This window comes from Sinohyriopsis cumingii, chromosome 18, assembly GCF_028554795.1.
Source record: "Sinohyriopsis cumingii isolate HCF-2022 chromosome 18, ASM2855479v2, whole genome shotgun sequence".
NCBI classification, from domain to species: Eukaryota; Metazoa; Mollusca; class Bivalvia; order Unionida; family Unionidae; genus Sinohyriopsis; species Sinohyriopsis cumingii.
Genome location: NC_142978.1, coordinates 66,273,253 through 66,404,045, shown reverse-complemented (window position 1 = coordinate 66,404,045; position 130,793 = coordinate 66,273,253). Strand labels below are relative to the sequence as shown.

At 37.3% G+C, this 130,793-nt stretch overlaps 2 protein-coding genes across 3 annotated transcripts in view; one reads left to right on the top strand and one right to left on the bottom strand.

Moving 5' to 3' along the window:
- Window positions 1-51,421: 51,421 nt before the first annotated feature.
- Window positions 51,422-100,903, bottom strand: LOC149776830 (Na(+)/citrate cotransporter-like). Its single transcript, XM_089941560.1, has 14 exons — window positions 100,691-100,903; window positions 73,355-73,504; window positions 72,873-72,988; window positions 68,349-68,476; window positions 65,331-65,424; window positions 62,853-63,029; window positions 62,122-62,250; window positions 60,621-60,707; window positions 59,341-59,445; window positions 58,579-58,700; window positions 56,481-56,635; window positions 55,166-55,327; window positions 54,007-54,144; window positions 51,422-53,491 (listed from the first exon to the last, which is right to left on the bottom strand). The coding sequence occupies exons 1-14, from the start codon at window positions 100,796-100,798 to the stop codon at window positions 53,288-53,290; spliced, it is 1,875 nt and encodes a 624-aa protein (XP_089797686.1). The 5' UTR covers window positions 100,799-100,903; the 3' UTR covers window positions 51,422-53,287.
- Window positions 100,904-127,281: 26,378 nt separating this feature from the next.
- Window positions 127,282-130,793, top strand: part of LOC149776829 (uncharacterized) — a 20,116-nt gene continuing 16,604 nt past the window's right edge. The window contains exon 1 of one of the 2 annotated variants that reach the window (XM_089941558.1): window positions 127,282-127,363. The gene's annotated coding sequence lies outside the window, so the exon portion shown is untranslated. The remainder of the gene's footprint in view (window positions 127,364-130,793) is intronic. The other variant, XM_089941559.1, reaches the window with a different exon arrangement.

Genomic DNA, 130,793 nt, shown 5'->3' with positions numbered 1-130,793 from the left:
GTATTTGTTTGCACTAGATTCCATGAGACTACAAATAAACGAGTTATTGCATAACTTATATTTTCATCAAGGAAATGAGAGAACTTTGGCCCTGATGAAAAAGAAATGTTAATATCCTCGTATGAAGCAAGGTGTCGAGACGTGGACAAGGCAATGCTAGTAAGGATTCATATACCTATCACACTAGGTTTTCAAATAAACCCCTCGAAATGACTGCTTTGGACTTTACTTTCCTGGAAAGGTTGAGATGGAAGAGAACCTGTTCTGGCTTTGACGGATGTACGCACCAAATATAATGTTGCGCCAATTAGAGGTCAGAAGGCATCAAAGATTGCAAAATGACCGGCAAGGAGCGTTTTCAGAGGTAATGAATCCCCAATCAGGATTTGGTACGAAACTATCAAATATATTTCCCCACCCCCCATGGACAGTATCGGCTTTACGGAATCAAGAAGTTAAAAACAACTAGCAATTATCCGTTTGGAAATTGACATTGCCAGCAGTTTAATGGAGTACTACATGCAAGTTTAAAGACTCTGTTTCCAGAAAAGAAAATGAAATGACAGGAATATTTACTTGAATTGGCTTATTTGTACACCTGCATAGCTCATTTGTCCACGGATTAGTTTGTCATATTTTCTCATATTTAGAATGGAACCACCTTTCCCCATCGTCCATTGTTTCTCATGAGTCATTTATTGTGAAAGACAGAAGACAAACTTCACATTCTAGGTGAATTGCTTACTGAGAATAAACGGAGCCTTGCTAGTGCAGCAAAAGAAAGAAGAAAGTCGAGACTCAGATAGAAACATACCGGATAAAGATACTTCTATCGGAACCTGTGCTTTGATTCAACATTGCCTAATCCGACTGTGCTGTATTTGGGATTCTTAGAGGCCTAGACTGCCTGACACCAGGGATGCTGAGATAATTAGGGTATGATAAAAATAATCATATACCTAAGTGAAGCTTTTCAGGTGCAGAGGAAAGTCCAGATCTGCCAAGTGGCGAGGAGAGCGCAGAATAAAACGTTTTGTATCAGACTATTGACACCAAAAGAAAGCACACTTCTGAAAAAGCAGTAAGGGTTGTAAAGAGGATGGAAAGAGGAGCACATTCTCGAGTGAAAATGAGTTTCTAGGTGAAGTGGAGGCTCCTAACAAAGCAGATAACCTTCCATTGGGATCACATATCAGGATCAAACTATGAGAAGACAAGACCATTAGTTAAATATAAAATATTTTGATATTTTTTAGAGGGCACCGTCGCCCTCGATTACTTGCCTACTGTGTCTACATCACTGTCTTGTTCTATGTAAATGACGTAGCGGCTCCGCTGTAAGACTGGCACCTTCGGCACAGTACTTGGTTACTTATCGATATAAAAATAAAAGGTCATTGCTCGGGACAAAATAAATAGTTGACTTGACTGTAAGTAGGAATTGCATACATTATGGTAGGAACTGTTCTAGAATGTACTCTCTGATTTACGTTCAGCGATAAATATTCCGTATAAAGTATTGCATGATTGTGGTGAGAACGTTTAAATTACGCGCATTCTTACACTGAAACTCAAAGAGACAGACATAAAACATTGATAACAGAAAATTTAAATTACTCTGTTTAATACTGAAATAAACACGTATGAATAGAAAACATTTCTTCAGATAGACTAGAAATGATAGTAACTGAGTGAATTAGCCTTTATGATGCAAATGTTGATAAATTGAGACACAGCATCATCCATTTTGGACGTTGGTACGAAAAACATTCATACAGCTGATTGAACTGGACGACAATGTGATATGGTTACAATTGTTCAATATTCATTTTTTCCGCGATGATAAGGTTAAGACCAGAATGAAACTTACTGGAGTCGAATTGAATTTTTCTTTGGCTTGATTATTTTACATGGCCGCATAACAACTAAAATACAAGATTTCTGGCTTTTAATACAAGATATATTTTTGGTCGAGGGGCTTAAACGTTAAGACATCATTCCAACACTCGACAAATAAACTCTTTATTCTCCCTTTAAAACGAATCCGTTAAAGGATGGCAAGTGTACTAGACCAAATGTACCAAACCTGTGGCAAAAAGCTAAAAAAACGAAGAATAATATGTCATTCAGGGACGGAATCTCAACATTATGTGCAGTTGTGTTCGCAAGTGAAAAAGATGCACAGAGTTGCCTTGTTTAATCAAATCGTACACTGAAATCAGTGCAAGATAGAAAAGAAAAGCTAGTAATGAGTTCGAAAAAAAAACATTTTCAAGCTCATGAACAATTCGCTGCTTTGAAAGGAGATGGAAAGTACCGAAAGAGGACAACAGTTAAAATATTTTCGGATTAAGGTCTTGTTTGGCGGACATCATAAATGCATTTCCTTTCGGCCTCATCATCAGTAGATTTCCTTCCATGAACTGAAATGGAAACACTCTAGCCCCATCAAAAGTTTGTTTCTTTAGTTTTATTTCAAGATATCAGCAATCTAAGATTTCATTTTAATGGAATTAAAGTGATTTTCATCGACATCCTAATCCATGGCTTTCCTGTTTTCGTTGTGAAATACCACTAAACACCAAGTATTTTCAATGAAATCTTTAATCAGAGATTTGTACTTCTGTACGATCTCCCATTCTGATATATACAAATGTTTTCCACAAAAAGCAAGTTAGGGAAAATGAGTTTTTGTTTATATAACATCAATATTCCAAAGTTTTCCCGAAGATTGCTTACACTCTGTCAACCAATAACGCTAGCCATTTATCCGGTTTAACGTTATGACCTATCCCAACGGTATTTCCATCTATGATTCTCCAATTTATCTCGTTTATTTTCTTGAATAGAAATATTTGATTATAAGGATGTAATAAAAAGATTGTATTAAGTCTTCAGCAAATGTAATCTAAACAACGATTTAACACATTTGGTCATTCCGCAAATAAACATGTTACGGGGTTCATTTAGCTACGTGTCTAATGATTTTTTTGGTAGTAGCGTTTTACGGCACATCAGCACAACAGTGGCTTTATGGTGCCATCTAAAGGTAAATGCAAGAAAACTGCGAACATGAATTGGACAAAACCCAAGGAAGATATATCTTGCAAATAACTTTTAGCGTGAATTACAACACGACAAAAAATAATATATAACATATATTAAAATTCATTAAAATGTATATTCATGTAAAGCAAAATATAAATGTAACACATAAAATCTGTACGACATTACTAAAATATTTATCGAATAAACCGCATTCTGATATAAAGTCCAAGATTTTCTTGGGTGGTATGTTCATACATTAAATCGTTTCTTCAAACACTTAACGTCACAGTACTTCTTTCTCGCAGGCTGCGAGGAACGTTACTCTCCAACAGTAGTTTTGATGTTTTAATGTTTATTTATGAAGTGTCATTCCACATATATTGCCAAGTATGAGAAACATCTCGATTTATGCAATATTTGAAGTCAGTATACGGAATCTTCCACTCAGAAAATGGTGGCTTCATGGCAGCTTTGGATGCTTTATCTGCTCTTTCTTACCTTTCATTCCTATTTAAATTGGCTACAAACAGCACAAAATACGTGTCCCAGGTTATGCGAGATTATCATGTTTCTGTAATATATGGGATATTAGTTGAGTGTCAGCTTTAAGATTTTGCAGAACTTTTAATGTGGAAAGGGAATCCGAAAAGATGCTGAAATTAGATTTTTTTCTCAGATGTTTCAGCGTAGTTCAAAGCTTCGAGTATGACTAATTTCTGCAGTACAAATCTAGGGTAACCGGCTGGAGAGGTGCTATGGAATGCTGTAACGGCAACTCTAGCTTTGTCTCCACCTTTCTAACCGTTGTATATTATGGACATACGGTCACGATACGATGCTCTAATTTCGTTGAGTTCCCTTGGGAAAGAAAAGGATTTGTTGAGATCTTCTAGAATTCGCATAAGTCAAATATTATTTTTGGTAGGTTTTGAGAACCACGTTAGTGATTTTGGAATAAATAAATTTGCAATATTTCCAACATTGTTTATTGCTGTTTCTAAGTGAGGACAAATTAGTATACTAAAAGATGGAAAGACGTTTAGTTTCCTATGTGCAAGGAATGCTACTGAGGTTTTCACACTGGATCATTAGTGAGTTAGATGGATTAGAGAATTTGGTAGCATGAATAGTCATTTCTTTTGTCCAAATAAAGTGTTGGTTCATTGGCCTTAACAGGGAGGATTTCTGACGGTGGAGTTCTAAATTCCCCAAGACAGAGTCTAAGTACCTGATTGTGCATAGAATCAAGCATCTGTAGGTAAGATTTACATGCTGATCCTAACACAATCTATCCTTAGTCATGTTAGGACCATACTAATGACCTGTATAAACGGACCTGCCGATCTGCTGCTGAATCTAAGTTTGCCATGATTTGTATTAAATCCAAGTCTTTTGATATTTTTCCCCATATATATTTAATATATGGAAGAAAAATAAGTTAACAGTCGGAAAGCCCCATGTATTTAGTCTCTTCGCAACAGGAACACGACAACCATCAACACAGAGCCTTTAGTCATCATGAATACTATGCTATCTGCACAAATGCATACAGGGTGTTTTATAATTTCGAAACTTTAACTCGTTTTATTATGCTCATTTCTGAGATTTGTTTATGTTGATCTGTAATTGACGCTGAATAGTATGCGTGTTTTTTGATCTATTGTAAATTATAATTCGTCCAAATATAATCAGCGGCCATTTCCTGTATTAATTCATTTCACTATGTTATTACTTTTGACTGGGAAAATACAGCCGTGAGGAACCCCCATCTTCTGAAGACACATTTCAGAAAGGGTGCTTCCCACCTGAACTCTGAAGTTTCTATCTTTGATAACACTGGAGATAAAGTCAGTTAGCCGATCCCTTAGATCTATTTTAAATAAGCCATTCATAATGCCGCAATTCCATATGGTGTCAAAAGTTATCTCCAAGTCAAAAAGGCCGTGACTACATGTTCGTTCTTCATTGAAACTTCTTTAACAAATGTTTTAAGTCTGACAAGATGGTCTATTGTGCTTCTCTGGCATCCGAATCCACAATGAAGGTCAGACAACATGATCATAGTTCCTTCTAGCCAAGACTTCGTGAAATTGCCAGTTTCCCTGATTGTATTGAGAATGTTTATGAGGGCGTTTAGAGGTGTGTCAGGTGTTTCAAAGTGCATGTCATCAAGGGTTGCTGAAGTGGCATGGGCTTGATCAAGAGAATCTTGCAACTCTCCGAGAGTGAAAGGTTTATTGCGATCACCAGCATTAATTGAATTTCAATTCAGAGGGACCCTTTCTTTCAAGTTGCGGATACGGCGAAAGTTTTAAAAGTAATTCTCTTGTGAAGATTTCTTCAAACTGTTTCAGCCAATATATTTAAGTTTACTGGTACTGTTGCAAACATTTCATTATATTTCTTTACATGATTTTTGTTTTTATACTAAAAAGGGGATCGAGAATTCAACCTAAACACATTAGATCTCCATATTTTCCTTTGCTCTCTTTAATGGTGGGACAAAGTATAGCTTGGTAGACATAATAGGCATGCGTCGTCAAACCCTGGTTAGATGACCGTTTTGGAATTGTCAAGTTATTGTTATTGTATTTCGAGCTACACCGTGGAGTATCTTTATAAGTTGGAGTATTTGGACCACTTCGTTGACGAAATTATCAACTGTCATTCTCGCAGAAGGAATGAAACGTTTTCCATTCTGCCTTATTCAATTTTCATCTTTGCCCGAACCTTTCCCAATAGAAGCAAAGTAAAAGCGATGGACTGCAGATAGTAAAATCTAAGGACGAACAGGATGCAAGTCTGTAAATGACTTATCACTAAAAGGCAAAGAGTGTGCTTATAACAAAATCTTGTGTCTTCTTTCCTTGCTCTTTGCTTTCTTTACAGCCCCTAAGTGTATGCTGCCATTAAATTCGTCACGAAAAACAAAAGGCGCAGGTAAATGTTCAGTAAGATGGTTAAGATCAAATTGGAATGCTTGGAGGGAAATATACTGAAGAAAATTAAAGAGTTTTATATAACGACACACGAACGTCTACAACCTGTTACTTAGGACTGAGACTTATTTGGCTGTGATGAGTTGTATTATTTAAGACGATAGACACTCCTCTCGAACATTTGCTGTAGGTGGTGATGTTTTTAAAATTAACTCTACTGATGTCTTTTGAAAAGGTTTCCTAATATCAAACACCTATTTGACCATGTTCTTTTATATAAGACTAATTTCATCAATATTTGATTTTAATCTAGGCAGTTCCATTGTATTATGGTGTCAGAGATATTTGTGAAATTGCTGGAGGTTCTAGACTTCTGGAAGCTTTCCATGGTACGGTATTAATGGATCTCCAGTGACCCTATCGACTCCAAAACTTGATAAATGCTACTTTGGGATGTCTTTAATGCTCTCCTTGTTTGTTTTAGAACAGGCATTACTACTCACTTCTTTGTTGTTTTAAGTGGACCTGATATAACATCCGTCTTGGTAAGATAGTTGGGAATCTTCTACGTTCAATGGGACCAGTGGTCTGCTGATCTCTTCTTGAGCTCGATTGTTTTATTGTAGCATTAGATGCCATAAATGCTACATTGTCATCCCTATTATTTGACTAGTCTACTTCGTATAGTAAAACTGAATTTACCAGAGCTAATGGTTCTTAATGTTAATCGAAAGATGTACATATTTACATCTATCTTTCTATTCAACTACCTCTCTCTGTCTGTCTGTCTGTCTCTCTTTATATATATATATATATATATATATATATATATATATATATATATATATATATATATATATATAGCGCATCACTATTTTTGTTGTTGATTTGAAATTGGAGATGTTGTTTGATTAATTTTAGAATGCGTCTGTCAAATCGATCCAAGTGAAACTAATGTCAATGTGATCATTATTTACGGTCATATTGCTCATTTCTGTGTGGAACTTTTCGTTGCTCATATCTGTGTGGGACTTTTTGTTGCTCATATCTGTGTGGGACTTTTTGTTGCTCATTTCTGTGTGGGATGTTTTGTTGCTCATACCTGTGTGGGACTTTTTGTTCATTTCTGTGTGGGACATTTTGTTGCTCATTTATGTGTGGGACGTTTTGTTGCTCATATCTGTGTGGGACTTTTGTTGCTCATTTCTGTGTGGGATGTTTTGTTGTTCATTCCCGTGTGGGACTTTTTGCTGTTCATTTCTGTGTGGGACTTTTTGTTGCTCATTTATGTGTGGGACTCTTTGTTGCTCATTTATGTGTGGGACTTTTTGTTGCCCATTTTTGTGTGGGACGTTTTGTTGCTCATATCTGTGTGGGACATTTTGTTGCTCATTTCTGTGTGGGACTTTTTGTTTCTCATTTCTGTGTTGTTTTTGTTGCTCATATCTGTGTGGAACTTTTATTGCTCATTTATGTGTGGGACTTTTTGCTGCTCATTTCTGTGTGGGACGTTTTGTTGCTCATTTCTATACGTTGTTTGTAGTTGCTCATTTCTGTGTGGGACGTTTTGTTGCTCATTTCTGTACGTTTTTTCGCTCTCGTTCTGTGTGGTTTTTATTGCTCATTTCTGTGTGTATTTTGTTGCTCATCGATGAAATACTTAGCCGCTTCTGCAAATTGTTGTCTCCTTTTAAAACCTTGAGAATAAACCATGATTGGCAGACCTTATAGTGTCACAAAGATCTTCTATATTTCGGCAAGTTGTAAGACTTTTCGAGACCACACTCATTAATGATTTTGTACATTATCGAAGCACCATTCAAGCTGATTCTGTGAGAATCAAGCGTGACGCTAGTTACAGTTGTTCAAAGTTGTTCACTGTACTGGCTGCTATATCTATAATTCTCTCTCGTAATGTAGTCGTAGTAGAATGCAATTCCATATGTGTACTTACCAGTGAACGAAACTACACCCGTATAAACCAAAATTGTTTTGTGTTCGTTTGGCCCTGCCAACTGGACCATTCGCATCGAACCGTGGGTAAAACAAATTGCAAGATATATTTGTCTATATCGACTACAAAGTCTATATAGACAAATATATCTTGCAATTTGATGCGGCAGTTCGATTTGTCATTCCATCTCATCGCTAGTATTGTCTTGTTCCTCTTTTTGTGTAATGAAAGCATATTGTAATGAATATGTCGTTCAAACAGTAAGTCTAGCCATGTTGTTTGGATATCGTCTCCTACCCTTATAACTTAAATCGCTGCTCCCGTGTACAGTGTAAAAAATTACTTGAATAATGATACTTAATTCAGCATAAAGTCTTTTAAAATTTTGAAGATTAAATGAAAGCATGTATTAACAAATTAATTAAAATACAGAGAGAGAGAGAGAGTTCTGACATATTTCACAATGTTCTCCTCCAATGTTAACATTTAAGAAGATATGGTAAGGCATTTAAAGTGGTACAAAACTTCGCCTCATGTTTTTAAGAGTAGCATTTTTAAATCTTGTATGAAATTGTGTTGTAAAGAAAACAAAGTACACATTATATACTGTTCCAGTTGGAATTTAAATCAATAAATTTATAGTCTTTGTGTATTTTAGCTGACCCTCCTCGCTCAGCCCCCACCCCCTTGTTAAAAAGTGGAATCTTTCTTTGATGGTCGTAACATTGGGCGACAAATCAGCCAAACCTTTGTTGCAGTTCATACAGAAGTGCTGGAGGACGTCACAGTTAATAACACTCGATGACGAGTACGAGTAAACACTTAACTGGATAAATCGAAATGTGGAAGTCTAACCTGAATGTCTTCAAAAAGTAATTCTAGCCATGTGTTTTCATAGATTAGGTCTACTACCCTTACAACCCCCTTTCATTTCCATTGATGGTATTTGATCAAGATTACATATATTTAATCCATCTGAATTTGATGCGAAGGTTCCATTTGTCATTCCATTGAGTCAATCACGTTTTCTTGTTCCTCTCTTTTGTGTAATAAAGGCATTCTGTACTGATGGGAATCACAACTACTCTCCATTTTATATTTTATTTTACAGAGGTTTGCTATTCGGTTGTTATCAACACAAACTGTTGATTTTATACCGAGCATTTTTATCACTGCGTGCCTTGTTTTCTCTGTCTCTCTGTCTCTGTCTCTCTGTCTGTCTGTCTGTCTGTCTGTCTCTCTCTCTCTCTCTCTCTGGAATTGGCCAATATAATGTTTCATTAACTATACAAATGGAACCTTACGAAAAAGATTAATAGATTTTTAGGAGCGATAGTTTTACGCGGTGTATGACATTAATCAGTACTTTTGACATTGCAAATTTAAGCAGACGAAATTAAAGAGAGATGAAATAAATCTTATCCGTTCAATCATTTACTTATTTATTCAGCAGTGGTTTAATTTTATTTAATTAACTTGATTGCAAGATGGAGTCTGTGTGTGTGTGTGTGTGTGTGTGTGTGTGTGTGTGTGTGTGTGTAATTTGGATTTTTAACCTTGCTTTAACAATTTTTCAGTCATATCGCTACGATGTCTGTAGTGTGACAGTTTATAGTGATGTCTAGCACAGGGGCATCATGCCACAGACATGTAGCATGATGCCCCACCCAGTCACATTATCCTGACACCATGCCGACCAGTCCTAGCACTAACCTCTTAAGCTGTTAGTACCATTTTTTAGAGTCTTTTGTATAACTCGGCTGGGAATCGAACCCACAACCTCCCGCGGACGCTCCAACCACTAGACCACCGGACAGGTCCAGTCTGTACTTGTGATTATTTTACCGAGTAGAATTTTACCAGGAAACTACTAGCGTTTTCTGATAGGCTGTATGCAGATATAGTACTCTTTTTTTCTGGATTCATGCACAGGAAAATGGCGGTTAGAATGAATATATTTAATGGAATTTTTGATTGTTTTGACAGAGTTCCAGTTATATAATTTAATTTTCTATTTAAGTATGAAGCCAAACAAAAAAAAAAAAAACAAAAAAAAAAAAAAAAAAAAAACTCTGTCGACATGATCCAAGTTGCGAATAATGATATTTTTGGTTTTTCGTTTTGTGTTTGAGGATTATTCTTTCTTATGTCCACACGTTAATGTTTCACTTTTTGTGCATTCGATAGGTCCATATAAGCAGCATGAACTACCATGTTCTCGTTATTGATTGGTAGCGAACGTAGGAATTTCCCATGCCTCGCATTCTGGAAGCACAGTATTTTGCTATTATTATTCACAATATGGTGTCCGTCTTTCCTATCGCTAGCCGAATCGACATTAGATAAAAACGGGCAACAATCACAAGAACACACATTAGTGGTTAATGTATGTAGATAGGTGTGTGTGTGTGTGTGTGTGCGTGCGCGCGCGTGTGTGTGTTTGATTTGGATTTTTAACTAGCTTTAACAATTGTTCAGTCATATCGCTACGATGTCTGCAGTTTGGCAGTCTAGCACTGGGGCATCATGCCGCAAACATGTAGCATGATGTCCCACCCAGTCACATTATCATGACGCAAGGCCGACCAGTCCTAAGACTAACCTCTTAATGCTGAGTACCAAGCAAGGCAGCTGTTAGTACCATTTTTGTAAGTCTTTGGTATGCCTCGACCGGGGATCGAACCTCCCGCATCAGAGTCGGACGCTCTAACCACTAGGTCACCGGAGCGGTTGTAGGTAGGTAATTAGTGGTTATTGGAAGAACGAATGTAAAGGAAGAATGAAAAGATTTCAGGTACTGAATAACAGCTGACTATATATATATATATATATATATATATATATATATATATATATATATATATATATATATATATATATATATATATATATATATATATATATATATATATATGTGTGTGTGTGTGTGTGTGTGTGTGTGTGTGTGTGTGTGTGTGTACCGGTAGTGTGAAGGTAAAAGTTTTCATTACATTTTTAACGTGAAAATAATTCTTAGTCAATATTATTTGAAGAGCACTTATATGAAATATGCAAAAATATTTAACAAAAGAAGAAGGCCCAAGTTTTGAAGATATATCAGTAAAGTTTAGTTACCAAACAAATGTAAACTATTAACGTTGCTTTCTAATTATACAAGATACAATTTCACAGTGAAGACGATAGTTGATGAAAGATGATAATTTTAGGTAACAAATATTGTTTAAGAAATCGGTCCCGTCCTGTGTATTATAGATGTATATACGGCGAGTATATAACGTTTGTTCCCGTCGACGAGTAGGCCTAATTTCAAATCTAAAAATCCACCGTGGAGATATCACTTTTGGAATTGCTTTCTTTTCCATTTAACATGTATATCTGCCCTTATTTATATTCTCAGACCTGTAATTCCATATTTAGGCCTAATTATTTTTTTTACTTCTTCTTTTCGTTCGTTCTTTCTTTCTTTCTTTCTTTTTCTTTCTTTCTTTCTTTCTTTTTCTTTCTTTCTTTCTTTCTTTCTTTTTCTTTCTTTCTTTCTTTCTTTCTTTCTTTGAGCCTTCCTCCATCTCTCTCTAACCGTCAGAATGAATAGATATTACACTGTTTTAAAACTAGTACCCCTCTAATATACACGTATGTATTAAATGAAAAAAGATCTTTCAAGAATGCATAAATGAACCTTAAACAACAAAAAGCCAGCTTCATGTATTAACTTTTTTATGATTACTTTTCTACATGAATCATGTTGATTCTCAATGACTGAACTTACATGACCTGTTGACGTTCGATATTCTATGTCACCCATACCGTATCATACCTGTTATGCTCAAATACAAATGATACACAACTCTTGATTACATATTGTAATAATATTATTTAACCGTCATCACATTATAATCATGTCTGTACAAGATAGAATAATCATGTATTGATTCGTATCGATTGCAAACCGAAATTAAGTGACAACAGAAAGGAGGGTAAAACATGTTACCGAAATGGACTGCAGTCAACACACACAATGTAACATACGAATGCAGAAAGAAGAAAGAAAAAATGGCACACAGAATCCTTACAAGTAAAATCACAGTCATTAAAATATGCTCTTTACTGATGTTACATTCTGAATCCTGGTGAAGCGGTCTGTCAGATTGTTATAATACCAACACATCACTAATATTGTTCGCAAGGTTTATTGTATCCGTCCGCACATGAAATGTGAGAAAGTAAATTAAAGTCTTTTCATTTTCGCATGAAAACATGCACTAATTTGTTAAAATAATAATTTAAAGCATTACATGTACAATCTATATTTGTAAAAGTTCGCTGTCCTAAAATAACTGCAAAATTTCGGAACTTCCTTTAAACGATGTAGTTATGCATGCAGCCGTTAATGGTAATAACACCGACTGGAGAAACTAATCCATGCAAATGGAAAGTTTTGATTTAAAAAGAAGTCTAGCTTTTTTTAAAGCAAATATAAGGAAATATTTCGCTCGTGAAGTAGAAACATTTTGTATTGTCACTCGTGTATTCGTCACTCATGACATAGTTTGTTTCAATTTCACTTGTGAAATATTTCTTTATATCTGCTCAGAAACGTAGATGTAATCCATATGTCAGTGGGAGAATACGATACTGCCACAGTGTAACTATTTGTTCCCCATTTAAGAAATATATATGTATGCTATTCAAATCTGTAATTCCGTAGTTAGGCCTATTTTATTTCATTTCAATTCTTCTTCTTTCACCATCCATATCAAGATCACAGATCTTGAAATGTGTCAACTGTTTACACTCTATTGTACATGTTTGCAATGTGCCATCAAGAAATGCCTAAAAAAGAACGTCTAGAACCAAAAATAGACCTCATGTATTACCTTTATATATTTAGCTGTCTACATGAATCATGGAAACCGACAGTGTCCGAACTTGCATGCCTTGTTGCTATGTGTCACCCATACATTATTGCATACCTGTAATACTCTACGACAATCAGTACACATTACGGGAGGAAAAAATCAACTCGTGATTAAAAATAGAAATAAACTCTTCTCTAGAAGCCGTTTTAGAGCACCACAGTCGTATTTTATAAAGAGGGCGTTGAGTAGTGTTGAGTGTAAATCTGGATATTTGTAGTGCTATATAGTTCCATTACTAATACTATCAATGTCCTAGCCAAAATATGCAAGACGTCTTTATATGAACCTAAATGGATTTAATCTGTAAAAAGTGTACTTGTTGAAATCGGTCACTGTCGCATTCTGACGAAAGATGTGAATGGTAATTTTTGTAGTCCACACATTACGGTGTTAGTTCATATAACATTTGGATGAGACAATTTTTCAAATAATTCAGAACTTTTTGTTGTTAATAATATAAATATTTGTCATAGTTGTCTTTTAAATACATTGTATAGTTGTATTGACGAAAGAGAACTTCAAATTATATGTTACTAATAAAAAAAAGGACGCTGGATATATACTGATAAACCAATGAATGTGTCTATTTAAATGAAATTGGATATTAATTGGACTTAATTTTTTTTAATGTACTTTCTTCAAAGGGCAAACAATTTATGTGGTTGTAAACTCAAATACACTAACTATTTAATCTTGCAGATATATCCATCCTAAGTATATTACGTATTTTATATTAACCAATACGTCATTAAAAGTTTCTATTAACGAACACGTCATTAAAAGTTTCTATTAACCAGTACGTCATTAAAAGTTTCTATTAACCAATACGTCATTAAAAGTTTCTATTAACGAATACGTCATTAAAATTTTCTATTAACCAATACGTCATTAAAAGATTTTAGTTCCTGCATGCCTAAATTACAACTATTGTATTACATGTCCTCTGACGTCACTTTGCGAACAAGAGATAAATAATGGTTCCTTTCCGTTTTGATTAATGTGTTGACATAAAATAAAGGATTTACAGGTTTAAATTCTATACATCATGGAAAGATGGGGTGTTTTTGATATGTTGATTGACACTTAATGGTGTGACATCCTGAAAATGTGTTTGTCAAATCGATTAGTGGATTCTCATATTGTGACCTCAGAATTGGTGTTGTCAATAAGGAAGGTAAATTATGAAAGTTTTACATTGCAGTACTTAAACTAAAGTAAGTATATATTTAAATTTTCCGATCGCAGGGCAGCATTATTGTGCAGTGTCGTCAGTATCGTCACTAAGGTGGAAAATCCATGCCAGTCGAGGTTTTAATTACAGTGTGAGACTTGTCCCGCACTTCACATATTTTCTTCGTAAATGTGAAATTAATGTATGAATCAGTGAAAAACGGCAGCTTTTACATTTTTTTAAATACAATTATTCGTACTAAATCTGTCTTAAAATTATAATTTTCTGTGTTTTCTTTTCATAATGATTATTTAGCAAATAAAACAAATTTGTACTTTTCTATTAATATTTCACACAATTTCTTCAGTGATTGTGTGTGTTTGTGTGTGTCCATTATTCTCATGTCGGCCCTAAAACCGCCGCTGTCATAGTGTTAAATATTCAGTGGGTAGTAACAAGGGTCTTATTTATTCTAACAGCTGTCATACACTAACTAGGAACTGCAGTATACGAATCTTAGAGATTTTGTAAATGATCGAGTTTACAAATTTACTACGTTGACAACATGGTCAGATATTTTCCTTAGTTAACTGAAAAACAGGTTCGGACAGCCGAAAGACATTTTTGCTGGAGCATACCCTTTCTTCTCAAATATATACATATGACTCAATATATTTATTAAATGTCAAAATTGGTCAGAGAAATAGATCATCTGAATTACAAGGGCCTGCTTTTCGTGTGGCGCCATCTGTGCGAAATGTAACGATAGTCGTTTACCTTCCGCTCATGCAGCCATTAGTAATGTCATTATTCCTACAAGAGTAATCCCCCTTGATAATACAGACCTTCTGGACCATGTCAGACTATAAACGTGTAGCCTTCACCGATTTTATGTACTAATTCGTACAGAGGTAGTACATATTCTCAAATGTACGGGTAAAAGCAAATATAATTATTTAACCTCTTAACTTCGAATGGCAGATGGGCAATTTTAATGTAGATTGAACCTGATGAAAGTAAACAAAATGAAGCACCCCCATTGATGGGTATACATTCGGCTATCGTGCGTGTGTGACTTGATTAAGAGTAACTTTCACAGATTCGTAGCTAAGGTGGCACCCGACAGTTTCGTACCTTGCATAGAAATAGATTTTTAATAAAAAAATGTTCACTGGTTCTAGTGGCTATTTAATAAAGACCTTGCATATATTAGGTAATGGTTAAACAACCTTTAATTCCCTTTATTTTGGTGTATGATTGACAGGTGTCATTTGGGATCTTGTCTATGCAGATTAACCTTTTTTCAGATGTGCGCCTATACAAAAATGCAATTTCCGCTTGGTCATTTCATGGAGTTCAGAAATAAATTGTAAAAAAGAGTTGATAATTATTTTTTACTCTTTATCTATTTTGTAATTCATTCATTGCACTTTTAGAAGATGATATTGCCCGTAGAGGAAAAATTCGTTTTTCCTAAAGCTAGTTTACTTTTAACTAATTCTGGCTGATTTTTCAAGCACATGGAAGAACATCTTTGCTAGCCAAAGTTTGCAGATCGATCAGATATTTCGGTTCTTCGGGTCTGTGAATTTCATAAATTAATGAAATAAGAATTGGTTTTCAAGCTGTTCACGAAAACTGTTTTGAATGTCAAGCGACAGAATCCATTCAAAATTAAGTTGTTCAAATTTGAACAATGGTCCTACAAGACTACATCACTGAAATGACCTCATAAATAAGCGATTTTCCATTGCCCGTCTGTGATTGTACACATACACCCTTTCCCTCAAATACAATGGTAATGGCTTCTCTCTGGTATATAGTGATACTTTCGATGTTAAACTTACAAAAGTATCCCTTTGCAGTCAATTGCCCCCACCATTTTCAGCTACCACACCACTGTTACACGATATTGGTACGTTTGCATAAGATACTAAGGGACACAACTCATGAAATGCAATTGATGTCAAGAGGACACAGCCCTTAAATATCTGTACGATCCACTAAAGTGTAGATTGGGTTAGCACATCGGAACCTTGGCTAGCGACGATGATGGAAGTAACCGTTTTGGTCAACTGCGTGCTCGATCATGTACATTTTCCACAGGTACAATATGCAAAGAAATGTCTTCCAGACAAGATGAATGTAGCATAGAGGTATATCAACATTCCCTTCATTGTGCACATGTCAAATTCAAGCAACTTTACATTACCCATGTCATTCTCTTAAAAGTTCGTAACATCTGTAGAGCTCCCCCTAAAGAAGATAATCGAGATAATATCGACGCCTCTAATGCTCCCGTTTCTTGAACATCTTCATATAAAAGGAATTCGAGTCATGAACTGGAGATAATTCAGAAGCATATGGGAACTTTACAAGGTGGTGTCCAACCTTAAGGCAAATAAAAGGAACGAACTGCGTACTGAGACTTTCCTAACATGCATCTGTCCTGATGCCTCCGAAATCTAAGACGGTCTTACATTTAATAACCCTGGCGTTAGGAAGAAGATTTAAAAATGCTAGAGACATTTATTTTCCTCTGTGTGGATGAAACTTATGAAGTAATACGCGTTACGTGTTTAATGCAAACACGTTGAAATAAATTCAGACATCTGTGCTGCTGCCATTCATTCCATATAATAATTTTCAATTATGGCAACTTAGAGAACAGCTTAATTCGGGATTGGATCGTCATCGGAATCTGAAACAATGCCACATGAATGAAATTACTGGCACTGTCCCAGCTCCACCTGAAAATGTACATTGATAAACGCAGAGCAAATGAAAAAAAACAAAACACCCAATGAAGATAATGAGTTAGCCCAGGTAGTTATGAATAAAAAAAATAAAAATAAAATAAAATAAGGGACATCCAAAAGGCAAGGAAGAAATGCTTATCGGAATGCAAGTACTGTGGCATATGCATATCCAAACAAATTACTTGCTAAACTGTATATTAATAGAAAGGCAGTAAATCTCCAGTCCGACACTGGTTCAACAGTTAATGTATTACCATGACAAGAAGCTTGAAGGATTTGTACTTAATCATGTACAAAGATCTCAAGACTAAGCAATGGAATGAGTTGGACATTGTAATAGTAAATGGTGTAATTGGATGTATATTGAATGTAAAAGTCAAAGGTGAACTTGGATGTATATTGGAAGCAATGTTATTCAAAATATGAAGTTGTTCAACGTCAATACCGAAACAATTTTTAGCTTGCTTAACAAAAACACATTAGGAGAGAGGAGTCAACATAATACAGCAGTGGAGGAAATGCTACGGAAATTCACAATGTACTTAGTGGAGATGGCTGGCTGGACGGAACTTTGTACTTGAAGTTGACGCACTAGTGCCACAAGTAAACTTATCGGTGAGAAAGGTTCAAGTTACCAACAATCCAAATAGCAAAGAGGAGGTCGAATAACATGCGCATTTGGAAATCATAACACCTCTGTCGACACCAAAAGACTGAATTTCATCAATACTCGTATTTGTCAAGAACAAGAGAAGGATAAAACCTTTTACGGATGCAAAAGCACTGAACAAGGCACTTTAGCCTACGAGGTCTTGAAGGCGCAGAAATATTTAGAACAGAATATACTGAAAATGGGTTGTGCCAGTACAAATTAATAATAACAGTTACCCTATGTTTTGCGACACAATGATGCCAGTGTAGATGGCTACGCATGCTATTTGTGACATCTTCAACACCGGAAGAGTTACAACGATGCATTGTCGAAGGTTTCAAATCCAGAGGGCGTGAGAGCGATACATAATGACAGTCTCATATGGAGCACAAACAATAAATAAGATGATTTAATTAGGGACTCTGACAAGAATCGGATGAATTTGCTGGAAAGATGCAGACACAAAAATGTGAATCTTAATAGCTATAAACAGAAGTTAAATGAAAATACGTTTGCAAACATCTGTATCACAGCTAATGGTTTTAAGACTTACAAGTCTAAAGATGAAGCTATTAAGCATATGCCTACACCGATCATGAAATAAGGTGTACAATATTTGCACAGAATTGTCGAATATGTTCAGACATTAACGTTAGATTTGCAGAAGTAACACCATCATTATGGAAACTCATCATGCAAGTTGTCATTGGAAAAATGCAAATTCTTACAGAAAATGTAGTCTTTTTATCCCGAAAAGACGTAGTCCTATGATGTGATGAAACAAAATTAGGAAAATGCCCGATGTAGATGGACATATGACAGGAATGTTACATTGGATTCTGAACCAAATCTCTTGAAGACGCTTGCAAGAAGGATCTCTTGAGTACACTGGAAAGGCTGTAGAGATGGTTGGTTACTCCACAGAAATACACCTATGCAATACAATGCAAGAATGAAGATCACACGAGGAGACCAGGAGACCACATGTACCACTCTGGGCAGAGCGTATCTGACACAAAATAAATCAACACGATGTTACTGAACATATCTGTGAGATAATGAAGGTGACATAACCGTGACAGAGAATCTTAAAAAAAGACAATGTAGTATGATCGAAAACGATGCAAGACTACAACAACTGATCAACGTTATAAAGAAAGGACGGCCAGATTCAAAGCATATTCTTTCACCAGATATGCAGTGTTCTTATTCACTTCGGGATGATTTACCATTGCATATCGGGACACTTTTCAACGAGGGAGCATCATTATTCCACATGAGATGCGAACAACAGTGATTGAGGGAATCAAAGGACTCTAAGAAGAGCGCAAGACAGGGTTGCCAGATACTTTTTTTCAATTTCCGCACCTGTACGTTTAAAAAGCAGCCCCAAAACCGCCCAATTTTAATATTAAAATCTGAAGAGTAAATAAGAACCAAATACCATAAATTAAGTATCACTACAAACATTTATTCATCTGTAACTTCAAAGTATTCCTCAGGTAGAACGTCCTCGTCGTGATCAGCTAATTCAGTTGTCGCATAAAGTTTCGAATTGAAATTACTCAGCATTGCTGTAGATGGAACAAATCCGTTGCAAACGATCCCGTTGCGCTTCATATAGCTTGGAATGCGTAACGAAGCTTCCATCATGCCTTGCCCCATCCTGTTTTTTACTTTCGTTTTAATCAGATTCATTTGAGAGAAAGTTCTTTCGACGGCTGCATTACTGTCAGGCAACGCCAACACACATAAGGCGAAATGTCCCAGTTGTAGAAAGTCAAAAACTCCGCAAGCGTCCGTATGATTTGCTACAGTTATCCAAAAACTGCTCAACTTCGTTATCACCAAAGTGTGGCCAAGAGATTAAACTTATTCACATCCACTACTGCTCCAGGTCTCCCAAATTTCCCTTGTACAGAGGTAAAAAGGACAACTTTGACAACTGCGGCTTCTGTGCTCCAAGGACGACAGAAGCTGCTCAACATTTGCCGGCAATCTCTGACGCAGTTCCCTTAGTAGTTCCAACAGATAATGACGACAGCGCTCTTTTATTTGGTCTGCCAAAAGAGCACTCAATTTTGGAGTCGTGCAGTAGCAAGTTGAATTCAGTGTCAAAGTTGATCGAAGCTAAATGTAAATGGTTAGACCTGTTCTCTAGATCAAACGATATTATTGCTCCCCACGACGGAAATGTGGTTGGAATTAGAAGCGCGCTCCGTTCTTCTGCGTTCCGGAATTAAATTTTTTTTTAAGTATGTGAGATAACATCTATGGAGATACATCCAGAATAATGGACTCATTAAGAATTTTAGATATTATCGTCACTAGCGCCAATTTGAAATTGAATGCGGAGAATTTAATAGCAATTTGATGCAGCCCAAATTACGGCGACACAAATCAGAAACCAGCCCAAAAAACCGCAACCCGCAATCTCAAAATGTTTCACGCAACCAAATTTCGAAAGGAGCTGGCCAAGACGTGTGAGAAGTGTACCAACACTGCCCATGCCAAGAGGTATTAGATAGTCTAATGGAATCTTCACTGTTCATGCCGAGACGTGTGAGATGGCACAGTGGTACTAACACTCTCCATGCCGAGAAGTGAGAGATGGCATAGTGGTACTAACACTCTCCGTGCCGAGAAGTGAGAGATTGCATAGTGGTACTGACACTGTCCAATAACGGTGAGATGCCTTTCTGTAAACATAAGTGAATTTTATTTGTAAACATTATGCTTGATTAAGTCAGCTATTGTCATAGCCGATACAAACGACGTACATTCGTAATGATATGAATGTTCAGTCTTTTGTATTCTCTACATGACAGTGTCAATACAAAATTGAAAGAAGAAAATTGCAATCGGTTTTAATTGACGAATTGATAGTACATTATGAATGATTTTGGATTATAGAATTATTGTCAAATTTATCCTTAAAATTTAAAGTTATACTGACGAAAATAGGAACTTCAAATGATAGGCTACAAAAAAGATAATATTTCTTTTAAAAGAAGATGGGATGATATTGATAAAAACCATAGATAGATTTCGTACACTGTTCTTAACATGAAATTGAAGATTCATTATAATTTAACTGTACTTCTTCAGTGAACATGGTAAATTGCATCTTCATATTTCCTATTGCTAAAGATGTGTACCGTAGTTTTATTTACCTCGTTGTGAAAATATTTAATTCCTTCACACGCGCAGATATTACATATCCTTTTATGTCACTCTCTGAGCATGAGAGAAATAAAGGCTCTGTTCTGTTTAATATTACATAACATGGATCGATAGGTTTAGAGTGCAAAGCTTTTTTTGTCTTATCTGTGCCACACTGTGGCAACTTCTTGTACTGTGACTTAAAAAATGGTTTTCTTTGTAAGAAAGATAAATTAATATGGTTTAAGTCTGTAGTGCACTCAAACTAAACCTGCTACAAACTAAAATTCTCCAATCGGGAGGAAATTCATTTGTAATATGCTATACATAAAACGGCAGCCTCTACGTTTTTCCGCGTTGTTTTTGTGGATGAGATGGGGTACAAGGCACGTGTCGTATTTAATATATTTTTCTATGAGTACAAAATTAGCGATTCGCTCAGAAGCTGCAGCCTATTTCTTCATGGAATATTAGGTCTGAATGTTTGTCCGCCTCTAGAGAAAAATACCCAATACTTTATTTTCACTAGTCAAACATATTTGATTAGCAGCATGGCTCTTATTCGTTGTAACAATTGTCGTACCCATTTCATGTAATTGTTGTGTACTGCTTTTAGCTATTTAGCTAATGAAGAGGTCAAAAGTTTTAGTTGTCTTCAAAAATATATGCATTGGACTGAACAAATTTGTGCAATGTAAGCGACCCACGGTCCATTTTGTAGAAACCTTGAACAAAGTCCCTTCTTCTTGCAAGAGGTTTGTGGGTTGGCGGATTGTACCTTCTTTCAAGGTGTCCGCTTAATTTGGTTCTCGTTATCTAGAGGTTGACTACCCTCGATGTTATTGCCCGGTTCGAGTAAATATAAAAATAAGTGGTGAAACTTATAGGTGGAATAGATAGAGATCTGAGCAGGTATATAGAACAGACCAACACGGGGCCCCGTACATGTAAACAACAATTTAATCAATTACATAAAACAACTTGAGAATTAATTACATCAGGAATATACTCTGCTTCTAGAAATAAAACTTCACCGAATTACAAAACACAAATATATTTGAATAAAGTAGCCGATCTGTTTTACTGATAGATTTAGTTCATCATAGGATCGAGTGAACAATTGAAATCAATGCCTTGTACCATTGCATAACCTGCTTCTCTGGTTCACTCCACTTCCACTGTAGCTGTTCCTTCGACTCCCCTCTGTCTTGTCTCTTTCGGTCCTCAACTCTGTGCGTAGCACGTAGATTCACATATATCTGGATCTCAGGATAATACGTCTCACTATACGTCTCAGAGATAATACGTCACAGGAGCTATTTTCTCCCATTGAGCTTCCAGCGTTCCTCGCTTCTACCGCCAAATTTGTTCGTCGGTTTTCCTCGACAACATTCCTCTTGGACAACAGTTTTACGAGCGAATTTCTCCTAAACTTATTGTCGAAGTCTTCTTACATTTGTTTTCTCTTTCAGAAATCTTAGACTGATTACAATTTTCGATGTGGCGATATTAAAACTAGGAAATTGTGGTGTGGGAAACACGCCCCTTATTTAGAGTAACCAATCAGAATTAAATTTATTTGCCGCCTTTTTCCAGAGGCGCCAAAGTCGTGGTCAACTTGACCTTGTCGTTTGAGTAACAGAGTTCTGCAATCTTTCAATCCTGACATTTACATTATGGAATCGAAGTTAGCTTTTGTTTCCATCAGTCTTCTGTAAACTAAATAAACGAATGCTTAATTAAGAATAAAATTCTCCCCTCGAAAAGACATTACCGATCATGGCAGTATGGCAATTTGATACGCGCCTGTCCCCGTAAATCTAATTAATTTTTCTCTGGTCTCAACTAATGTGTTCTGCACAGATCGCCAGAAATTTGCCCCTTCCCATGCAATATCTAAAATAGCCGGGAGAAAAAAGATTAGGAATGTGAAAGATACAATGCTTTTTGAAGGAAGTTACGACTAGCACGCAATTATTTAAATAGCAGTTTTCCGAGTTTTGTACTTGTGCATTTAATTTGACCTAAGACTGCTTTTCATAACTGAAATTCGGGAGTATTGATTTTCCATAAATCTGTGGACAATAGCAGTGATATTTTGCTAAAGGTCTGTGCGGCTAGTATGTCTTATTATTTTAATGAACATTACAAACATTTTGAGGTGCAGATATTATATTACGTGCAGCTACTGTGAATAAAGTGTCCACGTATACTCATTTTTGTTTTACAGACAGAGGAATCCAGAGAATACCTTTGCAGAAACGAGAGGAATGCTAGTCCAAGTCATCCGATATGTACTATTGATGGAGGGCGTAATTGATGCCCAGTGAACTACAGAACACATTGTACTAGTAAGTTGTCTCAACCGCGAAGACACCTATTCTATGTATTATAAAAGCGGAAAGGGTCGGTTCCAGAGAAATAATACTTTTTATATAGACACAAACTTATCTTTTCATGGAAGATAAAACAACTTTTAGAACATCTGTTGCACATTTTAAAGCAATTAAATTAGATATGCCATTTTTATTTCATATGTGTCTGTGTTTGTTTTGTGTGTTATTATTGTTCGATTCCTCCGGCACAGATGAGAGCAGCTACCATAAAGAATAATAAATTACTAAAACATAACATATAATGAGACACAATAAGTACTGTTATTAGTAATATGGATCACCCTTGGGTCAAACAGCCATTAACATTACGCCGAAGTTAGACACTGTTGGCCGCTAAGGGGTCAAACCGGAATTTAACATTACACCACCATTTTGAAAAAGATATATCGGTGTGTATTGGATGGGACGGATAATGTAAAGTGAAGTAGTGACCAATATCTATTATATACGATCTAACACCCGAACATACTATCCAGCACGTGTAGTAAACACATGCAAACTACGGTGTGCAGTGACCAATAGGTAGGTATCTACTAATCAACACGCCGTATTTAGTGGCAAATTCAACATAATGTCTGTAGTAATGAATACCATGCACTTTCTATCAAACACTCACCCTTTTACAGATGGAAGATGGAAATTCCATTGGAAAAATTACTGCATAGTGACGACATGTATATATCGGAGATTTATATATAAAACTTTATCTACACCTTTATATAAAAAACATTATCTATACCTTAGATTATGTTGGCAGAGTCAGTGATTTGCATATGTTCTGATATTAAAATAGCTATACTCAAGGGAACCAGCTCATAATTACTCTAAAATGGGTGAGAATAAAAGTAATGATTAGATTGTCAAAATGACCCGATATTTAGCAGAGACTTGAGCAAAAAAAGGAAGAAAGCAAAAACACCCCGAACTCCCCCTAAACAGATCATTAGGTTAAAAGGACCGAGACCAAAAGCAATACTAAAATTCCCAATCTGTCACCGACACTGAAAAATAAATCCAAAACAGTTAAAATTTTGGTCCCAACTAAAAGTTGTACGAAAAGTCCGAAGGTCTCACTGACTTTAGAGAAGACATAAAGAAATAATAAAATATGTAAAAGTTATGGCTAAGATTAAAGTAGAACTAAACATACGATAATACATGTACTTGAGCGAGACATAAAAAATCCGAACAAAATAAATTAATCTGGCAGAGAATAAAAATAATACAGTTTCTTAACTAATACGAATTTAGTTGGAACTAATAATTGTACCGAATTTAGAGAAGACTTACAAATGTCCTAATCAAATTAAAAATTACCAAAATAAATGAATTTTCAAGTTTATTATTGTAAAAGTACAATTTAATTTTGATAATAATTTTTTTTTTCATTTGTGAAAGATATCTTTAAAAGACTTAGTAATTTCAGGCCGTTTTGAGTGACCTACAGACACACGTACTAATCACCAAATAGTGTGGAAATACATACACGTTATGGGGCTCCAAGTGGCCGAGTGGTCTAAAGCGTTCACCGTAATGGATCACTGTCATCTCACCTCTGTCTGCATGGGTTCGAATCTCGGGATCGGCCAAAGTGAGTATGTAAGAAAGCTTGCATTAGCTTCTCGTGGGTCGGTGGTTCTTTCCAGAGTTTCCCCGGGTTATTCCTTCACCATTTATACTGGGCGCCATGTACAGCCTATCTTGTGCAAAAATGGTGTTAAACTCTAAAACAACAACAACACCCAAGTTATACCATTGACACGCCGTTTTGAGTGGCCAACACCAACACTTCCTAACCAAATGTACATATGCACACTATATCATCAATACGTTGTTCTGAACGATGAAGGGGTTGGAATATATATATATATATATATATATATATATATATATATATATATATATATATATATATATATATATATATATATATATATATGCAGAGAAAATTTACGACACACTTCTATATTGTAACATAGGTATGATCTAAAGTAAAGTGTATGAAATTTTAATGCTACACTATTATAAATGAAAAGTAAACCCCGGTACTTTGAGTATAACTTTCCTACATTCCTTATAAACAAAGCTGCCACCCCCTACCACACGTATAATCCCATAACCCCAACGACACTAGCAATCAAGTAAAATTAGCGAAAAGGGTAGGAAGATACACACACTACACACATACATACGTGTATACTATCATTCATGGTGTGAAAGCTTGGAAAAGAATAGGAGTGCTTACACATATATACTTATAGACTATCACATAAGACAGAAAGGTGGGATTTAGATTTAAAGGACGTACAAAACATCTAAACAGTTTACTTGCTAAATACTGTTTCTGTTTTTGCGCTCTCGATTTTATTCGCTCACTACGGTCTACCCATTGTCGCTTGATAAAATGTCACCAATCTTTGGTTGAAGCATGTTTGGTTCGTCTCTTTATTACATATTTTCAGTTTTCATTTTGCCTGCTAAAAATTACCAATGCGCTGTCCCAGGGGTAGTTTGCCTCATTTTTTAAACTAGGTCAGAATTTTGGCGTTAAGCTATGGTTTTGTTGTGCTATAACAAGTACAAACTCCAAAAGGACGATGCACAACTTCAATTTTTGTCTGTTTAGCCGTTTTCAAGCTCAGACAGAAAATTTCGCAACTTACAATACAAGGAAACTAGCGCATTAACATATGCAACATTTCACTCAGAGCTTTATATCTAGAGCACGAAAACATTTGTAATAAAGTGGACCAAATCGATATTGAATATTTTACAACAATCGTTATGCCAGTTTTTTCAATGGACATTAGGTCAGTGAGAATATAAAATCTAGCGTGGCAAATCCAAAAACTGTAAATTTGTAACAAAGTGAAGAACCAAACTGACCATAAACAGTATTTCTTTATATATGACAGTTGGTAAAAGTTTAAATCCAGGATGACAAAGCGGAAACAGTATTAAAACATGTAGCATGTTTACATGCTTTGTAGATACTTCAAAAGTAAAGATCGTTCACTCTGTCTTGTGATATATCCCATTATTATGTTTGTTTATGTGTGTAAGCACTCATACCCTAGTTTTATTCTTTCAATCCATGTATGAAAGTTTAAAGAATACATGTTGGATAGTATTGTGTGGGTATTGGTAATTTCACACGGCGTGTTGATAATAAAGAGCGGAGTAATGGATAGTAGATAATTAAGTTTTGGTTATTAAATCACTTTGTGTTGCATTTACTATTTCACAAAAGCTTCTAACCACATCCACATATTTCCAATGTTAAATTCCCGTTTGACCGGCCCCTAAGGTGAACGTACAAGGTAATTTTAATTTTAATTCCCGATTGACCAAGAGTAGCCCATATTACGTCTACTACGTATTCAGTGGAGAAAAGCTTTACAAAATTTGTTCATGTTCAAACCAAATCAACCAGACGTACATGCACACTGGGAAATGTTTATGTTTGAGAAACATAAAAATAAGGTTATATCTAATTGAATGTGTATACAAAGGGCAAAATAAAAGTTACCAGCGAATGAATACCACAAACATCTTCATCGTTGCCATTATAAAAAGGAAAGAAAACAACAACAACAACAACAATAATAATAATAATAATAATAATAATAATAATAATAACAATAATAATAATAATAATAATAATAATAATAATAATTCTAGTTGTTGTTGTCATAGAGGAAGGGGTAACATTTATTTTTAATATGGGAATCTTTGTAGCTTTGACACAGTATTTTGTGAAAAATAAGATACAGCAGAGATAAAATAAATGTATTCCTTTCATATTTACAATATTTCTTCTTCAGATATATGTGATATCTTTGGACCAGGTGTACCGATATGTAAGAACGGAGGGACGTGTATGAACATCAGTACAGAAAATTACACCTGCATTTGTCCACAGGGATTTACCGGTCAAGATTGTTGTTGTTGTTGATGGGTTTAACGCCATTTTTCAGCGCACGATAGGGCATACATGGCGGCCAGTATTAATGGTGGAGGAAGAACCTGGAAAACCCTGGAAAGAACCACCGACCCACGAGAAGCAACTGGCAAGCTTTCTCACATACCCACATTAGTCGAATCTGAGACTCGAACCCACGCGGATAGAGGTGAGATGGCAATGATCCGCAACGGAGAGCGCTTTAGACTACTCGGGGCTCCCGGTCAAGATTGTGAGAATGGTTGGTTACATTTTAGCTTATATGCGAGTGTGATTACGTGTGTGCATGTATGTGTGCAGAACTGGAGATACATATATATATATATATATATATATATATATATATATATATATATATATATATATATATATATATATATATATATATATATATATATATATATATATATAGTCATGATTCTATAGTCTTAACGCAAGGAGCAGAAAAGAGAGAAAACCATCCTTTTTAGTACAATCCAACTTATAATTTATTTCTCTGGGGTATAATTGAAAATGTAAAACGAATTTACAATATTGTGAATTAAACCCCCAATTGTCTTTAAAATTCTACCTCAAGTCGAAATTTATAGAGTATTCCAAATGAATTCCAACTTTTAATTGCAGATATACCAATATATTGGAATAGTGCTGATGTGCTAACAGTCATGATGTATCACAATGATATAACCCGAACTGTCTCTAAATGAATTCACAATTATACTCCAATAGAGCTTTAGTCCGAAATTATTTGTTTTTGTCTTTTTTTTTAGTCTTCTTGGTTTAAACCGCTTGGTTTCAAACGTTCTAGGGCGGCGTATCCAGTAAGATTCCTTTTCTTTCCTGGTTTTCGGAACTCCAGTTGGGGTTGTGATCAATTGCAATAAGTGTTATATCACTGAAAGTATGGCCACGGGAGGAGAAGTGTTCTGCGACTTGGCTTCTGTACAGCTTCTTTGTCATCCAATCAGATCTATGAAGGTTGATCCTATTGTGTAGCTTTAAAGTTTCTTCGACATACTGAAGGCTACAGATCTTACATGTGATGAGATAAATGACATGCTCTGTTTTTCATGTTTTGTTTGGACCGTGTATGTTTAGGTTTTCTCTAGTCACTATGCTAGAAAATGTCCTGGTCTCTATCGTATGTTGACAAGTTTTGCACCTTTTATCGCCACTAGGTCCGGATAAACTAGCGTCGTCTTGGTTAGTGACTGGCGCTAGCTTCGCACAATAACATGCAGTCTTTTCATTCCTTAATGATTGTTAAAACGTCTGACCTTTCTGGTTGTACTGTTTGAGAACAGTGAAAGTTGTAGTGTATTTATGTATTTAGTTATCGTATTTATTTAAATAGATATGTACAATATATGAATTAAACTACTGCACTCATTTATTTTAAGTAAGATGATTTTTTTCTGCATAATTGTGTGCTTCTGTTCGATAATATGTTATGAGATGATGTTAACTGAATAATGCGGATTTGCACGGGGTGCCAGGTTGATTGTGGTCCAAGCCACTCGCCTTTACAGATCACTGACATCTCATCTCTGTGCGCGTATGTTCGAGTTTTAGGCTCGGCCGACGTCGGTAATATGAGATACCTTGTCAGTATTTTTACTTGGTTCTTCCCGTAGATTTCCCGGTGTTTTCCTCCACCAAAAATACTGTCCGACATCTATAGCTTATCATGTGCTGAAAAACGGCCGTAAATCCATAATAAACATCTAACAGATTTGCGTGTAGAAAGTAGAGGGCTATGTTTAGGAAGACAGTAACTACAAACATAATATTTTATATCGCCTTTTTTAACACAGAAAAGACAATATTGGATTAAAGTTTCCTGTATGGCCATAAGACCAACCCTAGAGGAGACAGTTGCAATACTTGGACCAAGGAATCATAAAGTTGTCTTTTCGTGTCCATAAACCTATAGCATCCCACTGACCCTTACGCAACGTCATGGGAGTGTCAAAATCTTGCGTAGGTATTGAGTTTAAGTTCGTCGACAGGCAATACGTTTTCGGTTTTTAAAAAGATATAAAAAAAATCTATTTTTGAGTGGTCATAAGTCTCAAACCCAAGAAGAATAGCTTCATGATTGAACCGTAGAATCAGTCGACACTGCTTTATGATATTCATTCATCCATACCTAAGACTTGACCCTAAAGCAAGGTCAAGAGGATTTGAAAGTGAAAACATAACTGTATCACGTAGGCTATAATGGAAACATATACTTCCTTGGAAATATCTTGTTGTGTCATATGTCCATCAGATACGGTCTCTGGGATCTCCTTTGATCCTTTGATGAGGCTGCCATGTTTTTCTTGTGAACAACTTTCCAGACATTCACTCTCACGTGAATTTCTCTGTGATTGGTTTTGAACGTAACATGAAAACATTTTATTGCATTGTTTTTAATTATGTCCATGCGAATTTTTGTTTTCATTCTGTCCTATGCGAGGCTTTGGTTTTCATTATGTTCCATACAATATCTTGGTTATAACACAAACATTCCAAATATATATATTTCTCTGCGGACATTTAATTTACTTGCGTCTGATGGCAGATTTTCTTAAATAATGTTTACTTTCTTAAAAAAATTACAAAAATACAGTAAATTAATACAACTTAGGAATTCAATGTATCTAATACAAATACACAAGTTATGAAGTGTAGAATTACGTTTTACTGTACTAGTGCCTTACAACGATATAATCCCCAACTGTCAGATGAATATAATATTGACATATTTTTAATAGTATTGGACTTTTTTTAATTGTAAGCCTGTAAGCTTATTTCAGGAAGAGTATTACGTAGCATTAATATAGTATAACACTACAATAACATGCAGGGTACATTCCTATTTTTAGATATAGCATTCATATAGTATAACAATATAATATCATGCAGGGTAAATTCCTATTTTTAGATTTAGACGAATGCTTGGCTAATCCATGTCAGCACAGCGCTTCTTGCAATAATACCATTGCAAATTACAGTTGAAATTGTCCAAGCAGATTCATCGGAAAAAACTGTGAACTAGGTAGGTTTACGAAATATTTAAGTACTGTAATAACTTTCTAAAAATTGTAACATTTTTACATTGTACTCTTTATATAATTTTCTTTTGTCCAGAAAGTCTTCAAATGTCACAGTAAGAGCACTGACATACGAATAGTAACAATCACATTTGGTGTTGATGACGGTCCAAAAATTGGTCTGGAGGAGAAGGGAATATATACAGCCAATGGGCAATCCTTATACATAATCTGATGCATCAATAGCGGAAGACATAATTAAATACCAGCAAATAAATATCTTTGTACCATGCTGAATGCATCACAGAGGAGAGACAAATACCAATAAATCACTGTGTTTACATCCTGTTAGATAAATCATGATTCAATGGATTTCCCTTAGAAATACAGCTAAACGTTGATTACTGTTGATATGCTGTGCTCCATCACTTGTATCATCGCTGTCTTTTTAAAAAAGCTCGATGAAAAACGTATGGGCAAACGTTACAACTTTATTATTTAAACGTGCTTCCATTCATAAAAGGTTTATAACAGACTAAAGTGAACCTCAATAATAGTCTGTATTCGGAGAAGTGTGTGTGTGTTTGTGTGTGTGTTCTTTCATAATGTAGTTGTGGTGTTAGGCTCTTTTAACCCGTGTGTCATCTAAACCTTCGTACCTCGCCTCTTTACACAATCATGTTTTCTGGGTCCCACTTAACTTACAATGTTTTCTAATCAATCATAAACAGTGGGACATGAGAAAGGAGCATAAACTAGTTCAAAGCGGACTAATTTTGCAGTTATTAAAATAGGGAAAATGAGCTTTGCTAGATTAGAGAATACAGGCTTTTGAAAGTGCAACAAATAAATCATAAAATATAAAAGGTAAAAAGAATCCTCATTGTTTTTTTTAAATTTACCTTTAAATTCCAGAAAGAGAAAATGACCAAGCAGAACTAGTAGTCTTTTGAGAGGTGTACATCTGAAGAAAGCCAAGTAGTATACTCTATAGCCCAAATTACACTAAAATAGAGGGAATTTAAAGTTATTTTAACAATATTTAAGATATACAAGGTATGTTTTAAATATCCAGGATAACGAGTGAGGTTAACCTGGGGAAAATGTTTTCATTTAAAAATTAAACCCTATTCAAATTCAAAATTGTATATCACAGCTAGTAGCCGTGTTCTGTCTGTGAGAATGAGATGTCTAGTCTACAAATTAAAAAGAACTGCGATTTTTGACCAATGAGAAAGCTTTTTCCATTAGTATGCCACTTAGAATATTGGGGTAATACACGGTTTTATGTTTGCAACGTTTACACACAGCACAACGTGTATTATCGTAGTTTTTACATCGTACCCTGTGATTTACCGTGAATCTGGTAAATGGCGACACCATAAAACACCATCGGACAAATAAATCAAGAAAAATATGTCTTCCTTGAGTTATATGTCCATTGCCGAAAGAATATTGTTGGTACTATGATATATTAAATAGATAAGATATATCATATTCAAACTTCATCTATTTAAGCATTAATTTTTTAAAGAAATACTATACGGATGTAGAAAGAGCCAAAGATTAGTCTGTTTTTTCCCCCTTAATTACCAAAAGCAAAAGTTTATGGTTGCCTTTATATGCAAAACTCTCTCATACATACAAATCTAATATACACGATTTTTATCTGTCATAAGTTTTATTTATTTGAAACTTTTCTTTCAATATAACATCATTATTGACAAACGGTATTCCTTCAATGTATAATGAAAAGAAAGGTAATTTTTTTTCTTCTAAGTTTTTACAAGGGTGAAAATGTAAATGTATACGCTCATAAAGCACCTGCATTAACGTATAACATAACAAATGCGTGTGTGCAGATTCTTTATTTCTCATTTCTTTTCTATTTTATACCATAAGTTATGAAATACGACATATCAAAGAAAAAGGTAACGCTTGAAAAATACAATCTAGAAGCAATGAGAACATAAATAAATTCTGCATAAAATCTAGGTGATCCTACTTCGAGGGTAGGTGCAATTATGAATGTGCTAAGAATCCTAAGTAATTATTATAACCGTGTCATGTAAACTACAAACAGCAAAGTTTAAACGAAAATGTAAGAAAAAGTAAATATTTACAAACATGTCAGTGATAAGACAAAAATAACCATAATCTGGAAGTTTATTATAAAATTTTATTTTAGGATTAGATGATCATGGTTGGGTATTTATCGATGTGTAAATTTTACCTAATCACTCACAAAGTAAATAAAGTCCGAAAGTAAATAAAATACCCAACCATGATGATTTAATCCTTATAATTCCAATTTACTTCCTTTCTAACATCAGATCAGATTTAACCAACGAAACATTCACTTTTATGTACATCGAAGATTTCTTTCATTAGCCTCTTAATTGCGAGAGAATACATAGCCCTATCTTCGCTAGCCAAGATTCATCGATCGATTCTTTATACAGTGACACGGGGTAGAATGTCATAGCGGGTCATGCCATTGATATACTGTTATGATCATTATTTTAATACATAAAAAATTGTTGTTACGGTTAAACTAGGAATATTCCTTCTTTTTTAGTTGAAAATTACGCTTGCCTGTGGCACGTGTTGTTATAGCAACGTCGTTGTTACTTTCTATGCATTTCGATCTTTCAAGAGCAAAATCGTGTCCATTTTTAGTGACACCCCTTGGTTGACATATGACCCTGACCTTTAGTAACCGCTGCTGTAACATGTTGTCGCGGTGAAATGCAATAATTTCCGAAGATCAGCTTCTAAAACCTGATATATATGCCTTCTTCGGCAAAAGGGGCAAGTTTTGGAATGCAGGAAGGTCTGTACAATTACACCGTTTAACTTCTAGTGGTCGATTTTAAGCTGTGGCTTAATTTTGATCAGAAATCACAGGAGTGGGTGGGTGGGAGCTTGTTGTTATTATTATTAGGGTGCAAGGCGTTGATATAGATAAAACTTCACATCAAATGATCTGGTAACAGGGAACCAAAAGTAGTCCGCAGAATTTATCGATATGTAAAAAATTCCAGATCAGTATCACGTGACTGTTTACATCCAATCAAAGCGCAGAAAACGCATTCAGTTTATAAAAATTGGAATTATATTAAATTACTGGTAGACAGCGACAGGATTAAAATTAATTCGATTATAAGGACCTACTATTCGTGTAGTGCCTTTTAAGAGGGATGTAACGATAAAAGTCACTTCTATATCTTTCATACATCTAGTTAGTAATATTATTCCTACAAGAGTAGGGGCCCCGAGTGGCCGAGTGGTCTAAAGCGCTCACCGTTCCGGATCACTGCCATCTCACCTCTGTCTGCGTGTGTTCGAGTCCAAGGCTCGGCTAGCGTGGGTACGTGAAAAAGCCTGCCACTAGCTTCTCGTGGGTCGGTGGTTCTTCCCTGGGTTTTCCAGGGTTCTTCCTCCACCAGTTAAACTGGCCGCCATGTATAGCCTATCTTGTGCTGAAAAATGACGTTACAATAACAACAACAACCTACAAGAGTAGCCCCCCCCCCCCCGCGCCTTTGATTACGTTTGCGAAGGTCAAAGAATCTTTGGCAGTATACCGCTTGTTTCAAGTCACTTTTCAAAATGAGAAATTTAGCTCGTGGAAAAATTAGATATTTCTGCCAGTTCACTTTCAAGAACGAACAGCTGCAGATCTATAAAAATTTATCTAAATGATAACATATAGGTAATTAAGAATCGAAGGTACAAAATCTCGTAATCACTGGCACTTCGCTACGGGTTTTAAATCTCCTCTTGTATATTTCATTTTTAGTAAGAAGGTTTAATCAGTTGCTGTACTGTTGTTTCCTAAAATAAATAAATAAATAAGTATATATAATATATATATATATATATATATATATATATATATATATATATATATATATATATATATATATATATATATATATATATATATACGATGATGTGGAATCAAGGGATAAACAATTTCCGCTTTGTGTGAGTGCTTTTTTGTTGTTGTTGAGTTTAATTAAAGTGGCGTGCGCACAATTGTGCATGTGCCACTTTTTTCTGACTGCACCGCAGTCTGCTAGTTGTTCCTGGGGAAGGGGATGGTGCCACCTCCCCCAGGCTTTTATGGATTCAAGGAACCCTGATAGTTTGGCCTCAATCTGTGGGTCCATAAAGGTCTCTACAGTTGAATGGTTGGCTGTCATTAGTGGGAAGGAGAGCTCGGGAACGGTCCTGCTTGCTTTACATCGCTGGTTTCTTGTTGCATTTACCTGGTGTTTCTTGCGAATATTTTTTTTTTTTCGATTTTTTTTTTCGTCTTCAAAATGTTCTAAAAGGAGGGGGGATACTCTATGCTGTTTATAGAGGTTCTTAGTAGAAATCATGTATGAAGAGAGATTTTCAAGGTTATTATGGTATTACTAGTCGAGGTGTTTAGGGTGTGTTTCCTACGTTATATTATTTATAAGTTTTTAAATATTACCTCTTTAAGTTATTTATTAATTAATGTTTTTAGAGATTGAATGTTATTTATACTTTATTTAGCAAGAGACCGGAGTCCTAGCCGATTACACGGTTCGTTAAGGACATCTAGGACCGGAATCCTAGCTGATTACTCGGTTCGTTAAGGACATCTAGGACATCCGATTTTGCGGTTTCCTTAGTTTTTTATAGGTGCTTCGTAAGTGAATTATTTATTAATACTTTTGTAAAATTGAATGATATGTTATGGGTTTTTATGTGGTGGCTTCTAAATTTATTTAGCTAGTTACTGGGTCTTTTGGTTTTGTGGGGATAGTAATTATATTTTGTTCCTAAGTCCTGCTGAGTCTATGAATTGATTTATATTTTTATATGCTGATTGTTTATTTTTATTAAAGTCCATAAGTAACTCTGGGTATGTGTGTGGTGATCCAATCTCTTTTTGGTTTTTGATAAATATTTTCGAATCGGGTTGATATTTTGGGCATATATTGAATACGTGGTGTAGATCTTCGGTGGTGTGGCAGTTACAGCAGTTAATGGTTGCTGGTTTGAGTCCTATAAACCTTCCAAAACTGCTTGCTAGTTTAGTTTTTCCAGTTATTATCCTGTTTATGGTTTTCTGTTCTAAATAGGTACCCTTAGGTAGCTGTATGTTCCTATCTACGTTTTTTTTGGGTTTCATGGTGCTTTTTACCTTTTGTGGAGGAGTTCCAAAAATCTTGCCATGTTTGGTCTATATATGTTTGTACGAAGCTTATTGCTTCTGTAGAGCTATAGTTAAGCTTGATAGAGTTTTGATCTCCTAGTTTGGTTTGTGCAACTTTGTCTGCTGTTTCGTTGCCAGAGATTCCAATGTGCGACGGTATCCACATGAGCTCGACTAATTGATGTGCTGTGGTGATATCGTCGATTAATTGGCATGCTCTGTCCAGGAATTGTTCCCTAGAGTGTGTATTGCGATTTTAGATCGATTTAATAACGCTTAGGGAATCGCTTATAATGACTGCTTTAGGTATTTGGTTGTCTTTGATCCATTGTAGTGATTCAAGTATAGCCCATAATTCAGTGGTGTAAATGGAGCACTAGTCAGGTAATCTGGATCCCGTTTGTATATTGAATTTAGGGATGACTATTGCTGCTGCTGTTCTTGGTGGGTTGTTTGTTTTTGATCCATCGGTATATATTTTAACATAGTCCGGGTATTTTTGGTTGATTTCGTTTACCAGTACAGGTTTTAGTAAGTTTTCTTATCCTTCTTTATTGCCTAATTTGGTAGCTTCAATGTTAATCCTTGGTGGTTTTTGTAACCATGGTGATTTGTTCTGGTCTGTATTGTTTGTTACCTGTTTTTTTAGTAGAAGTATCTTTTCTCTTAGTTCAAGGATTACTTTGCCACTTGATGTGATGGGTATGATTTTGGGTTTGAAAACAACTTTACACTTATTTATAGCTATTTTGGTGGGATGGTTGTCTGGGTGGGTATCTAATCGAATGGAGTATCGGAGGAGCAGTTCTTGCCTACGTAATTTTAAGGGTAGTTCTCCTGTTAGTGTTTGTAGTTCTTCTAATGATGTTGAGGGGAGTGTTCCTGTGCATAATAGTAAGGCTTTTCTCTGGATAGTGTCAAGTTTTTGTAGTACAGGTTGCTTAGCCGAGTTATATGCTTGGCAACCGTAATCCAGTTTTGATCTAATTAGGCTTTTATATATCGTGAGGAGGGTTTCCTGGTTGGATCCCCAGTCAGTCCCTGTGATGTTCCTGAGTAAATGGAGATCTTTGTTACAATTCTGGGTGAGTTGTTCAATGTGCTGTTTCCATGTGAGGTGGTTGTCAATGAACATTCCTATGAATTTTGCTACTGTTACGTATTTGATTAATTGATTTTGTATATAGAAGTTTGGATAGACTAGGTTGTTATTTCGTTTGGGGGTGAATATGATTGCCACAGTTTTTTCTTGAGATATTTTGAAACCCCATTTGTCCGCCCATCTCCCTATGTTGTCTAGGCTCTGCTGGATTTCTTTAACTACTGTGTTATTGGCAGGATTTCCATTCCTCCATATGCCACTATCATCTGCAAATTGTGACAAGTTTATTTTGTGGAGGCTGCATTGAGGTCAAGGTCGTTTACCATTAGGTTAAATAGTAAGGGACTTATTACACTGCCTTGCGGTGTTCCATTTTCAAGTGAAAATTCTTCCGAATGGGTGTTGCCTATTCTTGTGGTAATTTTCCGGCCTGTGAGGAAATCGCCAATCCAGTTGAACAAGCTTCCAGTTATTCCAAACTGGTTTAGTTTGGCCATTAGTCTATTGGTCCATACTAGGTCGAACGCTTTTTCTAGGTCTAAAAAAACCGCTATGAGGTTGCGATCGGTTTTCCTATGTGCGTTAAAAGCGAGTTTGATGTCTGTTTCCAATCTGAGAAGTTGGTCAGTGGTGGACCGTTTGTTCCGAAAGCCACATTGATTTATGGAGAGTAGGTTATTGGTTTCTAGGTGGTGTTTTAACCTATTTGCGATTATTGTCTCCATTATTTTGCAAATATTGTTTGTAATGGAGATGGGTCGGTATGAATTTATGTTGTTGGGATCTTTACCTAGCTTGGGGATTGGTATTACTATGGCCTGTTTCCATTTGATGGGTAGTTGGCCTTTATCCCATATCCTATTAAAGAGTTTGATTATGGCTATTGTTATATTGATAGGTAGTTTTTTGTAGATAATGTAACCTAACTGATCCTTACCAGGGGATGTTTCGTCCTTGGATTGTAGGGCTATCTTCCATTCATGTACTGTGATGTTGCTATTTAGGTGAGATTCTTTTGTTCCTTGGTCTTGAAACATTTGAGGTTGGGTTCCCTCCATTAGTTTGTTGTGTTCTTGAAAGTTTCTGGTGTGATTATTGTTGCTACTCATGTTCGAAAAATGCTTCGCTAGGAGGTCTGCTTTATCTTTATTTGTTATGGCATTTTTAATTTTTGGGGCTGAGGTAGTTGCTTTCCCTTTGATGGCTTTTATCTTGCCCCATATTTGTTTTGAGTTTGATTTTAGACTCAGTTTAGAGCAAAAGGTTTGCCATAGATTAATTTTAGCAGTTTTAATAGTTTGTCTTAGTGCTTTTTCTTTATCTTTATATTGCTGGAAGTAGATAGAATTTTTGGTGCGTTTATATTTATTTAAGGCCCTTTTTTTGTCTTTATGTGCTATAGTGCACTGTTTAGTCCACCATGGTACAGGGTTTTTATTTTGGATATTAGTTGTCTTTGGTATGCATCGGTTAGCTGCTTCTATAATTGTGTCTGTTATCATAATACATGTCAATACTTGGGCTTTCTAAGTTATCTGGATTTACTCTAGCTAGTAATAATTGGAACTGGTCCCAGTCTGCCTGTTGGTACCTCCATTTAGGTGGGGTTTCGTTTGGAATGTGTTGAGTTTTTGTTTGAATATTGATTGTGATGGGAAAATGGTCACTTCCTAACGTATCTTCCTGATCCACCCACTAATTTGTGATTTGAGCCAATTTTGGGTAGTGATGGTTAGGTCTATGGCTGAGAGAGTGCCATCCTCAGGGTTTAATCTAGTGTTCGACCCGTCATTTAAGATGACCAGATTGTTCTCAGTTATCCATTTTTCAACCATTTTCCCTCTTTGATCTTTCTTTTTACCCCCCCCCCCATAGTTCACTGTGTGCGTTGAAGTCGCCACAGATCATTAGATTGTTGTTGTTGTTATTAGTGATTGTCTTTAGTGAGATTAGGTTGGTAGGGCAGAAGATACTCCCTGGGTCATATGCATTTATTATTTGAATGTTTGTGGTTCCTATATTTATGATTACTGACATTATTTCGATGCTATTATTGATGTTTAGGTTAGGGGGTACTTCTATTACTTCATAGTAGATTAGTGTATCTATTAAAATAATTGCTAGTCCACCCCCTTTCTGCCCCATGGGTCTGTTTTTAGATTCCCTGGGTATAGCCTTGTAGTTTGGGCAGGCGTTTGTGGTCTTGTGTTATGAGGGTTTCCTGTAGGCAGATTACGTCTGGTTTTACGGCCATATTATTCAGTTTGTTCTGCAGTTCTAGTTCTGATAGGTTTTTAAAGATTCCTCTGCAGTTCCATTGCCAGATGGTGATTTTATTATTTTTTGTACTATTCATTTTTGACGTTGTCTTTATCTGTTAGTCTTGTGGTCCAATCAGCTAGTATCGTGAAAATGGTTTTGAGGGTTCTCATTATGCTACTGAGATCTTGCATTAGGGTTCCTGTTGTTAGGTTCCTTACTTCCTGTATTAATTCTGTGTTGGGGTGTGTGTTAGATTTGGGGATGTTTGGGGTGACAGTTTTGTTTGTATCTGGAGTGTTATCAGGGTGGTCATGGTTTGTTACAACGTGGGTTGTACTTTTTGGTTCTTTTGTTTCCTGATTCGAGGGTATGTTTTGCGGTGCAACGTTTTCCCTTCCGATTCTGCGTGGAGAGTTTTGGTGCTCATTGATTGTTTCAGAGGTAGATTTTGGTGTGTTGGGGTTGTTTTTACAAATAATGTTTTTGGCAGAATGGTAGGTGAGGTGTTTTTCGTTCATTAAGTCCACTATTTGTTTCTCTTTTATTGCAAATCTGCATTCTGCCGATCTAGGATAATGGTTTTCTTTACAGTTAGCACATTTTTGTTTAATTGTGTGGCATTCTCCTTTGTGTTGACCTCCGCAGTACTTACATCATGGTTTGAATCTACATCTGAGGGCATAGTGTCCCCAGTGCAGGCATTTGGTGCAAAATCTTGGCCTATTTATGTAGTTTTCCAGCTTATGGCACACTCCTGACTGTCCTAGTTTTATTATTGAGGGTATTGGCTCGGTAGCCTCTATAACTGCTTTGTTTGTTCCTTGTCCCTTGTGATTTTTAAGACGATATACTTTAGTGGTCTGTGTTCCATTTGCTGTGAGTTTATGAAGTAGGAGTTCACTACTTATGTCCTTGTTGTATCCGTTTAGTGCTATTACTTTTTTTTTAAAGATAGTGGTTTTAGTGGGTTCAGCCAGATTAGTTGTGGTTTCACTGTGTTTGGAGTTCGAAGTGACTCGTGTTTTCCTCTGAGTGCTATGGTGTCTCTCTACTTTGATCTTTATTGGGCCTATAGTTTCAATTTGGATGAATTTTTCCACCTGTTGAATTGTGCTGCATTGGACAATCAGGTAGTTTCGCCTTGGTCTTATCAGTTTGAATTGTCCAGTGTGAATTTTGGCCACTGCTGTCATAATACTATTGGTACTTAGACTAGTAATTCTGTTGCACCTGCTGCTTATTTATATGGTGTGTTCGATGGAATGATAATTGTAAATTTTGTTTTGGGGGTTATGTTGTTGTTTTATTTCCTGTTTTGAGTTAACCTTACTTGTGGTTTGTTTTTTGGTTGTTTTGGGGTTCTAGCGGGCCTTTGCCATTACCTAGGTATGTGTTTTGGGTGTTTTGGGTTGTTTGGGGTCCTTAGGTTGCCATATTAGTGATGCTGCTGGGTAGTTTTGTAGTGTCTAATTCATTGGATTTGTTCCCATAGGTTTGTGGTTCCCTTGCTGTTATTATCCCAGATGGTCCAGGAGTTTGGCTTGGGTGTATAGTTTCTTTCGTAGTGTTTTGATTTATTGTTGTTTGCTTGATTTCCTGTTGTTGGTTTGTTTGCATGTTTCTAGAATTGGTTATTTTATTTTTGGTGAATTTTGGGGTGCTGGTTATGGTTATGTGGTCTAATTGTGGGGAGTTTAAGGTATGTCGGTTACTGTCAAATTCATTTGTTAGGTTTGGAATAGTGGTGTCTATATCTTCATTTGTGTTTGGTTTTTCCGCTTCCTTGAAGAGGATTGGCGATAGTATTGGCATTGTATTTATATTGTTCCCTAGAGTGTAGTTTTGTATTTCTAGTAGTTTCTGTTGGTGGGGTGGGGGTGTGTTAGTTATGTCTGCTGGTTTGTGGTTTGTTTGGTCTGTGTTTGTGACCAGAATTTGGGGTCCCAATGTGATGTTGGTTGAATTCGAGTTTGCTGTGGTTGGTACGACTTGCGTTAATCTTGCTTATTTTACATGCTTGATTGGTACTGTTTGGAGTTGTGATACATCCAATATTTTTACTGATTTATTGAGAGGGTTGTTTGGTGGTTTGTGTGTTTGCGTGTTTGGATTGAATAGAGCCATTTGTTTGAACCTAGTTTGCATTCTTCTACTTAAATTGCGTATAGCATTGAATGATGACTTATCTTTTGTTTTTGTCCTAACCCAGTCTGCTCCTCCGTTAGAAGTCTCTCCTTTGTTCTTTTGTTTTCTGTTACGTGTTCCTATCGTTCCTTTGTTTGAGAATTCCTTTGTTCTGTGCAATTCCTTTGTTCACGGCTTGGCTTTCTGCTAATCGTTTCCTCTTCTTGGTATTATTTCTTTGCTCTTGTTTTCCTGTTCCTTTATTCTATTTTAATTGGTGATGGTGGTGGCCGTACTCAGTAGAACTTTTAAAATTATACACCAAGCCGGTTTTACACAATAAACAAATCAAGCAAATTGAGAGATAGTTTTCAAACTTGACGTTATGGGAATGACGTCACTAAAATAAACAACGTTAGTTTACATATGACAGTTTGTCATTCTATGTAATTCTGAATATATTTAAAGGATATTGAAACAATCGTCACAAAAACCTTACACAATTTTCTCTCGGCAACATGGTGTAATATTCCATAACAACACTGTATCCATTTGCGAAGGAACTTCAATAAAATTTGCAACAATATCAGAGCTACAAAAAAAACGTTTGTTCGCTGTGACGTGTGAGTGCTTATTTCCGCTTGCTTAACGTGTTGTTTCCTGTGTTCTTTTAGCCCTTTCCCTCCACATCCTGTCCCATCCATTTATTTGGGGCGATGAGCGCATGGACAAGTGGGCTAGAACAGAGACGGGCAATGGGTATCGTTACTCCCAATGCGGGTTGTCGATATATATATATATATATATATATATATATATATATATATATATATATATACCGCCATGTCGGCCTATTCTGCGCGTCGGGTAATTCTGCGCAACGATACGTCATTTCTGTAAACATTTGATCACGTGCTATTTTGGGTCAAAAATCCATTTTGTATCCAGAAAGAAGAATCGTACATTAATTAAGAAAAGTGATTATTCATAAAGTGTACAAAAATATCCCACATTTAGACTCGAAATACACATAAAAATGTGATTTCTAAATGGCAACGTGAAGACCCACTCCATGACCTTCTTGAACCTGTAACCCAGAAAATTCGATTTACTATGCATCTGTTAGAATCATACAAATAAATACATTAAATAAAAGATGGAAATGTGTACCTTAAAACATAAATGTATTTAATCCAAGTTTCTAAGTTTGCTAGAAGTTGTCCCACACGTACAAAATCGTATCTTACCCAACGTGTCTAGTTGCCGCTGGAACATAAATTGTCAACAAATTCCACGGCGTAAAGTCTGTTTCTAAATTATGTAGTAATTTTCCCCCATCAACAAGACGTTGTAAACATGTTACATCCTATTCATTGTTGTTTCTTTTCCACGTAATAGCTTATTTTTCATAAAATGTTGAACTTTATTAGCTTTTTTACAAGATCGGTTTAGTTTGCTTAATATCTCTTGCCATTTATTGACATTTTTACTTTGAATTTTTGTAAAACTAGCTATAAACCTGACCTAGTTACTCGACTGAACTGCTGACAGAAATAGTCCAAAGTAATGTATTTCATTTATATAGCAAGATGTATAAACAGTACATCTTTTCAAAGCTATGCGCAGAATAGGCCGACATATCGCGAGTCAGGAAAACAGGAGGGTGGTATCCTCTGTGTCCAAAATTAATATGATTTTGAACAGAATATTCTGGTGACAATTGATCTTTTCAAATGGTTAGCATTGCTGTATTTTATTTTTGTCAATCGCTCGAATTCGGTATGCGTTTTGCTTCAATATTGGAAACGAAAACCTTAGGTGCGCATAAATGCCCGACAGCAGTATATATATATATATATATATATATATATATATATATATATATATATATATATACACAGAGTGATACGCGTAGAACAATGTATATTTATATTATGAAGGAAAGGTCTAAACAATGATTTCTCTTTGCGTGCTTTCCTGTTATGAATCAAAAAAGAATTTTCAGTATGTCATCCAAAGATGTTAGATGTATATACCTTCTGGATGCCGGTAGCTCAATGTCTTTCACTGAACTGAGTTCCAGTGTGCCCTCGACCTTTAACTTTACTTACCTTCGTGTATAATTATAAAGGCTTCCATAGTTTTCGATGCCGTTTATAAGTATATTAAAAAGTGAAAACTATTAATTTAAGTGCGTCTATTCCAAACACATGCATTTCTACGAGTCATGAACATCTGTAAAAAGCAATTTCATTTGTTTCAATAATTGGACGTCACTGCTGTAACGAATCGCTCAGCAAGAAAGTAATGTGCACTCTAAATCTTCCATTTTCGACCACCTTTCTTTTGTTCTTCCTCTTTCTTTCCTCCTCATTTCCGCAAATTTATATACAGGGACCTACATATTTTAATTAATAGTTTATTCTTTTATCACACTTATTCTGTATTCTTAACTTGTACTATTTCCATCGTTGTTCAGCCTTGTTTATATTCCGTGTTCAAATGCTACTGTTTAACTAAAAGACTATTCACTCAGACGTTTCAGCAATTGTTGTCATTACAACTCAATAGCATATATATATATATATATATATATATATATATATATATATATATATATATATATATATATATATATATATATATATATATATATATATATATATATATATATATATATACATACACACACAAATCAAATATATTTACAATTTGTGCATCGTCCAAAAAGAAGAGCATTGTAAGCCATTGGCGTTCTAAACCTTTACCGTGTGTATTGCACATCTCCAGGGACAAATCTATAAAACAAATAAGATATGCATAAAGCAAAAGTACTGTACCAGTTGCAATACTGAAATGGCTTACAATTGATTAATATGGTATTGTATGAATTTAGGTACAACAGTTTCAAAAATATATTGTGGGTACGGTTGAGAAAACTCAAGATTGATATTAATTCCTTTCATATGTATGTTGAGATACAAAGCTATAACAGCAACATGAATTATAAACTATAGGTTTATAAAAATGACAACCTTCCAAAGCATAACATATTTTGCACTACATATGTACAAGTAAGTGATAAGAACTCAGACTTTATGTTAAGAGGCTGGTGAAAAATATACCTGTTTATTCCTCCCTATATTAGAAGATGTAAACAAAACTACGCCATTTCGAATTTGTATTCCATGGTAATTTTTTTGCATGTTCACACATTGTCGTGGAATAATAATTCTAACTCTCTAACCTTGAAAGTACTGAGACCAACAATATTTTTAGTTGTTTTTTTTTTACATTGGCGGTTATCAATGTGACCTGATATAGCATAAAGACAAGACAAAATGCTCAGTTCTGCATTTAAAATAATATAAACGTCAGAATGCTCGCTTTCTTGTTTAAGTCATGAAATTGCAAATTCTTCACTTAAAATCGAAATGCACACAGACATTGTTTAATTTAATAATCTTCATACAAGAGTCGGTTATTCCTTACTAACGCATAACACAGAACCACACTGGGTTTATATTTATATCAATCGGTCAGCCAGTGCCTAGCAACGGATATACTGAAAACGTTATTTATAGGCTACATAGGTTGTGTTTGTTAAGCGGTCTGTTAATTCGCCACGGAAGCGTTCATGTAAATCATCATTTAAAAAGTATTCACTAATATAACCATCATGACCAATCGTAATATGTAATCGTACATGCATCTGTCTCATTTATTCTTCTATGTGCCGACAGTAGTATGATTTGTTTTGTTACTGTTCTACGTTGAAGTCTTCTACCACAGATTAGTATCTTCTGGTATGGGCGCTCGTGCGTGCGCGTTTCATGTGAGGACAAAGTAATGGGTGTAGAAGGCTACTGACATTGAGCAGTAACAAAAACCTAAACCTTCCATTATCATACTACTCCAGAGGAAAGAGAAAAGTTAAGTTTCTGGGCAGTTGAATCCACACATTCTTAATGGCTTCAAATAATGTAAAAGCAAACACGTAATGTGTACTGTACAGAGAGTTATAGTGTCCATATATTAGTTTTATTGCAAGTAATCTAAGGAACTTAAGATAGTTGTATGAAACGCCTTGCCGACTAATGGCACGCACCTGGTGGTACGTATATTGTGCGTGGCAAGGGTCATAACTGCAGCGATATTCACAAATCAATGTGATGATATATTTTTTCCTATTGTTGCATCAGTACATTGCATATTGTTTACAATGGCAATATCACAATTCAAGCGGTAATTTATGGTCACATAGCAAAGAGGATATTTTACCTTTGCAACAGTAATTAAGTGATAGTGATAGTGACTGAAGCACATTATATTGCTAAAATAAACCGTGTCAAACAAAAAGGTACCGCGCAGCGGTATTTGAATATCGTTCCAAGGGCAGATCAGAATCAGTGTAATGGTATACACTGATACCGTTGCAACGACACCGGTGTTAAAAAGTACAGTTGCAACAAGAAAATAGAACACTTACGAATGCGAATATTATTGTTGCACTAACACAGTTTAGCGTTGCAGAGTCATATCGCTACGACGTCTGAAGTGTGGCGGGTTATAATGATGTCTAGAACTAGGGCGTCATGTCTTATCCAGTCATATTATCCTGACACCAGGCCGACCAGTCCTAACATTAACCTCTGAATGCTGAGCGCCAAGCGAGGCAGTTGCTAGTACCATTGTTAGAAGTCCCTGGCATGACTCGACCGGGGTTAGAACCCGCATACGAGGCGGACGCTCTTACCACTTAGGTCACCGGGGTGGTCAGCCAAATATCACGTATAGCACGTAATAAGTGGAAAATTATGTGTAGCAAACAGTACCAAGCCATATAACAGGAGCTGCCATATTGGTCTTTCTCGAGTAGACCCTGCCCCATGAGTGCCAGTCATATTACATGCAACCCGATGTCTGTTAACGTTTCTACATAGAATGTGCAGTTGTAGTCGGCACCATTAACAACGAAGACAATTCCTAAACAGTCATGAAATACATACATTAAATGACTATTTGTTGTTTACATTTCATTTTTTCTTCACTTTATTCACTGCGTGTAGTTAGTAAATATTACTCCGCCTAAGTTTATATCGCATGGTATTATCAATCATTCGTTGCTAATACCCTGCTAAAGATAAAGAAAATTACTTGACTTTAACTAAATTATTCTAAATAAACCTTATTGGTAAGCATAAAGGAGATGTATATTGATTTGCTTGTAAGTTTGATAACTATTGCAGTTGTGGTATCCGTTTCCGCTAGTGTGCGAGAAGGAACTTCCTGCAAATCAAGAGTGTGGTTCAAATTAAGAAAAAGACGAATTTGAACAAAATTACAAACTTATCAGGAAATATATATCAACATTTGCTTACTTTAAAGGAGGGTACTGCATTCCGTTTCGTTCAATGTTACGATTGCCACGATGACGAAGATCAACGCGACATGTTTAGTTGTGGTTGATATGACATGTTTACATATATATATAATTCGTCAACCTTTGTGTCAACTATCCAAGAGATACCTCTGCGTATTGCATTATTCAATGCCCAGTCAGCAGGACCATCAGAAAAGCGCACAAAAGTAGTTAATTTTATCAACGATCAGAATATTGTCATCTTTTTCATAACAGAAACATGGCTAAAAAATCAAGCGATGAGCCCAAGTGTGCGGATCTAACCCCCACTGGTTACCCCATCAAGTAGTTCCCCCGTAACTCACGCGGAGGTGGAATTGCTGTCATCACAAAGAACTCCAGGATCAAACGTCTTAACCACACCACAACATTCAGTTTCGATCACACATCGTTTGAACTAGTCCAAACCAAACTCACACTGGAGCAAATGTCAGTCCATTTTTTCTGCCTATACCGCCCTCCTCCTAGTAGAAAAACAAGCTGGCTGAATCTCTCTTTTTGGAACAGTTTCCGAATCTCCTGGAGTATGGAAATTCGATAGGTGGCAATCTGATTATTCTTGGAGATTTCAACTTTCACTTTGACTGTCTCGGAAACCCAAACACATAAAGACTCAATGATTCCATTAATGTTTTGAACCTCAAACAGTCATTTAACCAGCCAACCCATAAACATGGTCACATTTTAGACTGGATTCTTCATACACCTGATGATAACATTCTACGGTCCTCCCTGGTATCCCATGACCTTGCATCCGATCACTTCTGCATTATATGCCATCTTGACGTATCAGTCCCTAACCCTCCACCTTTATCTGCTACATTGAGAAACCTCCGTATGATAAATAGAACCAAACTAATGCACGACATCCAAACAAACCTAACAACTTGCTTACCTCTTACACCAGAACAACTCGATAACTGCCAGCGTTCATTGCTCGACAAACAAGCCCCAGCTACCAAGTGCAGAGTATCAATTCAAAAGTGTTCTCCATGGTATAGTAGTGTTAGGGACCAGCTTCGCACTGCTAAAAGAGACCGCCGTAAAGGTGAGAGGCTTTGGTTTTCCACCAGACTCACTATTCATAAGCAAATCTATGAAGCCGCTAAGAAGAATGTCACAAATATACTCCATGCAGCGAAATCAGCCCACTACACTACTAAGATCATGGAAAGTTCCAGCTGCAAATAGCTCTTCGAGATTACTAACAAGCTAATGTCAAGGAACAAATCTACACCACTTTCTACTACCTTCTCTCCAGTCGACCTTCCGGACATGTTTGCAAATTTCTTCCGTGACAAAGTACAAACCATTAGAGATAAGCCTGACACCACAATTTCAATTGACTCGTCGTCACCATACAGTTGGGGTACAGAATTTGTGCGGCAAACATTAGCAGCATTTGAACCTGTCCCTATGGATTTCGTACGTACAATCCTGATGAAAAGTGCACCAAAGTCATGTGAACTTGATCCAATTCCAACATCACTGCTGCTTGATTGCTTAGATCCAGTATTACCTTCACTAACTGATGTCATTAATACCTCTCTCTCATCCGGGGAATTCCCATCATTTTTCAAAACTGCCATTGTAAATCCTCTGCTGAAGAAACCAACACTAGACCATAACGATTTAAAGAACTGCCGCCCAGTTTCTAATCTCCCATTCATATAAAAAATCTTAGAAAAGGTCGTTCTATCCCAGCTTGTATCTCATCTGAATTCAAACAGTCTTTTTAGCAATGTACAATCTGCATATCGCCCTTGCCACAGTACTGAAACTACTCTTCTAAAAGTAGTTAATGACATTCTCTCTGCGTTGGATAGCGGAAAGATTACAGTTCTCACCCTCCTTGATTTGTCTGCAGCATTTGACACAATAGACCATGATATATTACTTCACCGTCTCCAGCATGTATTTGGCATTCATGATACAGCCTTACTGTGGTTCAAGTCCTACTTGGTCAACAAGACACAAATTGTATCTGCAAATGGAATACACTCCAACCCAGTTGATCTATGTTGTGGTGTTCTACATGGGTCTGTTCTTGGACCTGTTCTCTTGATTCGTTACACTCAGTCGCACTCAAGTGTCATAGATCATCATCCAGTGTACGCTGATGACACCCAAATATACAAATATAGCCACCCAACTGAATTTGATGCTACCATCCAAGGTGTAGAGAGGTACATTTCTGATGTGAAATCAAGGATGACGTGTAACACGCTGCAGATGAATGATAATAAAACTAAGGCCATTCTGATCACAACACAAAGACTTTCTCATTCACATCCTTTACCTCAAACAATAAATATCAGGAACACCAACATTAAATTCACACAATCAGTACGAAACCTAGGTGTTACTCTGGACAGCACTTTCACATTGCACCAACATGTCATGAACATATGCAAGGCTGCATATCTTGAGCTGAGACGCATCAGCTCAATTCGTAAATATCTTTCAGTTGATGCCACTAAAACACATGTATTTTCATGAGTACTTTCAAGACTGGACTCTTGTAACTCAATTCTGTCTGGTTCATCTCAATATCTGCTCCAGAAACTTCAGAAAGTTCAAAACACAGCTGCTCGGATCATACTTAGAGTACCACGATCAGAGCACACCTCCCCGCTGTTCTGTAACCTATACTGGCTATCCATTTGATCAACTCAATTCGCAGTTGATGCCACTAAAACACTTTGTGTTCATTAGTACTTTCAAGACTGGACTATTGTAATTCAATTCTGTCTGGTTCATCTCAATATCTGCTCCAGAAACTTCAGAAAGTTCAAAACACAGTTGCTCGGATCATACTTAGAGTACCACGATCAGAGCACACCTCCCCACTGCTCTGTACCCTACAATGTCTATCCATTCGATCCAGAATCAAACACAAAATTTGTTCTCTGTGCTACGTTTCACTGTCGGACTCTAGTCCAACATACCTATCCGACCTCACCCATGTGTAAACACCAGCAAGATACTTACGCTCCTCTTCTGACAATCGCATACTCATTATTCCCACTATGAAAACAAAGTCATATGGACAGCGTTCTTTTGCATACCAGGGCCCAGCAACGTGGAATAAATTGCCCACTGAACTCAGACACAAAGACACAGCGATCCCATTCAAGAGTGCTCTAAAAACTCACTTATTTCGACTGCAAGAACAAACTTAAAGACCTAATAATGTTTCCTACCTTAAATATTCTCAGCATGTTTTTATGCTTTCTAATTTCATGGTGTTTGTTTTTGTTTTTGTAATCACATAATTATTTTTTTTTTTATAGGTGTTGTCTAATGTTGTAAAGCGCTTAGAGTTTCTAAAGATTATGCGCTATGCAAAGTCCTCATTATTATTATTATTATTGTTATTATATATATATATATATATATATATATATATATATATATATATATATATATATATATATATATATATATATATATATATATATATATATATATATCCGTATACTTTTTACAGTGGATTCTACGTACGTCGAATTGGCCACATGTAGGGAAAGAGTTCACACTTATTTATAATATTGGTCATTTACATATTAGTGGTGATTTGTGACATTTTCGGTATTTGTGATATATAGTTATTCATATTGTTGTGTATGTGACATTTGACCAATGAATAAATAGTTTATATCGTTGAACAGTGCAGTCATTTGTAAAAGGACATGGGATGCTTTATAAAGCAGGATAAAAGGAGACGGCTTGTTGTGGCTTGTAGTCTACATAAAGTGGAAATATTAGTCCAAAGTCTTGCATTTTGTATATTTGCCTCGAACCCATTACAAGGATTCTAATAAAGTACTCTGAAATTTCAACTTATCACTAGAGTAAAGAAAATTAAACCAATTATGGTAGAATAGATAGATAGATAGATAGATAGATAGATAGATATACAACATGCACATAAATAAATATGTTCGGGATCTTAATAATGTGTACCACTGGAAATCGTGTCGTTATTATTATATCCAAAATGCAATAAAATTGTCGCATTGTTTTTAATCATAAGATGTCAGAATCGCCATCACGTACAACAGGGTCAACACAGGCCTCTCTACCTTGTTTAAGAACTACTGTCAAGCTGGTTCAGGACTGACATAAATCCATTTTTTCTGCAAACAGTATGAGGAGAAAATAGCTCATGTTCAATTTCTCCAAGTTTTATACTAAATCCACTTCTCTTTGCCATTAAATGGATAATTCGTAAATATCAGTGACATTTTGTTTTCACTACATACAGACTTCATAATGATGTGTACTACATATAATACTGTGAACAAAATGTATTGATTTTTAAATTTTTTTATAAGTTATTCTTTCACACATTCACTGGTCATTGTTGCAGGAAACTAAACTGAAAGAAATGAGATATCAATACTACCATAACTTTTAGGTACTCGTTCACAAAAGAAGAGTGGGTCCCGAGTGGACAAATGGTCTAAGGCGCTCACCGTTACGTATCAATGCCGTCTCACCTTTGTCTGCGTGGGTTCGAGTCTCGGTCTCGGCCAATGTGGGTACGAGAGAAAGCCTTTTAGTGGGTCGGTGGTTCTTTCTGTGATTTTTCCCGGGTTCTTCCTCTACCATTTATTTTGGTCGCCATATATAGCCTATCTTGTGCTGAGAAGGGGCGTTAAACCATACATGTTTTCAAGTTTCGTTGGCCTACATTTAAGTTGCATGGAAAGCGATGAAAGCCGATAATGCCGAAATTGGATTAAGTTGAAATATTATTCTTTAACAAAATGAATAAAAATATATTATGCCCATTGGAACTGTATGCAACATTTCGTTTCGTTGAAGAAAAACATCCACCACATGAACCTATTTAAACATACTTCTACACACCTCGACTACCGTCGCATTGCAACAAATTCAAATGTATGTCAATGGAACGTGAAAATGCGCCCATTAGCAAGTGTCATATTTTCATTCCGCCAGGATAAAGACAGCACAGTAAGTATATTAATTACACATAACTTCGTGGAAGAGTGTCGATATAGGCAGCCAAGTGTGTGAGGTATTCCTGAAACTTTGACTACTCATTCCGATGTCAACCGACATGGAACAGGCAATACAAGGCCGTTATTTGGATAGTAAGACATAGCACTAAAACATCAACAACATGTGCTATGTCTTACATTGTAGGACTAAGTCTTTGGTAGTACTCGGCCGGGGATTGACAACTCACGACCTCCCGCATCCGAGACGGACGCTCTAACCACTAGGCCACCTGAGCGGTTTATTGTAGATAAGTACAATTAAATACCAGAAAAAAATGTTGAACACTGTTGAATGTTGTTACATTTTATTCTTAGCAAGGCAGGAATGGCTATAACAATTGACTCCAATCGATCGCCATAGTAGGTTAGCAAAGAAATGCTTTCGCTATCTACAATATTGTCCATCCCGGATATAAAATTTCGATTCTGAATATAATAGTTTGATAAGCTGGATTTTTGTTAAAGCTTCCTTGAAGTTATGTTCTAGAGCAATATTGCATCGTTGAGTTGGTAGAATATAACAGCTTAATAAAAGTTTAACAAATTTATAAATGCGGTTGTTTTAAACATTTTTACATAAAAATTTATATTTAAGACCACGTATTTGAAAAAGCGAATAAATGGCAGGAAAATGTTATTTTGGTTGCCTGTAAGTTCTTTTTTACATATGCATTGACAAATACCCGTTTGGATTATTCATGGGTTTGAGTGTACGCTGGAGGTGAATCCAATAAGTTTATTTGGATTTGCTATTGTCTGTGCCCCATTTTGAGTTTTTGGCAATCCCAGTTCGGGGTACATCATTGAAAGTAGGGCCTGGATGAGAAAAATGTTCAGCCACGGTGCTCCTTTCCACTTTCTTGTTTTGCCAGTGTGATCTGTGGGGATTCATTATAACGTTTATGGATACGTAAAACTGTAACATCCGCAAGATAGTTAATAATAATCGTTGTGAATAATGTTTATTGTATCGAGCACTAATCATAATGGGTGGACGCTCTTTTTACAGAAAGCGGTCATTCATGATGTGCATTAAGAATGCATCGATCCAATTTTAATTATTGTGTCATTTAATGTTTTTTAGTGCCAAAAGCAAAGCAATTTCTTAGGTATGGTGGACAATGTTAGAATATAATTTAGATTAAGGAATAAAGTCGTGTAACAGTCATTTCCACATATACCAGCACTATTCGTTGTTTTAAAAGAAAAACGTTTACTTTATCAGCGATATTTGACAGCTTTATATTTTGAATTATTGAACCTATAGTTGATAGAAGTTACTATCTGACAGATGGGAAATAGTCAATAGGGCGAATAAATAAGTTTTGACCTCAAATAATGGTTGATGATTTGATATTTCCTTTCGACAAGCAATACATGTCTAACTTCTACTGCAATTAAAACTAATACATTTTGAAAGGCGACAGAATTAATATTTCGAATGACTATTGTCGATCACAAAGGTACCGAAATCATGCTTTGACGAGTTATTATTTATAGCTTTTCTTTTGTCTCTTGTATAAATTGATAAACGTGTGCCCAATATAAAGTGTCACATATTTAAGAATTGATTAGCATTACAATTCTTTAGAATGCAAATAGGCTTGCATGACCAAGAGCTACCCAGTCAAGTGAATGAGACTTAGTTCGGCACAATGCATCATTATTACAATACAGGATCCAGCGGCGTCAAGCCTTACATAAAATGTTGATGTTAGCAAATATCGTTCAGCGAAGAGACAGACTTTAAAGACACTCTGTGATGATGGAAAAAATAAAAACACAAAACAAAATATACAAAAATACAAAGTACAAAACAACAATGAAAAACAGCCCGAGCCTGAAGTTCACTGAAGGTTATCAGTTTCAATTGCAAATATATCAAGTTTGGCAAGGAAGGGTTTGTATTGAAGACAAGAGAACACGGTTAAGCTACCATCACGTTTGAGTCAATTCTGTATCTGACTTCGACACAAACTAACTAATAGAGCACTTATCACATCTAAGTCAGGGATAAGGGATATAAAAGTACTTTCACATACGTACATTCTTTTCAATGAATTCATATACGTATTTTTAAAAAAGTACATTTTTAATAAACGAAAGTCGATTGCTTGCATAGGCTTACACGTAGCAGTCTTCCTATTTTATATCTTATCTTTGAGTAATATTGTATGCTAGATGGGAATTATTCAGTGAAATGATGGGGACTATGGTGCTGCCATTCAGAGTGGTGTTGGTTTGACCCCAGAAGGCAAGTGGAAAACTGTCCAGGCCGTAGGCTGCCACAGCTAATGAACAACTCATCAGGACAAGGATTAGCACCGCCAGAACGTTTAATACGATGCCTATTTTCACCTGAAAATATATATATAGTCTCGAAATGGTGTTACCAGGTTTGTAAAAAAGACGTTTCATTTTTGTCGTATAAACGAAATCTAGTCACCTTATTACATTAGGTAATTAAGTTATAAATGTATTTCTAAAATTGATATATGTGATTGATCCATTTTATTCTTTCATTTTTATCTTATCTCATTCATGTTTTTGAATATGTATGAAAAGAAAGTAGCGCTATGCTCTAAATGTGTATAGTATCGTTACTTTAAATAAAACGTATTTACATTTGCTTCCGCTATCCATTGATATGCAAGAATCATAATGGTCAAAATGTTGCCGGAAGACCACTGAAACTTGGGGTTTATGTGGATATCAGCTGATCTTTTCACGTTTGTTTTCAATATTTTTGTAGGCTTAAGTATACATTATAAGGCGAAACCTATTCAGGCTATCGATGTGCGTTAAATATCCTACTAGATCTGAATCACGACCGCTTTGGTGACTAGAAAATTGCAGTACATTGTAGGACTTACCATGTCTTTGATTTGGATATATCCACTGGCGAACACTATGGCATTAGGGGGAGTCCCAACCGGAAGTAGGTAGGCAAACGAGGCTGAGACAGCAACTGGTATCATTAGGTACAATGGATTTATATGCAGACGAACAGCCTGAAAACAGAATATCACTACCGTTAGTGGGAACAAAGGACCACAATATATATATCTATATCTATCTATGTATATATATATATATATATATATATATATATATATATATATATATATATATATATATATATATATATATATATATATATATATTCACTTTATAATCCCTTCAGCGAACATTTGCTTTTTAAAAGCTGTAAAGTGATCTTTAGTTGAAATAAAACTATAACCTCTCCTATCATAACAAACACTACTCGTCGAGTACTAAAACCTTGTCAATTATATTTAAGAAACAAGACTGTCACTCTGTCACATGTACCTGCACAGGACGTCGGGTTGGATAGCTAAGGTGGTAGAGTGATAGTTAACCTTCGGAAAATCCGGGTTTAACCCCGTTACATTTGCTAGCAGTATGACCTGCCATATCAAGATCTAAAGAATGCAGTGGTCTTTCACGCCGTGTCGAAAAGAGAGTGATTGCTGCTGAAAAAGAGACGAAGTCGTGCCTACTGAAAGATGAGAATGTGGCACGTAACTGGATGTGACGAGGGCATGGTTAGCATAGGTGGCAGAGTGCCCGGTCAGCGATCAGCTCTAGATTTGAACCCAGACCGCGCTCCTCTCTCTCTCTCTCTCTCTCTCTCTCTCTCATGAAATGACTTTCCAAAGATAATTAGATATATATCAATATCCATGAGAAACTGCAAAACCTGCAATAGGTAACTTAGATACAATAATTTGTAATAGCAAATAAGGTGCTATAATCTCGTTTGACAGAGACATGTATATACATATTTTCCTTTAATTTAACTTGCATAGGCGTGTTAAAATCCCGAAAATTAAACAACTGTGCAACAGTTTTCATGCAATAGTTAACAAATTTGTGGACCTTTATTCAATATATCATCATCATTTCATGAAATAGAATGCTCTTTACACATTGTATATGTTTGAAGATGTCAACTATTCGAAAAGAAATGAACATATTTGCGTGTGATTTTTGTTAAAAAAATGTACATACCAGATCTGCCACGATTGGCAGGAATAGGGTTGCTGTTGCAGAATTGCTTGCAATATTGGTGGCCGCGGCGACTACAATGGCTAGTACAAGAGCGACAACCCATGGAGACAGTGTCCCTAGAACTTCAAGCTTGGTACTGATCCAATCGGATAACCCGGATTTCTGTAACACGAAAAATATGCTAAATAGCATATAATGTAATGAAGAATCATTTGATCTCTTCCTTGTTACTCTCCACACAGCCTCGAATTGATCTCTTCCTTGTTACTCTCCACACAGCTTCGAATAAATCTGCGTCAAGGTCGAAAAGAGTAAAGGTATATAAGATAATACCTATCACAGATCTTTTTGAAAGAAGAATGTACAGCTCTCGACCACCTTAATTTAATGAGTTGCAAGTTTGAAAGTATAAGACCAATTTTTATTCTCCCAAATAACAATGTATCAGAGAGATATAAATAAAATTGAATGTAAATAACCATTAGACAATGTATCAATGTAACTGTCTGATACGTTTTTGATACATCTGATTATATTTTATTTCTGATTAAGGAGTAACGTACATTGTCAGATCGCTCAGGTGGCCTAACGATTAGGGCGTCCGCCACGGATGCGGAAGATCGTGGGTTCGAACCCCGACCGAGTAATATCGAAGACTTATAACAATGGTACTAATAGCATTAAGAGGTTAGTGTTAGGACTGGTCGACCTGTTGTCAGGATAATGTGACTGGGTGGGACATCATGCTACATGTCTGCAGCTCGATGCCTCAGTGCTAGACATCACTATAAACTGCTACACTGCAGTCATCGTAGCGATATAACAGAATACTTTTAAAGCTACGTTAACAATCCAAATCTCTCTCTCTTTCTCTCTCTCTCTCTCTCTCTCTCTCTCTCTCACACACACACACACACACACACACAAAATTGGCTATAGGACAGACAGTCAAATTCCACAAAGTATTAATTTTGTCATGCTGTATGTGGATGAATATCAGCACTTTTAAAACATGACATCTAATCATTCATTGTAGTTTAATGTAGAACTCTCTCTCCCTTCGTCCCCTTTCTCTATCTCTCTCTCTCTCTCTCTCTCTCTCTCTCTCTCTCTCTATATATATATATATATATATATATATATATATATATATATATATATAGAGAGAGAGAGAGAGAGAGAGAGAGAGAGATAGAGAGAGAGAGAGTGAGAGAGAGAGAGATTCAGTCAAACAGGTAGCCATCAAGCCATTGTACGAGAGACAGATAGAGTGAGAGAGGAGGTGAAGTGGAGGGGCGTAACTTCTTGTACATACACTGCATCCATCTGCCAGAGCGAATCCGCCACCCATCAAAAGCACAATACCCCATGCCATCTCGTCGTTTACGGCTTTCCAAGTTAACAGTGGTGTGAAGCCATCCTGATTAAAGGGATCGTTGCCCTTTTTAGCTTCTGTTAGACTTTCGTTTTCTGTTATTAAAGGACATAGATGACCAGAAAATAACATTTCGTCAATAAGGGAGACAAGGAAAATAATTTTCATGATTCTATAATACCCGATAATGAGAACGTTTAATTAGCTCTCAAATTGTTGTCAGTTAAAGGAAAGTGAAATGACAAATGTCTTAATGATGTGATAATGAAAAGTACAAGTGTCAGAATGTTACAAAATATTAATACTTAATCTAGATGACAAGTTTATGTCCTGTTGAAACTCGACATTGTTTATTTGACATGTGGAAATTACTATGTATGTGTGTGTGTGTGTGTGATTATGATTTTCAACGTAGCTTTTAACAATTTTTCGGTCATATCGCTACGATGTCTGCATTTTGTCAGTTTATAGTGATGTCTAGCACTGGGACATCATGCCACAGACACGTAGAATGATGTCCCACCCAGTCACTTTATCCTGACACCCTGCCGACCAGTCCTAACACAAACCTCCTAACGCTGAGCGCAAAGCGAGGTAGCTGTTAGCACCATTTTTGTAAGTCTTTGGTATGACTCGGCCGGGGTTCGAACCCAAGACCTCCTGCTTCCGTGGCGGACGCTCTAACCACTAGGTCACCGGAGCGGTCTCTAAGGATGTCATGGTACAATTTATTTAATTTAACTACGAAAACGTTATGCATTGAACTCCTAATATTGTACCGGTTTTTGATTCATTACATGTGAATACTACATTTATCTGAACATATTCTGAATAGAACACTTTGCGTGGAGGATATAGGTATACATGTTGTTTTGTTTTTTTTGGAGGGGGGTTTTATGATATCTGTGTCATGATTAAATTTGAAATTGTGTTAAAGTTTTATTCTTGTAATTCAAATATGTATTAAACTCAATAAAGATTGCTGTTTTCAAGTGAGAATTGTAAAATCCCCTGCATTGCATAAGCGTATAATAATTTCTACTTCCTAAATTATAAGTCAGCAAATTTAGTGTTCAGTAACATTAATACAAGGACTGCTTGAGCAGCAAAATTTCATTATGCTGACGGTACTAGTTAAGTACATATGCGTCAAGAAAGCTGTTACAACAAATATTTTTTTCTGCAATGACGTTTGCAAACCTAAAGAACAGGTATCCGGAAGGTTGTAAACTACGTAGTCAGACGGAAACTAAAAAATTAAACGGTCGGCGATTATAAGCTGACCCGGGCACCATAGGGATAACAATTTCTTTTATATTTGCATTGAGTTATGCTCTCCAAATCGACGTACGTATTTGAAGCATTTTTATAGTCTTAATCAGGTATTGTAAAGTTAAATCTTAATTGTATTATTAATTTTTGTAAAGGCGATTTCGCTAACAAATTCATACTAAATAATATTTAAATTTGAAGAAAAAAAAAACAAAGAAACCTTTTAAGCTATTGAACGTAATGTTTTGATTTTTTAAGCTAAACATGTAATACTTTGCAAATACTACAAAAAAAATGTCAGTCCGAAATATTTAAATTTTAACCATTTCTGCTAACCATTGACTTATTCAATATCTAATAATATACACTATATTCTAAAAGAAATTCAAGAATTGTATGAAGATGGTAAGCTTAAAAGACTATGATCATTTTTATTTCATTTTTATATCTAAAATTTAAAATCGATATAGATGTATTTCTATATCTAGTTGTGTGTCTTCAAATGAATAATTTCAATAAAGTTCTTTTCATCAGATTTTATGAGGAGAATTCACTTTCTTACAGTAATCCCGAACCTCTCCTTCTACTCCCTCCAATAGTATAACACAATATCGATTCGCCCGGAGTGACACATATGTGCCAAATAATTTTATAACAAGTTATGAGAATAATCTTCTCCTATCATCTGCACTTCGTAATTGTACAACGTTGAGATTGTTTTGAAATATTGCAAAACGTGTCCATTTCCAGTATGAGTGAAATGTACCGGTAAGTTTAGCCACTTTATCATTTTTCGTCCGACAGCAGCGGAACCAACGTGGAGGGTAGGCCGGAAGTATAAACATGATGACGGATATCAAAATGGCTGGAGTAGAATCTTTCACAAAACTGTCGTATGAAAAAACGCAATTAAATTTCTTAAAAAAGCCAAGTGCCAGAGAGAGAGAGAGAGAGAGAGAGAGAGAGCTTGTTTTGTTTCCGAGATATTTGCAAACTTGCAAGCAGTATTTCATTCAGCTAATCTCTCATCTTCAAGTCCTAACAATCTTGATTTTGTTTACATTAGAGAAAATGAAAAACTGTTAGTGATCTCACATAAATGTACCTCCAGAATAGGATTAGATACTTTTTAAGTTTCCGTACTACGTTGATCATATCAAACTGTATAAAACTGAGGCCATTATACCAATTTAAAACAGACTTACGGTTGAATAAGATACAATTTTCATATACGTAATTTTCTGCTATAATCATCATATCCTAAATATATATCACCAATCAGTTTTAATCACTTTATGATTGAAAACCCATGTAACTTCCGAATGAACTGAATAAAGCACACTCCACCCCCACTCCGCCAATCAAGCTTAACAGTTTGCTTGCAAGGAAATAAATGAAAACAGACCACCGATCAATATTTGTTACTTCGACTAATACTTTTTACTATCATTGAAGAAGAAGAAGAAGAAGAAGAAGAAGAAGAAGAAGTTTCGGCACGAAAAATAAGAGGAAATTAATTATTTACTACCCTTTGGGAAATAGAACTCCCCATCCATGGATGAACTGTGGGTCTCTGGTGATCCAAAGAACAGCAAGGAGAAGAAAGCAGGCTGTGACAACGCCCTCTGCAAACCTAAACATGGGATATAATAATAATAATAATAATAATAATAATAATAATAATAATAATAATAATTATTATTGTTATTATTATTATTATTATTATTATTAGTAGTAGTAGTAGTAGTAGTAGTATCATTATAGCTCATTACTCTCCATTGTCGCTTATAAGTTGGTTCAAAATGCAATCAATGCATAAATTTATTCCTGCAACAATTTACAGCTACCTAAGGGGCGTGACTAATAGCTGTCATCCGGTTTATTAATCATAATCTTTTGTACACAACACGTGCAAAATTTTGTTCTCATTTTGCGTGGTTGGGTAGCGATTTGAGACCACCTTTGACATAAATTTAATCCTTAAAAATCTACAGCTATGTAAGGACGTGATGAATAAATGTCATTCGTTTTATAAATTTTGATTGATTGTACAAAACACGTGTAAGAGTTTGTTTGCATTTTTGTTTGGTTGGGGAAGAATCTGTCTAATTTAGACAGCTACTTAAACTTTTGTTTTCATCCACATATTGTTTATTTGGATGTAAATTAAATGTTCGTTCGTACCAGGCACGTAAAAATAAAATCAGTATATGTGTCTTTGTGTGTCTGTGTGTGTGAGAGACGTCGTTATTGAATAATGCCATTCTTTTATAAAGAAAACAAAATTCACAGGTTTCCAAGCTTCAAATAAACATATGAGCAACTTTAAAAAAAATACAGAACGTGTAAAAAAAAGTTTTTAATATTAGCAGCCTATATACCAGGACGCAGCTTCCAAGACAGTAACGGAGCTACCATTTTTTGTTGTTGTCATATGCGACCTTTCGCCTGTTGCTATATCGGATCCGATGTATTGTTTCTAATTCTGAAAACGAGTCACTTTAGCAGAAAATGCGTAACTCGCCCGAGTCTGGTCTTGTATAGTAAACTTTGTTTTAACCAAAGCAGCCTGCTACTTTGAAAGAAAGATTCACCTAAGACAAATTATGGCCTACATTTACGTCAATATTTTAAAGTTGACATTCACTTTGTCAATTTTATTCGTATCGCGAAACCTGCTGAAAACTGTCTGCCAAGATATGAGAATGTTTCTACCGTCAAAGGCCAAAAGTGTTTTTAAATCAAAATTTCATGTTCAGTAGACTCACCTCAATTATGACTTAAATAATTAAAATAATAAAAACTTACGTCATGCTCCCTAAACTGGTATACTCAATTCTCAAATGTTTCTTCACCGCGTAGTAGGAACGAGTGTCTTTTATACAGCATAAAAATCTTGAATATAATAAAAATAATTTATACAGAGTTTGTTTTTAATTCATATAAGTGTGTGTGTGTGTGTGTGTGTGTGTGTGTGAGAGAGAGAGAGAGAGAGAGAGAGAGAGAGAGAGAGAGAGAGATTTGGATTTTCAACAATTTGTCAGTCACGATATCTGCATTTGAGCAGTTTAGTGATGTCTATCAGGTCGACCTATCCTAACAATAACACCTTAATGCTGTGCGCCAAGCGAGGCAGCTGCTAGTACCATTTTTCTAAGTTTCTGGTATGACTCGGGCGGGGTTCGAACCCGCGACCTTACGCAACCGAGGCGTAATTCATATATTTCTTTTGTGTAACACGAAACCCAAAGAAAGATCGCTATATCAGGTCTTGAATATAAATGTATAGTTGTATACATTGTATTGTCCAATTAACCAGTTAAAATAAACCGACCCAATACATCAAATAGTCCATTCTACACATGAAATAGGTTAAAGGTCTAAAACGGCTGTGCACATATTAAAGTCTGAAAATTTTCCTAAGGGAAATAAATCAACCATTCACCTTCAATTGGAGCCATGAGTCTGATATTTGACCTGCCTTCCATCGTGCACGTGCTCTACTATCACACGTATGTACGTACATACGAAAGGGTAGGATCACATAATCCATTTTCAATGACAACTCAGGCAGCTTAAGTTTTTAGAGCGTCCGCCTCGGATGCGAGAGGTAGCGGGTTCGAACACCAGCCGAATCATACCAAAGACTTACCAAAATGGTGCTCGCAGCTGCCTCGCTTGGCGCTCAGCATTAAGAGGTTAGTATTAGGACTGGTCGACCTAATGCTAAGATAATATGACTGGGTGGGACCTGATGCTCCATGTCTGCGACATGAAGTACCAGTGCTAGACAGCACTATTAACGGCCACACTGCAGATATCGCAGCGAAATGACTGACAAATTATTAAAGCTACGTTAAAAACCAAATAACGAACACACACACGCACACGCACACACACATACATACATACATAAATACATACATACATACATATATACACACATACATACTTACATACATTCATAAGATTGATTAATATAGCAAAACCATTATTTTTGCGAAATCCCTATATTCCGGAAATTTTTGTTTCCATCCGATTCATTCGCATTGCTGGGATTGCAGATAAACAATTTATTAAAGAACAGTTTTATAGCCTGTTTCCAGGTATTACATTTAAACACAGAGAAAAACGGCGTAAGCATATCTATTGTCCCCTTGATTGTCGAAGAAACGGTATGTATGTATGTATGTATGTATGTGTGTGTGTGTGTGTGTGTGTGTGTGTGTGTGTGTGTGTGTGTTTGTGTGTGTGTGTCTCTTTTCCTTTCTGGCTGCATTTATGTCTGGCTGCAAAGAAAACCACATACCGTTTCCTTAGGTACCAAAACTGCAACCAAAGCCACGTGATTATGAACAAAACCAGTGAGGTGGGTAGTCCGAAGATCAGCCAATTGGCAAACGTAAAACCAGGGTCTAAGTTATAGCGTCTGTAAAATCTAATTTGAAACATTATATATATATATATATATATATATATATATATATATATATATATATATATATATATATATATATATATATATATATATATATATATATATATATATATAATATTAAAAGGCAACTCAATTTTGCGCACACATCATCAGCAGGACAAATTTACGTACAAACAAGGTCAATGAAAAAAGCTAATGACATATTATATGTTATTAATTTGTATAATCCTTTTTTAGTGTAATTATCTCACAAAACCTGTTTCCCCTGCCCCCAATCTTTCCCCTCCTAATTCGGTCACAACAGAGTTTGTAGCTATGCAGTGCCGGTTTTTCATTTACAGCTCACCAAAGAAGGTTTAGTGAGAATCCATCGCGACCTTTTCACTCCACTATGACTGATATTAAAATTTCCTTTAATTATCATAGTGCAAATATTAATGTCTGAAAATGTCATGGCCATGTGACGTTTTCCTTATAATGCCATATGGACTCAATTTTGTTTCTGTCAAAATATAATTTAGTTTTCCCTGCAGATTCATTGATTTAGTAAACATAGAAATGGGTGACATTTTCATTTAATTGTGAGTGTTTTGGGGACTTACTTGTCGACGTGTCCTTTTAAAATAATATTTGGAGGGGTTCCGGTCAAGGTGGCTATGCCACCAGCATTAGCTGCGTACGCCGTACTCAGTACAAAGATCTTAGCTAGCTCATTAAAATTCCTTTCCTCATCAGCTCTGTTTCTCGGCTTATTTTCATCTTGGTTGTGTGCGTTGTTCCTGAATTATCATACAGAAATAACAAAATATAAGAACATTGTTATAAACATCTAAACTTAGGAATACTGAATCAAACGACATATATAAAATCGGGAAATACGGATAAGAATAAACCGGTGCATTTTAAAACAAGAGGCCAAAATGTTTTTCTAGTTCCAGTGGTTATGAATAATTGCAAACACTGGTTCATAATTAACAGTGGTGATGCTAACATAATAAGGCAAAGGATTCAAACAGTCAATAAACTATACCACAATGTAAGTAGCTGTAAATAGTCATGAAGATTTCTAATGAGGATGTATCTAATTACAGGAGTTGAAGGTTACCTTGAGAGTGACTTTAACGGCAGGAGTTGGACGTTACTAATGAAAGTTAATTTAATGCCAGGAGCTGGACGTTACTAATGAGTGACTTTAGTGTTAGTAGGTGGATGTTACTAATGTGACTGACTTTAAGGCCAGGAGCTGGACGTTACTAATGAAAGTGCCTTTAATGACAGTCGCTGGTCGTACTAATGAGTGCCTTTAATGCCAGGAGCTGGAGGGCACTAATCAGAGCGACTTTAACGTTAGGAGCTGGATGTTACTCATGCGAGTGACTTTAATGCAAAGAGCTGGAGGGTACTCATGAGAGGGACTTTAATGCCAGTAGCTAGACGTTACTAATGAAAAAGTTGCTTTAATGCCAGGAGCTGGAGGGCACTAATGAGAGTGACTTTAACGTTAGGAGCTGGATGTTACTCATGAGAGTGACTTTAATGCAAAGAGCTAGAGGGTACTCATGAGAGGGACTATAATGCCAGTAGCTGGACGTTACTAATAAAAGTTACTTTAAGGCCAGGAGCTGGACCTTACTAATGAGTGACTTTTGTGTCAGTATCTGTACGTTACTAAAGAGAATGACTTTAATGCCAGTAGCTGGACGTTACTAATGAAAAAGTTACTTTAAGGCCAGGAGCTGGAGGGTACTAATGAGAGTGACATTAATGTCAAGAGCTGAACGTTACTAATGAAGGTTACTTTAATGCCAGGAGCTGGAGGGTGCTAATGAGAGTGAATTTAATGCAAGCTGCTGGACGTTACTAATGAGAGTGCCTTTAATGACAGTCGCTGGACGTTACTAATGAGAGTGACTTTAATGCCAGGAGCCGGAGGGTACTAATGAGAATGACTTTAATGCCAAAAGCTGGAGGGTACTAATGAGAGTGACATTAATGTCAGGAGCTGGAGGGTACTAATGATAGTGACTTTAACGCAAGGAGCTGGAGGGTACTAATGGGAGTGACTTATCTTATGTTACGTGCTAGGCTCGAATAAACAGTAACACAAGAAAGAGTGAAAACAACAAGCTTTGAAAACTATAAGAAATAATTTATTTCCCTGGAAAAATACTGTAAACATAAAAAATGATGGGAACTTACGGTTTCCAGAATCAAATCCAAAAATAATACAAGAATAATCCACGAACAAAATTTCTGAAGTCGTAATATTGAAATGTTCTAATGATTCCAAGTTCGAATCCCGACGAAGAATCCAAGATGGAAGCGATTACGTATGTTGTAGCCTGTACTGTGTTGACGTCTACAGTTCCTTATAGAAACATAATAATTAATCCTCCGGTCTTGGAAATCCAAATAAAATTTTCAAGAACTGTCCTTGTTCAAGAGTTCTGTATGAATACAATAATATTTCCAGAGAAACGAATTAATCTTCTAGAGTACAAATAATCTGAGGAAAAATTAACATGTAACTCAAAAACTCAAAATCTTCAATACTGGTCACAACAGAAGAAAACAACTTGACACCAAGTGTTTAAAAGCCCAGACTCTCTCTACATCACTATTAATACTAAGTATTTCTCAATTTCGGAAATGCCTAATTGCGAAAAAGAGGATGACGTGATCATGTTTACATGTAAGTCACATAGCTCCTGTATGTCCTTGATAAGAATCAATCATTTTACTCCGAGAAAAAGTCGTTTACTTGACCCTCAATCAAGGCCAGGAACTAAGTCAAAGATATAAACAAGTGTTTCTATTATTAGATATTTATGGCACGATTCAGGTCAAACTTAATTTTCTGGAAAATATCAAATTCCTAGTAAACAGAATTACATTACATTGACATGTAAAAAAATTAAAAGACTCCAAAACCCACAAACAATCAAATCAAATCAAACACAACTTAAATCAAATATAAATTAAATCAAATATACATAATACCTAAGACAGATGATTGCTAACTAGTGGTGACGTCTATGGCAGGCTGTCTGAATCCATTCCTAGCTTTTATATTCCCTTACCTCAGTGGTTTTGCCTCCATCGGTATTCCATCGACCTCTATAGTCACTTCCACTTCGATGTCATCTTCGCCAGGATCATCTACTTCCTTTATATCTAATCAGATGTGTAAATTTAATCAATCAAAATATAATCCATCATTGACAAAATGTGTGCTGCTATCGTTTTTCTTGAATAACACAGGCACAGATGTGAAGGGTTAAAAACATGCTTGAAAAAAGAAAGCGATATAAATTTTACAATAGCATCCACATGTTTCAGGTTGACATGGAATCCAGGTTTATTACCTAATTTCATAATATATTTAAATGAAAATTATAACTTTACTTTTCGATTGTACATTGAAACTAGTATTTAATCCGACAGATTCGTTTACTGTTTGATTCTTATTCTTTTCAGTATGAATTAGATTAAAAAAGATACAAGGAATTTAGACATGACAATTTCGAATCCATAGATTCATTTTTTTTTCCACGGGACACTTTCATTTGAAAAGAAAATAAAGACCCCTTTTTATATGACAGACATATTACGATCGAGAGGACTCTTTGCGGCTTTTCATGCCGGGCCAATAAATTTCGGCTAACCCATTAAAATATTTCTTCCTACTTAAGTGAACTGTTATACCTGACCTATGCTCCACTCTTAGGCACACAGGGTCTGAATCTCTATAAAACAAGCTGGTATAATTTTATGCTATCCAATGTGGTAAATTGTCTACACATTAACCCTTTCCTGCGCATACATTTAAAACTTGCCCTGCGTTTACAATGTTTCACGGTAACGGACATACTTTTCTCCAAAGTCACGCTTAAAGAGGCGTCTTGTCCATGCTCAGTCACACATACATTCATTCCGCGGATTATCGGTCACGGATTCTGGTACATTAAAGTTTCGCAGCGACTGTTTCCATGTCATGACAACTGTTTCAACAGCTTGTATAAATGGAAACCGAAAATCTCATATAGCTGCGAATCTGGATGCCTTTACATTTACCAATGTTATGTCGTATTTTGGGATTGTCCATACAGAGTGCTTCGACAGTTCAAGTCACAAAAGGAATCTCTATTTCTATCCTCGAAGCAGAAACGCGACTAATCGTTTATTTAACAACATTCAATCAATCATTTGGTTATTGATGATGAAACTGCAGTACACCTGGTGTCCCTAAAGAACGTACGTTCTTGAGCACTGGAAGTACTGCTAGCTGTCGGGGAAAAGACAAGTGCGAATCAATTTAATACCATCATAGTCAACATATATACGTGCCGAGGATTTGTATAGCGTACTCGTGCTATTAGTTCCAGAATTATTAAGCGGAAAATCATCATACGTGTCGCATCCTGACCACCCGCTACTTTCCAAAGCAAGCGTTACTCTTTGGACAAAACCCTTTAGTTTTGGACAAGGTGGGGGGATGAGAACCTACTCCATAAATCTATAACGCTTTTAATCGTTATGATTTGCTCATATTTCAGGCGGAAATCGTCCACCTTTATAAACACTCCGATGGCCTAGTGGTTAGAGAGTCCACCTCGGATGCGGAAGGTCGGGGGTTCAAACGCCGGCCGAGTCATAAAATATTGGTACTAACAGCTGCCTCGCTATGCGCTCAGCATTAAGAGGTTAGTGTTAGGACTGGTTGGCCTGAAGTCAGTATAATGTGACTGAGTGGGACATCATACTACATGTCTGCGGCATGATGCCCCAATGCTAGACATCACTATATAAACTGCCGAACTGCAGACATCGTTGCAATATGACTGAAAAATTGTTAAAGCTACGTCAAAAATCCAAAGTACACACACACACACACACACCCCACCTTTATCACAGTACCAGCCTTCTCGGGTTATCGGGAGTCTCTTCCCGTAAGACCGATTATCTCTCTTACGGTCTTGCGAGAAAACATTCCGGATACCTCATCGAGCTTCGTCGAAATAGCATGCTTGAGAAGGATAAAGACATCTGTGAAAGCGTTTGACAACTTACGACTTTAATGAACAGAACTGTCAACGGAACTCAGTTTTTTTTTTGTAGAACCTATGGCTGAAACTATACACTCGAGGGTAACGCTGTACACGGAAAGGGAACCTATGTATATTTCCTGTCCTACATAAAATTAAGGTATTTTAGAACAAATATTTATGTGAACAATTCCGTTATTCTTTTTGTTATATAAGTAACTCCCAAAAACTAAATAACATGTTATGTGTGTGGAAAATCAAATATATATTTGAGTATAAAGGGTTATGAGGATAAAGTATGTTATTTTCTTTCTTCAGTAAAATGTAATCAATATACGGCTTTCATTTTCTGGTATAACGTTGTCTTTGTGCACGTATCCAACGATTAACAACATTGGTGCAAATCATACAGACTAAACGTCGACTGTATGACGATACCTGCATTGACCACCTCGCCTACTTATGAAACAAGGACTGACTGAGCATGTCAGTCAATCCTACACTCAATCCAATCCTACAAATATATTAGGTTGTCCGAATAGACTACAGTCTGTGTCGTTTATTTTTCTCCAGATGAATGTTCTGCGAAACAAATGGTATAATTACATATTTTGACTCGCAGAAATAGCGGAATTCTCTCCGAATAGAGTTTAGTTTAAAAACTGGTCGTCATTTTTTCAATTAAGAGCTTATCTCCGTTTATAATTTGGATAGTTGTAAAGTCAATGAATGGTGATAATTTACTGCAGGTAATGCGTTGAAGCTGTTGGCCAAGTAGATAATGGAATTTCCCATTGGCAAGGACATGGTTTTTAGTTTTCACTACCATGTACTTTGGTGGTGTTTCCCCTTTGCTAGTACATGGCTTTTAGTTTTCACTGCCAAGTACACAGTAGCGTTTCCTATTGGCAAGTACATGGTTTTTAGTTTTCACTGCTATGTCCATGGTCTTGTTGCTTTCTATTGGTAATATGTTGAGAAAAGTTCTGACCTGCCCTTATTTTTGACCGTTCCTATCCCCCCAGGAATTATCCCCAGTAAATACGACACTACCTGGCAATGTAACATCTTTGATTTGTTTTAGGATGGCGCTGAGAAAAGGCATCATCATGGCGGTGGTGGCAGTATTACTCATCCACATGGATAGGAACCAACATGGCGACATGATTCCAAGTAGCAACCTGAAATGATATGTGACAATACAATACTGACATGATATGTCACAATACTGAAATAATGTCACAAAACTGAAGTGATATGTCACACTACAATACTGAACTGATAAGGCACATTACTGAATTGATATGACCCAACACTGAAATGATATGACACAATACTGAATTGATATGACGCAATACTGAAATGATATGACACAATACTGAATATATACAGAACATTCATTCACATTTAGTCATTGTATTTATCACATATCGAATTAGGTTGATACTTTGTTCAGCTGGTGACAAACTCAAATATTTTTCACGTGAAATCAATTTTAGTGGGTTTCGTGTTTGCTTTAAACCATGAATTTAAAGTCTTGATGAACAAGTCCTTCTGTGGAAACAATATGACTCCTACATCAATCCGCTATTTTAAGTACCGACGAAACTGTCATTCGAAGAAAAGACACATAGAAAAAACCAAGAAAAACAACAAGAAAATTGATCCCAATTAATATAAAAGAATTAATAGTAGTTCAGTAGTTGAATACATTTATAAACTAGCTGACTTTATGCACAGTCTTCTGTGTTTCCATTATGAAATACTACACACCTGTGGTCGGAAAGAAAAGAATTTACTGATGTGATACCAAGACGCGATATTATATACATGCATCTGAAATAGAAATTTACCAATCTGATACCATGATGCCATATTACACATAGATGATAGAGATGGAAATGAATTTACCCAATGTTGACACAATAACGTCAAGCAAAAAGAGCTGCATTCGAGTACAAAAAATTGTAATTATTAGATAGATTCATATCGAACACGTGATAAATGCCAACAATGAGCAGATTCCTTTGCAAGTGAATTAATAATCATACTGAACTGAACCAGTGTAGTAAATATGGCTAAACTCTACCAGCAATTACACAATGTTAAGATATATATATATATATATATATATATATATATATATATATATATATATATATATATATATATATATATATGTGTGTGTGTGTGTGTGTGTGTGTGTGTGTGTGTGTGTGTGTAAAGCAATGTCAAACTCTACGTTAGCGTCGCGTGTGGTATTATTATCCAAACGGATTTCGCTTTGAAATTTATTGCAAGAATAATGTAGTTCAGTTTAATTGTATACCAGGAAAATTCCAGCAGGAATTAAATTCTAGGCGGAGATTCAGCTTGGTAAAAGGTCTGATATATACATTTATCCAGCGGAATATCCAAACTAATTCTTGGTTGGAAAATTTAAAACCATCAGAAATAACTTGAGACAATCAATTGCCTGATTCTAAATAACCATGCGGAATCAACATGAAATTTAACATAAATATACCAGGACAAATCAAGCATTAACATAGATTTGTGACGGATTTACAATTCTGGATTATTTTCTTGTCTATTGTACCACATATATATTATCGTGCCTTCCAATTGGTAGAGGGAAAATCTTACACAGGTACGTAAACATCCGTCGCCTGTGGTTAATTACTTTTGTGTATTGAAAGGAAAACATATATCTTCACAACATTAATACGGAATTTTAATAATTATTATTCTGGCAAATACATGCATGATGGAATTTTACCGATAAAGATTTTATCTTTCTCACTTATATTACACAAGAACAAAAATTATTTCACAACGATCTTCACTAATATACGAGATATGAATTGTGCACGAATCATGGGAAATCTCTCTTTGAGAATCCCATTTTCTCTCGGTGCTCCCGCGTGATGAGTGCTTGGTTGTGTGGTTAGCGCCCTCTGGGAGGCTAACCGAGTTTGTCGTTCTCTCTTTAAATGTAGTAGTACCAGTCTGCCACGTTTGTTGGTATCTTTGGAAAATCTTGTAGTGTCATTAGAACTCGCTGCCTGGTTGCGGGAATAACAAGGCATCATCTGACGAAAATGAAGCAATTGTTGGCGTTGAAAAAGTAACTTTAAATGTCCTCATTAATGAAGATGAAGAAATATTTAACGGATCAACGAGAAATTTTATTTCCTGCACCATGGGCGACTCGATCAGTATACATTTCCTTCATTTTAATATGCTCCTTGCTACAAAGTAAGTTTCAGCTAGATTCTCGTCTGGTAAAAATGTTTCGAAACATCATACATGTTACTAATAGCTTGGGAATATTCATCAGATTTCCACGACTATTCCAATATGGTGTTCAGCCATCGAGATTTACTTTTCTGGTTGATGATAATTTTGGCAGCTGGTTCTTTTCTGTCTCCAGTTTGCACAGCAATGTATGGATACAATGGGGAATCAATGTCCTCACAAAAGTCAATGATTTATTCTTAAACCATGCAAGGAAGAGAACCTAGAGAAAAAAAGAAAGGTTGTAAAGTGTATTAGTCAAAGCCAGCTTTTGTGCCCACATTAGGGAGATAAACTAAAACATTAATATGTTTGTTAAAAGATGCCAACGAAACCTCTTTCTTAAGCATCCTTCATTCAGGCATCCGTTACGGGTCTCTTTAAACATGTAACAATTAATACTGTGTTCTTCATGAACATGCTTATTTCGAATCATTCTAATTTGAAGTAGTATATTTGATGTTATCGTTTAGCTCAAAAGAACAAAACAAAATAATAAAAATTTAAAAAAAAACCAAAACAAAATAACAACAAAAAGAAGACGAAGAAAAAAAAAATAACGACGCACAAAACAAAGAGTGCTAAATGGTCATTATAGTACTTTTTGTATCAATTATATCTAAACCTAACAAAGTTCAGAAAGCGGTTCAGAACCTGTTCAAAAAATAATATAGTAAGATATGAAAAAAGAAAATATAGCATCTAAGCTGGCAAACAACTAAGAAATAATATAACAAATGCATCGTGTTTGATAAAAAATTGCTAATTTACAATTTTGTTCTGACTGATAGTGTAATTATTTCACAAATGCATGAAACACACAGGTTTACTTACATACAATTCTGACGATTTACAGCTTTTTGTGTTTCTTCTTTCAGGTTGAAACTGGATGTTTGTTTGCTCATGGTGTAGTACGCATCTTCTTGAAGTTTTTGCAGAAAGTTTCCCAATGGATTGTAATCACTGCTAATGTTATTAGAGTTAGACTTTAATTAATTTGAAAAACTAATATTGGCAGTTGACGGAGCTGGTAATGGGATTGCTCCAGCGTGAGGGTGGGTGGTGGTTGTGGGGCGTGTGTTAAACAGGAGTGAAATTTGGTCAGCCATCAAGACAGTGATGGTACAAAGTATATTACAATCTTTATGAAAAATTACCAACTCGACCACATGAAAATATAATGAATAAGGCCTGAAAAGGCAGAGATCACCAATAAATGATACAACGGAGTCGGTGTTATATGCACTTGTGCGTAGCAGACATTCTCGCATGACGAGCAGTATTTCATCCTCATCTATCTATACAGTCATTCCGTAATTGATTTTGCCATTTTATTATTAATATTTCGGAGCTAGGTATGTGCTTTTTTTAACTACCAGTCTGCTGTTTGTATTAACTCAAGTCCTATAAAAATCTTGGCAGACCTAAATTGTTGTGAAAATATAATCTTCTACTTGGTACTATTTTTCAAAGTCACAATTCGCATTTCTCTTCGGCATATATTGTAAGTCTCTTAGCATGACATAAAACATATAGAGTAGTTAATTTATTAAATTTCGTAATTAAACTAAACAAGAAACTGACGTAACCTTTAAGAGCACAGCCTCGCCTTGGGAACTACTTGCTTCAAACTAGACAATGTGTTATTTATTGATATACATCAAAAATGCATTAAAACATGTTGGTCTGTTTGCATCTTTTACTTTAAAGTCACGTCTGTGCTCTGGCTTCAACTCATCACATTAAATTAACTTATCTGCGTGACCTCATTGAAAGAGAATAGTTTAATGCTTACAAGGTTCCAAAGTCAATCTGGGTAATCTTGGATCTTTAATAAATCTGTAATATGGGTACAGTGCAAGAGGGATTATATATATATATATATATATATATATATATATATATATATATATATATATATATATATATATATATGGTATACCGAATGAAGATGGTGGAGCGTGAATGTAAAAGCCTGCAGTAAGGATCATTAACAAGTGATTGTGCGTAGATTTTAAACGTTTAAATGACATTATCTCTGCTATATAAGAAAATTCTTTGATTATCACAAATTAATAATTCAATATTAATGGTACCTCCACTGCATTGCATTTCTTGGTCGAAATGGAATCTAAAAGTAGCATTAATTTAATGCCAATCATCACGAACCGTGAGAAAATCAAAATGTTCTGAGTAGGGATATGGTCACAGTCTTATTGGTTTTAACATTAATTTCAGACAGGAGAATAAAGCTTCCCCATTTAGTTAAATCAACTTTACCATCTGGGCTCAGGTCCCACTAATGTTAAAACTCTGAGCGCGATCCGCCTGTGAAGATTCCATTTCTCAACCGCAACAGCCACAATCAGACTTCCAAGAAACAGCATTATGGTGTCCTTTTGGAAAGGAAATAAGATTATATTTTGCACGAAAACAATATTGTCTTCCATATGCAAACATATTTTCTTAATGTTTTATCTTGAACACTTCTGTCTTATACATTCATTAATACGTGTCAAATAAATAAATAAATAAATACTCAATTTGGCAGATGGAAATACGAATATGACTATATACTAGATGATTATTTGCTGACAATATTTTAGCTGCGAATTAATGTGCTTTCTAAATATTTTGTAATACAGGAAATTTAATAAATATTGGCATATTTCTAAACTAAATAGAATATGTTTGCTCTGCCTAATGTATAAACCCAGGTAATTTTTATACAGCGTTAACGGTAGTTCTTAAGGCATTCATACCTCAGCATAGTTGACACACACGTCCCTAGCTGGCATAATTCCAAGAAGTGGAAACAAGAAGATTGGAATCAGTGAGGTCACGGCGATTGGCATCACCTCAAGGACCCAGAATGTTCCCATTACGACGACTGCATATGCACCTTTGGATACCTATGAGAAAGGTAATAATTACGCAGATTTATTTACTTGGGTCATGCTTAACACGCATCAACATGATGGACAGCAGATGCGATATGATGGAGAAAGGAAACATTTAGATAGTTTATGTTTCTCGAAAAAATTTACTGGTACACATAAATGTTTGGAATGTAAACACCCTACCTCTCTAATACATCACTTCCAAAAGACGAAAATTCGTTGTTTCTGTCTGTCTTACATAGACCAAGTACCATGGCTCTTGCCCATTACCTTCCCATGCCTTCGCCAGGTGGCGCTAGGTTAGGCTGAGCGTAACATCGTGAACAATCTGAGGAGCTGCAAAACCTCAACATGTCCTATTGGGAATAGACTGTACTAGTTTGACGATTCGGACAACCCGAAAGTGAGAAAGATCTACAAGAATGCGATGGGTAAGAAATCCATTTAAAAAAGGATTGATCCTTTGGGATGGACAGAAATCAGAGTTTGCAAAGTTATCAAACCAGAAATGATGCAAAAGGAACAAGAGTCCGTTTTTTTCCTTGACAAGAATCAATATTACCGTAAGCTTCTGGAGGACGTCGTTCAAGTTTGCAACCGTCTAGATCTCTTGCTGCAAAACTAGTTCTTCCTTTATCTGGCGGTATATCTTGAAGGAGCTACGAATTTTGGTTAAATGAAATTCGAAGGCCCTCTGAAACGATTTGGATGACCCACCTGGTTTGCGGAAAATGGCAATAGAAACAGCTTGAAATACAAACGTCTGGCGCTCACTGCTAGGCTATCTGCGGTCGGTAGCCGGAAGGTGTCAACGGAAGGAGACCGGAGGGTTTGGTGCAGAGAAACTCTCTCTCTCTCTCTCTCTCTCGACTACTGCCACCGAAACTGATTGGATGGTTGCCTCCATAAGTTGGTTGGAAATCATGACTGGTTTTATGAATGCACAGTGAACAATCCTGCATCCTTTTTTTCCCCAGCCGTCCAGTCGTTAAAGATACTAGAGAGTGTATAAATTTGTGGTGGGTGAGGAGCGAGGTGGGGGCGTTTCATGAGATGCCTGCCTTAGCATTTCCTTTATCTTGCCACCGACTGGCAACGGTGAACTAAAGGCAGTGGTGAAGTGAACTAAAGCAGGTTCCGCAGCATAAGGACATGATGAAGCTTGAGCGATGTGGAACGCAAGCATTAGTCACGCCTCACAAAGTTCAGGGTTGCAGAACAGTCAATACATTAACGACAGCGTGCTTGGCAGCGCTGTATATATCATTAGTAGTTAAGTGGGATACCTTAGCGACAATGGGAATTAGCATTACAAACCCTCCTGGGACTGTTTAGCGACTATGTAAATTTAACATGGAGAAAAATCGTGGGACTGTTTAGCGACAAGGGAAATTAACATGGAGAAAAACCCTGGGACTGTTTAGCGACTATGTAAATTTAACATGGAGAAAAACCCTGGGACTGTTTAGCGACTATGTAAATTTAACATGGGAAGAACTCGTTGGACTGTATAGCGTCAAGGGAATTTAAACAGGGTGGGACTGTATAGCGTCAAGGGAAATTTAACATGGGATTTTTTTTTAAAAAAAATAAAAAAAAATATAAAAAGGGTAGGCAATTGAAAGTCGATCTCTTTTCGAGAGATGTGGGTGGCCCTGAAAAGGGCCTTTGGTTTTCTTCTTCTTCTTCTAATTTCTTCTATTTCTCCACCAGCTTCTTATTTTCTGTCCTACACTCTTTCTCTTCTTTTCTTTCTTTTCTTCCTTCTTTTTCTCTTCTTTCTGCTTCTTCTCCTCTTCTTTCTTCCTCTTCTCATTTTCTTCATCCTTTTCAATTTTCCCGTTCCATACTCTCATCCTTATCCTTTCCTCTTCATCCTCCTTCTCCTCCTTTATTTCTTTCATCAGAGCACTGATCATTTCCTTTACTTTTCTTAAATTGTTGATCTCCATCTTCACTCGATGGGGACTATAAGAATAGTGATCCTCGTTTATGTTAACCAACATTTGCTCCATCATACCCAAATTGTCCAGGACGTCTTGCAATGTTTTCATTTTATCAAGTTGGTTTGAAGCCATCTTCTTTTTTATTCTTTGTAGAATGGTTTGAACGACTAATACTGTGGGTTCTTATAGTGAAAGCGCGGACGCGATGGAAAACATCCCCCAAAACATAAAATTGATATTACCTAGATCATAACCAAACAACGCGCGGACGTGAAGGAAAACATCCCCCTACTTTTCTCATTTCATATGATCTACTATCCACATACGTGAAGCAGCAATAAACAAACCCCAAATCTACTATTCACACACGCAAAGCATTAAAATGAAACCCCTAATCTACTATCCACACAAACGTACGTCAGCGCTTACAAACAATCACACACACACACACACACACACACACACACACACACACACAAGAAAAAAGAGTCAGTGTTTATATTCACACTACTCTACATACACACACAGGCAAATCGATTACTATTTCTTTTCTAGACATTGGGGTAGCCCTGAAAAGGGCTGTTTGTTTTGAACTTCAGAGACACCTGGTTAACGGCGACACCTTCCGGGTCTGGCACCACAGACACAACGTCTACTCCAATCATTTGTCCAATTGATTGGAGTGGTTGGAAGAGCTGACGGGGGTTGAGTGGCTTCACTATCCCACTCCTCCGTTTGCGGAATAGTGAACACTTCTTGTTCCCTCTGTCTTCTATTCCACAGTTGAGGATGGACAACTGGTCTCCTTGCCTCCTGTGGGTCCTGTACTGGTTCTTGTTGTAACTGTGGTGTATCCATTGCCTGTGGAGGTTCCATCACCCAGGGCTTCACATCACAACTCGGTCTCATGAACAGATGACACCTGATCTGTCTCTTTCTTTCCTCCTCCTCTTTCATTTTTCTCTCTTCCTCCTCCTGTTCTATCCTGGCTTCTTCCACAAGGGTCTCCGCAGCCAGCTCGTTCAGGAGGCATCTGGCATACTCCAGATGCATCTGAAGTTCCATTAATTTATTCAGTCTGCTGCTCATTCTACTCATTTTTACTGTTGATCAATCAACAAGGTAGCTAGACTGCCGAGCGATTTTTAATTTATAGTGAAAGCGCGGACGTGATGGAAAACATCCTTAAAACAAAATTGATCTTACCTAGATCATGACCAAACAATGCGCGGACCTAAAAGAAACACTCACTCACTTTTTATACTACCCATTACTATTCTAAAAAATTTTATTAAATCAATAATATACTATCCACATATGCAAAGCAATCCAATCAAACCCCAAATCTACTCTCCACGCACGTCAAACAGCTAAAAAAACAAAAACAAAACATAATCATTATACTATCCACACAAACACATACACTCACACCACAAAAGAGTCAGTGTTTATATTCACACTACTCTACCTACACACATTGGCAAATCTATTGTTATTTCTTTTCTAGAGTATTGGGTAGCCCTGAAAAGGGCTGTTTTTTTGTTTGCTATGGCAATCTTTTAGTTTCTAAGAATGCGACGTCCTCTGAGGATAGACTTTCTGACGATAGGTCTGCTTCTTCGGAAAGAGAAGAAGAACTCTTTTGTGTCGATACGACAATCGACAAAGCCTCTGTCAGGTTCAGGTTGCTGCTGCTGCTGCTGCTGCTGTTGTTGTTGCTGCTGTTGCTGCTGTCTCTGAAGTCTGTACTTCTCTGTCCATTCTTCTTTCTCCCTGTTCACTTCTTCTCTGAAGAGCTCTTCTGTCAGGTCTTCAGTGACTTTTAGCATTCTCACATTCTCTACCTCCTCAGGCTTCGGTATCAGACTGTGTCTGGCCCTATGCAAATTCACGTAGGCTTCGTTTAGCTTAGCTAGCTTGGAGCACATCTTCGTAGGAGGATGAGTCGACAATGGATGGTTAGACTGCAAACTACCCCGGTTCTTAAAGTCAAAGCGCGGACGTGAAGGAAAACATCCCTCTACGGTTTTCGAGCCGGAACGTTCAATGAGTGCCATGAGAGGGATAGTAAGAAGTCAAAGAGCATGAATCAACATTTCTATAGTCAAACAGAAGACAAAGGCATTTTTTTTCAAAACACAACATTTTTTAATTCAAAATCACTTAACACTAACCAACAACTCTAACATTTTTAACAATAATCTAACAATATAAAATCTAACATTTTTTTTCAAATCACAAACATTTTTTTCAATTTACACATTATTTTGGACAGGGCTGACAACGTTGTGAATGAAATTGTGATTTCCACTGTTGGAAGTCATTAGGCCATTGATGGACACTACGTTTCCTAGCTTGAGACAAAAGATAAGCATAATGGTCAGAAAACCATTGATCTACTTTCACATCGTTTCTTGAAGAAGAACGAGGATCAAAATGAGTCACTAAATGTTCTAAAGAATAGCCCAGACTGCGATGATGCAGAAAATGCACACAGTACTATCCACACACCAAGGAATCTGTGCCTTGTAATGTCACATTATTGAATCGGGTGGTCTGAGCATTTCTTCTCATAAAGTCGATGATATCGTCTTCCAAAGGGGGCAATCCATACGAATCGAAATATTCCACACATCCTTCTTGAGGAAAGTAAACGGCTATCCAGTGGGTTCCTGGGAGATGACTGTCGTCCGTGTTGATCACATAAGCTAGATGGTCTTGAGGTTTGCGATGAGGGAGTTCATCTTTAGCACAGACGACAGGATTCCAAGAAGCCGTGTACGAACTGTGGTTCAAAAGGTAATAAAGTTCCCAGGTATCCATTGATTTGTGTGTTTTTTTCTTCTTCTTCACAGGTAATAATAAGTGATCAATTCGATCCTGACTTTTTGCTTGAAAATGTCTGACAAGTAAAAGGCGTTTAGCTTCGTCTCCCCACTCTGATTCAGGACAGCTTCGATACGATGAATCTCTTGAGTAGTTAATGGTGGACAAGAATGTTCACGCAAGTCTTTATACCACTGATGCAACACGACTTCGTCCGAGATGAGACTCCAAGCTTCGTCCAGATACTTGTCCAATTTTTCTTCTTGACTCAGCATCAGGCATTTATCGTGTTGAATTTGACTGGGATGATCGTTTTGGCATCCATAGCACTCTTCTTTGATCAATTCCGTCATTTTTTCGACCAAGTGTTTGGCAAAACAGGAGACTAAATGGGCTTCTTGTTCTGGCCATCTCGACTTCATCATGATAACTTCTTCCACGGTCTCCTTACATTCCATGTCCAAAGTTTCTCCACTAGGTAAAGAGGGATAACAGTCTTCCATGGCTTCTAATAATCTAGAATGACTTCTCTCAAACTGGTGATTTCTATGGTATTATCAAATTCTGCATACAGGAGGACGTTCACCGTCTCAGTTAGAGCTTCTGCAAACTGAAGGTCCACACGAATCTGGCCGGATTTTATAGGGTGGAAATGTCCCTCGTCGCTACCTTGGTCTGGAGTGAAATCGAACGCCCACAAAGCATAACCTCCTGCATAATCGTCGTATGTAATACCGTGAGTGGTGTTGGTTCCTAACTGTCCCGTGGCTTCGTACAGGGACAAGTACGACCTCAAGTAATTCTTCTTCTCAAAGTCAGGTTCGAAAGGTCGGGTACACAAGGTTTTGCCATCGCGACTGACTTCAATCTTGGACACTTTGTAATGTTTAAACTCAAAAGGATTTTGATCGTGGACTCCGTTGAAGGCTCTATTCTCGATCATACCAAGGATTAAACGTTTGGGTAACTGCCCTTGGGACAGATGATCTTCGATCATGGATCGCTGTCCAGCAGGAATGGTGAAGGTTTTCACTTCCACGCGTCGTTATGGGATACTTGGCAGTCGTTCTGCTCAACGTCTGACTAATGTCGTTTCCCACTTTAGGTAACACTTCCACACGACGTATGTAGAGTCTGGCTTCTTGGAAATGGGTTTTGTAATTGTCACTATCAGCCACTAAATGGAAAGTGACGCTGCTACGATTCAGTCTCAGGCGAACATTCACCCCGTTCAGCAAATACTTTTCTTGCAACCACATGTCCAAATGCAAACGATCCATCAGTTCTAAACTCTGGCCATTTTTGATTTTGTCTCTTCGTTCTACAAATCCCTCATTGTGGTCATTTTTTGTATCAATTTCCAATATGTCAAACTCGCCTGCATCGTCAGCTTCCCATAACACACAAGCATCGAGATGAGTGTTTTTGGTGTCTATTCCGTACGTCAAGAGATTTTCCAGGTAGGCACGGTAAGGGTAAGTATCCATGCTGCTACTGACTAGCTTGTTATTCAAGTACAAGTCCATTCCGCTAAACAAGGAATGCATGAAATTGTTGACGGGAGCTACTGGCTCGTCATCTATAACACCGCCTGTTTTATCAAGAACTTTGACTTTCAGGTACAAGTAACTGCTGTTCAAATCGATGTAATCTTCGGGCTGACCTTTGATTTCAAACTCGATGGGAGCGGAATCCGTCAAAGAGGAGACAGGGTGAAATTCCACCCGTTGAGATTCTTGCATGGTCATCATAGTGGGTGGCATGGCAAACAGATCCAGTTCCGACTTGGAACAGGCGCAAGACTCTCGGTGCATCATTTATTTTTGTGTCTCAATATTCGAAAACGTCTAAGTCTCGAACGGTTTTTCTTTTCTTTGCCTTTCTAGCTTTAGACGTGTGAAGTCTGGTGAAAGGGTGTTTTCTTCGTCGTCTCTTTCTGCCTTGTCCTTGCTGAATGCCTGACTCGGTAGCGTACAGGGCATTTATAGGTGTTTCTCGTCGGCTCAAAAGGTCTTTGCCGGTTTGCAACAAGACATTTTTGCCTGCCCTCAAGAAGGCTTCTTTGGGGTTTTGTTTGTCGATGATGACATTTTGGAGAAATTCTTTTCCGTGTGTCAATGCCGCATCTTTCAAGGCGTGCAATCCGCGTGTCACCATCGGTTTCAAGACTGGGGCCACCGAACGAAAGGCTGATTTTAACATATCTCCTAAACCGTGTCCTCGCTGTCGAGCAACGCCTCGGTACACTGGATACATGACTTACGAGTCATGAGAGAATCGTTTTCGAAAATGGAGTTTCACTGTGACTTTCCCTTTGGTGAATGGAATATTTTGTCCCAGATCTCCTTTTATAGCAATGTTGACCGTGTCCAAATAAGATTTGCTGACGGGCAAATAGTGAGGATGTACAAATTCGCTGTGGACGTGATAAGTGTTTCCACCTTCCTCGTCAGCGAGCGTGGCAGAATCCACTTTGAAAGGAATGACACGCAGTAACGGCACGGAGGTGTGTCGCACCACGTTGTACTCCACTTCATCGGAGTACATAAACATCAAATTCAGTCCTTGGATCAGTTCTACTGGGGTACGAAAGAACTTGCTAAAAGAATCGTTGTCGGAAATGACTGGCAATTCGTTTTTCTTAATCATGGCCATCCTCATGTCCATGTCCCCGCCCAACATGTCAAACAATTCAGGACAAAATAAGAAAGACAACATTTTGTGCCCCTCAGGAAATTTCATCAGGAAGCGACGAGCTACTTTGTGGTACTCCAGGGTGACACTTTTTCTGACACTCTCCAAAGCTTTCAGAAACACGACATTAAACCTAGAGCTTATGGTGCTGACCAAATGTTGACCACTAAAATAATAGCCTGGGGGAATGATCAAGCTATAGGTCGTCTTTTGAGTTTCTGGGTTATATATTTTGTGATCATATTTGACGTGGGTATTCAAGTACTGTTGCATTTGCTCGTCATGAACTTCCACTGAAAAAAAATTTTGATTGGGAAGGACATTCAGGACTTGAGTCGGGTGAATGATTTCTACCAAAGCCACTTCCCAATGGGCTTCGTGATCTAATGGGATGGCCTGAGGTAATTTGGCCGTGTAACAGCACAACGTGTTATTGGGAAACACCCCCATGGAACTGTCACTGGGTAAGGTTAAGTAAAATTGGTTAGTGTGACTCATAATTCCAGAGTTCTGTGGCTGTCCGAGGGGTTACTGGACGTCAGAGGCGTGTCTCCGCCCAAAATTGGGTTGTTGTTGTTGTTGTTGGAGTGGTGACTGGCACTGGCACTGGACACATGGTTCCCGTGGTTCCCGTTCGAGGAGAATTTCAGGGAGGGATTAGGAAGCAGGTAACCGATGCAACTGCTGGATCAAACGGTCCACAATTGTTTGTCTCCTTGTTGCAAACTCAAATTGGCAATGGTTGCCCCGATGACACAATACACCACGAAGATTTGGCAGAAAAAGACGATTTGCGTTTTAGGCACACGTTCTCCACACCACACCCACAAGGGTTGTTTTTGTAAATCTTGCAGAGAAGAACTAGGTGAAGGAGTGGTCGACGTAGCTGCTACGTGTGAAAGAGCATGATGGTCACTTCTTTTTATAGTCGATGACTTGCGAAGCGTCGATCCAAGAATCAAAACTGGGTGGATATCCTTTCCAACGTACTTTGACTTCTTTGACACGTCGTTTGCCCACTTTACGGGTACTGCGTTCGAGAATGCTTTCGATGTCGTTCACGTCGTCTTCTTTCTTGGTGACACGTTGTAACTCGGGCAAATAAAACGTTCCTCTGAGTACTTCTCCGTTCATGTCTTCCAATTTATAGACGGCAGGATGACGGCCATGCACTCGTCCAGTGACACGAAACAATTCGGTCGTCCAGTTCGGTAAGTAACCTTTGTGGAAAGTGCGTTTGGTTTTGCCAATGCGCACCCAATCTCCTACGGTCAACTCTCCACTTTTCTTGGGGACAGCCCTCGTCGGGGACGTACCAAACAGGCGCTCAAACACCAGTACTTCGTTGTCGGGAGTCACTTCTTGCGGGGCACGTCCAATGCTTCGATGGTAGGATTGGTTGTACGCTTGCACCAGGTGCGGTAAGATGTCGATGTACTTCAGAGTGTGGTGATGCGTAAAATATTTCCACATGCGTTCTTTCAAAGTGCGTTGAAAACGTTCCACGATGCTGGCTTTGGTTTCGGGATTCTCCGTGGTAAAAAAATGAATGTCACGTTTCTTTAATTCTTTTTGGAAAGCTTGGTTCAGAAATTCGGTGCCTTTGTCCGTTTGCCATCGAAGAGGGTGACGACCGCTTTGTTTCAACACTCGTTACAGGGCTCGCACTAACTCGCTGCTCGATTTGGAAGTCAAGGGTAAGACCCAGGCAAATTTGGAAAAGACGTCGACGACACAAAACAAATATTTGTAGCCACGATTGTAGCTGGCCAAATGAGAGACATCGGCTAAATCGGCTTGCCATTGATGATCGATGCCTTCCACTCGGGTGCGACTTCTGGAAAACTTACGTCGAATGGGTTTGTGTAAAGTGTAGGTAGCTTGTTCTTGTAACCATCGTTGCACTTGAGGTAAACGGAGACTTTTCAGTCGAGTTTTGGCAGCACGATACAATTTTTGAACTCCTGCGTAACCTGCAGGATGGGAGGGATCGTAGTAAATGCTGGCTAACACTTTTTCCATTTTTTTGGTTTGTGTGTTAATAAGACACCCACTCTTGGAAGATGCTACTCTTTTTCTCTTGGGGTATTTTCTTGGATTGTAATGCTTTGCGTGTGCGACGGGCAATAGGTGTCGAGGAGGAGGAGAATGCCTGAACAGGGGATATTTTTTCTTGTTTCACTTCTGTCTTCACCTTCTTTTTCTCTTCTGATGAAGAAGGGGTGGTCATCATCTTTTTAATCCATCCAGTTCTGGAGGTAGGTGGTGTTGTTAACTTGCGTACTTTTTCTGGTGGAGTTTGAAACCCTTCCTCTTCTTCTTCTCTTTTTTCTGTCTTGGTCACTGGTAGTAGTAGTGGTGGTGTTGGTGGTAGTGATGGTGCTGGACTTTTCATCAAGGTCTTAAAATCTTTCAGAGTGGGAAGAGCTGTTTCGTCTAAAGCTTTTTGGTGAAAGAGTTGCAGTCGTTGCAAGAGTTGACCGTACTTTTGCGATTTTTCTGTTTCGGACAAATCTTGACGATCCATCAAGGTTTGCAATTCGTGTTGTAACTGGGACATTTCGCTCAAATGGGGATTGGGAGGTAAATGCGGGGTGCGTTGTTCTTGCCAACGATCGTATTCCATCCATCGTTTGTAAGGCACTAAAGCTAGTTTTCGTCCTTCCATGGGATGTCAAGGGTCGATTCTGAGATCTTGGGACTCCAGAGGGCCTTTTTATCTTGCTCCCATCAGTCCTCCCAACATGGTTCCCAAGACTCCTTTCAGTAAGGGGCCTAGCAAGAGGGGTAAAATTCCTCCACGTTGGAATAACATCTTCTTCTTTTGTCGGAGGGGGATTTTCTTTTGAACCATTTGACGCAGAACGTGACGATGTTTGCCTAAGCATTGTTTCTGGTGTTTGGACAAAGGGATCGTACCTTTCAAGACGTTCAAACAACATTCGCACACGGTATCGATGACCTCTTTGGAGGCTGATTGAATGAGTTTTTTTCGTAGGGGTGGAGAAGCTTTGGACAGAACAGATAACATGTCCCCATGTTTGACTAAACGAGGAGGCAGTCCTTTCTTTTTCTTTCCTTGGGGTTGTTTAGAAGAGGGATGTTTTCTGGAGGGTGACATCTTTGAGTCTTCAACACCAAAAACACTGATACCCAACTTGGTCACAGGCCTTTTTTATACTGGAACGCGTCGCCACTGATTGTCTTTACGTCGTATCAACTTGAGGACAGGCATGACACGTCGTGCAGGGGTACGTAACGGACTAAATCGAGTCAGTTCTTGCTTGGACAAATCCAGTAAACTTTGTAACATGCCCGATCTTTCTTGAACTTTGATTTTGGGAGAAGGTACTTTGTGAGCAGCAGCCAATGCCACTAAATTGGAGGGTCCTGCCACTGGGGAAGTTCTTCTTGGGGTCATCAACGGAGAAGTTCTTGGTGTGATCAACGTCTCCAAGTACTCTTCAGTTCTTGGTGACATCAACGGAGAAGTGAATGAACCTGAGGGTGCCAGAGACGCGATCACCGCCTTTGCAGGTCGTGGTTTGCGAGTGTAAGGTTGCGTCCTGGCCGAAGTGCCTCTCTTGCGACTAGTTTTCTTCTGTGGACTTTTCTTTTTCTGGGGACTTTTTCTGTTTCTTTTTCTGGGGGCTTCTTTTCTTTTTCCGGGTTGGTGTCTGGTAAGAGGAGGGTACCGCCACTGGAGAAGTTCTTGGAGACACGGGTCTCCTTGGGGACCTGGTCTTTTTCTTCTTCTTGGAGCTTCGTTTGACTTTTTTCTTGGGGAGAACATTGGGGGCATTTGGATCCCATCTTAAGAGAGAGCGAATGATGACCCCTCCTAGAGTACCGCTCCCTCCAGGTTTCAAAATGATTTGTTTTTTGGTTTGAGTGTCGATGCGGGGATCGGCCAGTTGGGTCAAAGCGACTTTGTTTCGATCGAAAAAGCGTTTGGTTTGATGAGGAATCTGAATGATTCCTTGGAATAATTGACGTGCTGTCACCGTGAACCATCGTAAGACTTCTTTGAGACTAGCTTCTAAGACACGAGCTCGTATTTGTGGATTTTTTTCTCGATTGATGCCATATAAGGCACGAATCAATTTGACGGGGAGATGTGATTGAAGGGGCGTTATGTTCACACTGTGTGAGACAGACGAAAAGGGTCTGAGGTTTTTATAGATTTTTTTGGTGCGGTTAAGTCGAGGACGGAGACGTGTACAGGACAGGCCCGCCGTCTTGACCCCAGTGGTGAAACAAGTGGGTACGAAATCGCAAATCATCGGGGGTCGTAGGTTTCAAATCGACGAGTAAATGGGGGTGTGGAGTTTGAGTGGCATCGTCGTACGCCTGAGTCAACCAAGGCGTTCCTAACTGTTTGGCTAAGACTTGCACTTGCGATTTATCTCGAGGGCTTTTAAACAAGACCACGTAATGCGCATTGAGACTAATGGTGCGATGGGCTTTACTTTGTTGAAACAAATTTTGGGTGATATAAACGACACTGGCAATTACGGTGATGCCCTTTGCGCGTGAACCAGTTTAATTTCTTCTTCGTCTTCTCCTAACATGTCGAATATTGACCAAATGGGTTTGACGGGAGTCAGAGACGATGCCGTCGTCTTCTTTAGGAATGCCTTCCACAAACACGATGGAATCGCCTTGACTTTCTCGCAAGAGGCTGTACGGTGATTGCCACTCTTTGTAACACCACACGATGCGTTGAGGTGGACGATCGATCAAATGATGTTTATGTTCGATCAAACGTTTGACGAATTCGGTTTTGCCTGAACCGCTAGGTCCAGCAATGAGCATGTTAAAGGGATGACGAAGATACAAAGCCTCCCAACTGGCACGATCTAAGTGTTCGTCGATGACTTTGACAGTGGGGGAAGAGGGAGCAGAGACAGCAGAAGTAGCCATAGTGTCAGGAATGTCACTTGTGACATGAAAACAAACAAGACGAGAGTTTACATACTTTTTTTCAGAACACGTTTATTGAATGTTTTAAACATGAATACGAAAGACAAAAATACATAAAAGCCAAAGGCTTAAGTACCACGATAAAAGGCACATGAAAATCATTAACGTGGAATAAAAACAAGTGTCTGTACAACATGTTTTGGGTAAAGTTCTGACCAGTTCTATAGGGGGTAAGGTCACACAAGTGTCCTCCCGAAAGGGTCTTTCAGGCTTGTCCACGACAGTCCTGTCCTGGGTGACGGGTTCTTCTGGCACCGTCACTAACACAGGTTGAAAAGTAACTTTTTTCTTTGGACGTTGAAAGGAAGGATCACAACTCTCGTGCATACTGGGCCACTTCTTGGGTCCAAGCCTCAAAACCCCTCTTTTTCCAGTCACGGACATCTGTCCAATGGGGGTGTAAGTCACAAGCTACAAACACATCGTCATACACCTCTTGGGTAGCTAAAAGTTGACGAATCTTTTTTTCCTGTAGAGGTCGAGAAGTATCCAGATGAAAACGTAAGGCTTTGAGCAAAAGGAGTCTCTCGTGAACATTTAAAGGCACCACTTTAATGTTGAATGGGGTGGTAAATACTGTTCGTAAAGAGTCCACAAGGAATCGGCTGGTAAACGAAATCCCAGAAAACAAGTCACTAAGACACACACCACTTGTCGACCCAAATTGAATGGATACAGTTCTTGTAATAATCGATGGCAATGATCCACGGTTTGAATATGGTCATTGAGTTCCTTCCACGGAATCTGTTCAATTACATACGACATAAGTCGTGGCATGGCAGCCTGTTTTTATAGTCTCTTTGTTTCGGAAACAATACACGTACTTTCTAGCCAGAGATCTTTGTTCTCCAGTGGGGAATCTAAATCTTGCATACTGTAACCTAAACTTCAAAGTTTGTTTAGATGTTTCCTCTTCCGCTAAGTAGATTCCACGTAAAATATGTTGGTAATCCTTTAACTTGTCTTCCTCAATGCGTTGCACTAGGTGAATCTCGAAGTAACCAAAATGATGAACATTTCGATCATTCACTAACTCAAAGTGTTGAACAAGGTCTGACCACTGAAACAATTTCTGACGAATCAGTTCTCTTATACCATTCAGGTACCAGTGGTTAAACATCTGGTGACGTAACGGATGCAATTGTTCTTTACGTTTCACTTGTATTTTGACCAGCTGTCGGTAAATGCGTTCTCTCAACTCCACAGGCAACGCACGAATGTTCTCTTGTAAAGTATCCATGAATAGGTCAGTCCGTACTATTCACAATCTTCTCCTAGAGCAAAAGTAATCCACATAGTGAGTAATTTCTGGCCACTGCCGTTCAGGGTAACGTCCAAGAATGTCACTGAACTCTTTTGATGTAAACGGTCTAGAGTGATATAATAGGACGAATGCACACTTGACCCAAAGAAATCTAACACACTGGTTGACTTTCTTCACTTTCCGCTTATGAATTTCTCGACACAAAAGTTCTACAGTGACCCATTGAGATTTCACTCTGGCAAACCCCTGCCAAGCTTCTTTGTAAATCTTGTCTTGCAGTTCTTTAGGTAATGATTCAATATCGTTTCTGAAATGAAGTTTAAATACTGGTCTCGGTGATGTCCAACATTTGACTCCTAACCAATCTGGTTTCTTCTTCGTCAACGACATGGTAAGTTACTTCAGTGTCTCGGTCCCACTAAAGGTAAGTAATGACAATTCGGTGACCATCGAGCATGTTCTACGTAGGCCGAATCTTGCGGTTCCCAGTGGTGAAGTGACACACCGCAACTGAAGCACTTGACTTTATCTCCTTCGCCCAAGTAGAACAATCCGGCTCTGGCTAATTCTTCGGGGGTCGGTCCTCCCAGATACTTAGGCCATTTTCCTTTGAACGATTGAAGACGATTTTCAAAGTCGCAGTATTCTGACAAACGCACAGGGAACGAATATTCGTCTTTCACAGGTTCGTTTCGATGAGGGTTGGGTGACATGGACAGGAGTTTGCTCAGGGCTGAATGACATCCGTAGGGAGGTAAACGTGAAGGTCGACATTCCCCTTTAAAACGAAACCCAGTAAAATGTCCAAGAGGACGAGTGGCATCGCTTTCGCATCCCTCAGGTTTGACACGCACAGCATCACTTTCCATGATAGGGGTAGTGAGAACAAAGTTCCCATGATGCTTTACGGCATCGCTAAGGTCACAGCGTACAGCATCGTTCCCATCGCAAGGCTCACAATCGCACTCGTCTGCAAACTCCGTTACGCAATTACAATGGTAACCACATGGACAATCGCAATTTCCTTCCGGACATTTTCCGTCGCAATGCCTGGGTCTTATCCATCCAATATTAGTTACACTAGAGGAAGATACACCTTTTTTACAATCCCCAAACTGAAACGATGTCTCTTTCAAAGTATTCATCTTGTTCGCTTGGTCTTGGTAGTCACAATGAACTATCGATCTTGACCATAGTCCCTTTTTATACTAGTCGCAATGCAGTCTCAAGCTTGTACATCGTTCCTTTTTTATGTTTTTTATGTCTAGTTTTGGAAGGTGCCGTCTCTAAGGTGCCGTCATCATTGTACCGTAGTGCCATGGGTGGAAAGGCCATAGAAAGGTAAGGACAGTGCGGAGACCATCGAGTATGTTCCAGAATAGCTGAATCTTTGTAGATACATAGATCCATTCGTAACTTCAGTCCGCAAGCGAAACACTGTACTTCGTATCCCAATCCTGACTCAGGTCCCAAGTAGACAAATCCTGTTCTAGCTAAAATATGCGAAGAAGGTAATCCTTTCCTACCTGTAGGCCATGCTTGAAACGTGTCCAATCGACGGGCACAATCACAATAGTCAGCCAAGAAAACCGGAAAATAGTAGGGTTTGAACTTTGAGTTCTCATCGGGTTTCTCACTCGATTCTTGCTGTGGCGAAGTCATCCTTCTGGTGGGTGGCTATCCGCTTACAACCAATGTTTTATACCAACATGTCCATACGGTAAAGTGAAATGATTGGGAAGTCGCACTCGCTTCTGGTACACGATTTGATAGACTTTTTCCAAGGGTCGACTGACGATGTGGTGAGTGGGTAAACGTACAATCTTGTTGGGCTGATAGGTGGTCACTTTAAAGTGTTCATCCTCTCCCGATTGCAAGACTTCTTTCAATACCCCAAAGTTGACCATACGACTGGTACGATAATTCAGAGTCAATCCTTTCACTTTACACGTCGTGTGCACTTCTCCTTGTGGGTCCCGGTATTCGTAGCCGTAATTTTTGGGACCGCCACTGACGAAACTTAGAATCTTGTCGTCGGGATGCTCGTCTGTCCAGGCTCCTAAACGGTCTCCTTCGATGTCAGGGTGCTGTTGACTCGGGTGATGGATGTAAATGCAACTGTCCGTGTCAAAGTACAGGACGCGATCCCCTAACAGTTCTAAAGCTTCGTACAATTTTAAGCGAGCATGAGCTGTCACGTAAGCTGCAATGATGACATTTCCAAAGGGGTCGTCTTGTACAAAGTCCAGATCTTCTTCGTAATTGACCAAGATCAAATCCTCGCGAACGACGTCCACGTGTTTCATGTATTTGGTTTTGTCGTGAATCATCTGGAAGTAGCGGGAAGGTTCGGTCAAATATTCCGTCTTGGGTAAACACGGGCGTTGTGCCATTTTACCCCACAAACAATTTAACATCACTTTGGCAAACGATCGCCTGCCTTCGTTTTTCTCGATGTGATCTAAAGGGATACCTTCTTGTTCATAGTATTTCTCTTTGAATGTCTTTTGGTCTTCGGGAGTGTGACACCAGGACGGATAGCCACTGGCTTCTTGCTTCAGTTTCAAAAAGGCATCCACGTAGTCGGCGAAAATGCCTTTCTGCGTGGGGTCACCCTTGTGGTATTGTTGTGTCTTGGGAAAGTGGCAAATTTCGTACACTTCTAACAGTTGATATCCCATGTCCAGAGCTTTGAACAATTCTACGCTGACCCACGTCCCCGTCAAGACCCGTTCTTCCTGGGTGTGCTGACAAGGCAGATCTTGGTTGCACGTTTCGGGACAAGTACGGCACAAAGGAAACATCAGTTTGCCTTGGCAATGGTGAGGTAAGACGGGGTGGTACAAGTCCTTGGGAGGCAAAACTTTGCACTTGATCAAGCCTTCGTATTGTCGAATGTTTTTCAGGTCGATGTGTTGCGTCAGCAATTGCGGGTGCCCTGCAGGAAAGTGACAATATTTGCACACGTAGGGATACAGCGAACACACGTCCAAGTATTTGATTTCTTCTCCTTTCTCTTCGTCGACTTGGTACAGCAAACAGGTGGCATTGGTCCTTCCTCCGTACAAGCTATCCCTCGGGTTCAGGGGGTCCATGAACTGGTAACTTTCCACGAGGCGTTTAAATTCGGGATCGGTTTTCAAACGGTGATCGTATTCGTGTTCCCACATTTCCACCACTTGGTATTCTTACTGTTCTAACTTTAGGCGTCGCTGACAAGTGGCCTGGTACAGGTCTTCCATGGTTCGTTGTAAAAGCTGATTTTTAGTGTCACGATCAGGGTAGCAGACGGGACATCCGTGAAATAAACAACCGTTAAACTCGTACACGATCTTGGGGTTTTCTAAGTCCCAGCCATCGACCGAATACGTTCCGATGGTCTTTACGCCCCCTCCGTTGCGGGCAAGCTGAATCCACTTGTCTTCCTTGTCGCACAAGTAATGTAACCAGCGTAGGGCTTTGACCGAGTATTGACGTTTGACAAAGTGGGTCGTTTGAGGGCTGATGACAGCTACGGTGTTTTCAGGCATGAATCGTTGCCGGTACACTAAGGAACACGCTTTGGCAATGGTGCAAGCTTCTTTCAAAGGATCGACCCCTCCGTGTTCCATGAACAGTTCTCGAAATTTTCCACAGCAACGTCGTAAAATGTCCACGTCGGAACGACAATACTTTAGCATTTCGTCCTGAAAGTCGAAAGGGTCCGAGGCGTGAGCCTGGTACCAAGCGTAGAAAGCTTCTCGTTGTTCGGTACGCATGTTGTCGGGGTCGTAATAATGAGCCTCAGGTAAATGGGGTAGAACGGCGTGTTGATTGGCTTCCGTATTGAAAAAGTGCGGAAAGTACCCTTTAGCCATTTCTGTCATTCCAAACGTTTTAGGCATTCGGCTCAAAGGCATGGCCAAGTAATTCATCGAATCTTTAAACTGTACTTGTCCCATTTGCATGAAAATGATTTTGGCTCCGTTCAAAGTGACTTTAGGACGCTCGGTGCCTTGTTCCGTATAGTATCTCAAAATAAACTGTCCATCGTATCCGGAGAAATTGTGAGCCGTCACCGTGGCATGACGATGACAATCTCCGTAACGTTCGATGTCCTCTTGGCTCCACGTCTTGTCGATGGGGTCTAAGACCCATTGGGCAAAATCGGCTAACGTGTTCGGTCCTCGAAAGATTTTTTCACGCCCTCCGGGAATCTTACTGCAGTGAGGGCAATGACTGAAGATAGGTTCTTGAATGCACTTCTCGCACGCTCGATGAGCCACGCAGAAATTAGGAATGTGAATACCGGTCTCTTGCATGCATTCGAAATCGAAAAAGATGAAATTGCCTTTCTTCTTGTGACCGTCTTCTTTCTTTGGTGGGGGTTGGTATTTTTGCACGTAGCATTGGTGTTCCAAGTCCACGATGTGGTGACAAATGTGACATTTTTTCTTTCCTGAACATACGTGTGCCTTGGCATTATTGGTACGTATGCCTTGTCCACACGTAGGGCTCAATCTCAGCAGTTGACAAGCACATTTCTGCTGTGAACCTTGCGTCTTCAAATGTTGTTGGTAACAGGTAGGGCTGACAAACGTGCGCAGACAAGTTGAACAATGCACTGGTCCTTCGCTCAGACAGGGTGGAGAGGCCAAACATCCTGAGCATTTCAATCCGCAATGCTTGTGTTGCTCTCGATTATTATAACCATGGTCACATTTCTCGCAGTAATAACCGTATCCCAGGAATGCAGTGATACCGGTAATGGTATCGAAATGGTCATCGTGATAATAGACATGAATGTATTTTCCGTCCTTAAAGTCTTGGCCTCGAAACAACAGAGGCCCACGCACTTCTTGAGGGTGTACTTTCAAGGTGTAGCGTTGAGCTAGGACATCTTGCATTTTTGCATTTCAGGAATGCCACAGGGTGTGTCTTTGGATAGGTCAGCTTGTTGCAACAGGAGTTCTGCTTCGTTTCGTTGTTTGGCTCGGTCCGATCGTTGAATAGTTTTCCAGGTTCTTTTCCATTCTACCGTGTCGTTCTTGTTGGCATAGGTTCGTCCCACCACGATGGCTCGGGCTAAACACATCTGGTCTTGAGAATTGTGAATTTGGACGAGACTCTTTTTGGTGCTGCGAAGGTCGTTCACCAGTAATACCTTATTGCGTCCAGTCCCTTGAGGAGGAGAGACGTGGGTCATGTCGAGTGTGGTTTTTCCATCGGTGATGTCAAACTGGTCATTGGATTGTTGCACGTGTTGAATCTTGTCCATGACTTTGGAAGCGGTCAATTCTGCAGGGGTGCTAAACTCGATCCAAACAGGGGATTTCAAACCGTCGTGTTGTATGGAGAGTCTCAAGCGATCGTCTTCTTTGGGTTGACATTGTCGCTTGAGTGTGGTGAGCAAAGAATCCCACACCCCAGTGATGAACCCTTCTGCTTTCTCTAACGGTACTTCGGACTTGAAATCTTTAAACTTCACCGTGTATTTGTAAGCCGTGGTTCTAAATTTTCTAGAGGAGCGCTTTTCCGTCTCTCGAATGGAATAGTATTTTTCAGGGTTGACTAAGGGTGGTGAACTTGGTTTAGAGGGTTCGGATTCTGGTTCACTCATGTCCTCTTCAAAATCACTGGCATGAATTTGTGCCAAGACTTCAGCCCTGGTACGAGGCGATAGATCACGTTTCTGCCTCTTACTTTCTTCGTCTTTCTTCTTGAATGAATAGGATCGTTTCATCTTGAGTGAAAAAAGTCAAATGACTAAAATTTAAACACCATGGACTAATTTATAGTCCTAGCAGACCAGCGTATATAAAAGGGTGTGTGTCTTTTCCTTTCACTATTCATTTCACTCTCAAACCGAGCACAACGATGGAAGAGACTACCCAGAAGGAACGTTTCATCAGAGCTTTGCGAGGGGTCATTAGAAAATTTTCTTCAGACCAGCCGACGGACTACTCTCCTTCCTTTCGAGATAAAAGTGAAGATACTTGCTATATCTGTCAGAAGAAAGGGCATTGGTCTTCAGAGTGTCCAGACCGTCAAAAAAGAAAAACAGGGGTTAAAAGAGACAAAAGTCAAGATACCTGTTATTATTGTCAAGAAAAAGGACATTGGTCTCCAGATTGCCCAAAAAAGAAACAAGAGGAGTTAGAAGAAGAGAGGGATTCTTCAGAGGAAGAAGAGAAAGAAGATAGCAGACAGGTGAAGAAAAAGAAAGAGGAGAAGAAAAGAGGAAGGAAATAAAGTGAGGAGGAAGAAGAGGAGGAAAAGACTGTGACAGTGAAGAAATTCAAAAAAACAGAGAGAGTAAAAAAAAAAGAAACAGAAGAAGAGAATGTACTTTTTAAAGTGCTCTGTTGTGAATTGTGAATTGGATTGTAACTATTGATAAAAGAATAAATTAGGTATAAAAAGGTAAGTGTCTTTCGGTTTTGATTTTAAAATAAGAACGTACACTCACGCACTCATACACAGACACGTACTATAGGGGTAAAATTGTTTGTTTTTTTCTTTTGAGTTATTGGCAATTGAAAAGTGTATCTCTTTTCGAGAGACGTGGGTGGCCCTGAAAAGGGCCTTTTTTGGTGTAGGGGTGAGTTTAAGCAATCAACTTTAACTGTCTTAAGCCTTTGCCACGGCCGAGGCCTACATCTGATGGTAATGATTTGGTTGAAATCACTAAGGGTGGTACGGTAGGCTTGGTCACAGGGTTGGTGTGTTTAGCTCGGGAAGGTCGTATTCTCTTCGGTCGTGATAAAGAAGTCTGATACATTTGTTTCAGACTTCTTAACTCCGCTAAAATGTCCAACAGTACCGTGACGGTTTGACTTTCACCCTCTTGTTTCTTTGCTGCTACTTCTTGTTGTTGTTGTTTTTTTCTTACCTCTTCTTCTTGCTGCTGTTGCTGTAGGAGAAAAGCTTGTTCCACTTCCTTTTGTCGTTGTATAAATTTCTCCAATTCTTCTTTCTGTCTCTGTCTAAAATTCTCCACTTGCGGTAATGAAGAAGGAGACGAAGGTTCCGGAACAAATTCTTGCGAGGTAAGAAAATCCACAAAATCCCAATTTACCTCTTCTGAAAGTAAGTCCGGGTTCCCTTGGGCGGTCTCCACTGCTGGTACACCCCAATGGATCGTTTTCTGAGTTTCCGTCATGTTGAATCACTGTCTCGCATCGATTGACTGCACACAGGCGCTAGCGAATCTATATAAACTACGTGACGTCACAGACTGTTCTCTTCGGATTGGATGCGGACTGACTGAATTTTGTAACGCGTGTTTGGATTGGTCAATGAACTCAATCCATTTCAATCCTTCCTGCCCCTATAAATAAGCGCAGTTCACTGCATTGATTCACCTGTTCTCGTTGCCTCAAGATGTGGACCACAGTCGAATCATCCACCCTTGTTTCTTCAGTGATGTTTAGGACGGACATGCTAATGTATGTCCGATCTAAGTGGACAGTTGTCCACAAGTCAGACACCAGTCTGTGGACACGAAGAGTGTACGTGGAGAGACAAGGTTGCCTCAAGAGGACACTGATTTATGGCCCTCGAGTAAGACGCAGCTTGAGGACAAGAAAATGCCGCAGATGCCCTTTATGTTAAGGGCATATTAACATAAATCCAAAGGCCCTTTTCGGGGCCACCCACATCTCTCGAAAAGAGATCGACTTTCAATTGCCTACCCTTTTTTTGTCTTTTTTTTATTTTTTTTAAAAAAAAATTCCCATGTTAAATTTCCCTTGACGCTATACAGTCCCACCCTGTTTAAATTCCCTTGACGCTATACAGTCCCACGAGTTCTTCCCATGTTAAATTTACATAGTCGCTAAACAGTCCCAGGGTTTTTCTCCATGTTAAATTTACATAGTCGCTAAACAGTCCCAGGGTTTTTCTCCATGTTAATTTCCCTTGTCGCTAAACAGTCCCACGATTTTTCTCCATGTTAAATTTACATAGTCGCTAAACAGTCCCAGGGGGGTTTGTAATGCTAATTCCCATTGTCGCTAAGGTATCCCACTTAACTACTATCATTAGCCATCCTGGTATTTGATTATAATACATGATTATTGACCGGTTTCTCAGCGAGTCTGAAAATTGCTTGCGACGCCAATTTCAACAGCGTAAACATGACAAATATACTGCACGCGAGCTTTGATGCCAAAAAAATATAAATGTCAGATTGAGTGCGTCGTAATTTGTATCTAACGCCGGGAGATGAACGGAAAGGACATTTGAATATGGGTCGTGCGAGAGAGCTTGGAACAGATCCGTATGGGGTAATATTCCAGGGCCCAGCCTGCGTAGTAGAGATCGCTCCGGTGGCCTAGTGGTTAGAGCGTCCGCCTCGGATGCTGGAGGTCGTGGGTTCGATCCCCGGTCGAGTCATATCAAAGACTTACAAAGTGGTACTAACAGCTGCCTCACTTGGCGCTCAGCATTAAGAGATTAGTGTTAAGACTAGTCGGCCTGGTATCAGGATAATGTGACTGGGTGGGACATCATGCTACATGTCTGCGGCATGATGCCCCAGTGCTAGACATCACTATAAACTGTCACACTGCAGACGTCTTAGCGATATGACTGAATGTTTTTAAAGCTACGTTAAATATCCAAATCACACACACACCAGCCGGCCTAGTGATAGGGTGCGTTGCTGTGATGCCCAACGATGATTAGGAAACATGTATTGAGAACAAGATGGCTGTATGGGACGGTCGGCAGTCGAGAGAGCATTATACGGAAATGAGGTATGACGGGAACATGTTCAACATGTACAAACTCCATGCACCCGGACTTACAGGCCCGAAGTCCATTGCTCTCTGATCTTTACAATGCGTTGTCAAATGACAATTATGGTGTAGACTTTAATGGCATGCTGAAAATGTTTGATTTACCATATTTATTAGAATATACAATCCTTATTAAGAAGGTATTGGCATGTATCGCTCTTTGATATTGTGTACGTAGGTCAATCACAAAAAGGTATTAACAAGTTTTGGCTAGATGAAACAGAGAAATAGGATGGACCTTATGCTTAAAGGCAATATTAACCGGTAAACTGTCAATCTATTATATATATATCCACAATATGCAATGCGTCAACCACTACTTAGCAAATTTTATGATTTCAAATCATGTTTAACACTTGCTGGTTATTCGTCTATTCCAACAGTACCAAACGTTTTGGAAAATTGCCTGAGCGGGTTCTGAGAAAAAGGCGGCTAAATATACAAGGTGTTTAACACAGACCGTAAAGGAACTAAATCTTGTGAATTCATATGGGCCCTAATTTTCCATCTTTAAAGAATGTTGACATGAACCATTGTCTCAAGCTGTATGTTCGACATACTAAATAAGTCCTGACGAAGAGATTGTCGAGAGGAATCAGTGAAATAAAGGGATACTTACGGGTATTGGGAGTGAAAAGCAGACATAACTGGATCGATGCTAATAATAAATGCCAAATGAACCCTACTTAGATAATTCCAATTTGAATGCCTCTTTGAAAGTTCTAGTTAGGGATCGGCTCCACCAGCAAAACTGTTCAGAATAAACGTCGACTTGCTCATTTGGAGAAAAAGGGAACTAAATCTACGGTAGGTTTAACAAAGCCATACGGAGATTACCCATTAAGTCCATAATTTGATCCTGCAGTAGAATCCTAAAATGATTATGACATTTAATATTCTTTTCTATTTTGTACACAGATATATGTGCCTGGCCTCAAAAGAAGTATTGACAAAGTGCTTCGAGAGGAATAGGAGGGTCCATATGGACACCAACAAAGAGGGCTCAATATATGGATGTGGTGATAAAACAGGCCGTAAAGGGATTAAATTAAAAGTATACAAGTGATACCCTATTTAAATATTTTTTATATATATAATTTTCTTTCGTATTTTATATCTAGGGACATTTTCAACCCACAAAAGAAATCTTGACGAATGTAGTCCGTATGAATCAGAGACATAGGGGTCAACGTATGGATACCGCATATGAAAAGCGGGTACAATCTAGATCGGTTGTATCAGCATTTTGTTTTGCACCAACTGAATCTTAACGTAGACGAATTTGATCTCAAAGCCTCTCTGCACGTTTCTAGCCAATACCTGCTCCAACAGTAGGAAAAGTTTAATTAAAAAAATTGTCGAGCCAAGTTTTAAAAAAGGGACCTAAATACGTTATAGGTCGAACACAATTCATAAGATGATTATCTTTATATATATAGACCATAGAGTCATCGCCTAAAATATTCTGACATAGACTCTTACTTGATATTTTGTACCTAGGGACAGGTTTGACACTCAAAATAGGGATATGCAAACTTCCTGGAAAAAAATGAGAGAAAAGATCAGGGTTCCTATTAACCCTGGCAATATTAAACATGCAAAATATAGACCGACGATATTTAAATTAGCAGTGTTTGAAACCCTACTTAGAAAGCTTTAATTTAAAACCCTCCTTGCCAGCTTTTACTTAGGAATCTTTTCTAACAGTATAAAAAGATTTTGGAAATATTCATCACGCCGATTTTGAGAAATAGGGGCCTACTCAGAGGGTCATTACGACTTGTTTACCTACAGACTTAAGAGAGATGATCGATAATATACACAATTGGATGAGTTATCTACTTAAAGTATTTCTGTTTTAACCCATATTTCAGATGTAGTCAGGACTTTTGTCAAACATTGTGATAAGTTTGGACGACAGTAGTCGAACAGGTTGCCGGAAAAGATGGAGGTCAAATATAAAGCCACTCAATGAGGCAGATCGGTAGATACACATCATTTCCACACATTATATCTGCAATTATATTATTTTATATTTGACCCTTTTCTTGCCCCCCTCCCCCTTCCCGACAGTCTGGGATCTGCCTGAATCCCTAGAATACATTTTGACAAAATTCGTCGAATCAGCATAATTCATGGCTAAAAGTTGGAGGTTGATCTCAGTGAATGTGAAAGTAAAATATATTATTTGATCATTTCAAAACCCATGCTAAACATATATTTCATTTGACTCCTTTTGTGGTCATTCTTAGCTAGGTGTCCACTTAGACCCATAGAATAAATTGAGACGATATTAGATAAACCGAATCGGAGAAATATAAATGCTCCTATATGTAAACTGAGTAGAAACTACGCAAGCCCAAGGCTAAAGCAATTTGGTTTAGAAACGTTCTTTGAAAACTGGTAGTACATAATCTATTAGAAAAACAAAAAGACACGACAAAACTCGAGGAATAGGATTCTGAATAGATGGTATTTATACAAATCGCGTAGGGAGATTACCTAGCATGTCCACGTGCCCCATTGCTAGACAACACTATAAGTTGCGACACTGCAGACATCGTAGCGATATGACTGGAAATTGTTAAAATTACGTGTAAAATCCGGATCTCTCTCAGACACACTTGTTGAATTGAGAAAAAGGAATAAGTACGAAACACGATGTCAACATTTTTGCATCTAGAATAAGTAAATGGCTATTTTTTTCAACCGATAAGTGGTTATTTATTCCTGATTGAATCAGAAATAAGTAACCAACTTGATGTCAATGTTACTTTGCCAGACCATGACGAAAAGCTTTTCAATTGCCGGTGGTCTGCGTTCCTAATCTCACCGATATATTTATCGATATTAACTGCTGTAATACCTTTGCGGCAACTTCTGTGCACATTTGTTAACGTTCCTGCTTTTGGATTATGCGCCTTTGGAATACGATCTGTTGCAAATAAATATCCTCGAGCATGCATATATACCCCAGATCGATTTAACGTTGCTTTATGTATTTACGTATTTATTTTTAGTGTAAAGTATGTAACTTCTGTCAACAAAACGTTTATGAAAGTTTTATTCTCACTACCGCAAGAAAAAAAAAAAAAAAAAAAAAAAAACAATTTCAGTGAAACTTTGCCTTCTGCCTACTATAATGAGATCACACAATTTCGCAGTAACGAAAGTTCAGTATGACTTTTATGACAGAGCAATAAATTACTGGGCAGACATGAAATATAACCAATGCATTGCCGTTAATTCAAAGAGATTACAATGAAAATATACCCAACCGATAAACAGGTAACCCGAAACAACCCTCCCCCCTCCCCGTAGACCTTGGTATTGAAGATGATGCCTTGTTGTGATAATAGACGATATTAAGCTGCTATGTTTTGGTATGACTCGGCCGGGTTTCGAACTCAGAACCTCCCGCTTAGTGAACAATAGTCCGTTCCAAAGCAGTCATCACAGTCTGACGGTGGTGTTCAAACGAGTTACACAACAACTATATATTGTAAACTACAGGTATACGTATCCAGTGAAGTTTCAGTACGAAAAGAATATTAGTAAGTCGCAGTTGTTTTAGGTCTTAAACGTTTTCTTGAAAATTTCAGAACACTATTGGAGCTATCTAACTTCCACCACAAAGTGTATTGTTTAATCAAAATTTAAGCGCAAAACACTTCCATGCAACCACCCCCATAAATAAATAAAAAAACTGCGTGTTTCGTCTTGCAATGCTGAGATTAAACATTCCTAAAGTTTGATGCTAACGAGACTTGCCTCAATAAACACGATATATGCTTGTACAAGGCATCCATATTAACATACCTTGATAAGTTGTTCATGTGTCTGCCTTGGGGGGTGGGGAGTACTGTAGCAATTATAAATCATTGATCTTTTGATACACGATTGTACCGACCGCGCGCATAGAGACATATCAATCGTGACACAAAGACAGGTCGACTGATCTTGAAAGGCAACGACAACAACAACATAACACGATTTAACCTCAGTAATTTTGTTTTCTTATATAACTGTTGCCCAGTGTTGTTCCGCTAAAAGGTACAAAACCATTGCACTTTATAATTCCCTACGCGTGATCAACATATAGGAAAGGCTTAAGTTAAAAAAATTTTTTGGAAAAGCAGAAAAACGACGCCTGGACATTTCTATCTGTACTATATATATATATATATATATATATATATATATATATATATATATATATATATATATATATATATATATATTCACCCAGTTAAAAATGTTGCCCATATGAAAAAAAAAAAAAAAAAAAAAAAAAAAACACAAAAAAACAACAACATTGTGACTCAGAATGTTTAAAGTGCACCTACAAGCTTTCACAACAAAATCTTGAATTTACTATTTTCTTTCAAAGCTGACATCATCACCAGTGATTTAATTTACAAAATATTTCCCTCCCATCCCAGACCGTCAGAAACATTAAAATATCAGTCTCTAACAATGTACCTAGTACGAAAGAGACACACAAATAAACAGACATTTATACATATGACAAACATACAAAAGGGGCATTCATATAGACAGGTAAAAGGTGTAATGTTGAATGGATACAAAATAGTACATGAGCAGTGGAGTAGCCACGTGGTCCTGATCTTTTAAGTATTATGAAACAGGAAGCATACAATGTGGCTAAGACTGATTTACCTGTAAATCCCTGGAAAACACTAACCTTCGATTCACCGACCAGTGCTAATGGAAGGAGAAGAAGAGGCAGGAGAATCACAATGATAGGGTTTTTCCAGCGACATAGGGATCTCCAACAACTTTGGCAGCTCATGATTATCCTCTAACTCTTCCACAAAGGTAACGATCAAAATACTGAGTGGCACAAATGTCCTTACGTGTACAGGTAATTCAGAAGATGACTGTTTATGTCACGTGACCCAGTCTAACACTCTATAGGTATTCATTTTCTATGAATATGCTATATGCTGACGCCCCCATTGTATGGCCTTTTCAGTCAATGTGTAAATCAAGCCACTCTTTACCTGTCAATGGATAATCTCATCTCGCACTTGTATGTATAATAAACCTTTTGGAAATGTGTATATTCATAATGTGTTTACCAAGATTACACGGTTGATTTGAACACGGATGTATGTTATTTAAGAGAGAGAGAGAGAGAGAGAGAGAGAGAGAGAGAGAGAGAATACAGATGTTGTTCAAAAAGGCTGAAAAAGAGGCTCCATGTATGCATAATTGTATTCGTATGTAAATTATTTATACCTTAAAAGCACAGGATAAATCTAATCTGTCATGTGCGTGTAAATGTCATCTTTGGCTTGAGTAGTTGAGAAGGTACTAATAAGGTCGCTACTACATTCAAATATGTATGCATTCGTTTTCCATATGATCTAATATGAATAACTGCACGCATATGGATATAATCAGACAAATCAGGATTCCAATCTTTTGAAAATTGTTGACACCAACTACAAATGATACCCATTGTACATCCGCAAAGTATCATCTCAGTCAACGTCTGCCTCATACTGTCGACATCAGTCTCGCCCATCGAAATCAAGAAGATGTGGCAAGTAACTGGTATGACTACTGTCTTATAAGAAAGCACCACAACATACGTCTGCAAGACTTTTATCCGTACATGAAATTCCTTGAAAAAGTCCGTTCCTCTTCATACATGGATATTTACGTAAGAATTAGATTCAAACCTGAATATCAAATAACATGTCGCCGTACGTACAAATTTTACATTTTAGTCACGCGCGCGCACACACGCAAACACGTACGTATATATATATATATATATATATATATATATATATATATATATATATATATATATATATATATATATATATATGTATGTATGTGTGTGTGTGTGTGTGTGTGATGCTGGAACGGTAGAAACCATGGCTACCATTATTTACAATATGGGAAAAGTTCAATTTGGGGTTAAATAAAAGAAGTAGAGAAATATATTGCCAAAAGAGAACCGTATACTCTTTAGAAATCGGTCTGAGGTTAAAGAAAAGAAGCAGCGAAATACCTTGCCAAAAGAACACCATAGACTCCGGGAGATTGCAAACAAAAGAGCAGAGCTGCGGAGGCTGACAGGAAGCTATTTCAGTGGAGTGGATGTTGTTGTTTTTGTTGTGGGGTTTAACGCCATATTTCAGCACACGATATGCTATGCATGGCGGCCAGTATTAATGGTGGAGGAAGAACCCGGGAAAACCCCGGGAAGAACCACCGACCCACGAGAAGCTACTGGCAAGCTTTATCACATACCCACATTGGCCGAATCCTAGACTCGAACACACGCAGACAGCGGTGAGATGGTAGTGATCCGTAACGGAAAGTTCTTTAGACCACTCGGCCAATCGCGGCCCCTAGTGGAGTGGATGAAGTGACCTTACATATAATCTACATGAAAAACAGAAGACACTGAGAGGTGCACAGAACATCAGAAAGAATCGAAGGTGAACTGTGCAGAAGACAGCACACTTCTCTGTCAATCCGTTTGGCCATTTCAAAAAGTTGCAGGGAAACAACATATCTGGGTGACTTGAATGTCCAAAGGAGGAGGTAGAAAAAAACATGTTAGAGAAGCCCTCAGTGATCGAGAGAGAGAGAGAGAGAGAGAGAGAGAGAGAGAGTAGCTCTGACTTACAAATCAGAAGAACCAGCGGACCTAACTGACAGTTCATATTCAAGACTCCAAGAAGTGAATGACAATATAGAAGAAGCAATGCACCATCTGATTCTTGACCAGATGGTGTCCATAGCAAAGTTTACAAATGCTGTACAAAGACTCCCCAGAATATTTTGGAATCCAATAATGGTCAGATGTAGATGAAGCAAGTTAGCAGAGAGTTGGGTGCTTGTAGAGGACTGCTTAATCCTCAGAAAGAGAATGCTATATCTGTCAAGCGATTCAGGTCAATATCCTTTTTTAACATAAAAGGGAAAATATGAATAACTGGATTAGCCTGGCGTCTGACGAACTATGTCGACACTTAAGCTCAGAAAAATGGAAATACGGGAGAACCTGGTTACCTTGAGGACACAGTTGACTTAATTGAGATCATCCACGTTGCCAAGGAAAACAAAGGTGATCTGACAGTGTTGTGGCTAGACCTCTACAATGCATGTTGTATCATTCCACACAAGTTAGTTAACCTGACTCGTGAGAAATATCACGTGCCAGCAAAATTCAGAGACATACTTCAACGCTTGTCGCTAATTTCTAACAGTGCTTCACCGTGTAGGACTACACAACATTATGACAGAGATCAGAAATCGGCATCAAAACTGGATGTACCATTTCGGTTGTACTATTTTCAGATTCAGTGAAGCCGCATGTGAAGTCGGCAGCGAAAATCAGCCGAAGACCCGTTATGTCATCTAGAGTTTGGCAGCCTCCTACAAAGGCCATCACGGATGATATGACAATTACACCCATGTCAGTACCAAACGGTAAATGTATAGTCGTTATGAGCAGCATGAAGCTCAATAGCATAGTCAAAATCAACTTCAACAAATAACTAGCATCATCCGCTGTTACTGTTTTATCAGTTTCATCAAAAAACTCTTTTTCACTGACCCACCTAAACCGACCAATTGGCATAGACTCCAACATTCCGTAACCATATAAATAGGTTATAAAACGAGATGGTGCTGTCTTATCATTGTCGGGTTTATATTTATTATTAGCCTTAGAATATTTTTTTGTTGTTATGTTGCTTATTACGCCTCGGATTCCACGTTCTATAAAGTTGAGCAAATCTTTGTCCGTCAGCAACTCTGGCTTTATTTTACTGTGCCTGGGTAATGCATTCCATCTTAGTCCGTGTGCCGAGTAGTACCGAGTCCGTAGTTATCAGCTCTGACATCTCTGAAATTTTCAAACATATCTGCGAGCAACAGTGCATATGTGATAAGATAGAAATCATGGTAATCACCCAGGTGTTTGCAGCCGAACGAGTCCCATATTGATTGTGCATAAGCATAATTATCATCACTAACTCTCTCAAGATTTAGCCTAGAACTAACCTTTGTCAGATTGATACATTTCATCAAATCTGCTCCAAGCATCAAGATATTCGTAGGGACAGATACCCTTTCATGTCAATAAACTAGATGTATCACCAAAATGTTCAGTCAAATTATCAAATTTATCGCAGCCACTTGCAAGCTCATCTAGCAACGCTGCCGTAAACTACACACACTCAATAAATCTAAACTTGCCTAGTGTCACTGACATTTACTTTTCAGTGTTATTTGGGATGCACTTTATTTTATCGTTGTTATTAATTTTCACACGGTTTACTTTATCATTGTTTCCGAACGCTTCAAAAATAATATGAGCGTTATATCCTCTGAAATATTGAAAGAAAACAAGAATAAATCTGTTGCGGTATATTTTAAGCTGCATCTATTATTTTCCAGTAATATGACAGTGATCATTAACACGGTCAGACCCAAGATCTCCCTCAAGCTTATGGCATATTTCTGCTGTTTTAAAATCGGCTTCTTGTTTTACTGATAGCGGTTTCAATGTTTATTTTTGTTTTAGCGAGTAACATCATAATAGCATCGATCTCGTCGACAATGTTCTTCAAAAGCCAGACAGCAGGATTCTCTCCACGATAATCTTTATTGATTTTGATAACCTTTAATCAGCAGCACAAACGACCTTATACGTTTATCCGCAACGAACATGCTTTTGTATTTTTCTTGTCGAAGATTTATCAGGGTTTTTTCTTCTGTTCCTTGAACTGTAAGTAAGATGGACTCTAAATCTGCATATATTATAAACGGCTTGTTCATCTTATGTCTGTAATTTGAAAATTGCAATATCTTTTCGTCTTTAACAGACATATATATTCGCTGTACATTAGAGCAGTATTTGAGATGTCTATCAAGAATCAGCTGCGATTTACAATCATGCAAACACCTGACACATAAATGTCTTTTCTTTATGCGTGTTATACTGACTTCCGACTAGCCCGTTACATTTTGTTATAAACACGTAATGATTTTCATAAAACAATAAATGTCCCGTATTTTTGTGATGTTAGATCACTGATGTATTTTGGATTTATCTAATGTTCATCATCGATAACTAATATATTAATACGTCCAGGTAACAGCTGTTTACTTTGCCGTTTGAATTTTTGAGTTTGATATTCAGAAACAGGAAAAACAATTCTGGTAAATTTTGGATTGTTAACATGACCAGTATAATTTGATTTTCGATAAGGATGATCTCGTGCAGAAAATAACGCTGATAATACTTCCCATTGGAAAGATTTTTTAAATATTATAATTTCTAATATTTATACAATATTTTAATTTTTTTATCTTAATTGGCAGCTCGACATATGAGTTACCACGCAATGGATTATAGTTCATAGTATGAAACATTATTTCTGTTATTTTATCAAATTTCCAGCCAGACCCCGATGCTGTGTACCCATATATTGTCTTCAATATCTTCTAAAATATATTACTTGAAAGCGATATTAAATAGATCCCTGTTAGAATTCAACTAAATATAAGGATAGGCAAATTGTTTTGGTTGCTGAGCAGCAAACTGCTCTGACCTAGGCGTCTGATTGACGGGCCCATCCTCAGAGTTCTGTTGAAATTCCAGAGATATACCTAGCTTAGAAGACACTACATATAGCTGAACTATAATCTTTAGACACTTATGCGTGGCATGCTCAGATTTAATTGTTGGCGTAAGCAGATGATATAAATTGTTGGTAGAGAAATTTTGCTCGTAAACGTTTATTACCAAATCGCCAACTGTTATCAAACCCAGCAAACGTTCTTGCAATTTTGTTTAGATTGTTGTCTTTGTGTCAAAAATATACTTCTCTTTGCGATATCGGCAAGTTTCAACATATCTGTATCTACTGTTTTATATTTCTTTAATTGAGTGTTCTGTGAAAATTGTCATATAAATAACCGAAATTGCTATCGTTGCAACATGAGCGAAATTATGCTTAGTGGACTAATACCAAGAGTTAGTGAGCAGGAGACATTCTACATTCACGAGAAGTACAACTGCTATCAGGAAATATGCAAGTAGTGGTGATTAATCTAAAAACTAAGGCTTAGCTTGGGATTCTAACTTCGGCTGGTTATATGATAAAAGTGAAAGGTGCTGATGATACCGAGGATACCGATATGTTAATCAAAGACTTCATTTATTTGCTGTTTTGTGATGATATTCCAACTGGGATGCGAGTCTATCAGGTAAATAAAAGTATCACTGACAAAAATATCGCCAACGTGTCATTACAAGACGGGTTTCAACCGTACCCTACTTATATTTTATACGAAGCAAGCAACATAAGTGTTATCAGACATATTAAAACAAAAACAAAGTTGTTGGAAATATTTATAGGTTTGGTTATCTTACTGGTAGGATTACTGGAACAAAAACTAATCAAATTACTTATTATTCTCACAGGTTCGTGTTTGAGTGTTTTATGGCCTATCTTAGGTGGTTTGGTAATAGATCATCTCAACAACGTCAGAGTCGATAACCGAATTGAGAATTTAGATCTTGTAACACAAAAAGAAAATACACAACAATGTAACGCAGGCAATCCTACCAATTTCAAAATTCCAAGACGAGTAGTATCAACTAACTCTATCACAGGTGATGTAATGAAGTAATGTCGTTTCCATCAGCTTCAGACGCATCAAAATATTTTAATATTTACTCAACATCAATCAAATTTGTCGCTGATGGTGTTAGAAAATCCGCATTCGCAATGATAACCTTTGATAGAATCTTATTTCCATATCAATCACTTGCTGTTTAAAATGTTATCGACTTAGCTATTTGACAAGGAGAAATTGACATATTTGTTTAAGGTTTCTTTACCGTATTCGACTAGGATCGTTCCAACTCGAAGTATATGATCAAGTTCTATGCTGCTAAGCAAAATCATTTTTTTTCTCTCTTGCAACTTCAAAGCGAGCTACCACGTTGTTGCCACTGCTGAACATATTTCTTACATCCTCTTTCAGGTGATAGAAATTTATACCATTAACCCGAGTACCAAATCTATCCATATTTGATAATTAACACAAAATTACATTTTATTTACATATCAATTTTCAGAATATTTTTAGATCTTCTCCTGTCAAACAACACTGGGCCCATTTCATAACAGTATCCCTGTCATATCGAACAAATATTATTTGTTTTTTTTTCAAGTTCTGATACCTCAAATCTGTCAGTAACAAATCAAACGTAGAGTAAGGATCGTATTGAACAATAAAATTCACATTTGTTTCTTCTGATTTTGGATTAATCATAAACTGCTTGTCATCTTTTAATACAAGTTCATATTTAAGATTTTAGCTCTGACGATTCTTCATATTTCATCCGGCATTTTGTTACGGTAATTTAGATAAAAGTCTTATGTATAAGATATCTCAAATAAATTTCTTGTTCGCGAAAAGGTTGTCAGATATTTACTGTGATATTGATCGTGATACAGAGCATCAGAAATCTTTGAATTCCAATATCTGACAGTCATGCAAAACACCACTGTATTGTTAGAAATCTAAATATTGCAGCGCAGCAGAATTTGAAGAATCAGAGTTTGTACACTCGGAGGGCTTGCACTCTGAATTTGATTATCTAGAAACGTATTTATTCCCTTTCGCTGAGGATACATTTGCAGATGAGCTATGTATAGTGCAAGTAGATGAACAAATTTATGTCGCAGCAAAATCACGGTATAAAGTAAAACATAACCTTGTTGAAAAGACTAAAAAATGTAATTTTACTGTGTATTAACATCAGATATTCTGGGAGTTAAAGGGATTTATGAATCGTGGACGTGGTCGTCAAAATTGTAAAGTTTGATTTTCTGTTTGTTAAGATTTTTAACCTGATGGGAGAGTGCGCACTAACAACAACGCGAAGAGAATATTCGATATCATTGTGCAGGCCAGTGAAATGTAAGTATCCCCTTTTGAAATAAGAAATAAGAAATAATTTACTGTGACTGGATCGGATCGTGGGGTGTATCACACCCTGCAATCGAATCTCTTGCGATACAATCAATGATTTTTACTATACTAGTTGGTATCCAACTATTAAAACTGTCCCCGTAGCCTTTCCATTTGACCAGACTTTTCTTACCTTTCCATGTTATTCGCTGTAACTCCTGTTCGTAGAAACGTCCAATAATTTCTTCTCCTGCTGAGTTTATTAGTTTGTAACTTACAGGTATTGTTGTTAAAATTGTATCCACAACGATCACTTCCTCGGACCAATTCAGAGTGAATCATTTTTCAAACACTTTCCTCACTAACAAAATTCTAACTCTATCACCCACGCTTAACTTATGTGTTCGGTTCATATTCTCGTTCGCCAGTGCTGGATTATTAACTGCTTCGTTTAGCGTCATTCCAAGTGTATTTGTTTTGTGTTATTGTAATCCGACACATTCCTTGGCAGCGTACCAATTAACATTTTCGGCTGTAATTGCATGCATATCTTTTCTTTCAGAGTACTATTAAATCTTTTGACACTAACACTTTTCCCTTCATTTTCGATGATGTATTGGATGATTTTATTTTGTTCCAAACACTGCTCGAATTGCTTATTAAAATACTCCGCTCCGTGATCCATCCATATTTTATTAGGATTTCTTTATGTGCTGATTATAATATATCTCAACGCATCAGTTATGTTTTTTCCTGTTTTATCTGTAATAGGTACACTAAACGCGTATTCACTAAAACTATACTACATTCATCAGATACTTTTTGTTGTCATTGTGCCGTGAAATATTTGACATATCAGCTAGATCTATTGCCTCTATGTCATCAACTGAATTTTGCGACAACTTTTCGTCTAGGTACTTTTTTAGGACTGTGAAGTTCATGTGCGAGATCGCTCTGTGGTCCAGTGCTACGCACTCCATCATCATCAAGTACATTTCCGCTCCAATGATACCTTGCACTAGCTTACAATAATGTCGTTACCGCAGCATGCAAAACAGGCCGCCTTTTGATTTCATATTACTTAGCTCATCAAGCATAATTCGGTCGCAACCAGATTCATCGTTTTCGTTGTCGCGGTAAGATATGTCGTAACGCATACTTGAGAAACATACTTTTTATTGCCACAGGAAGCACATATATTTTTCCGCATTAGTCTGTTATTTTTGGTAGTTTACATGGTTTCGTTGGTATTTTCCATTTTGCATTTCATGCAATACGTGGTCATTTTCAAATTTGTTTGTTAGATAAATTTACAATTGTAACTTTTTACAAGCTTGGTTTAGGTGTTAATTGTAATATAAATATCAGAAAGTTACCATCGGACTAGGATGCTTGCGTCCCGGACATTTGTTTGATAAACATAATACAATGATATACATAAACTGCAGTCCCAACTGGCTGAAGTTGATTAGTCGAATAATCGACATATTTTTTATACGTGGACGATACCACGTACTGTTTGATAATGGCAGCCCAAACTAATCTAAATAGTTGTTTTATAAAGCCTACCCAATGCTTGTCAGATTCGTTGTTGAAATATTTGAATATTTGTAACACAACTAGTTGCAAGCTTTACATGTCTAAGTGATAACTCATCTTTTAAAAATACTCGTTGAAATCCGTTGATATCTTTCAGTTTATCTAAGATCTCCCACGTCATATCACCAGTAGATTGGGAAGTAGACTTCCCGCTATTCCTGGTAGCAACGGACCAATGAATCCACCCTGGATCGCTTTCCGCAGGGTCTGTGGGGTTTTCTTTCTTTAGTTGTTTTACGTTTCGTTGCTCTTTTACGTTTCTGAACACTTCGTGTTTTGGGCATTTTTAAAATTTATAATCGTTAGCCAAAATCACTAGAATAATAATTGTTGATACCGTCACCGGACACAACCTTCTTTTTGGCACCGGATATCTCTCCCGAAGCAGCAGCTATCCACAGCGTGCCTAGTACTGGTAATAATTTGGGTAGTACCGTTTTTGCAATAATTGTAAGTGCATGTCCCAGAAATCCGCCGCTTATTTCTTTTTTTCTCTCGAGACATTGCAGTTATTGCTCTTTTGACAAATTTAAAACTAACGTCTTGCGCAGTCGCATTTTACTAAGTTGCCGCTGTTAACATTAGTTTTGCCAGCTGTGGATCTCTCTGATCTTATTCCTAAATCTATATTCAGAGAAACAGACTGTCGTTTAATAATAGCTTGTGTTAACTTTTTGACTTGTCTCGGCGATAAATTTATTTTATGCATAATGTATTTCATTTTTCAGCATCTTGAGAAAGCAAAAGCAAAAAGGAAATCAACCTTAATAGCAGGGGAGAAGAAAGCAGACTAAGCCTCATGCATGGGGGAAGAGGGAGCAAGTGCAAGTGGTATAGCTGCTCAAGGAAGTGGCCTTATTACCTCATGCTCCAATAATGCCCTTGCCGATGTTGATCGACTAGTAATTTTAATTGTCGGTAGATGAGCCGGCAATAATTCCCCAGAAATCATTAACAAAGCAGCTGGTATTTGTTAGAGATTATTTACCGGCGGTATCATGGACATTAATGTTTATCGGTCCCTCATTGATGAAAATGTTGATAATTATCGCAGTGATTAGTGCAGTTAGATTAGTGACAAGAAACTAAGATGATTATGCATAATTTCCAACGTGGGCCTGTAATGATTAGGGTGATACATTCGCGATTATCAACATCTAAAGTTACTACGAAGATGGACTTGCCGATGTTGTGTAGGGTCTATTCAGAAGGATAGCCCCAAAAGCAATACCAATTGCAAATCATCTAGGGATGAAAGCTATTCACGTTGTTCGTGATAAAGGTATTGTTCATGTTGGTGATGTTGGCAGTAAAGCAGTCTCAGTAATCAAAGATAGACTAACACGATTAATACGACGAAACCGCAGCCAGAAAAATTACATGCAAATGTTAGTAAATAAATCAAGCTGCAAGTGAACGGTTCGAAGAACGATCTGGTGAAGAAGCTCGGAATATAACTGCAAATCTGGTAGCTGGTAGAGGGTTATCTAGTCGTCGTCGAAGTTAAAAGCCGATGGTGCATCGTTTTAAACAACATCAAATATAAATATAATGTTTAAACGTGTATCCGACCCACCATTGACATGGTCGCGGCGGCATTCAAGGATGAGTCTGTGCGAGAGTATCAATATTATTCTTATGAAGCACGAGAACCAAACCGACGTGGATTACGAATCAAAAAATCAAACTGATGCTGAAGGGTATTTAGCTGTACAATACCACTTTCACATATCTTTATTTTCCGCAGAAACGTTTAGAAAAGTTATCTTCGGGGAAAACATACAGTTGGTCTCGTTCGAAAGGGCACGGATGACGATACTATCGGGCACAATGAATCCACATTGATCCAGCTTCAGCCGCGGCACTTCATGGAAATATGACACTGACAAAGCTTTCTTCGTGGATGCCAACAATGTCACCATCACTAGCTGAAGAACAACGGATTCTCTCTTTCATGGACAGTGGCGACAAATCAACGCTGTCATGGTTGAGGACGATGACTACAAACTCGATTACGAGCTCAATTGTTGGCACATTTGCATGGTAGATCTCATCACAACAGGCAGTTTCATCACTATGACATGTATTTATAGCTTTTCAGGATACATGACGACAGATTTCTCAAATACGAAATCATATGGTATTTGATCCACTTAGGGTGAGTGAAGTTTCTTTGAGGATAAATGGGCATCAAGAACTGTCTAAACGCTGAAAGAAGTGTTGCTGGATTTTGATAATAATCACGCTGTACGTGCTTATCATCGTTTGATGATATTCATGGTGCGTGATCAGAATGTCGATTCTTGTTAGCAGATATCGCAGCACGATTTTTCGACGTTGTATCTGATCTACTACTTCTCGCTGCAACAGCTAGATCTGTTTAGATAGTCAGTTGTTGACATAAGTTTTAAGACACTAAACGACGAAAAGTTGTATGACTCAAAATATAAATCAAAGCGAGCTTCGATAGTGATCGTTGATCATAACGCACACACATGAACGTTGGACGTAACATATTTCCACAAAATAGAGCTGTTAAATTTTATGGCGGTGATATATTTGATTTTCAAAATAAAATTTGTAAAAGCGATCCTGTATTCGTGTTGTTGTTTCAAAATTCCGAATGTGAAAATTATGATCAATTTGGACGACCTAATGGATATATTTATCATGGAGGATATCTTCATGACAAAATGAAAAATCTTGTGTTGAAATATTCCGATGATGCGGAACGATTACTCGGCAATTGTTTTACCGTTCTGTCATTTGCTGATCACTTTGCTCATGTAAAGAATTCGTTGAGCCCGACAAGATCGAAAGTTTTTGTCAATATACAACGCAATTGTGCCAAATACAGACACATCGGGCTGTGGAATACGTAATACGATTATAAGGATATTATTTCCATTGATATGGTTGCATGTTATCCTGGAAGCTTTCTTGGAATGGGCGAATGTGTTGAATATGTTAAGCAATTTGGATATCCAACACGCGAAATGACCAGAGTTACAATAATTCTCCACAATTTACTCTTTTAAGATCACTGATGCTAGTTTATGTCTCAATAAACTTATTATCGATGGTAAACAGATTTCCTGAATTTAAAGTTGGAGTTGCCACGAATTCATTTTATATTAATAAAGAGTATTTAGAAATGTTGCTAGAAATTGGAATTCGCTATGAATCCGCTGATTATACTCACTTGGATGTATATTATAAAATGAATGAATGTCACAACCACCATCAGCACCATCAGTATAAGATCCCGTATCCAGAAATAAAACAGTTTATCATAACGTGTTCGGTCGTTCTGGTAAAACAACACGTGAGATTGAATTATTTCGGAATTTCGACATGGTTGTTTTGACGCCCACACATATACTCGCCAGAGAAAAGAAAGACTGAGGAGTTAAATCTCATACTTATCAATGCTTCTTTAGAAGGAAAGGAGATGCATGTACTCATGAACGAATTAGACAAAAATACGTTCCTAAGATCATTATCTGGGATGAGATATGCACGGTATCCATGGATATATTAAAAACGTTTCTTGATTGGTTGTTAACTCGGATTACTGCTGTAATAATGTGTGGAGATCATGGTCAGCCACCACCTTTCGTTGGCGAATCTCCACATGAATGGCTAAAAAGTTTATGGATTATCATGAGGAAATAAGTGGTGATTACCGAGCCCTTGATTCAGAATTAACGGAGTTTAAAAAAGGTAATCATACTACAACCAGACAAGATTCAGTGTGAGATAATGCGTGAGGTAAGTATAGAGACTACAATGAGTGATTTTGGAATTAGTGGAGTCATATTGATTTGATGGTTGTAAGTCGAAAGATAGTTCGCGATTCACTTCATCAACAATTTGTTATTTTGCATAAAAGAGAATTTCAGGATCTACCTGTACCATTGTGTTACCGTCCAGCAAATACACGACGGCACAATGTTGATGTTTAAATTGCTGGGGCCAGTGAGAAACAAAAACTTGTATTAAATGCTAATGTTTTGGTTCCGATTGATGTTGTTTAGAGCGCGTTAACGATGGACAAATCTCCATGGACTCTATATAATGCAGTAACTATTCATTTATCACAGTGATTAACTATTTGAATACTAATATTTGGATTATGGAATGATCAAGTTTAGTATATCTAGCGGTGTCGAGAGTCAGAAGAATGTCTTCGGAGGATTATCATAGCCTGCGCAGTGACTAATAATCAAATTCAAAAATCGACAACGATGTAGTAAGGAAACATTAGCTGGTTATCAACGATGTGAAAAAACACGACTTTGGTCTTGATATTGAATTTATCATGACACTGAAACAACGACAAAACAATCATGGTGCGAACTGCAAAGCAGTAATGTTATGGCAGTATTCGAAAAATAATCCAAAACAATTTGTGGCGTATAGAATTAATAGTAGTCACGGTCACATACGTGCAAACGTGATGCTGACTTGTCTTGAGTGTAATCTACGCATAGTCGCTGGCACCCTTCTAGCGAATAATCCTTCACATGAATGAAGGCGGTGGTAGTTGAGTTTCTTCAGGAATTACTTGTAATGGTTCACGTAGAAACCCACTTTGAGGAGCAGTTGCATCTAATCTATAGATTGCAGGTCCTACCAGTGGGTTTTACAAGGCTAGACATTTTATGTGTTGTTACACTATAAATATGACCAATTTGTCTCTTTTTACCACCTTCAAGTTCATCAGGTTCATATAATCATCTGACAATCAAATTGCCTAGTACAATTTGTTTGGAGAAAGAGTTATGTCATTGTTCTGGTATATGTTTCTTCGAGATTGCATCGATGGGTTTCATAGAAATTCCCGAGTGATTTCATTATTTAACGCAGCTATCACACTTGGCAGTCTTGCAACCCCTTCGCGAGATTTCTTGTCTGTCTGAACTTTGTTAAATGATATTTCCTCGCATATTGATGTCAAAACGATCGCTCAGCAAATGTTCGATTAAATCGCTCAATGATTTCCTGATCGCAATGAATTGCGGTGTGCCCTCGCCTGATTGTGACGTTATGTAGTTGCATCAGCGATGTTACTGCAACAAGAAAGTCTTTGCCAGGACCAACCTGTAGCATATGTGGCCACATGTCATAAATTCGTTCAATCGCAGATGCAATTTCAGTTGCTATTTCTGTTGATAGTGGTTCTGCTTTTTATATCTGCTCGCAATATCAACGACAGTCAACGCATATTTGTATGTGCGCAATTGACGTCTGCCAGGTGTAATAGTATCATGTGGTAAAAACAAAATATCTGCTTGATGAAATTCATTGGGAGTGCCGACATCAAAATGTTCTTACTTAACTTTTTAGGTGGTGCTATATACATGTGCCATATTGCCTGTCGTGCTAACCAATCTGCAGGAACAGAACGTGCGACACATGCAGAATCTGCATATGTACTAATTGCTGCTATACCCCTCCAATATCGTCTTGGGCTATAATTAATTGAGTCCATATAATAGTCATCTATGATTAATTACCGGCCCCTAGTACAATTTGACCTTTCATCGCGGATCTTATTAAAAAGGTAGCAACTGATTTTCTGAGATTTTTTTCTTACAGACATTTAACTTGTGAATCAAATTTGCGTCTGCAATATGTCGTTGTTGTATTCGGATTTTTATACGCTACTTCATGAACGTGGCAAGCTTGATCAATCGCTTTTATTGAATACTCTCCATGTCTTGGTTGATCTATCTCGTCAAGTCGGATATCAAGTCGGGCTCCAGGACCACAATAATTATATCCAGGAAGATGCCTCTCGCCAGGATAATTAGCTCATGGAGCGCCTGGTAATTTTCTCAGTGAAGCAGCGATATTTCCGCCTGTTATGAGAGCTAAATTGGTATTTTTGTACCGCATTTCACACAATTACTTCAAAGTGCATGGCAATGACATTACTGGTTTTATCACGGATATCAACGATGCGCCATTATTGATGAGCTTGATAGTATTATTAACAATGTCGTAGTTTACGATGATGTGATGTTAGACAAGCAATCAAATCGAGCTGGGATATTTTACCGAGGCAGACACAAAAACACCGATGTTATATATGTTAGAGATATTCGCAAATACCTGAAGTGATCAGAGATAAGAAACATCCACCAGACTTGGTGTTCAAGGAACATGAATATAAACAAATATAGAAACTTCTTTTCCCACGCTCAAGCGAATCCTCATGGGTTTATCATGATAAATGTATATGATTCTCTGTCGCTATATTGCACAGGTCTCGATAAAAAATTAATAGAGAGACCTGCCACCTAACCGCTTTTTTTTTAAACACATAAGCATCAAAAACAAAAATGTGATAACCCGGTTAGAGGCATTGGTTTTGCGTGTCTGTTCAGTTTCGTAGAAAGCTTTAATTTTAAAAATTAACCCTCCTAGTAAGTGGTTTGTTCACCCTTCCTGCTGCTAGTAGCAAAGATGTCTTAGTTTCTGTTTTGTCTCCGTCATTTCAAAGGAAATGAAACATCAAGAGAATACCTGATCTTTAATACATTATCTTTTGTATTATCAGCATACGAAGACGATGACTGTATTCAACATAAATGGTTTTTGTTTCTGCATTTTGCAACGCTTTATACATTACTTCTAAACGTATGAATGATATAAATTTTTCAGCTGTTATTGTTTAAAATTAAAGATAAGGATATATATATATATATATATATATATATATATATATATATATATATATATATATATATATATATATATATATATATATATATGAATTTAATGTTTCAGGCAAACGTTGCTCCTGAAACTGATGTGAGACATTTACATCTACCATAGTTTCTCATGCTATGTAGACCGTGACATATAAATATTCGGTAACACAAACTGCCATTTTATGGTGCTTTAAACAATACTGATGTTCAAATATCGATTGCTATTTGTATAGGCGATTTCGTTTGTTTCTCTTTCCGTTGCTGGTTACATTTTGAGGCATTCTTTAGCTCAAAAGATAATCGAACTATTTTGACCAAATCAGCAAACGATAGCAGAGTGCATTGGGAGATGATGCTCAAAGCAATAAAAAAGAAGCAGCTAATGATGCTTTTTGGCTAACATTTTCTGTTAAAATGGAATGATGTTAATGAATTATCCGTGCGGTTTTTCATTACTTGATCATCGTAAGTTGCATTTATTACTTATATTCTACTCTTCTATGATTTCAACTGTACTCGCAATCAGGCAAACATGATCATGATTTGAATATTAATGCTAATTACACACATTTGTTAAATTTATGAAATCTGCACTGAATCCAGTAGATGTACCATTCGTTAGCATCATTGTTTATTTGTGTCAGTTTTATGAATCATTTTAGAACCTATCTTTAAATTGTCGTCTGTAGATGGGATTTCGAAAAGGCATATTTAGGAGGTTACCAGCACATTATAACTGAAACTATTTTTAGTTGCAAGTTTAAAGAAATGTTTATTGAAGAAAGGATTATTTTACAATTTGATTATTTTTAGTGCAACAAGTTGTACTTACAAAAGGAAGACAAAAGCATAAACAAAGCTGTTGTTGTATATATTACCCTAAGTTACCTGAACATGCCATTGGATTTTTCATATATTGTAAATTGTCGTAGTCTTGCATATAGAGACAGATGGTGTAAAGGTAAAATGGCTCCACTTATAGTACTACTGTATCGTACTGTAACTGTTGGAGCCCAACCTTAACCTACAGTCGACTCCTGTTAACTGCACAGCCTCGGGCCCATCACGAGACTGTGCAGTTAAACGGAGTGTGCAGTTAACCGAAGTACGGTATAGTACAGATTTAAATCAGCATGGCACGAATATAGGTGAAGAATAACGTATAAAGATGATTAGAATCCACTCTTTCAACGTTTACTTAAATGAAACAAGAGTCTACAATGAACAACACTAACGTAATATTGTTAAATCAAACACAATGAAATTGACGATTTCCGAAGGAAATCGGCAATTGATGTCTGCACACAAGTTTTGCTAATAAATTGGTGAATTGCCGACTCTATTTTGTAAAACGGTTCAAATAGCTCACATTCTCTCTGTTCCATGAATCTGCGTAAATTCTGGAGTGACTGAATAGCGACTTTAGATGAAACCTGGTCATCTACTGCGTCGTCGTCATCACTTCTTTCATCATTTTCTACTGAGTTGTCGATTTCACCTTCTGTCTGAAGATCGTCATCTATTGCAACATATGATTGTTACCACGCTATTGCTCCCTGGTGGGCGGGAATATACATGTATCTACCACCTATGGTGTCCTTTACATGTCAATCATTTACAAAGTTGCATTTACCGGCTTAATTGTCAGCTTTTTTGAACCGCTACAGCAGTAGACTGGCAATAACTGATCCTGACTATATACATTGTGCAGTTAACTGGAGTAAAATTGTAATGAATAATGTGCTACAGGCAGAACATTTATCGTGCTATTATCCGGAGTGTGCATTTAAGCGAAGTGCAGTTATCCGAAGTTTGTTATCATTGAAAAGCATTGGGGAAAAACGGGACCGGCGTGACTACGTGCAGTTATCCGGAGTGTGCAGTTAACCGAGGTGCAGTTAAGTGGAGTCGACTGTATTTCTTTATTTATTGATTACTTATTTTGCTTTTACTTTTCTTTTGAATATAATTAAGTTTCTATTAATTATGCCTTATTTAATTCATTCGTATTATGTTCACACCATTTTTTATTTCTGTCTTACTTTTCATTTGTTACATATTTCCGATGAAAATGCAAGTTGTTATCTATCGAAAGGTATTAATTAGGTATTTTTAAACACCTAATTCGAAATATTGTTTTTCTTAAAAATACTGCAATTTCAACTGGTTGCTTCCATATTAATATTGTCAAAATGCTGGTGATGGGGTGGGTGAGTGGAGGGGATTTTAACAGAAATTTATAGGTATTGGTGGCTACATCATGCCCCTTAAGTCAACGCTAAGTGCCTCTCGAGATGGCTGACCGAGACGGGAAGGTATCGCACCTACGACCTTTAGATTACGAATCCGATGCTCTACGAACTCAACAACCGCGTCCTTCCCCCATACAAATGAAACTGCGGATCCCTAGGTCGTATTGGGTGGTGCTTGAATTGAATTAAAAAGGATTGATGATGACATTTTTCAAAAGTCTCCGGTCAACTGCCAAAGTAAGAAAAGAAATGACTATGGCAACAGTAATGGTCGCAGGTATTTGTCACATGAGACTTGTGTGCAACAGCTTTAGATCATACTGCCCCTTTTTATCTGCTATAACATTTACAAGGGGAATTTCAAACATTGGCTTGTCAAACTTCAGAATGGTTTCCACGGCAGTTCTAGACGTGTCTGTCTAACCAAAGAAAGAAATCAAGCAACTTTCATAATTTTACTGGTTTTAAAATAATTCAAAGAAAATGTAGTGACCTTCATTTATATTTCAAATATTTTTCAGCAGTAAGCAACGCCTTTGAAATTGGAATACATATTATCCTCAATTAGCCCATAGTATACTTTATATAATTACTTTATATAATTAATTAGGAATCAGGTTGTTTTGTATTTTTGTTCTTCTCAATAATCAATTCATAAACATTTCTCAGACGGTGTCCTTTAGATAGGGATTAGCAGCCAGAGGTACAGAGAGATAATCTTGTACAATTGTTGCTATGAAATTATTATTGTGTAACGAATCCGGTTCATGTGCGCATGCATAATGTATATTATTGTAATCGTACCGAACTGTGTCTGATGTAATACATAGCTCAGTCATTTGAATCTTTATGTTCTGTTGTTTTTCATGTAACCCAGATGCTGGGGTTGATGATAACATTGGTTCGGAGGATGGTATAGCTTTACTCGTAGTGAGGAAGCAACCAACCAACATGTCTATAAGGGATACGAGGCTCTCCAGCAATCCTTCGTTAGACTTAGAGGGGCGGACCGTGTGTGGTAGCTCTTTTACCATTCGACAAGAACTTCTGAACCGGAAATACATGGTAATAATGAACTGGATACCACAGATACATCTTTCTAATCAAAGATAGAAATCAAGCAACTTTCACAGTTTTACTGGTTTTAAAAGCATTCAGTGAAACTACTCTGAAATTGAATACATATTATCCCCAATTAGTCCATTGTATACTTCATATAATTAATTAGGAATCAGGTTGTTTTGTGTTTTTTTCTCTCAATAATCAATTCATAAACATTTTTCAGAAGATGAAATAAACTTGTAAGAATACAGGATGATACAGGGTTTAGAAGAGCAACACACTATCTTGATTCAAATAAGGTCTGTTAAAGAACTGTGGCCTGAAAACAGATGTAAAACAAAAGAAAGTTCAAATTGGCTTTGCGTGAAACAGGGCGTAAATTAGGGAAATTTAGTCCAATATATGTTTACTCATTCTTATTTGATTTGTTCACATTTATGAAAATTAAAACATGCTTTTATGTTTTCGTTTGGAGTAAAATGTTCTGATTAATTCTAGTCAGGAATGATATCGTTTCCTTATATCAGTTGTCTAATCTATTGTTGTATTATAACTTAAAAATATACACATATAGTTGCCTGTTCAGGCTATAAAACCCTATATGGATTAGGCAGTTGTTAAAATCACCAACACTGCCTTTATCTAAGCAATGATTGGCTCATCCAACAAAATGATCTTTAAGTTACGTGCTTATAGCGGACACTGCTGATACTCTTAAGTCAAGGCGATACCATTATTTGTTTACGAAACACTCAGTAACCGCTGAAGGCGGGTGACCGTTAAATACAGGACATTCTTATAGGAAATTTGCCGGGGAAATTAAATTGGTAGTATGTACCCATTGGTTTAGTTTTTAAACTTTTCCATTAGTCCTTCACACATTAACATACATATAGAAAAAGTTAAATATGTAAGAAACAGAAGAATTCAATTTGATAGAAACATCTGGCTTCCAAATTTCTGAGAGATACATATATATTATCATCTAAATCAGTAAGCAAATATCGTTAAACCACTTTTGGATTTCTTTGGGCAGTACATTGTGTGATTTGTATCAGTATACTTGCAATTGTGTAGATATCATCCACTTTACAGGCTTTCTGTGCCGAACCTGTCACGGTAGAGAATATCCAACTGGAATAAATAACGGCAACGATACCAGTGGTGATCACATATAAATTTACCAGTATAGACATTATATAAAAACGGCGATTAGTGCCATCGTCGACAGTATGTCCCCTCTCGGGTATCGAAGCATGAGAATTAACCGCGCTACCGCTGCGTTATGTTTTAATCTTACTGGTACATGTTTCAGAAATTGTTATAAAGTTACCTATGCTGGATTTCCCTACAAATAACCAGGGCGTGAATTTATTTTCCACATCGTACTAAAATAATCGTATATTGTATATATTACAGTCTTTGACAAAACTCGGATTTAAAATATTTCTTATAACAGAAAGATCTAGAAAGAACTGAATTGTATTGCACGTGTAACGGCGTGTATGTCCACTGATATTAATTATGACACAGTTGGTTAATAATTTATTAAGATGATAAAAATCATAAGCTCTACCGGAGAAATATATACTACAGTGTTATCTCCCTTCTTGAGCTCAATACGTAGCAGCAAGCGAAGTAATTATTGAATAAATCTGCCGGAGAGAGTTTTAGATTGACAGAGTTATCTCCCTTAAACAATACAAATTATGACATTTTAGGCACACAAAAATCCCTATAAACTTTGCGACTGTGTAAACTGGACAAATATTATTATAGATAATCATCCACTTTTTTCAACAACGATAGAAGATTCAGATTGATAAATTTATAATTGTATCATGACCTTTTACTAAACATAAAACTATCTTACATCACTGCGATCGTGGAAACTGCACAAAATTATTATTCCATAGATAATTGTACACTTTCCACATCAACGATAGAAGCATTAGATTGATAAAATAACTGTTATAATGAGAATGAGTATAATATCACAAAAATTATATAAAATAAATAGTAATATATTATTAGTAGCCAGCACTACACTAACAACACTACCGGACATATCTTAGCTTGACAGTGTCTCCCTTCAATGGTAGTGAAATTTAATATATTGTTTATATTTCTTGGAGAAAGCAGATCTGGTGATATTAGTTGAGTCAAAATGTATCGCACTCGTGCAAATATCAAAATATTTTCCGGCAGTATATATCGATGGAAATATTATTTCTTCACCAGTCTCTGTATTTGCAGATACACTGATCTTCCGCTCTTATTATGATAATCTGTATTCCCAAAATCTACAAATCTGACTTTGTGTAACAGCTCGAAAATTATCTAAATTATTATTTTTCTTATTTGAATCAATATGATAAATCACAAAACCTTTCTCGATTAATACGTTGAAACATTCGATAATAAATGTATGAGATGAATACTTTTTCTATCCGTCAACACCAAGCATTAGATGACCAGTATTAGTGACAAAACCGACTGTTTTCTTTAGTCGACAATTTCTGATTACACCATCACGGGATGGTTCATAATTCTTAATGATAGGATGTCTCACAAATTCTTTTTGTTCCATTTGTATATAATAATATCATTTGTGTGTCGGTTCTTATAACTTTTTCATTATTATCAATGTTATTATTTTATCATAACATCGTTTGAGCCCTCTGTATTTTTTACCGCCGCACTGCACACACAAATGCGTGTTTCCTCTAATTCCAAGACCACTTTTCCAACACGGTTTAGGTCCTTAACTTCCTCTCCGTACACTTTTTAAATGATAGCCACATATATATATGCCGCCGTCGGGTTAAGTCGACAGCCGTGTGGCGTTCTGTATTTGCAACATGTCATTCAATAACTGAGCGGTACATTTGGGAGGGTTTCGGTTGAAATTTTATGTGTTGAGATGAACAAGAGTTTGACGTCTCGCTAAACCATCTGTCTTGTGGAAACAGCTATATTCTAATGCCCAACGAAGTGACAAGACATTCGGTGTTGAAGGTCCAGAACAAGGATTACAGTATTTTAAGTTGCCAAAGAGCAACGTTTGTGGCGAGAATGCTTCAGTAAGGGCCATATTTCCCTGGAATTATTTTTCAGATGCAAGTTCAAGCATCGACAGATTTGAGAGGCAATTTCCACGATTACAGTACATGTATTTGGGTTGTATAAAGAGCTATACACATAATACTTTAGCAGTGAAAACACGAGCACAGAGTTAACTTAGTGTTCGTATGTGCATCAAGCTAGGTGGAAGGGGAGTCAACATGTGCCTCGCAGGAATTACCGATTAAATGTCGTGTTCAGACAGAGCTTGGATAAAATATATTGGCATCTTAAAACCACTAAACCACTGTCAATACCATATTTGTCATAAACACGGACCTTTAGTCCCTAAATATTATGGACGACGCCTCAGCAAATAAAAAACACCGAAATGACTGTTGTGCACGTTCAAGTCCGTGAAAGTTACCTATTGTGCCCATGCACAAGGAAAGTCATACGGGTTCAAAGACTGTGGCCATTATTAAGGAAAAAACAAAATCACTCTTATACCAGTATTTATGTACAGGATAGTTTATTTCGATCATGATTTGCATCAATGCTCGAGTGATCTTACAAACACAACCTTTGTACTTGAGTGTATTACAACCTATGTACATGAGTAGAGTTTCCGGTTATCAGCGCCGCAATTGCTAATCAGCAGGCGGATTGATATTTAGACCTGGCATGAAATCTCTGTTGTGTTTTAGTTAGTCCGGCTAGTTCTTGTATGCAGATGTGCTAATCAAGTGGAAATATCTTATTTTGCGTGCATGTCTCAAAAAGAAATAATGATTTCGGGAATTAATCATGGCATAAACTAACAGAATCGTGCCTTTCATCTCAAAGCGGAAATGTATAGTTCTTGTTATCACACAATAGCTAGCCAAAATCGATACTCGCCGGTATAAAATCAATTCAAAATATTTGGTTGGGAAGCGCTAGCAAATATTTGAGAGAACTTGAATTATTAATCCAAGACTATGAATGCTTGCCATTACACGACACTATGCATGGATAAGAATATAATAAGTCATGATATAGTAATTCAAAATGGCATAGTTTTTATATTGGCTTATTATAGTAGGTGTGCACACGCATTTTCCGATCAGCTTCTTAATTTCAATTAATTTATTTCATTACTTGTTTAGTGTGCATATTGGCCTTATCAACCTGCCACAAGATAAAATATTCAAATTCCTCTACGAGCTCGGCGAGCTGAAATTGAATTCCACTTTGAGGAAGAGCATGACCTGCGTCTTATATCATCTGCTACCGACGGAAAAACTAATGAAAATGTTCTTCAAGAAGAAGGCCCCGAGGTTAAGTTTCACAAGTGTGATGGTAAATTAGGTAATTGCGTGGAAATCATTGCACACATATACAAGTCAGACATAGACGCTATAAAACATCTTTTGAAGATGCATCCTGGAATTATATCGGCATAACAGAGCGCAAGGTTCTTTGGTGGTTCAGTGGACTTTGTATAGTTTACTGCATGTGCTCTTTATTCTGCCGCTTAATCGTAAGTCATCAGCCAAGGATGGGTTTCAAATCGACATACCATAGTTTCATGGCGGTTTAATTGTAATCCTGGGCGAAAAAGATACTGAGGCCATTAATAATAAAAGTGATAAAATTTCCTTTCTCACGATGACCACAAATTCTCAGCAAAATGACGCACGAGGAGAGTTACCATTGTAATAAATTACTCAACAAGGCATTGGTACACCATGGCATGTGTTGATAGCATTTCAAAGCCCAACTAAGATATTTCCAAACCTTAGAGAGACTGCATCTTGGTAATGTTAAACGGTCATAAAATACTCCACGGAAACCATTTTGCTCAACTTTAATAACTATCAAATCGCTTGTGTGTATCATCGACTCTTGAAATATCTGGACCTGGTCCAAACTGTTGAGACAGACCTGCAGAGTTCCGCAAGTTCTGCCCGTTTTATTGTTGTACTATCTAGCATCTATACCCGTTTAGGCAGTCTGTGCTGGACATGTACATCAAAGCAAGTATGGTTTCCCGTGATACGGAATATAAATGCATTGTTGGAATTCTCTCCGACAAGACTGTTCTCGCAGGGCTTGAATGGCTAGATTGACGTGACAGCGGAAAATTATAACATTTTCGTAATTGGTTCCTGTGTCGTTTTCAAAAAAATATCCTATCACGAAGTTAATTTTAGTCTTAGTCCAAAAGCAGCTTGCAAAATAAAACCTACAATTAAAAGCGATTGCGGTGTACAATTTGAGGCTGGATAGTCCCAGTATAGTTGACCGAAACATAAACTTAATCAGCGTAATGTTGGCAAGCCAAAGAACATCTCAATGACATTCAAATTATCCGGGTGAGCGGTGGCACAAATGTTAATCACCAGAAGGATATTCCATTCCAGCACTATTAGTGTCAGCGGCTCCTACGGCTGAAACTGCATCATGGATGGCTTTGTAAAATGCAGTTGGAGGCGGAGCCCTAAATGGCCGCATAAAAGAAGTAAAAGGTCCTTGGCTATCCAGGCATGGGACAAAATAGGCACTCATTAAGATTTGGTATTCGGTTATGGCCTCTGCTTTGATAGAAGCGAAGCTACTCACGCGTCCATTGAGTAACTTTGATTTATTATCAATGACAAAGTCAGTGAAGCATTTCAGAGGTAGTTTATGCTGGATAAACTTGCATCGATGGGAAAAAGGCATCATCAACCTATATGCTGACATTGACCATGGTGAATTTGGGATTGTTGAAGATCAGACTGGAAAGCTGCGAACACCAAATGAAAACATTCGAGATGTTGTGATGCCTCGAGGTACTGTAGGGGAAATCTGGCCGTGATCAGAGAAACCTTGGTCAATCAGAGACTCTGGTACATCAAGTTTGTTTAATAAATGACTATGCTGATAATGTTGATTCTACAACAAAACAATATGAGGATGAACGGGTGGCAGACTTGCCTTCACCACCGCGTATATCAACTTCATGGAGCATAATAACCAGCGAAGAAGAGGGGAAAAAAGATTGGTATTGTAAATGGCCGACTTATTGTCACTTCTGTCAGGGGTTTCTTTGATATACGTAAACATCACATTTTAAGTTGCGCGAGTCTGGATAACATTTGTTAATTAGAAGCGGATCTAGATGAGACTCTGGTACTGTCACATTATTGTTATACAATCATCATCTTGATACATGAGCTGTGATATGTTACCCTAGATGTGACAATTCTAAACCAAGTTTCATATATGTAGTATGAATGTCATTAATCGGCGAAGATGAAAATTTCAGTTCTAAAGACGCTCCATGGCTCCGGTCGGGTGCTTAACTGTATTTTATGCATTTGTGTTTATGTTTAGATTTTCATTACATATAAGCAATGGGTTCTGAACATGCGGATGTCCACATCTAAATCTACTCTTTTGGACCAGCATAAGGTCTCGGGGCTAGTAAAATCGCCTCGTCACGGCTGCTTCCGCGAATACGTATCTATTCAGAACTTCTCGAGGCGTTATAAACTAATCCCAAAACGATTAGTAAACTGTATTCGATGGCCATCTAAAATATAATTAATGAGCTTACAGTCTTTTACTCCACATGACTTGTGAGCCTGCTTATAAATTTCACAAACTACAATCTGCTGGTTCATGTGATATGAGGACAAGATCATGGTGGGTGAGGTAGAAGACTTTGTGACTTAGATCTGTAACAACACGCTAAAATTACAAAAGCCGCATTTACGCACTACTTACAATGTTATTAATTTGAAATACTTTAATACGGAAGTAAAACCGTGTGCATATATATATATATGGCTGAATGTGAAGCTGCAAAGGATTGTTTTAAAACCGAAGCAAACTGAAAACAAACTGTCAAGACGAAAACTATACTCGGTTTTGTTTTCTTTTTTTGTGTGTGTGTTTGTGTTTTTCTTTTACCTTTGATATTTAACATTGCAATTTATCCGATGTGTAGCATTCTAACATTTTCTGTAATAAACAGGACGTAGGAACGAGTTAGAAAAAGTCATCGGTATGGAATGTAAATGTTCTGCGAATGACTAAATGTTTTTGAAACGATACTTCTATGAGCTACCGGTGAGATATGAATGGTCGCTTAAGGACAAATACCCGTTTCACCTTGGTTCGGCTTATATGTGATAACAATGTTACACTTTTGGGGGAGGTAATTTATTCACATATTGGAATTATTGCACTTACTTCTGGTGTGTTCTGATATACTAGAAAGAGTTTTTTAATCTGCATTGATGCTACCCTAAACTGTGACGAAATTGTGGATAAGTGACGATTTCGTTATGCACACATACTAATGTATGCAGGCGGGTTTTTTATATTGATAATGATAATGATAATTATTATTATTATTATTAATATTTTTATTATTATTATCATCATCATCATCAGCTATTATTTCTATGTTTAATGTAATTATATTCAAGGTGTATTTGCGTATGTGTAAATAATGTATTCGACTTACTCATACCCTATCAATTCTAGCGTAGACCGAATAGACGACATTCTTTAGTACTGTGCGGTTGAGACTATTGTGAGATAGCTGCTATGGAGACGCCACGATAAAGATTTATTAACTGGCAAAGGATCAGCAAAGCATTTTATATTGGATTACGGGGAACATACGTGCCATCAGACAAGCAATGTGCACAACATAGGATCTTAAAAAAGGTATGAAAAACTACGTATGTTGTTGAAGAGAAACAGTATATTGGGTAGTTGTATTAAAACGATCCATAATTAGTCAAAACATAGGCATCCGTTCATAAATAAACACAGGATTTAAACCTTGTTCTGTAATTTTAAATGTCAACAATAGCCATTTTCATCACCGTTTAAATTCGTCACAGTGTTGAGTAATTAATGCTATATCGCTTTCATTACGGTGAAACATAATGATTTGACATGATTTGACCGATATATACGCAAAGGTAGTATATTTGGAAATTCACGTTAACCAAGTTAGATTAGATGCCTTTGGCACAAGTAAAGGTATTCCATTTCCACAGTGAACTTAATCTCTTTATTTCACGGGTGAAATAATAGCATATACCAGTTGTCGGTTGCAAAATTTCAGTTTAAGTCCCTTCTTCTGTTTGATTTGACAAATGTTATAACAGCTGTCCAATATTAATTTCGCATCAATGTGCCATAGCAAATAAATGCAAAACAAACGAACACACACACAAACACCCACACAGATCTCAAACGGATAATGATTAAATATGGAACGGAATCATCCTCCAGTCTTTGATGATAGAGAATACATTTTATCAAATTGTTACTGTTTTAGTTAGGTTAAATAATCCTATGATATTTTGTCCTATTATGTACTTTCATAATAACATGAAATAACTGTGGTCCGCTCCACAGAGTTCGGCAGGGAGTTCATTTTACTGAGAGCAGAGCTTTACAAGATCATTGTAATTCTGGATTCTTTTGATCAGATTTAAAGGAGAAAACTGACACTATTGCAGTTTATTTAGTCCTAGATAAGTAGTATTTCCTATTTTTGAATTATATTTATATCTGAAATTTCAATTATTGATATTGCCTCAGCTGAATAGATATGTAAAACATTTCACTTGGGGTTTCTGGATGTGAGACACATTCTGACTCTTTCCACTTGAGTTAACTTTATCAATAAGAGGGTATAGGCTCACTTTATTGGAAGAGGCACTCTCGTTTAATGTATGCGTGCATTTGTCAAACTGGAGGAACCCAATATATGACTGATGTCTTTATGTTCACTTTGGTCAAAACTCTTGCTATAGCAGATGAGTGACAGAGCATTTTTGTTGCCAGTCTTCTGCAGAATATTTAATCTGCTGACCAAACGTTGTTTGTTTTGTTGTCGTTGGTGTTTTTTAATCATTTGATCTTCGCTTTGTCTTTTTTTATTCGCTGAATAATAACAGTCCGGCTTGTAGTTATAGATTACTGCATTTGTATGGGAAAATATGAACGAGTTTTGTCGAATGGACCTAGGGAGTGAAGTATATCCATCCGACTAAACGAGTTCATGTTTTCCCATTCAAATGCAGTAACCTTTTTACTATATGCTAATTTTTAAAATTCTATCTAATGCTTAATTATATTAACAAAATACACTACACGAAACAAAGTAACTGAATGTATACCGCATTCCAAACTAAATACACAAGCGCACATTCATCATTACGCAACAACAACATTATTACTGCTCATATAACTCCGCCCAGATAAATTTGAGCTTAGTCGCGCGCTCGACATAACTTGCGAAAGAAAATGGCGTGTCCAGTTAAAATTGAAATTGGAGGTCATATTGTGAATGAATGCGCATTGCAACAACTTTTCCATTTGATCTGGAATGAACAGATTTGGTATTTCGTTTCGATTCTACGAAAGTTTGTGATTATGAACTCGATTCATCTGTGCAAATTGTACATGAAATACATCGGATTGAAGCAGCACGGGAGAAGCGTGTTTACATCTGCAAGTGTGTTTGTTCTGTCTTTGACTATTTGAAATCATAATGTTGGAAAAATACGAAGTGTTTCAATTGCAATTAAATGTTTATTTCATTTAGAGTGCATAAAGGAAGATGTAATTGCACTTGGAATATAGTCGAAATTACAGTACAATTTCGAAATGTGTAATCACGCTTGTGACCCTATGACATGGTTCATGTAATTCGGATTTGCAGAACTAAGAAAGTGCATTTTGAGGAAATTCAGAATGTAAAACTGTAAGTATATGTTTTTGCCCTTCTTATTACCAGCTAAATGAGACAGCTTATGCCTTTATAGCTTGCATATTATTTGTAGGTACCAAGCAATTTTATGAAATTTAGTGTCTATCGCCAAAATCTGAAACAATGTATCAAAAAGTTAACGTGGAATGTTGCAAAGCAGTTGGTATGTGGCAGTCCACGAAACATCTGCTTTAGTTCATAGAGAAACAAATTTGATCAACCAGAACGTAGTGGGCCTTCTTAGCGAATGTACATGATTTATTTACAAAGTAGTTCCTAATACACTATCGGGCACACGTGTCCTGCGCGTGGGTGCAATATGAATGTGTGCAATATCGTAAAATACTGAACGATTCTGATATGTAAAGTTAACGGAGAAAAAATGAGCATATAATAAAGGATTATACCACTCTTTATGACTGAGGATTTGAGAGTGGGAAGATACAGGTTTGTACATTTGTCATGTGGTGATATTAACAGTGTTCTAAATAAATGAGAATTGGGTTTCTGCCATCCGGTACACATCTGCGTGAACAATCCTAAGTCTTAGATCACGCTCAGGATACACAATGTATTTTTCGCAGTGGCTGCGTCAATCAGTGTTATGTCTCCAAATTTTGATTTCCTGGCTGATCTCTAATGTCAAACAAAAGCTTTTCTGAAGTGACAATATAGCGTAAACTGTCCGGCTGGAAGAGTCGACTTGCCTGTAAGCCCCAAAGTAAACGATTTGTTCTCTTATTAACGTGAAAGAGGTTTCCTTTAATTTCATGGAGCCACGTTTAAACATTTGTCATATATCTTTCTGTTTATCATTTTATGTCTTTTAATTAACCCATTAACATATATTTCTACTTCAAAAACGTACATATTTGAGGTTTAATGTGTAACATAATGCTCACTCAAGGATTACATTATAGTTGTTTATTTCTTCAAGTGTATAACATGGCGTGACCAAAAATCATTTCAGTGTCTTCATATTTTAAATTTGATAACCATTCCATCAGATCATTTGCATTATCGACAGGCTATTTTATAGCATCTGCTCCGATGTGGCCGCCATTTTTCAAATACCTACCAAACTAGTTCCATAAACATATGAAGACTCTTACCTTTAATATTTGTATTAAAACAATGTGATAAGAAATCTGCCCCAGGATAATAATAGGAAATGTTGATACATTTATTTCCAGCATAATTACAATTACATAAAAGTAATATAGTGGAAGAAAAGTCGGACTCTAAGCGATACATCTAAATAACGGATGAAGGGACACATAGACGTTAACAACAATTGCATGTCTTTGCCTGTCAATTTTGTCAAAAGATTAAGAGCTAAAAATACACGCAGGCGTAAAATCATACACT

What these genes read in the sequence shown, in the direction of transcription:
- LOC149776830 (XM_089941560.1), bottom strand. Translation starts at nt 100,798, where the DNA reads ATGAGCTGCCAAAGTTGTTGGAGATCCCTATGTCGCTGGAAAAACCCT. An exon ending in TTTTGGTACCTAAGGAAACG is followed by an intron (nt 60,708 to 62,121) that starts GTATGTGGTTTT and finishes ATTATATTCAAG; the next exon opens with ATTTTTATGCTGTATAAAAG. An exon ending in TAAAGTGGCTAAACTTACCG is followed by an intron (nt 56,636 to 58,578) that starts GTACATTTCACT and finishes CTTTAATAACAG; the next exon opens with AAAACGAAAGTCTAACAGAA.